The 144,179-nt window shown below is 36.3% G+C and overlaps 1 protein-coding gene across 1 annotated transcript; it reads right to left on the bottom strand.

Moving 5' to 3' along the window:
- Positions 1-38,308: 38,308 nt before the first annotated feature.
- Positions 38,309-132,081, bottom strand: ST8SIA4 (ST8 alpha-N-acetyl-neuraminide alpha-2,8-sialyltransferase 4). Its single transcript, XM_001504603.7, has 5 exons — positions 131,177-132,081; positions 124,723-124,854; positions 115,756-116,013; positions 89,895-90,188; positions 38,309-42,630 (listed from the first exon to the last, which is right to left on the bottom strand). The coding sequence occupies exons 1-5, from the start codon at positions 131,287-131,289 to the stop codon at positions 42,348-42,350; spliced, it is 1,080 nt and encodes a 359-aa protein (XP_001504653.1). The 5' UTR covers positions 131,290-132,081; the 3' UTR covers positions 38,309-42,347.
- Between the last annotated feature and the right edge of the window lie 12,098 nt (positions 132,082-144,179).

Genomic DNA, 144,179 nt, shown 5'->3' with positions numbered 1-144,179 from the left:
TTTAAGGATGTGCAAGTGGATTAGAGAATGGCCCTCTTTGAGTTCTAAAGTCCTCTAAAAGAATGGTTTATTCCTGGCATGCATAACCACCCCCAGGTGAAAAACAGCCACTTGTCCAGGTAGGTTAATCCAGATGAGCTCCATTCAAACGGAAGTTTCCTGTTTGATCCTAAGTGAATTACCTGAAGACAAGCTTCCAAGTCAGTGGTAGTCAGAAATTAGATTAAAACAAACAAACAGAAAACAACCTCTCTACTATTTTGCCCTCAACCTCATCTGTCTGGAGAGTATGTTTCTAACTCACACAGTGTAAGATGAGTAAGGCGACATCCTTTCATGGGGACCACATGCAAGTTTATGCCACACGGGCAGGTGCCCACAAAGGTGAACAATTGCCCTCACTCTGTGATGCTCAAGTGTAACTACCATTCTCCATCTGCAAATCCTCTGTCTCCCTGTGGTGCCTGGTCACAGAGAAATGTTACTAAAGCTTGGAACGTAACTGCTTGTAATAGAGTCGCCCTGGAATAAACTGAGAAGCTTTTTATCCTCCTCCCTGGCAGGCATATCACATCTTCTTAGTCCAGGAGTAACTATCTTTGAACCACCATCCATCAGCTCCTAAAAACGGAAAAAAGAAAATATGACCCATGGATTTAGCTTACATTATGAATCATGTTGGTAAAACATGATCTGTGTCTCCAGTCCAAAAAGCTATTTAAAAAATATTTAGAATAAATTACTAAGGGAAACTATAAATGTATAAAATTGTTGAATATTCTTTTTGAAAGAGTATTACAATTTTATCTTTGAAAGAAAGGAGACTTTCAGAAATAAGAAAGTATCTGATAAAGAATTTTTTTCTGTGGATAGTTTTTAGGGGTTCCTGGTGTGGAACACGTGTTGAAGCGTGTGAGTAACTTCTCTGTGTGAACATACAATGATGTTGCTGTTGGTTTGGGAAAGGATGGATTGCTATAGTTCTGCAAAGTTATGTTTTATGTCTTCGTGAAATAAAATTTGAAAAGCCAGTGGCTCTTATTTTTGTACATATGCTTGAAATTGTGTTGTGATATGCTACATTAAAGGAATCTTGTATATTCAATAATACTTAATCATATATGGAAGATTCATGTGTGTAACGTATGTATCTTGGTAGCTTCCCTTTCTCAATATTTTTTTAAGACATGTACACCCCTGAGTGTTTGTGCTAATTCCCTAGTGATAAAACCTGGTAAAAGTTATTTAAAAATGCTAATGTCTGTGTAAAAAATGAGCCCAGGTAACTTTTAATTGGTTTGGAGATATTGGACTTTTTTAGATTTTTGTATGAAAACTGTGATTGGAGTGCATTGCCCTTCCCTGGATGCCTGTGTCACTAGCCAGCGTTGCTGATAATCATCTACCGGGGAACGATTGCCTTGTGCTTGTCCACTCTCAGGCCTTCAGTGACATTTATAAACACCTATGATTTTGCCCTTCTGTTCACTCTGAGGGCAGGACTCTGACTCCCTTGTTTACCAGTTTATACCCTAGAGACTCACATAGTTCCTGGCATGTAGTAGGTTCTCAAAGCCTATTTTTGAGTGAGTGAGAGAAAGATGAGTGCCACCCTGGCAGCTGATCCCTGAGAAGCCTACACGTCCACCAAACTATGAAGAGGGCGCTGAGATGAATTTCCTGCTATGCTTGCAGCAGCTCCATCCGCCAGGCCTCAAGTTCCTTCACTGTCATCCAAGATGGAATCCTGATCGTCTCTCTTCTGCCAGATTCTCAGCGGACACAGTTTTGTACTCCCTTAGCGTGACACATCCTTTTCCAGCTTCTAAACTCTCTTCTATGACTTCTGAAATCTATAGTCTACGGTTAACAAACCCTCATCAAATCACAATCACTGTCTAACCAAAGAAAGTTAACTTTACTTGTTTCCTTTAATTGACAATGCCTTTCCCCTTAAACCATTATTTTACCTTTCAGACAAAGGAGTGCATTGTCCCACACCCCACTTCCCTCAGTGTTGGGACGTGGGTGGATTGGACATTCTCTTCATTTCCCACTTGCAGATAAATACTCCTCCATTCTCATGGAAAAATCTGCATCTGTGGTCATAGATATACTGTAAAAGATTATGTAAGCATATTAATGGTGCAAATCTCCACATGATTAGATTTTTATTTTCTTTTATCTGTAATTTTCTTCACTGTTTGAATTTTTAATAATATGCATGTATTATTTTGCCCCCCCAAAAGCTACTTTTTTGCTTATGTTTGTCATTTTATTGAGATGTAATTACACATAAAACATTGTGTAAGTTTAAGGAGTACGTGCTGAATTGATACACTTATATATTGCAAAATGATTACACCATTAGCTAATGCTTCCATCAAGTCACATAATGACCATTTCTTTTTTGTGGTGAGAACACTTAAGATCTACTCTCTTAGTATCTTTCAAGTATGTAATACAGTATTGTTAACTATAATCAAAATACTGTACTTAGATCTCCAGAATTTATTCATCTTATAAGTGGAAGTTTGTACCCTTTGGCCAATATCGCCCATTTCCCCATCCCCCAGACCCTAGTAACCACCACTATGCTCTGCGTTTCTGAGAGTTCAACTTTTTAAGATTCCACATATAAGTGAGATCATACAGTATTTGTACCTTTCTGTCTGACATTTCACTCAGCATAATGTTCTCAAGTTTCACCCATGTTGTTACAAATGGCAGAATTTCCTCTTTTTTTAATGGCTAAATAATATTGCATTAATGCAATAATATTGCATAATATTATACCACATCTTTTATATCCATTTATTACTTGACAGATGCTTAGGGTGCTTCCACATCTTGGCTATTGTGCATAATGCTGCAGTGAACAGGAGAATGCAGACATCTCTTTGAGATCCTGTGCTCATTTCCTTTGGATACAGACCCAGAAGTGGGATTGCTGGATCACATGGTAGTTCTATTTTTAGTTTTTTGAAAAGTAGTGGATGCACCAATTTACATTCCCACCAACAGTGCACAAGGGTTCCCTTTTCTCCATATCCCCATCAATACTTGTTACCTCTTGTCTTTTTTTCTTTTTGTTTGAGGTAACATTTGTTTATAACGTTATATAGGTTTCCGGTGTACAATATTGTAATTTGACATCTGTATATACTACAGCATGCTCACCACCAAATTCTAGTTTCCATCCCTCACCAGACTATTGGCCTACTTTACTCATTTTGTTCTCCTCCCACCCCCTCTCCCCTCTGGTAGCTACCAATCTGTTGTCTACTTCTATGAACTTGTTTTTGTTTTGTTTTTAGTATTCGACACATGGGTGAACTCATATGGTATGTGTCTTTCTCCGTCTGACTTATTTCACTAACTGTACTATTCTCAGGATGATAACCGTTCTAACAGGTGTGAGGTGATATCTCATTGTGGCTTGATTTGCACTTCCTGATGCTTCATGATGACTAGTACCTTTTCACGTTCCTGTTGGCCATTTGTATGTCTTCTTGGGAAAAATGTTTATTCTGTTCCTCTGCCCATTATTTATGTTTGTTTTTTTCTAGTGAGTTATATGAGGTCTTTATACATTTTAGATATTAACCCCTCATCAGGTCTATGATTGGTAAATATTTTCTCCTATCCCATAAGTTGCCTTTTAATTTGTTGATTGCTTCTTTTGCTGTGCAGAATCTTTTTAGTTTGATGTAGTCCCAGTTGTTAACTTTTGCTTTTGTTGCCTGTGCTTTTTGTGTCGTATCCAAAAATCATTGCCCAGGAGCTTTTATTCCTATGTTTTCTTCAAGGAATTTTACAGTTTCAATCTTATGTTTAAGTGTTTAATCCATTTCAAGTAAGTTTTTGTGAGAGATATAAGATAGAGGTCCAATTTCACTCTTTTACATGTGGTTATCCAGTTTTCCCAAGATCACTTATTGAAGATACTGTCCTTTCCCCATTGAATATTCTTGGATCCCTTGTCAAATATTAGTTGGCTACATAAGAGAGGATTTATTTCTAGGTTCTCTATTCTGTTCCATTGGTCTCTGTGTCTTTTTTTGTGCCTGGACCATAATGTATTGATTACTATGGCTTTGTAGCATCGTTTGAAATCAGAAAGTATGATATCTCTGAAGCCAAATACCTGAAGGTTATTGTAAATATTCCACTATAACATAGTTATCCTCTGACCTTTTTCCCAACCCAGACACAGATGAAAAGAAGTTAATAAATAACCTTAGTCCCATTTAGATATATTCATTGAATCCAAATGCTTGCTTCATGGCCCACAAGTAAATATAGCTTGCTGTCTTGTATTCTTCTCTAACCAAAGGGGTGACTCAGGGGTCACAAGGATTTTTGAGCTTGTTTTGCAAAGGAAAAAGATGCCTTTAAGGAAGTTATAACCACCAGATGACCAGACCCCAGCTGCCACTGACATCAAGAAGTCTGGTTGCTCAAAGGTCTTTTCTGGAGTGAAAGAAACATGGGTTCCTCTCTGTTTCCTCAAACTCCTCCTCTAAAGCCATTCAGCCCTATAAAGATGCCCTGCTTCCTTCTTTTGTTAAGGCAGATCTGAGAGAACCTATTCTTCTGCCTTCTCCTTTTGGCTAATTTGAATAAACCTTTCTCTACCTCGAAGCACTGTCTCAGTGATTGGCTTACTGCCAGATCAGGCACAGATCTAAGATTGAGAAGTTCAGTATCACCTCCAGCTTTGTTGTTCTTTCACAGGGTTGCTTTCCTGGGGGTTTGCCTGTGGCTGCACAATCTCCCTCAGACACAGTGCACTGCAGTGGAGGTCAGTGATAGGGGTTGGGCTGGGGGCATGCAGGTGCACAGTGACCAAGGCAGGGAGCAGGCCAGCGACAGAAGACAGGGCCTGATCTGCGGCCACAAGCAACTGTGGGGGTCCTCACTGTTGGCCTGCTCTCCTGTGGCTGCACAATCCCCCCACCCCTTTCCACTGCACACTACAGTGGAAGCCAGGGATGGGCCTCACGCCAGTGGTGTGCAAGTGTACAGTTGGCAGGGCTAGCCCCGAGTGTGCACAGGACAGTGGGGGTCAGCCATGGGGGTCTAGGTTGGCGTCTTACAGTGCCTTACACTTGCACAGTCACAGAGGTCTAAGCTGATGGCCAGTGTAGTTCCAGCTCTGGCGGGGGCAGGGAGGAGGGATGGGGAGGGACTCAGGTGTCTGACATCTGCGAATGCGAATCCCTGTGGTGTGAGAGCTGGTGAAGTCTGCAGGGTGTCTGTGACAGCTGTGCTGGCCCTTGGTTCCTTCCTCAGTGGTGAATGCCGCTGGGTTTATCTGCAGAAGATGTCACGGTGAACCACACTCACTCCTACTGTGTGGCTGCTATTGGTAGCCTCTGCTTTTCTTCCTTGTTCCCAGCTTCTTTTATAAGTCTCAGATTTGCTAGTCTGGGTAGAATAAAACGAAAGAGGGCCCTGAAAAGCTGGACAAGCTGGTCGCTCACCTCTTTCCTGGTGAGGAGATCCCATGCTATCTGGGAAGCACCTTCTTGGCACTAAGCAATGCCAGCTTAGGAGATGGGATGATGCTGGCAAAATGATGCTGTCTTCCTTCTCTTCTTATGCAATTATTCTCCGGGCTTTTGCTCCAGTGTGTTGCAAAAATTTCTTAAGTGTACTCCAGAGTTTGGCCAGAGCAATTTTTGCTCATGGATAGCTACCTAATTGTTGACTTTTGTTGGGAGAGGGAGGCTGAGGTCTCCTATGTTTCCATTTTGGTGACGTCACTCTCAAAAGAGCTGTTTGGAAATAAAAGAGTTTTCAGACTATTTTTAGCTTATGCTTTTCCATTATACTATCTTTTACCTCTTCACTATTTTGCCTTGCCACCAGCTATCACAACTCCTTGAGGACTCTAGAACCTGGATTACCATCTTCCTTGCTATCTCTGTTTCTAACATTATGGTAGATAACTTTAGTAGCCATATGGAAGATCCAATTAATATTCTAGTTTTACAATCCTTAAACTTCTCAATGATATTCATCTCCGTTCTACTCCTGTCACAAATTTTCTAGGACCAAAGATCTCATCACCTGAACTTTTTCTCTGAAATCCTAAATTGAAATACTGCATAACTTAGTACAATCTTCTCCCTTTCTATCTTTCTTACTCAGTGTTCATTGTAAAACCTGATCTTTGATTCCATCAAGACATCCAGATGTTTTCTCTCTAGTCTGTCTGGCCAAACCTTTCTACAGCACGAAAATCTGCAGCCATGTTATCTGAGTTAGGGTCCCAGATATTCTGATGATCTTCTATTATCATAATTATTGGTAGTATTATGTTTATACAGTTATATTCATTGCCTAATACTTCAACCTGTCATTTCCCAACATATTCAATTCTTTTACTCTATTTTCTCCATCATACCACCTGGAAAAGCTTCATCCTGGATCGGTCCCATTATTCATTCTCTATCTCTACAAAGAAGCTGCTTAAAGCTGATGAAGGCATTGCACTATCAAGTAGATGAGTATCAATATTAATTATGATCCCTACATTACCTGGGACCTAATAATGCTGAGGAACCCTACTCTACTTTCTCTGACACTGGCTTCAGCAATAGTTTCAATGTTCTTCTCTTTTTCATAAACTATAATCCTACCATATCTGAATATCATGTAGTATCTCCATTTATTTGAATTTATATTTGCGTAAGTGTTGGAGTTTGTGAATTCATATGTGTTATATATGGTTATGTACATGCTTGTGTGTGGGTTTCTATGTATGTAGTTTAGTTTGTATGTTTGTGAGATATTCCTGTGTGTGTGTTGCTATGGTATCATCTTAAACTTTAGAGAGAAATAGTAGCTATCAACTTACGCCACCAAGCTTATAAACCTGGCAGTATCCATACTCTTTCTTCTTTCATCTTGTCCCACTATGAGAGTTCATCCTACTGCTAAGATGAATCCCTCCATTTCAGCACGGAATCTCATTACTTTCTTTCCCTCAGGAGCCCCATCTTACACAAAGTTCCTAAGGAATTCTATTCCTTTAGGTAATTAACAGGTACTATATAAGAAAAAAATGCTCTTTGATCAAATTAGTTTGGGAAAATATTGGGGTACATAAAATCAAACAGATCTGCCACAAATTCATAGGGATTTTATTAAAATGCCATTATATATAATGAATGTCCCAAAGGGGAACAGTTTCATGTAGTATTACCCAGATGTAGAATGTGAATCAAGGAACATTATCACAAGAATATTACCACCCCACCCCTGCTCTTCAGCCTCTCCATTTCCACTGCCATGTTGACATTTCCCGGTCTTTTTAATCCAAAATAACAAATGTTGTGCCAACTTGCTTCTCTGTCAGCAGGCTTCTCTTTCCACTTACAGTCAAATTCCACAAAAGAGTTATGACTCTCACTGTTATAACAACCTTCCTCAGTCTGCCTTTATCTCCACTACTCGGGTCCCCAGTGACACTGCAATACCTTAGTTAGAGTCTTCCACTTGCTGAGTGTAATGAACAGTTTCAGGTCCATATTTACCTCCCAGTACCTGATGATGCTGTTGAACACCCTCAGTTTTGTAAAACATTCCTTTCCCTTGAATTTTTTGCCTGCCTTCCACTCCTCGATAAGCTTGAGCAATTCTTCCTTCTATTCTTACACCGTACGAGAGTGTTCCTTGGGCTTATATTGCAGGAGATCTTCTCTCCTCCAGTTAGACGCTTTTTATTTCAGATAACCCATTATTTTCCAAGGCTTTACATAGCCCCATGTGTGTCGATTTCCTAGTTTGTATCTTTAGCACAGAACCTTCTTCTCAGCTCTAGATCCATATATACAACTACCTACCAACTACTCCCACTTGAGTGACTCTTAGATACATTATGTTCAACAACTTCAAGATTTATATCATCGTTCCTTAGCTCCAAACTATTTTTTCTTCTAGTTTCCTTATGAAAAACTTACTAGCCCACAAGTCAGCCACCAGGGTATTCTTGATTTCTCCACCTCCCCTCTCTCTTCACCCTGAACAATCAATTTCAAATTCCTATTGAATCTACTTCTAATTTATTTCTCAAGTCCATTATGCATTCCAATTCCTACTACCAATCCCCTAGTCCAAACCATTGTCAAGGACAAGTAGATTTCTACACACCCTAAACTTGGCTCATCCTCCCTTGGTTTGGCCCTTGAAGATTCATTCTTAACTTCATTATCCTGGTTAAAATTCTTAAATAATTTCCCGTTGTAATTGCAAAACAGTGGCCTCAGGATCCTGGAAATTAATTAGCTATCCCTTATTACTAAAATTTAGGTTGTCTATTGGATGCCAATAATTGTCTGAATAGAGAAAACTTCAAAGAGAATAGTTATCTTTATCATGAAAACACAAAAAAAAATCAAATACATACTTTCATTCTTTTAAATATTTTAAAATTAAATACCATTAAACCAAATGTTGTTTAGCCAAGATGCAGTACTAGGGCAATGATGCTGTAGTAATATTCTCCTGTAATGGGAGTGGGGGGAATAACAGCCCTGATTGTCGGGGAGAATCATTTTACAGAGGAGAGGACTGTTCTCCTCCTTCCCTTGCCCAGTGAAGAGAACACATAGATATTACTGGCTTTTCTAATGGTTCACAGTAGATAATGGAAGAAATAAAATCTCTGAAATCTCTGGTTACCCATTTGCCTGCAGTGGCAGCCATAGTGACGGTCTGGACCAAATAGCAGGAGACATATGGAATTTAATTGGTTGAAAACATAGCCAGTTATTTATTGAGCAGATGGTGGCTTGGATCCTTGTTCATTATATTTTAATAATAACTTTATAGATCAACATACTCAGTTTCCGCTGAAGACAACTTTTAAAACTTTAAAGGCCTAAATGGTAATCTGCTCACTTTTATGCTATTCATCAAGATTATAACATTTCTCTATGGGTGGACTCATTGGTTTTAAATCTCTGGATGAACTCTCAGGGAAGGCAAGACTCATTCCCAACATCTGTGGTCTCATTCACAGTAACTTGAAAAATTATGATCCTTTTTGTCTCATGCCCTCATCAGAAATAGTTCCATTAGAAGTAAGAGAGGAAACTACACTTTAAGTTCCAGCTTGAACCTTACGTACTCTGTTAGGGTTCTCCAATGATGTCCCCAAAACAGGCAATCATGCCTCCCACTGTACCACCATACTTTATAGTTCTCACTCTCTTTTTTTTCCTTTAATCACAGGACTGAGATTATTTACCTATCTTGCTTCTCCATTAGTATATGATTTTCTTAAGGAGATGTATTCTTCACAGGAAGAAATGTGATATATTCTTATCATTTGTATATCCAGAATCTAGCACAGTAAATGACCATACTAGACACCAAATAATGCTTTTGAATTCAATAATTATGTAAAAGTTTTGCATAATCCTTATTACCATCTCTAATAGTAAAATGTTGCTTACTTGTTAATGTTTTCTTGGACTATTGGAAATTTTCTTTTTAAAGGTTGAAACTTTCTAGAGCTTACCAGATTAGTTGAATTTGTGGCTGTTTTTTTTTCTGGTGTTAAAAATAATACATAGTGTTCATTCACTCAAATCCCCATATACACTTAAAGAGCAAGCACCTGTGCCATATCAGGCACTGTTCTGGGTACAGGGGATCCGGTGTGAGCATGACTGATGAAAGTCCTGCTCCCATATAACTTACCTTCTGGTGGAGAATAAATAATAAGCAAATAAATTTAAAACTACATAATATAATGTCAGTTAATGATAAGTTGTAAGAAGAAAAATAAAGCAAGGCAATGTGATAGAGAAAGAGTGCTGTTGTACATTAGGATGATCATGAAAAGTGTTCTTTGATGGGGTGGAGAGACTGTTAATGAATTTGTTCAGAAATAGGCAAATACATAGGAAAAACAGATATGGGAGCAGACTTTAAACAGACTAGGAGAAATGTGTTTGATACAACTTTTATTTTGGTAGCTTCCTAGGGCAATAGTAGACAAGCACACAACAAACAACCCCCTCTCCCCAAAAAACACAAACACACGTGATGGATGTCACATAATTTTGCTTAATATAAAAATTTAGACTTTTATAGGAATAAGTTTATGAGCAAGTGTGATTATTTATATAGCCTTTCAATAGTCTCTGGTTTGCAGCATTTAGCTATAGAAAAATAAAGCCTTCTCTGACAAGACATTATGGCATTTCAAGATTCCTCTCTGCTACCACCTCCAACAAAAACCCTGTATGATTTGCTATTATCAGTTATAATTCCATTAAAAAAATACATTTCTGTGTTCTGAAATGGCAGCATATGTTCGAATATTTGATTCACCAAAAGAGGTACATATTAATTCACAGGCAGTAACTCTAAGTTACTTTTTAGTTATTGTAGTCAAACAGCATGGGTGTCCTTGGACAAAATAACAAAGAAATCAGCAAACCAGAAAAGAAACTCTTTCTAATACAGAGGGAAAAATAATAGACATTGTTTGACTTTTTCCTTAATATAGATTATAATTTGGCTTTGGAGAGCCTCATTAATAAAGTATTTTTGCAGACAAGTTAGAAAGGTGATTTTCTGTAAATCATTGGAAAAATAAAAAATGAATGCTATAACTATGGCTTCCATCCATGCATTATATCATCTATAAGCTGAGGGAAGCAAGAACTGATTAGGGCTCCTCTACACGGGTCATTAGTTAAGCAGAAAGCATGTGGCTAGGAAAGTCATTTGCTATTTTTTTCTGGTAGAATGTTTTCTTAATGCATGGTACAACCTAGGTGACAAAATGGGAGCAATTTTGACTTTCATTTTATAAAAAAGGAAAACAAGAAAGGCCTTAAGAGCTGTCATTTAAAAAAATTTTTTTAAGCCCACAGTTATTCAGAAAGTTTTTACCATAATTATTAAATAGAAAGAGGAATCCATTAGCTAACAAAGAGATGGGATAAATCCAAACTGATTACTGCATAAATACAATTTACCTTAAATCCCGAAAGAACAAAGGCAATTTTGCTAGATGAACTACCCTCTCTCTCAGGACTATTTTTTAATTGCTTCTTGTTTCACAGATAAATAGCGTCAAATAAAAAAACCATAGATTTGCTTATTAGATGTCACAATTGTGAAACAATGTATTTAAAATTGAAACGGAATCTTATTAGTTGTACTAAAGTTCCATGCACACTTCTTACGGAAAAGTGTTTACTAGATTCTGAGGACATATTTCTTTTTCTTAACTTTTATGTAAAATTTCTTTTAGCATAATTCTAGTGAATTCAGTTCATGTCAGAGCAATAAATCTATATTAAGTACTTACTCTTTATAAAGCACGATGCTAGATAAGATGTGGGATATGAAGATACTAAGACTTGACAGCTGGCCTCTAAGGGATCAGAATCTAGTGTGGGAGAAAGAAGTTTAGAGCAATTAACCATAAAGTAAGACATCGTGTATTAAGTGCTGTAATATAGAAGCTATGTGACAGGAGAGCAGAACAAAAGGAAGAATTAATTCTGACTAGGAGAGGGAAAAGATTCCTGAAAGTGATTTTGAGCCAATTCTTTTTGAAAAGCTCAGATTTTGATAGGTAAAGGAAAGAAGAAAACTTGGAGACCTACAGGAGTTAATGCATACGATGAGAGGAGCATAGAGTCTTCCGGAGGTTAGGACGCTGAGAGCCAGGGAGGAGGTAGCAGGAGTTGAGGCTGGAAGGTGAGGTTGAAGTTAGTTCATGTAGGACTTTGGACACAAATCTAGAGTATGGGCTCTATCATTTAAGTACTAGGAATCCACAACAGGTTTCTAAGCCCGGTAGAGCACAATCTGGCCTGTGTTTGGGAAGGTCAACTTGGTGGCCAAGAAAGTAATAGCTTGCAGAGGCAACAAATTCAAGTTAAAGAGTTCATTTAACAAATGATTAACACCATAGCAGGAGAATGTGTGGAGTAGAATCACATCACAGCTGTGGCCAGGAAAACATAAAGGAAGGGACAAATTGCCAGAATCAGTGACATGGGATCTGGTGGGATATATGGAGTGAGGAACAAAGGTCAAAAATGATTGTGGATACTGCGAGCATAATGATGCATTTAAACAAGATATAGACTGAGAAGGTTTGGCAAAGTCAAGGTAAAAAATGTATTTTTTTTTTAATATAGCAAGTACTTAAAAATTTGCTAGAAGTTAGAACGTTCCTGATGTCAGAGATCCTAAAGATCATCTAATCCAGTGGCTCTTGACTCTGGCTGAACCATAGAGTCAAATGAGGAGCAATTTTTTAAAAATCCTGATATCTGTATCCCCACTGCAAGAGATTTAGATTTCAGTGGTCTAACCAGGTGTTCTTTTCTTTTATCATTTTTTTTAAATTCCCCAAGTGATGAGAGTACACAGCCAGGTTTGAAATCTCTAAAATAATCTATCTCCTTTAATTTAAAAAGATATTCTCATATTCAATGAGATTTCAATCCTTTTGAAAGGCTTTAATTTCTTTCATCTTTAACCAGATTATGCTGCTGGTTCTTTTCCCCACTTATCTGATTTCATTTCCTCTCCTCTCTCTCTGTTCTTTTCATACATTTGTCCAACGAGTCCAATCAGTAAAGCCCAGATATTGTTTAAGAATTTGGAATTCAAAAATGACTGGAACATGCCTCCTGCTTATATTAAATGTGTTTTCAGTGGTCACACTTATGGCTTTAACCACCGCATCTTTACGCTTAACTCTTAAACTATGTCCCTAGTCCAGATCTCTCCTACTTCCCAGCACTACAATTCCAATTTGCTTTCTAGATGTCTCATCCTGGATGCCCTACTGTCACCACACATTCAATATTTCTAGATTAAAAGTTACTTTCCCTCCAAATTGTCATCACTAGTTCCACAAATATGTAATGAGCATCTAACATATGTCTCGTTCATGCAAAACCATCCATCTCCTCATTCAAATTTAACTTCCAGAGTCATCTTTGCCTGCCACTTCTGTTGTGAGGATCCCACCAAGGCTATTCACGGTGCCATGTACAGCACAGGATTGTTACCAATTAACATTTCCTGAGGTCTTTTTAGAGGAAACAAGATCCTCAATTCAGGATCACTTTCATCTTTTTTTTCTTCATTTCTCACTCCCCCACCTACATCTAGACATCTAAACTGGAAGAATTTTTCTCTAGTCTGGAAGGTATGGCATCCTCCTCTTCCCTAATTTGATATTTTTCCCTCAAAGGTACAATTTATAATGTGATATTTTCCTCAAACATTGTATTACTAAACTTAGGTTTAAGGATACACAAAAACCAGAGACTGGCTGTTTCTTTCTTTTCCTCAAATCCCATCATGTGATGATGAACTCACTATTTCGTTTGGAAGATTAGGTGGAAGTAACAGGAGGGAAAAAATTCTGCAAATAACGCACTCTTCCCAGCTGTATTTTAATCTCTTTGTGCTTTGCTTCCTCATTAATAATATAATGATAGTTGCACCTATCCATCATGGTTATTAAAAGATTAATAAGAAAAATGAATAGACGACACTTGTTAACTCATCATTATTATTCTTTCTGATGGTCAAAGACTTCACCTTTGACATCTAGTTAACTGGTGCTATTTGTCACCAAAAAAAACAGTCAAAGAATATGAATATTTAGGGAAAAAATGTTATGAGTAGAGCTGCTACACGGATCATCACCAAAAAGCATCTCCTGCAATATTAGTGAATGGTGGTCTTTTTGGGGCTGAGTGGCAGGTGATTCTGGGCAACTAGATCTTCCAAAGCAATCCTGGAGGACTGGTCAGATGTTTGATTAATTGCTGTTTTTGAAGCAGAAGGAAGAGTATCACAAAACCATGAACAAACACCAGACTTCCAAATAAGCTCAAATCCAGCACAGCTCCCTGCCAGCCAAGGTGCTCAGCTGTAAACTGGAGGTACTTACTTGCTTTCTAAAGTCATCAAAGAGCTTAGCCGACCAGCAAATGATAACAATAAACAGCTAACCATGCATGAAACAAGAAATCAGAATTTTCTACTTGTATGCATGCTTAAGCTAGGAGAGATGCCAGTCAATGAGCTTAAAAAAAAAAAAAAAGGCCGAGGCAACTGCAAGATGGTATTTAGAATCTCCATCAAGACCTAGGGAAACGTGCCCAGTGCTTTCCATGGTGGAGGGAAGCTATGGCTGTTGGAGGCTCTGGGAAATAAGCTTCCTGCAATAAGCAGGGCCCCCTAAAGCAGATTCTAGCTGTTAAGTGGGGTAGAAGTGCCTTTGTTTGGTCAGGCAGAGACTTCCCTGCTGTGCTCCTGTTGGGATTTTTCATGCAAATTACAGTTGCCTGGGTTCAACTGCTTCCCTTGGCAAAGGGATTCTGAGGGCCTCACTTCTGACATTCTAAGTGCCCAGCTGAGTAGAGAGGACCACGAGGCACTGGAGAAGAGGCACCTCACTCACCTGGGGAGGCAGGACGGAGTGCGGCTCCTAGCTCCTCCAGATTCTGCGTTTAGCTCACAGTTCAATTATTTACTGAAAGTGAGGAAGAAAATCATGTGTTTTAGCCCTTGATTAAAGAGAAGATAATGTTTTGTTAGAAAAGTCAGCTGCAGAGATTCCGTCTGAACGTGGCTGCTGCTGCCGCTGAAAGGTTTTGATTTGGCTAATCACAGAGGTCTTTCTCGAATACTAACTAAGGATTCCAAGCAGAACAAATTCATTCCTGATGAAGTCTTGCAGCTGACAACGTGGAATAATTTGAATCACAGACCTGTAAAATTTGATCAGGATGGAATTAACTCTCCCGAAGTGCCTTGGCAACTCTATTTTCACCAAGGCATTGCAGAGACAGTGGGTAGCCAACGAAGGGCCATTTGCATCTACCATCTCGCTCAATGTCCTGCTGTCAAGAGGGATTGTGAGGGTCATGCCATAGAGAATATGCTTGCTTGACTAGGTCAAACTTAAAGATACAGTACAACACTCACACATTGTCTTCATTCCCATTTATGGCTCCATCATTTACAAAGGTGTCCAGACCTTTTTAGGATCCATTAATGCCAGGAACACCTCTTGGAGTGATGGTACTTTTACATTTATTGCCATCTGTGTAAAATATAATTTCTTCTTATTCCTCCTACACTTTATATCTCATACAGTTTAAAGAGTACTAAGTACATGGAGACAAAATTGGAAACTAGCGTAAAAGCATCTTCCCCAACCTTGAACTACACTGACCCCACAGTAGAAATTTTTTTTAAATGGCCTTGATGAAATATGTTGAATAATTCACTTCTGTTCTCAGAGCTTGCCGGTCAGGCAGTATTAGCCTGGCCTTCTGAGCTCAGGGTGGGAGTGAGGGGATGGAGCCAAAGAGGGGACAGTGACTCCTCAAGTTCCAGTTTAGTGGTTGTGAATTCTGCTGTTGGAAAAGAAGCAATTTGTACCAAGGCATTTCTTTTGTGTTTGCAAGAATATGTTAGAAATCAGTATTAGAACATTTTACTACAAAAAGGTGGAACAGCTGAAAAGATTCTTTTTATGTTTCATGTTATGGCCTGCTCCTTTGACCTGCAGTGGCACCTACATTTCGTAGGCATTTGGTGATTCCAACACCAGGGGCCCAAGCACGTGTGGTTTGGACCCACTCATTTTGCAGCAGAAAGCAAGGGTATAACACTGCTGTATTTTCCTTTTTTGTCTCTTTCTCTTTCTTTTAAACTTTTTTTTTAACCTTGAAAACCCAATGATGAGACAGTCCAAAATGAAGTTTGAGATAGTGCTAGAAGATGACAGTCCGGGTAGGAAGGCACCAGTTACTGGAGAAGAGAAAAGAACAAGTACGAACAGCACTGTTGCTAATGATGCAACTAGACTGAAGCCGGAAGGACGTCTCGTAGCTGAAGTGTTCAATGGTGAAAGAAACGTCTGATGCTGTACCACATAAACAATTGAAATGCGAAATGTCAGAAGCACGAGCCAAGGTGAACTGGAAATTGTAAAGCGAGAAGTAGAAAGTTTAAATATCACAGTGCTTGGTGTTAGCAAACTAAAATGAACTGGAATGGGATGCATTCAGTCAGACAACTACAAAGTGTTCTACTCTGGAAATGACAAACTCAGAAGAAATGGAGCGGCTCTATATCAGGCAAGACATAGCACAGGGAGTTAGGGGCTCTCGTGCAAGGTCTGACCAAATTACATCAATCAGACTTCTGAGAAAACCTAACACAACCATCATCCAAGTCTGTGCTCCAACTATAGGTGCTGAAGAAGATGAGATTGAAAGATTTTACACAAGTATCCAAGAAGAAATTGATCATACACCAAAAGAAGACATGCTGATAACTATAGGTGACTGGAACACAGAGGTAGGAAATAGAGCGAAATCAAACATCACTGGAAAATTTGAACTAGGGGTCAGAAACGAAGCAGGAGACTGGCTCATGAATTTCTGCAAAGCCAGCAATCTGTCCATTGCAGAAACATGCTTCAAGCAACTGAACAGACAACTGTATACATAGATGTCACCAGATGGCCAATATAGAAATGAAATAGACTATGTAATTGGAAGCAGGAGATGGAGAAGCTATATTTTCTCTGCCAAAACAAGACCAGGAGCAGATTGTGGTACAGACCATGAACTGTTCATATCAAATATCAGAATAAAGCTGAAGAAGAGCACTAAAAGAATTGTCATGACAAAATATAAGGTAAACAACATTCCAGATGAATTTAAAGTCCACGTAAAAAACAGGTTTACATTGTTAAACTTAATTGACCAAGAACCAGAACAATGTACTGAAACCAGAAATATTATTAAAGAAGAATGTGAACGGAAAATGCCTGAAGTAAAAAGAAAAGAAAAATCAAAATGGATGACAGAAGAAACACCAAAAATTGTTAAGGACAGGTGAGAAGTGAAAGTAAAAAGTGACAAAAGTAGGGTTAGAATCCTGAACACTGTTTTTCAGCCACTATCATGTAGAGATAAACAGAACTACTATAATAACCAATCAAAGAGATAGAAGAAAACAATAAAATGGAGGAACAAGAAGTTTCTTCCAGAAGATTCAAGAAATCAAAGGGAAATTTAAAACTAGACTAGGAATGCTGGGTGACAAACAGGGAAGCACATCATCTGATCTGATGGGGAAAGTAAAGGAAAGGGGGAAACAGTATTCTGAAGATCTATACAGAAGAGACAAAAGGATGATAGATTCCTTTGAAGAAGATTCCTATGAGGAGGAACCACAATTCTAGAAAGGGAAGTGAAAGCTGCCCTGAAAATACTGGGAAGAAATAAGTTACCAGGGGTAGATGGGGTATTAGAAGAATTATTTGAAGCCACAGAGACTGAATCTGTCAAAATCCTAACAAGAATACACTAACAAACACGGAAAATAAAACAATGGCCTACAGACTAGAAACACTCAGTATATGTCTCAATCTCCAAGAAAGGAGATGCCAAGGAGTACAGTAACTATAGGACCATGCTCTAATTTCCCATGCTAAGTAAAGTGATGCTCAAGGTGCTGCAACACAGGGTTTTACCTTATATGGAGCAAGAAATGCCTGATGTCCAGGGTGGATTTCAAAAAGGGAGAGGCTCATGAGATCTAATTGCAATTTTTCGCTGGCTATTGGAGTGCTCCAAAGAATTTCAGAGGAAAGTTAGCCTGTTTTATAGACTACAGTAAAGGTTTTGACTGCGTGGATCATGAAAAGCTCTGGGCTACTCTGAAAGAAATGGGCGGACCTCGGCACTTGATTGTCCTGATGCGTAACCTGCAATGTGGACAAGGAGCCACTGTTGGGACAGAATATGCAGAGACAGAATGGTTTCCTACAGGCAAAGGTGGCGGACAAGCAGGGATTTTTATCTCCCTATCTCTTTAATCTGTACATAGAGCATATCATACAAAAAACTGGGCTAGACTCAGAAGAAGGAGGAAGGAAAACGAGTGAAAGAAATATCAACAATCTAAGATATGCAGATGATGCCATCTTACTGGCAGAAAGCAGCAATGACTTGAAACAATTTCTGCTGAAAGTGAAAGAAGAAAGTGCCAAAGCAGGACTACATTTGAACATCAAGAAGACAAGAATTATGACCACAGGGGCCAGCCTGGTGGCCGAGTGGTTAACATCACACGCTCTGCTTTGGCAGCCCAGGGTTTCTCTGGTTCGGATCCTGGTAGTGGACATGGCACAGCTTGTCAGGTCATGCTGAGGTGGCGTGCCACATAGCACAACCAGAGTCACTCACAACTACAATATACAACTGTGCAGTAGGGGAGAAGAAGAAAAAAAAAAAGAAGAAGAAAATTGGCAACAGTTGTTAGCTCAGGTGCCAATCTACAAAAAACATCATGACCACGGATCTACCTAGCTTTAACATGGACAAGGAAGACACTGAAATTGTTAAAGATTTTGTCTACCTTGGTTCAGTCATCAATTTAAATGGAGACTGCAGCCAAGAAATCAAGAGAAGACTGACACTTGGAAGGGCAACAATGAAGGAATTAGGAAAGATCATCAAGTGCAAGGGAGTGTAGTTAGAGACTAAGGCTGAGGTTATCCACACCCTCATATGCCCAATTACTATGTGTAGATGTGAAAGCTGGCCAGTAAGGAAGGCTAACAGAAAAAAAAATGGATTCATATAACATATGGCATTGGAAGGGATCTCTATGGATAACCTGGACTGCCAGAAAGATAAGCAAGTGGGTCCTAGAGCAAATTAAGCCTAATTATTGCTGGAGGCAAAAACGATAAGACTGAGGCTGTCCCACTTTGGGCATATCACGAGAAGGCAGGATTCTTTGGAAAAGACAATAATGCTGGGAAAAGTAGAAGGCAGCAGGAAAAGAGGAAGAGCAAAATGAGATGGACTGACTCCATAAAGGAAGTCACAGGCATGAGTCTACAGGAGCTGAGTAGGGCCGTTGAGGATGGGACAGTGTGGACACCACTCATTCGTAGAGTCGCCAGGAGTTGGAGCTGACTTGATAGCATGTAACAACTGCTACTTTTCCTCTTAGATATAAGGCACGATGAGGGAAGTTTCCGAGAAAGATATATTGGGCACAGGTAAGCAAATTTTAAAAGATGTATATGTGATGTGGTGAGGGTTCAGGATAACAGTTGTTTGCAAAGGAAAGGAAGATGGAAAAAGGAGTATCCAAGACAGATAGTGTAACAACAAATTACTGAGATTCAGAGGAATGAGGTACATAGGAGATTTCAGAGGACTGGAAGGTGAAGATGATCCAAGAAAATCCAGTATAAAAACTGCTGAATTTTTGCAACAAACATATTATATTTTATTGATTGGTCTTAAAATTTGCTAATGAGTGATAACAAGGGTAACATTCTTACTAGAACCAGGAGTCAAGCGCTTGACCTCATAGCAACGAACAGGCTTTCAGTTCCAGTTACTTCTCCAGTAGGATGACTTCTGCGTGTTCCCTGAGGCATGCAGAATGACACTGTGGGCTAAGGCACAGGCCGAAGGGTGCTGAAGCCTGTGAGTTTGATGTTTACTTACAAATGCGTATGAGAGTGGTCATGCTTACTGTTTAAAACATTCTCTAAATTCGAAGAGAATTCTTTTTAAACTGAGCTTTGCTTTTCTAACGTGCTGCAAACATTTCCAGGGTGGAAGTCTGCTTTTCTTTTGGTTAGGTTACAATCCATTCAGAGATAAGCATAGTGATGAGGAAATTCGTCAACTCATGTGACATATTTTCTTTTCATATTCATACTTATGTCACCCTATTTTTGAAGATGGAATGACCTAAGTAAAAAAATACAGTCTTTTCCCTATCACAACTCTATCCTATGGCTTAAGTTATTTTTAAAAAAACCTCTACTTGAATATAATTTTATATACACACATGTATATACATTTTATGTATATATGTTTATATATGCATATATAAGCGAACCATGTTTATATATATACAGGTATATATACATGTGGTTGTATATAACCATTTATATGTGTGAAATATAAGACTCATATACAGAAGATGCTGAATGAAGAAGCGTTTGTTCTGAGTCACATCATACTAGAATACAAAATGGAAGTCTGTATCCCTGTTGAATCCTATGTCAGCATTGATTTAAGGGAGAGAAGAATTCTTTTAATAAGTTTGGAAGAAATTTTTGCATGTGGTTATACTTAACAAATCACAATTTTTCTTTGCTTCAATTTGTTTAAAAATAAACTGTGGAAAAATGCACTGAAAATAAAAAGCTTCTTTAGGCAAATTGGAAGGCATTCCAAGTGCTATTCATATAAAATGATAGGCCCATTTTGTCTCTGATTTACTGGAACAATTATGACAAGTCACTTGATATCTCCGTGGGTTTAGAATATCCAGCTGGGAATGCAGATACTAATCTTGATGTAACTCAGAGAATTGTTCACATCTATCACTAATATCATGTATGTTTATAACATTTTCACATAAACATTATAATGGCAAAATTAAAAAGAGAATATTTTATTTTTCTGATATTCTCATGTTGAACCCAGAGATATAGAAATATTGATTATTAGAAAGATTTTAGATCCTTCAGAAAACGGTCAGTAAATGTTTTAAGAAATATCTATAGACTTTACAAATTCCTAGCAAATTGACTCTAGCCTCCATCACCACCTTCAGTCATGATAAAATTGCCAGTTTCATGGGATATATCTCGTCTCTTTAGTTTCTCTGTGGTTCTTGTAACCGATCACAGGCCCTTTCTTAAAACTTTCTTCCTTCAATCCCTGTGAAGTTGTACTTGTTTCTCCCATGACTCATACCTTCTTCATTTCCTGTTACAGCTCCTCTTCCCCATTCTGCTACATAAATGGGGCCTCTGCCAAGATTCTGGTCTCTTTCTACACTTTCCCCCTCATATTTTTCATATACTCTCATGGTTTCAAATTAGACTACTAAGTTGAAAATTTCTTAACCCATTTCCTTAGCAACAGACCTCTCTTATGGTTCCAGTTCCAATTTCAGACTCTCCTCCTTAACACCAATGCCCTCTCTAATTGAAACCTCTAGGCTACAGATCAATTCATTCAATGTATTCAACTGACTCCTTACTAGTTCCATCTTAAAATCAAAAAAATCTATAGCAATTCAACTTATCACCCAAAAAGCTCTGGATTTACCACTCTCTCAATCTGATCCTTTTCTGGTGTTCTTTCCTCAATGAATTGTATCACCCTCCATCTTGTTTCACAAACCAGAAACATGGGAATTATCTTTGACTCAGCCCCATATACAACACAGTCCAATCATCATTGTTGATTTAATCACAGCTACCATTGTCTTTCCCCATGCTACCACCATAACCTCCTGTTTTCTGCACATAAGCACTTTTTCTTCTCTACTCTGTTTTCTTTACTGCAACTAGAATCAAGCCTCATTTCCATTCTCTTCATTTATCTGAAATTTTATCCATTCTTAAAATCTCAGCTTATAGTTCACTTTTTCTTCAAACTGTCCCATGATTCCCACCAACCCTTGGATTTTATTTTAGATTTTAAAGTAGAAATATGATGGCAAGCTCTGTGCTTTGATTACACACATTTCACAGATGTGGGATCTAAGGCTCAAAAGAGAAATGATATACCCAAAGTCATCTAACTATTTGGTAACAGAGCAGGACTTTGAAACCTGGATTATGTGACTCAAAATTCATCCTTGTCTACAATACCACTTCCCTCAATGGTCAGTCTTTTCTCTAACATATTAGTGTTACTAATATGATACTTCTATCGTGCTTCCAATCTTTCATATTTCCACCTAAAGTAGAAAGTTCTTGAGAGACGGACCATCACTGCATTCACTCACTTAACAAATACTTGTCAATTATGTACCCAGCACAACATGAGGACCTAGGAACACAGTGCTGATATGTCAGATTTTAGCCTGTCTCCAGCATAAAACACAGTGTTTCAGGGGATCTTCTGAAACCGTCATCTATGGTCTTTTACAGACTCTCAACCACCGACAGTCCTTCCTCCCTCTGAGTGACCTCTGACTTTTCCAGCCCCAACTACTGTCCTTTCCTGTTTTGAGGCTACTGTGTAAGTGAGGCCTATAGAGTGAGCACAGCTAACTCATGAGTGAGTGTGACCTTAGGAGTCAAATTTCCTGACATTGAGTTCCTGCTTCACTCTTCACTCATGTAACCTCAGATTCCTCATCAGTAAGATGAGGTGACATTAATACTAAAGACTAAATAAAGTCATTTACAGAAAGCTCTTAGCAGGACACATAGCACAGAGTAAGCTTTCACTAAATGGAAAGAAATTATGTTCTTTTTATTGTCTTAAAAAAATAGCTTGCAGATGATTTAAAAGTTCTATTTGTGTATGGTTTTCACACAGAGTGGTGGGTTTTGTGTTAATTGCCTATCATTATCTCAAAAACCCCTGGGGGTTTATAATGTAATCTGGGAGGAGATAGAAAGTGCCGCAACAAGATGATGTTTAGACCGAGTTTTGAGTGACGAGCAAGAAGATGTTAAAGAGATAGGGGACTGAGAGTAGAAAGAGAATGAATAGGATGTGGAGGTGAGAGTGAGTTTGGCTCTGTTTAGGAATTAATCTTAGAAATTTGTGTATGGATTTCTAGAAGAGGGAACAAACTGAGATGGAAAAGTTACTTGGGAACAGATAATGGAGGGTTTTGCCAAGCAGGTTAAGGAGTCTTGAATTATGTCAGAAGATTGACGGCATTATAAATAAGGAGTAGAAAATCAGCTTTGTCTTTGGATCTGCCCCTGTGTGAGAATGGAGTAGTAGGGTCAGGGAGACCAGACAAAGGATCCTGTAGTTGATCCTGTAGGTGAAAGATGAGAATATCTCAGACTATAACGGCAAAGGATTGGAGAGAAATCTATGTATTCAAGAGGTGTTTAGAGTTATAACCAACAACATTTGATTATGTGTAGGGAATGAAGAAAATAGATGACTACATTTTGGCTTTAGTACTTGGATGGATGATGATGCCACTTGTTAAGACAGGAAACATCATAAGAAAAAAATGGGTAGAAATGGGGGGAAATGTTTAGCTTTTAGTGTGTTACACTTGCCAATAAGCAGTTGTTGTCTGAGTCTGGAGGTGGGGAGATAAGTCTGGGCTGAAAGATCAGCTGAGAGATATTGGTATAGGGAGGCCACCGAAGCCATGAGAAGAGAGGAGAGTAGACAGTGGGAGAAGAGATGAGGATTGCAGCTCACCTGTATTTAGTGACTTACACAGGACCCCTCATGTGTGGTTGATATTCAACAAGTCCAAAATTGATTAAGATTTGATTAAAAAAGAAGAATATAACCTTCTAATTTTGAGAGTCTTCTCAGTGCAAAGATAGACTTCTGCAAATTAAAATTTTTAAAGTTTGGTATTAGCTTTCAATTTGATTTGGTCTGTCACTGCCAGGTAGTAGTGGCTGGCGATGGCCTGACTTCCTGCCATAGCTTTAAGGGAAGAGCACTGAGGCTCCTTGCCTGTGGCCTGGGACACAAGAGCCTAGCAACAGCTCCCTCCAGGAGTGGCTGTTCAGAGAAAAATCTGTCCTCTTAAAAGTAATAAGCTTCTAATAGGCTTATTATTTAAACCTTAATAAGAACTTCATGAATAAATGGGCACCCAAGAAAAATCTATTTTGCTTTTGGCTACTGGAGTCATAACGGAAGAAAAGCAGAAAGAAGAAATAATTCAAGATTCATGGAAAGCAGAGGAAAATTAAATTGTGTAGACAGAAATGACAAGGTAACTAGGTCCCTCAGACTTGAAACACAATGTTAATCCTAGCCTTTGAGGCTACTCATATTTTAGTGATCTTGATGCCATCATCATCACAACAAATATTTACTTAATTGGAATCCAAAGTTTCATTGCACACCAATTTTAATCAAAAATCATATTACCTGCATATTAACATCTTTTAAAATATTAGGAACAAATTAATATTTAAATGGTGTCAGGTTTTATGTGCTGTCCCCGGAAATGTGCGGCCTATGGATTATCCCAGCAGAATCACACCCTTCCTGTGCAATTGTGTCCTTTCTGATCTGATTCTACGCAGCAGAGGAGCTCCTTCAAGGAATGCTCTGTCCCTAAGCATGGCTAAGCACCTCCTGAAGGCAGCTTTACCTCACTGAGCCACCTCTTCGGGATCCCTCTGTGCTGCTTAACATTTTAAGGATTTCTGTGAATTGCTGAAACAAATTTATCTTCGATGTAGATGTGCTTATCTAGGACTTACCTCTTGTAGTAAAATGCACCCCCTACCTATGCCTGCCCTCCTTTTCTAATGATTCACAGAACCACTTAGCATCCAGCCAGGGATGGCTGAACAGCTTGATTAAATTTAACCTTCTCCACTCGCCTGAAACTGGCAGATCTCCCCTTAAAACCTCCTGGAGCTCCCCTGAAACTAAGACTCTCAGGGGCACTGAAGTATAGCTTTGAAGTGATAGGTGACATTCTGCTGCTTATTGTGTTTTCATACAATGCAGCCCTTGACCATGTTGTCACTTCACATGAAGGGACTCAGATGGAGAGCAAGTTGACTTTTGCTGTCTCCTCAGAAATGAACAGGGGAGCTCTCTTTGGGAGAGTGAGATCTTGAATTTTCTAACTGGATTGAGCAATACTTCACCTGGCTGCAAACTACCATATGCTGCACACTCTGCAATTGCCTTTAAACTTGCTAAATGCATTAGAGACTGAGAACCAGCAGTAGGAAAAATGTGGTAGATGAAATGAAATCTTTTTCACACTGCCCCTTTTATTATTACGTTATAAAAACCAAGGCTCAAAATAGATGGAGGTAGATTTATCTTTTAATGAAAATCGCCAGGAGGTTTGAAGTCAAATATTCTTATCTTTTTCTCACGTCTCCAGCGCAGGGCTCCTTTGCAGTGCTGACCTTGCAGTCTGGTCCTAGAGGGAGCTACAATGAGATTGTGGACTGACTTCCTTCAGAAGGGACTTTTAAAAGAGACAATGAAGCCCGCATGCTTCCTTTTAGGCTCCATTGTCCAAGGTTGTGCCTGTCAGCTTTTCTGGAAAGCGAAGTTCAGGGGCATTGTGTGCAGCAGACAGGAGCAAGTTCTCAGGACATTGTTAGCAGGCTGGCCTCAGCTGTTCAAGAGGTGACTGCAGCGCCTACAGGCTTCAGCGGGTACCCGAACTGCAGGCTGGAGGCTGGGCGGGTTTATACCACTGGGTCCTTTTGTCCCTTCCCGCGGCGGGGACACTGCCCAGAGCAGCTGAGGAATACCAGCCAGGCTCCTCAGCACTCGGCAGGGCAAACGCCTTTTCCTACTGTCATTGCAGCCTCATGAGCCCTGAAATGGGCTCTCAGAAACCTGATTAGTACAAGAGTGATTTTCCCACTTGTTTCCTGTCTTGAGTTTTTCTTCTTACGTAAACCAGTGGGGAAATAATTTTATGCTTCTCTTTGTTTTTAGTTCCTTTGTGCCTGAATTGCAAAGTTCATAACAAAGAAGAGGTCAGGTGTTGGTGCTGGGAGGGATGAAAGCAGAGGCAAGAAGCAGAAGTAGGCAAGGGAATGGCATTTAGGGGAAGATTGTCGTCAGTCAGCGTTTCCACAAATATCTGTAAAAAGATCACACTGGGGAAATACAGTAATGAGAATTTAATGTCAAAATGATTGTAATTTTATGCCTAAATACACTCAACATGACAAAGAATTCTCTTAATCTTAATTAGAAATAGGTGGGGGCATTGTAATTTTTTCCCACAAACTGTATATCTCCTGGAACTAATCACCTTCCAAGAGCAATAGATAATAGAAAAACACGATTGCATCATATGTTCTGGAGAACGTAAACAGCATCCCACTGATTTCTTAACTCCCTGAACTGGAGCAGCATCTCAATCTAGCTGGTAGTAATTAAAATGCCATATATCTATCTATCCGAATGGAAGCTTTTACATTTTACGTCTGTTACTGTACAGTCACCTTGCTATGAATGAATTCCATGTGCAAATGGCAAAGCAAGCCTGAAGAACTGATTCGCGTAAGTACTTTTCCATGTATTAACCCTGAATGAAAGTCTCAATGAAATTCTGTGCTGCTTAACATTTTAAGGATTTCTGTGAATTGCTGAAACAAATTTATCTTCGATGTAGATGTGCTTATCTAGGACTTACCTCTTGTAGTAAAATGCACCCCCTACCTATGCCTGCCCTCCTTTTCTAATGATTCACAGAACCACTTAGCATCCAGCCAGGGATGGCTGAACAGCTTGATTAAATTTAACCTTCTCCACTCGCCTGAAACTGGCAGATCTCCCCTTAAAACCTCCTGGAGCTCCCCTGAAACTAAGCATTGTTAAAGAGATTTCTCAGAAAATGAAAAATAAATTTTTCTTTCCTCCTCTCACTTAATTTTTTCCTATTCTAAGACACACTCCAACTTAAATTCAATTGGCTCCTGAAAATTATGTTCATAACTGGATCTGATTGAAAAAGTTTACTTTATCCACATTAGTGAAAAATATATAAAGATCTTTTAATAGTGAAAACTTATAAACTAGAATAATAAAATTAAAGCTGGAAAAGAAAAAAGCCGAAACCATCCGTGTGGGCACAGGTTTTAGTACGTGTGTAAGTTGGTGTGAAATGAGCACCCTGTCCTCCAATCTGAGCAACACACCTGTGCCCTGTCCTTTAGGAGAAGGCCTATGAGACAAAGTTAGAAGACTCCCATGTCTTAGATACAATTAGAGGAACATATCTGACACCATGGATGAAGAAAAATTAGACATTTTTAAGGAAAACAAACTCTATTTTGTCTTACTTGCGCGGTGAAGTTCTGTAACTGACATCACAAAGTCTATATTTACTGTTTGTTGTTTTGTTTTATAGGGTGACCCATGATAATCCAAATTGACTAGTGGTACCACAAGGTTGTTGAGAATGTTTGACACAGAGGAGGCATCTTATAACCCTTTATTAAAAGAGTGAGCAAGTAAATGAATGATAGCTTGAATTTAATTTATGATTATGGTGTGAGAAATTTATGAAAATGTGAAAGATGAGCTCAACATTTTTAAATGTACAGCTTTAGATACTTTTTTTAATGAATACTCAATGTTCCACTGAATTCTAATATACAAAATTATGAATTTTAGTCATAAATAACGGGTTTGTTGAATTACACATAGGATATTTTCCCACGTTAGTCTCTTTATTGGCAATCAAAATTACAGATGTGAATATCATGGTAACCCTGAATCTGTACATATTTTTTAAATGTTTCTTTTCTTCAAAAACTGTTTTTTGAGCATCTACAATGTGCCAGAGACTGCGTAAATGCTGAGAATAAAGCAATGAATAATAGAAACTAGCCTTTCTGCCTTCTTAAGGTAACATTCTAGTAAATGGAAGTAGATCATAAGTAAGAAGTAAGTAACATAGATAACAGATAGTGATGAATGTTGGGGAAACAGAGCAGGAAAGGAAGATGGGTATAAATTTAATATAATGTAATTAGGAAAGGCCCACTGAGAACGTGACATTTGGGAAAAGAACAAAAGATGGACTGAGTCATGGAGATATCCAGGAGTGGAGGGAACACTAAGGACAGCGTATGGTAGAGTAAAGCCTCTGAGGCAGAAGAAAGAGTGACACTTCAGAAGAGCAGCAAGGAGGCCAGTGCGGCCGGAGTAGCGTGAAGAGGAACATGGTAGTATGCGAGGGGTCAGTGCCGCAGGTCATGGAGGGCCACTGTTAGGTCTGACTTTATGTCTGAATGAGATGGGGAGGTAGGTACTTCACCCTTAAATTTCCACTGCTTGGATACATAAATGTTATCTGAGCATCAAGATTCATTTGTCAGTTACTCCTTTGGAACATGAATTCAAAACAAGGTTAATCCCCAAGACTTCAGCTTTCTGAGTCAGGAGGAAGGGTTTGATTGTACTTTGTCACATAATTGTCCATATTGTGAAGACTTACAGGAGCATGAACGTTTGATGAAGCGCACTGGAATTAAAGCAATGTAGACCCAGTAAATTGGACCCAGAAGACCTACATGTATTTCCCATACTGACGATCATCTTGAAAATCTCAAGACAGGCTTCTTGGTGCAGTGGGCTGATAACAAGGGTGGAGTAAAGTGGGTGGGAGCCAATGCCCATGTGTCCAGGCCTTCTTCCCAGAGCCAGAATCAGGCTGGACACCTGGTGTCTGATTCTTCAGGAAAGTCTGGTGACCAAGGGGAGGAAGCACTTGCTTGGCAGTGACAACTCAGAACAAAGAGAGCAGCACTTCCTTCCCACTGAGCCCTGGAGTCTGACTTTAGAACAAGACGTGGCCAGGGGCACCTGTGTCCTGGCACAGCTACAAGGTCAATATGGAAAAGCACTTTTCAGCCTCAAAAGGGGTCCACAACACCTCCCCTTCAGATGAAATGATAAGCATTCTAGACCATTTGTTGGTTGTTTCTAATTTTTTAAATTTGTACTTGAAAATAAAGTAATTTAGATTTAAACACATGGTGAAACACTTTCTAGCCCTTCAGACAGAAAGCACAGAGTGTTTGTGGTCTGAGTGTGATGGCCAGTGCCAGGTTACTCAATAGGAAGATAATCAGCATGAAAAGGACACAATTTTAGGAATTTGATAATTGATTTTAAAAATATAAATCCATCTTGGAGATTTAATTTATTTTCTTACAATTATTTTGCTACATTGTAGCATCATAGTGTTTCTATTTTTGATACTATATGGAAGGACACTATAAATTTTTGGGGTTAAGTTCTCTAAAGAATTTACTTCTTGCCTGGCTGGAGATAACTTATATTACTCTCTCAAGCTGCAAAGATCTTTCTTTGCAGATAACCTGATCAGGTTAACATATATAATGCTTCTCAATAAGATATTTTGAGATTCTGCTGAGCAAATTTTGGTTTGCAGCAATTTGCGGCATGAGAACAAGCTAATACTGCCTAAAAGAAATAGTTAAGCAACTTGTCTTGAAAATACAAATGTGACAGAAAGGATCAGGTCAACACTAACGGATGATTAATAATTAACTCATTTTTACATTATTTGTATACTTATTATTTATTAAATATCAAACACTACAGTGAGAAGATAATTTCAAACTTCAAGCATTTTCATTGTTAATTACCATCTTTTTGTAAAATTAAATACATCCTCAACTGTAAGATTCTATAATTGTAGGTGAAATTCAAACAAAACAAATCTTTCAATTAATCTATAAACATTACCAATGCTAAATAGCACTCTGACTTTAGAGATGTTAGAATATTAAAATATGTGCACCTAGGAATCAATGGAAAACAGTAATTAAATAATTTATCCAACTAAAAATATCACAGGCCTACCATGTGCCAGGTACTGTGAGAGGCACCTTAGCCACAATAGACAGGACTGATACAATGCAATCTCTGTCCCCAAGCAGTTAACAGTTTTGCAAAGTAGAGAGAAAACTAAATAAGTGATAGTGATAAAGTGAGATGGCACTTTTGATATGGGAAATGTAGATTAATGTTTGATCTGAGACCCAAATGCTAAATAAATGCTAGCCAGAGAATATGTAGTGGGAAGGGGGTCAGGAAGGGTGTTCTAGCTAAAAGTAATAGACCAGAGGGGGTAAAAAAAAAGGATGGTGCTGGAAAACTTGAGTATGGCTGAAACATACTGTTTGGCTCATAAAGTTTAGTGTCAAGAAATGCAATTAAAGAGACAAAAAGAGACAAGTTATTAAAGGGTTGAAAAGCGAAGAGTAATAGAAAACTATATTTAGATGTGTGATAGCCATCATTTAATACAGTCAGGGTCCTCGGCACAGTAAGTACATCTTCTCCTTGAGATGCCCTGTTTCCTTCGGAGTGAATGAAATTAAATGTTTGTGGTAAGGAAGATGTTTTCCTGGAGGATTAACCTGTAATTAACAGAACTCTTTGACCTGAGACGTACAGGTGTGCAGTGTGCACTCAGAGCACATCTTGACGCATGCAGAGAAACTTTGGTTTTGCATCTTGAAAGCTGCAGGCAGGATCTTGTCTGAAAATTATTCTTTCACCTGAGTATTCCGACAGGACTTTGAAATGTACATTCACACAATAGAACACTAAATAGGAATGAAAGTGAACCAAATAGTGCTATGTGCATCAACATCAATATAGCCCATAAATATCATGCTAACAGAAAAATTTAGTGTTAAAATGATACATAACGTATGATTCTACTTTCCTTGAGCTTAAACCATGCATAATAAACTACATATCATTTAATCATATAAACATGTGGTAAAATTATCATGGAAAATCAATTGTTCTATATTCTATTTTATTATGAATATATGTTGATATATATGTTAAAGTTTCTATAACTTATTTGTTATGAGAAAGTCATGCCTTTGCAACATTTCTAATATCTAACATCCTCAGTGCATAGTACATTACAAATTCTTCTCACCATTAAAATTGTTTTCTATCAATGATCATATCTTAGCATGTCTAAGTGTCAGACTCTATGTGGTATCATAACTCTCTCCAGTTAACAGATAACTTGAAAATCACAGATTTCACAGCAAATAAATGAGGGAGAAAGGACTAGACCAGGTCTTTTTGTCTGTAGCCCTGAGCTCCTGCCTGCATAGACATATCCACCTTACGTAACACCTGCAGTCTATCAAAGAAAGAATGTCTTGAGTTGTGCTCTCTGAGTCAATAGTCATTGGCTCTATACTGCCACTGAACACTTTAAAAGTGATTCAGGGAAATCTAGGAATTCAATATTTTGGAAGGAGTCAACCTATGTGCCCTTGATTTCTTTTTCCCAATCAAGGCACTGATTTTGATAAAACAAGCTTCCTTGGTTGAGAGTTTTATCTGCTTCAGAGCTGGGCTATTCAGATGATTAAGTTTTAGGCCTGGTCCTCAGCTTTCTCTGCTTTCCCACTTCAGAGGAAGAATGTATCTCTGTGAACTCCCAGGGAGTCTCTTTATTTATCTTTCATATGGCTTTTCAACTGCCTTGTAATTAGCGATAGCTTTTTATTATGTTTTTCTAGGGCATCAGTTATGGTGCTTAGTAATAGCCACTCAATCCTATTGTCCTTAAAATTACTATAGGGGAAACCCTACACCTGTTATATGGCATTGGTTTACTATCTGAATTCACTGAGTGAGGATCAGGCCTATGAGAGTCTAGGGTGCACACATAAGTTACACAAATAGGTGGTTCAGAATTACATATCAACTACTTATATGAAACCATTGTTTATCCCTCAGCTCACACCTATGGCCTCCTAGGGGGTTCCGTAGGACCAAGTGACGGAGAGGGCAAATTCAAGTCTGGTTCTCAGATGGGTCAGCTTAATAAATTGATGTAAGCTGAAAATGTACACTTGCTGTAATTCAGCTCAGTCCAGGTGTAGTCCTATAAGACAGTGGTGAGAGGAAATCCTCCTAGTGAGCAGAGCTGGGCGTAGCATCCTTGGTCATTCACTTTGTATCAAAGTGGCAAATGGTTTGACTATTTGGATAGGGACCTAGACAGACAAAGATAGGAAGACAGAAAAAAGGAAATCTGGAGCATTATATGTAGATGGATTTGAGAAAAGGCACAAAGTTTGTGGATTATTGTGTGTCTCACATTAAAGTCTAACATAGACAGAAAGCCTCTATCGCAGAAGAGAAGTTCAACCACCAGGTGGACAAGATTGCCCATCCTGCCAATGTCAATCAGCTCATTTCTCAGCCAGCACAGTGTTGATAAAATGGACCTTTGAACAGGTTGACCCCGGTGGTTGAAATGGAGCTATGCATGGGCCTAGTAGTGTGGGTTCCCTCTCACTAAGGTAGATTAGCTATTGTCACTGCTGAATGTACAACCTGTCAGTGACAGAAACCAATGTGGGCCCTCAATATGGTACCAACTCAAGTTGAACAATTTGGAGGCGTGTTGAAATGATACGAGGTGAAATTCTTGGACCCTTTCAAATTAGACCCTTTCAACTCTGGAGGAAGCAGCAACTTAACCTTGCCAAAATTAACATAATTCTGGATATGGATTTGCTTTCCTACACACAGTGTTTCTTCCAACCTTACCATCCAGTCTCTTAGAAATCCTTAATTCGTTGGAATGGATCCTGCAAATTTCCTCAAACTAACAAAACAATTTTACAGCAAACATGGTGAGGCAATGGGTGCACTACCATTACCATGGAATCTATTTGTCTCACTACACACTTTATCACCACAAAGGGCTAACCTGTTATAATAATAGAATGACCTCTTACCTGCTCAGTAAAATGACAAGTTCAGAGCCAAGACACCACGCAGGTGGTATGCTGTCATTTAAGATGCATAATATCCATTAAACTAAAGGCCATTATATGGTGCTGGGTCGCTAATATCTAGAATATCAGGCCCATAACCAAGTAATAAAAGTACCATTGGCTCCTCTTCCCATTATTCTTGTCAATCCATTTTGGAAATTTGTATTTCCTGCACTCACAATTTAGACTCTGTTAGATTATAAGTCTTGATTTCTAATGGGGGAATGTTTCTTCCAGGGGACACAATAAAGATCTCACTGAACTTGAAGCTAAGATTACCACCTCATCAGATTGGGCTGCTCATTCCAGTGAGCCAATAGGCAAGGCAATGAGTTATCATACTTTCAGGAGTATTTGACACTAATCAAGACAGAGTTAGATTTGATACTATACGATGGAGAAAGAAGCGAGTATATCTGGGACCCAGAAGATTCACTTGGTATCTCTTGGTGCTTTAGTGCCCAGAAATAAATGTTAGTAGACAATTAGAGCAATTAAGGTCGATCAGGGACAACTCAACTAAGTGCTCAGACTCCTTGAAAATTTAAGTCACTTCTTAGTCAAGAATCCCACACTAGTTGAAGTGAGGGGCCTCTTAAGAAAGAAGGAGATGATGAATACCAGTTGTGACTTGAGATGATTTACAGATGGTGGGACTATAGTTGCCAAACTAACCCCTTTTATATAAACTCTTCTGTAAAGTTGACAGCCATCTAACAATTTGGAGAGTTGCTTATGGACTGGAATTAATGGAGGGCACAAGCTTATTCAAGTGGTGCACTAGAAGGACTATATTAAACACCCTGTCCACTACCCCATGTCTTTTCTGTCTCACCTCCCATTCCAGTCACTGATGCAGCAAACAATATGGTGCAGACTGTACCTCAAGTCAACTATGCATTGCCTTTCTCGTGTACTGCTTGGGTTCTTTGGCATATGCTTTGGGACATCTGTGGGAGCTAGCTCAGAACTCACATGTGCAACCCAGAAGTTCAGGGAGTTTATGACTCATAGGAAAACTCTCAGTGGGGAACAGGGTCTGGTGGGTAATTGCTTCCTCTTTACATCCCTTGAATCCTGAGATCCTTATCATAAATTTCCTCAGATAGTCCAAGTGAGATTGAGCACTCAGTATCCATAGAAGCAGTCAATTTAAAAACATACCTTTATATAGGTTTTCTCTCCTTTCCTGTTATGCTTTCTCTATGTCTTAGTCCATTCAGCCTGCTGTAACCAAATATAACAGGCTAGGTGGCTTATAAACAACATTTATTTCTCACAGTTCCGGAAACTGGAAAGTCGAAGACAAAAGCACCAGCAGATTTGGTGTCAGATGAGGGCCTGCTTCTTGGTTCAAAGACAGCTATCTTCTTGCTGTGCCATCACATGGTGTAGAGGATGAGGGAGCTCTCTGGGGTCTCTTCTGGAAGAGCTCTAATCTCATTCACAATGGCTCCGCTTTCATGACCTCCCAAAAGCCCCACCTCCAAATGCTATCACATTGGGGATCAAGTTTCAATATGTGAATTTTGGAGGGACCCAAACACCTGGTTTATAGCACCCTGGTTCCTCACTCTGCTTCTTGCAGGCATTTGCGCCAATAGACTATTTGCCTTAAAATTCCTATAAGCTCTGTTTTAAAGAGAACCTACACTATGAATATGACATGAATGTACACATTTTTCTATAAATAGATTCCTTAATTTTATTATTATCTCCACATGTCCATATATCTGCCAGTTTACAAAGCATCAGAATAGATAAGATCTCTGGAAATGGGGAGATAAAAAAAGACTGAAGAAAAGTTGTACAGAAACACGTTTTAGACAAAAGAAGGAGCCTACAGAGGAGAGAGAAGCATGGTTATTGAATGAGAAGTAATATGAGAAGACTCACGTTCTACGTCTTGGAAAGTTTGGGTAGGCAGATTTTCAAATTCTGGGAGTATCCCAAAATCAAACTTAAAAGTCGTGATAATTCAGAAACGTGTATTAGGGTGACAGAAATAAATCCTTTTTAAAAGTCATTACTTGAAAGGAAGTACAAGACATTTTCTTTGATGGTTCATTCCTTCAAGCTAGAAATGCAAAGTAAATATTAAGATAGAGATATTTGGGAGTGGAGGGTCTTGTATAATGGATAATTTCAGTAGGTCTGCAGCCACTTGGTCTTGGTGTAAGTGCTTGGTTTAGGGTGGACTTCAGTTTTCTTTAAATTTGTAATTCAACAATGGTCCTGGGGAAGAATGGTCAAGAGAGGGAGTGGAAATTGCGTAATTTCCATAAGCAGAGATTTTGAGTATTTCAGTTTTTTAGGGTGATGGTTTCTGAAACTCTGCTGTTTAACTTACTACTACTACTATTAATAATACAAACGCAGCTAGTTTCTGTTCTTGGGGTCTTCTGGGTTAATGAACTATTGCTTGCCTCGATTTTGCCACCTGACTACAAACTATGCTTGGTGTAGCCTGCATCTTCTGCCCGGCTTCCTCTCTGCTGCCCTAACTCCCTGGGCTCTCTAGGAAAGGAATACTTGTCACCATAGGATATGAGTCTTTATTTCCTTGTAAGTCTCTTCCATCTAAATTTTGAAAACCAAGAGGAAAGACACACCTCATGTTTAGTAGACTGCTTAGTAGATAGTATTGATAAATGCTGGATAAATGTAATCATTTTACAAAATGAAGTATTTTTAGATTTTACGCACCATCAAGATTTGAAAATATACATATTAAATGAATTTATAAATTCACATAATAAAAACACGCCATCAGTGTCTGTTGAATTAAGTAAAATTACCCATAAATGAATGCCTAGTATATTGATAAAAAGTGAGACTGAGAACTATGAATACAGAGAATTATTATAACAACTCACGAGAACAGTAACAATTCAAACAATGACCAGAGAAAAGCCAAGAGTATAGTATACTTATATTTCTTTTACTAAGCCTATGTTTTACATTTGAAGAGCTCAACAAATAAGGTCTTAAAGTAAAATAAAGGCTCTTATTTTAAAAAGGAGAAATCTTGGGGCTGACCCAGTGGAGCAGCAGTTAAGTGCACACGTTCCGCTTTGGCAGCCTGAGGTTCGCCAGTTTGGATCCCGGGTGCGGACATGGCACCGCTTGGCAAGCCATGCTGTGGCAGGCGTCCCACATTTAAAGTAGAGGAAGATGGGCATGGATGTTAGCTCAGGGCCAGTCTTCCTCAGCAACAAGAGGAGGATTGGCAGCAGATGTTAGCTCAGGGCTAATCTTTCTCAAAAAAAAAAAAAAGGAAAAATCTTGACTTAGTAGAAGAGTGTTCAGAAACACTTCTACATATATGCACATGGTGAACATCAAACAGTGGAGCCTACATCTACCCTGTTAATTGTTCTGTACTTGAGAGACAAATGATTTATTTGAACACAATAACCTTATGCCCAATCACGGAGATCAACTAACATAGACTCCAAAGCAGAACGATTCCAGTGGTAGCTATCTTTCCAGGAAAACATCTGCTACCAGCCGAGTGTGTTTACATTTTGGCAGCACGGGCAGATGTGCTCGTAGACAGCCCATCTGTGTGGTGACGGGAGGCTGGAGCTAAGGAAGCTGCGCTGGACAGACAGCAGAGATCTTAATGTAATATACTGAGTTATTCTAGAAAATGCAAAGTAGCACTTCATAGCATTTTTATTTTCTTCCTGTGCTGTTAATGCCTTAAAGCTAATTTGTGTGCATTGCCTAGAATGAGCACTAAAGCTTAGGTTTGGGACTGCTCTTAGGAATGTAGCCAGGGTATGATTAATATTTTAGAAAAGAGTAATGATTGATGTAAAAATTAATATAAAAAGTTTAGAGAATAAACAGATATATGGGCTTAAATATTTTCATATTTGAAAATATTATTAAAATATTTTGATCTATGAGAAAAGAAAACACTGAAGAAAGTAAGCATCAACCTGTCTAACTGAAGCTCTCACTTGTTCTCTTCTCTTGTATTGTTTGTTATATTCAGAAGTTTATTCAAAGTAGGTTCTGTAGAACATAATTTCATACTTAATACAAGTTATATATAAAATTATCTATGACTTTTGAAACCATTGAAATTTCTTTCTCTATGCAAGATTTCTCAGATCTTTTTCTGTTAATGTATTTTCTGAATCTCTAAGGGAAAGGTACATGGAATTGTCACTCACGGAGCACACTTTTGTGGAGCATGTCCTGGACTAGCATTTTCTGATGTTTACTTGGGAAATTCTACTTTGGTAACCGAGTCAGAAATCAGCAATCTGGAGGCAAGAAAATTTTAAAAAGAGATATTTATATTGGCATTCAATTCTTCCGAATAATTTATTTATCGAGATTCCAGAAATTGAGCAATCGAAAGACTGAAATCTATCTTTCAAGAATGGATCAAATCATAATTTTATTCTTATATCTGAGATTATGCTTTTGCTTTCATGGGCTTGTGCACGATGAAGCTAGTATAAAGTGGAAAACGTTAAGCTGCCCCCTTAATTTAGAGATTGGGTTACTCTCATTCCCAGGAAAAAAGGGAAACCAATTTAAAAGAAATCAATATAAAATGGATAAACTTAGCCATCTGCAGAAGTTCAACCTTAAGATATTTCTGTAAATAGTTACTAATGGAGATGAATGAAACATCCAAATTCAATCAAAATGTTTGTATAGGAACCTTATAATTAGACTTTAAAATAGCTGTAATGTAATACATTTTGTATTACTTCAAGTCAGATTCTAACATAAGAGTAATCCAGCTTACATGAAAAAAATATCTGAAGAATCTGGAGCAAGAATTGGCAGTGTTTATGCAGCACCAGCCAGGGGGACTGCCACAGCCCTGGAAGGAGCAGATCTCGTCATTAAAGATGATTGTTCTAATTGGGGGCAGGGGTTATTAGACTGTTTCAAAGTCTAAATTATATATCCCTCCTATATACTTACCTATATTTTTGATCTGTGCTCATTAAAAGTAATTTATTTGCAAAGTTAACTTTCCCAGGGAACTTCTTGCCAATTAAAGAGGCGACATCAAAATGTGATGGTTAAGACAGTGGACATTGAAGTCAGACAGACCAGTAGGGTTCAAATCCTGGTGCTCTCATTTCTGAGCCGAGTGACATTTAGCAAGTTACATAACCTCTCATTTAATCTCATCTGTAAAGCCAGAATATTTTCAGTACCATCTCATAGGCTCATATGAGGTCTGATTATATCCCAAGAATAGATGGGAATGACCATATAGATCTTCGACAGCAAAAAGTAATTATGCAAATATAAATATGATCTATATTTGTTAACCTTTGTTAGTGGGTTCACTGTTGGTCTCTAGCAAATGTTTCAAAATCGCAGAATGGTAAAAGTGACCTCATGGAAATAGAGTTAATAATTTCTGGAGAAAATAGTGCAGAGTCTGAAAAGATAGACTAGCCACTTATAGAAAGCCATGAAAGAAGATTTAAACATGCAGTTTTTCAGAATCATCTCCTAGAAGATGAACTGCGAACAGTAGTAGCAAGTGAATGCAATAGCAGTTGAAATCACAAGTCAAAGGGCAGCCATAAAAATGTGCAGTGTGTAAGGAGCGATTGGCCTCTGCAGACATGATGCTAGAGTGACCCACTGACAGCGGTCAGTAGGAATATAAATTGGATATAAATGACTGTAACTTGTGTAACACTCCATCCTCTCAACCACAAACAGAATGCACCACACAAAAATTGTTAAGGATTTCCCAATGTTCACGGGGCTTTTGACAATGCTCAGATTCCCATGCATACACTTTAAAATAAATGGTTTGCCAAATCGCCAATGACAAGGGCTGAGAGGCAGGGATGACAAAAGCACTAGCTAAAGCTTGTTAAAAACAATCACCTTATATTGATATATAAATTGGAACCGAGGGTTTGAATATAAGAGAGAAGAGAAAAATTGAAAAAAAAACAGAGATTTAATTTATTTTACAAATGATAAAACAGCAACACCCAATTGCTATACATAAACAATAGGGGAACAGTGTTGGACAGCATGAACTTGACAGAATAAACCTCAGTTTTCAATTCCACAAATGATATAAGAAATACTCAGTAGCAATTATTCTGTGCAGCAGCGCTAGCTCTGTAAACTTTTTTTTTTCCTGCTATATACATTTGAAACACTTGTGCTTTTGCCTACACAAAGAAACAGTATTTATTGAAAGGTGCTACTTCAATGGGAGACACAGGGCCTGGAGCCACAATCTGAAAACTAATTCAAATACATTGCCAGCTTGAAGACTTTTTTTTAAAAAATTTTCTTTTTTTTTTAAGATTTGGACAAACTAGACCCTTATTGTAACTCTAGGTATGAACAACATACAATTCGGTTATAAAGCAGATCTCTCTTAAAGCAGGTTAGTAACTGAAGTCTCAAAAGAACTTTATTCTAAAGTGGTCTTCTCTCCAGAGCGCTTCAGACAGCAGCCCCTGAAGATGTTGGCGTCACACAAATCTAGCGTGTGTATATTACAGACTCAGTGTGTATACACACAGATACACATATATAACATTATATATATGCATCACACACGTCTATTTGTACTATATAGGTATATCTATAGCACATATATAATAAAATATCTATTTCTAGGTGGGCTTTATTTGGATTTCCTTTCATCAAATATGAACAATAACCCTCTTTCACTCAATTTTTAAACATTGGTATATTGATAATGTCTCATGGGGAAACTTTCAAACTTGTAGAGGAAACAGCTAACTGTACATCACTCCTCCTACACCCTTCCACAATTATAGATACTCCCAACAACAACCACACGAAAACAACTCCTTTATGAACCAAATACCACATTGTGTGCATTATGACTAACTGGCTCAATTAGAAATAAATTACTTTGTTCACCCTTTTCCTGTGTAGTAGCTTAATAACTAGTTGGTATGTACACTACCCATAGCATTATTTAAATAAATTGCTTCTGTAAGCATATATGTAGAAATTCCCATTAGCAATTGATATACATTTCATATGATATACAATGCATAAAGACATTTGAATGCCCAGCACTTTCTTTCAGATAGAAAAACTTCCACAGTAATTTCATCAGTCCTGTGGGCTGAATCATCAGATTTGCCCAGAAAAATCTGTTACTGATTCATTTTTTTATTCCGGCAACTTAATATTAAGCATGGAACAGGCTGGGTAATAATGATGAAAACGTTTCCATGGCCTATTCATGTCAACAGCACAGTAGCAAACATGTTCTCTAAAGGACAGGAATATTTCACAACCAGCTGCCTGAGCATTGCCAGGTACAGGGTTAAATGGTGAAAAAGAAATAAAAAATTAAAGCTCTGAACATATGATAGTCTCAAAAGAAAACACTCCAGATATTTCAAGTATGTATTTATAATTTGATTTTATCATGATCTCTTTGCACCTTTATTGGTTAAATCTCAATTCTTTTTCTCATTCTGCTGTTAGCCTTTGCTGACCTCCTTGCGCTAGCTTTGTCAGAAGACCACAGCGGATTGTGAAGGGGGAGTGTGGATGGAAAGGTATACTGCAGGGAATGAAATGGTCTTGTACAGTGTGTCTTCTTTGAACGCTAAATGCCTTTAATTGAATTCAGTCTTGAGTATTGAAAGTTCCCTGAGATGAACAAAAGTAGTCTCAGTCGATACTGAAGCCCTTTTTATATGCTGAACATTTTCAGAACTGGGCAACGTATTTAGAAAACACAAAGCATTGGGTAACAAAGCAATGGGAAGCTAAAAAGGCACTACTCAATGCATCTACGAGATAGACATCAACGCACGGAACAGTGAATGGCAGTGATGCTTTTGCTGTGGCCTTAAAATTGTTTAAATGCATTTGTTGAAAATGCAGTAAAAATGTCAAGGTACCTTGCTGCTGCTTTTTAAGACATAGTTTGAATGAATTCTGAGATGGATTTTACCTAAAAGAATTTACTTGTGACTTCAAAATATCTATTGAATTCAAATGAAAGACTCTTCAAACAACTGATCTGCAAGTAGTTGAATTTAAGATTCTATAAATCACCTACTTTTGATTTGTTAAGTAAATCAGACTTTTCAACTTTACATTCAAAACATGTACCTAATTCTTTGAAAATTTCCAATAGATAAGAGGTTAATGATAAAAGTTCATCATGTTCTATTTATTTTTAGCTAGGCATCTCCTTTATGCATTCTATTTTGTTTTCTTAGAGACACATGAATTATAAGAAAATATAGTCGTCTGTATCCCAAGGTTCTACTGTATTTTTAAAAATAATGCCAAATATTATTAATATACTGAGAACTGCACTACTGTGAATATCCTTTTCCATGATAATATGTATATACTCCATGCTATTTATTCTTTTTTCAGACTGTCTTTCCTAAGAAACAAAATGTACATACTCCCCATGCCATTTCTTCTTTCCTCAGACTGCCTTCCCTAAGAAACAAGAAGTCACCTAAGTGGTTTCAGGCCAAGAGTAGAAGTGGGAACACAGTGCTTCTGCTTTCTAAAGAAACAATTTACCGTCAGAATTACCTACCAGTGTAGTACAAGTTACCAGAAAACTGGCTTATTAGTCAATTCTGTTACTTGTTAAAATTTTAAAATCATTTTATTAATAATTCCATGTGCTTCTTTGAAAACACATTCACGTGATAATGTGAATAAATTTAACCACAGAAAAAATATTGATCAATTTAATCCATTTGAAGTGCAAAGTATTGACACACAATTTCATTGTTAAACCTCTTAAAATTGATCATCTCTGTTATAGAAACAATACTCTCTTCATCTTGTTATTTCTGCACTAAGACAACAACAATAATATAAAGAGCATGCCGATATTTTCATTTGAATAAAGGGGGATATCAAAGAACTGGCAGTCACATTTCAGCCCTATGAGTCAAACATTTATTCTAAGGGGAAAAATGGTTCCACTAAATTATCATGAAGTGTAAAAGCTGGGGAAGTCTTCCTTCAAATAAAAATAAAGTTTGAGTTTGGAAAATTTAAGATATCTAGAGACAGCTTTTACATTAGTAACATAATAACATATTAATATATTCTTTTTATGAAAGGAGAATGGTTTGTTGTGTAGTATAATCTTTGGTACCAAAAGTACATTTTTTTCTGCGCACTTTACCATCTCAGAGGACATAGAACATCTTTCCTTTAGAAGGGTTCAAGATTACTGAATGGTATGGTTTAGCTGGTACCTTCTACACCATTGGAAAAAAATCTGGAGGTTTACAGCCGTGCAAAACAAAACTTTTTTTACAAAGTCATTGTGTGTGATTGCACCTTAAAAAATATAAGAACTTTAAAAATGATTACTTGAAGGTTATCTCATTCATATTTATCTCAGAAAGGATTTCTAAGCAGCCCAATACCCAAACCAAAAGAGATTCCAGAAGACAAACAAAAATAGAAAGCAAAACATAAAATTCATGATCAGACTCAAGAGTCCTGACTGAAGGCATTTACTTGAGTTGTTCAATCTTATGAATTTCACTGCTCAAACTTATTTCCATCTTGATTTCTGTGGACAAGGATGGTTTGATTTCCCCAAGGGCTGAGTTGTGTTCCTGGGTTCCTCTTCTAATGTGCTTGGCGTTGCAGTGGCAGCCCAACAGTGATGAACACATTTGCTTCGTTAACTAATGGCGAGTGCATTGTTGGATCTTGTAAACACTACTGATTATACATTCAAACTGTGTTCTCAGTGGAAGTGGCACTTACTAGGACCCTTGAAGTCAAAATATTTGATTTTTAGAGCACTTTGCAGGTATTTCATCAGCTGGTAGTGGATTTGTCATGAACGTCCTTTATCACCTTTCAGATAATTCGTGGATGTTGAAACCAAGTCTTGTTTTGGATCCTATTTTCAAATCTTAGGAAGCATCTTCAGAAAAGAAGTGCATATTCAGTTTGTTTGTATGGTTTCCAATGTGCTTTATTGCTTTACACACTTTCCTGTTGTCAGTTTCAGAGCTCCTCTATTATGTAGCACATTTAATGTTTTGAATTCTAGTGGCATTCTGTGAGGACTTGCATTGGAAAAGTACCTATATTTTAAGTCATCATAGTAATGATATTTGACGGCTTTTCCATTCAAATCCTTAGGGAATGGCCAGAATCCATAAAGGTGAATTTCGTCACAGAATCTTGTGGCGAGTGTATACATGAGGAGACCTGTGCTGGGTCTTTTGATGGGAACTTTGTTTGTCAGCCAGTACCTAGAAGAAAAAACACACATACAGAAGAGTTTAGAGAAATATACAAGATAACCCATAGCAAATATACTATATAGAATTAAAGTAGATGAAATTTGAAAAGTATCTTTATGAATAATAATCCAAAAAATGCTGAAGGAATAATATACTTCTTAAGAATTTAGAAATTTAATGTATTTATTTTATTTTTTTATCTTTTATTTTCTTGCTTATTTTAGAGGTCATATAAATAGCCAACGGACCTGAAATGTAGATAAATATTACTGTGGAATCTCGTATTCAAAATGATTTAGCAATAAACATTTATATAAAATAGAGAGTAGAATCTTCTCAGAAAGGTTAAATGTGACCAGAAAAGTCACAGTAATTGGGCAGTGAGTAAATGTTTCTCCGAGAAAAAGAGAATTTGAAACTATGCCTATAGATTTTCAAAATCTCTAATGTTTCAAGTAAAAATCTAAACAAATTAATGTTTTGCCTGCATTATAATAACTGACTCATTCAACTTCAATTGTCCAAGTCACATTTTCCTAAAGCTAATTGAAAATATTGCCTCAACCCACAGAAGAACCACATTAAACAAATAACATATATTCGTTAACAGTTCACCACTTACGCAGCTTAACATTTTAATGGGTACAATACATTCCAATGCTGATAAATATTTTATATTATTCACTTTCAAAGGCAATAAAACACTCCAAAATGTTCAGATGCATCATTGTTGCCAAACTCTGTTCACCTGAATATCATGCAAAGTCACAGGTTTTAATCACTATGGGGCTTTCCGATACTTCTTGGCATATTCATTTTCTTATATGGAAACAGCTAAAAGAGGAAGGGTGTGGATTTTCTTTTACTTTCAAAGTTGTATAATTATAAATAGAATAAAGTTAATAAATTGCTTGTTTCTTAATTTTGTTTTTATTATTATCTCATATTAGGAAATTATATACCCTGCTATCCAAATGTAAGGGGAAGACTATTAAATTATGGGCATTGCTGTATTTAAACACTTGCCTTAGATTTTATATAACATTATTTTTTTATCTTTAAAAAATGGTTTATAAAGCTTTCCAAGAGAGATCAAATACATCCAGACTATTGAATACGAAAAATCAAAATTTTATTTTATTTCATTTGGTTAAAGAAATATTGAATTTTCAAACCTCACTACAAATACGCAAAACAGTGAAAATATACTCAGCCATTATCATTCCTCTTTTTTTCTTCTTTTTTTCTCCCTTCTTTGAACCAAGATTGACCTTTCAAACTTTCTGTTTTTCTCATTGGGCAAAGGCCACGTGCTGAATGTCTTGAACAATGTAAAATGCATCATGGACCTTTTGTTATCACAAATGTTTTGAGAAGGCCTATTCTCAGTAAAGAAGATTTGCAAGGAATTTTCAGAGAAGAACATCTGAGAATTTTCTGTCAACCCGAAGGTAGCCGAATGAGTAAAGACCGTAGCACACATATTGTTAACATCATGAAGAAACCACAGACATTGATTCCGCGTAAGGAGCAGAGTTAAACTAGTTTGAAGGCGTAGAAGAGACTGGAATACAGCCTGGAGCTCTCAGCTTTGAGAAAGCAGGTGTTCTAAACATGAAATGATTATTATAGAAAATGAAGGTTTTGTGATTGTGATTTGTGTGTGGTTACATGTCAGTTGATGAAGTTGGTTAGTTTAAAAAAACGCATTTATTTGTGCATTTTTTAAAGTGGGTGAGGCAAGTTCAAACTGAGTCAAAAAAATGATTACTTCCATCAGGGAATGTCAATGATTGGGAATAGTTTGGCAGTATGAAGGTGATTCTGAATTATCTTATTCCTAAAGTGAGAAAAAAAAATAGCTAGCATAAAATAATATAATGCTATATTATTTGTATGGGGCTCCAAGTTCACATTACATGTGACTTGAAGATCACATTATCAATAAACGCTTTCCATTTCCTAATTCTGGACATATTTTCTGGAAATCCACTGAATTATGGTCATTTATAGACAAAATATCAAAGGAACTTCCATATATAACACAAATAGGCAACTGTAGTATTAGAAAGAAAAGCTAAAGGCGAAATTATTGGGCTGAATGTTTCAAAATAGTATGGGAGATGTACAATCACTCATTTTTTCATCCGGGCACCATATGAGATATCACAAACAGAAAATCAGTGAGGTCATCTTCTCATCCTCAAGTACCTGACATCTACAAGGGAGCAAGCGAATGAGCCTGATAGAGACATCAGCACATCCAGAAGAAAATGATAGAAGAATATAATTATTGGGACAATTCCTGACTCTGTCATGTGACTTCAGGGATGATTTTATGGAGGAGATAAATTTGTGAATTTTTTAATAGGGAGGATATACTTAGGATATAAATTAATTAATATTAGTAGAAATAGTGTTTTGAAAACTAAACTCTGATCACAGAGCATTCTATTTGAGAATAATTGGTAGAGAGGTTTTAGGAACTTGTATTCTTTTAATCTACGGCTAAAATACCAGTAGTAATAAACTTTGCTTTAGAAATGTTAACAGAAGAATAAATTAAGCTTTGTGATATCTGGCTTGTAACAATTCAAACGATTTCAAAGAAAAATAAACTACCCATTTGTCAGGACAATTTTGAAGAAAAAGCACAAAATAAACGCCATTTATCTTATTGATTTCTAAAAAGCGTTACAGGAAAATAGACCCTAACAAATGGCATTGATATGTAACAGATAAATTGAAACAAAACCTTAGAGCAGGTCAAGAACTAAGGTTACAACTGAAAACATTCTGTGAAATTAAAAAACACTGGAGCTGATGCAAATGCAATCAGCAAGAGTTTAATATGTGCTTATTATAAATCTAGTGTGCTCGAAATTGTATAGGGCAACCTAAATTACTGAGATTCAGTATCTGCTCAGGAACACATGTGAAAAGGACAAAATGGACAGAAGGACAAAAATGGATTTTATTTTTAAATCCTACTGGCATAATCAGTTAGATAATATCTGTCACCTTTACAAGGCCAGAGTATAATTTTAAAATCCATATCTGAAAGTATCCACTTAAATACAAGCTGACATTTAAAAACTACAAATTTCTTGTGAGGCATTTATCAAAAATATGTAGAATATTAACTTGTGTTTAATCCTAATTAGGAAAAAATTGAATTGAAAATAATTCATTGATAAAATAATGAACTATTCATACACTAACTCAGTACAAGCCGTTCTAATTTTTATCTCAAATTCATATCTACTGTAGTAAAATTTAGGAATGTTTTCAATCAGCAAATAATCTAGTTTCCACAGATGTATTTCTTTTTATAGAAATTGGTTATTTTAATTATAAAATCAATGTGGTCTCCCTATAGAAAATTTGAAGAAAAAAGAAAGGAATGAAGAAGAAAAATATTACCTACAATCCAACCACATAGATAATTATTGTTATAATGTGCTGCTTTCTTTTATTTTCCTGGCTGTTTTGGATCTGACTATATGTAACAATCATTCATAGACATATATAGACTCTTTTTTCATCAGTTAGGCTAAGCTTTATTTCAGATTCTATTAATTCCCGCCCTTCCTTTCTGCTTTAATGTTGTAATACTCTGTTTTGTATGAAACAAACTCACCCCGGATTTTATGTGTAAATTGAACATTTCTAACTTTCTATATATACAACAGCCTCCCTAAGCCTCACTACTTGCCAGCATTGAAGCTCTAGTCTTGCTAAGCCAGAAGTCTTATCCACTCTTCTCCAACATATCAGTCCCATTTCTTACTTCAAACAAATGACACGTGGAATGCCTTTACCCACCAAATCGGTGTGTGTAGAAGCCCATATTTATGGTCACAAGACATGGGTGTGAATCTGCGCTATAATGCTTCTGAGTCCTTGGGAAAGCTACGTCACTTCCTTGGATCTCGGTTAATAATATTTAGCATACAAGGTTGTTATGATAATGCAAAAGAGACAGTAAATGTGGAAGAACATAGTATAAAGTTTGACACATGGTAAGTAATATTAGTTGAATTTCAACATATCCCACAACTCATTCTTTTTTTTTTTCAGTTGTACATCTTATATTTCTATTTCTGTGGTGACACCCAAAGTCTAATTGCTGTCCGTCACGGTACGCATCTGCCCTTTTACCCCCTTTGTCCTTCCCGTCTTCCGTCCCCTCTTCCTCTCCCATAACCACCAATCTATTCTCTCTATGTGTTTCTTTGTTGTTATTATTGTTGTTTTTAATCTTCCACATATGAGTGAAGTCATGCGGTATTTGGCTTTCTCCATCTGACTTATTTCTCTTAGCATAATGTCCTCAAGGTCCATCCCACTCACGCATCCCACTTCTCTCTTGGTGCCTTCTGTAACTACATATTGGGTGGACAATTGTGGTCATGTAATTTAACCTCAATGGGCATGTTGAGAAACAAAAACATTTCATTGCATGGCTTTGAGGTTTCCTCTATCTATAAGATTCTATTGCCATTTCAAATCTTCTCCCTTCATGAAACTCCACATTCCCTGAAACTGTGTGAAACACTCTTGGTCCTGGTCTAATTCCTCCTCATCATCCTGTTTCCCTTACCTTCTTTCAGGTTTCAATATATTGCAAAGCAAAGGATGGACTTAATAAATGCCTGTTAATTTTAAAACTAGCAATATGTTAGATTTTTATTTCATAATAAAATTAGATAAAATCTACCTGATGAGCCAAAGTATATGATTATTTCAAGCAACCAATGTTTCAAAAATGAAAGCAAAAATGTTATATTTAACAGCATTTAGTATACTTACGACAGTTCACACTCAACATATTGGCAAACAAGGAATATTAATTTGTAATTATATTTAAAAAAAGTTTAAAAGTTTAGAAGTAATATATTTTGTCCTTTTAAAATAACATTATTCTTCCTAAAATCAAACATGAAAATTTCCAGAAGAACTTGAATATAGAGTATGGAATCCCACTATGCCAACAATTTTAACTTAATATTATGTTACATGCAGAGTCCAGGAATTCTTTTGTCTGGAACGTGAGATAAAGTACATAGCACAAGGTCCCTGTGCACTCTTAGTTCAGAGGATTCATCTCTATTTCTCCCCTCATTTTTATCATCTCACGACTGAGCTTTGTACTTGGTTGCACGGGAAAATTCAGTTAAGGGTAAATAATACAGCTTCTGGTTCTAAAACATCTACAGAAGTCTGAGATGTTATGGAAGAATTAGCTTTGTATAATTCATCTTTGCAGAAGATGTCTGCATCTCCCCGATTCTACACTCCACTCCCCCAAAACTAATTCTTTTATAATATCTGAGTATTATACACAAATTTTCAGAGGTTCTGTCCTCCAGATTTGTCAATATGTTGGCTCATTCTTAGGAGGAGTCTATGTGCATAGGCTATAAAATATAAAACTTGAAGCAATCATCCCTGGACATATTGAAATGGAATATCTGCTGTTTTCAACTGTTCAAATAGTCCTTTATAGTGGTCCCAGTCTGCAGCATGCTACATAACATGAATTCATTTTTTAAAGTGCATAAAACTTAATTTTGTTTTTAAAACTGTTTTGGTGAAGTTCATGCTACCTTTTATGATTATGACATGGTTTGTCTTGCCACAAAAGTAGGGTTGGTGACAACTTCTTTAAAAAAAATGGAATTTCTAGCAGAGCAGTCACTGAGAATAATTCAGTCCACCATGAGAAACAAAAAGTGATAGATGTTGAATCTCCTTCTCATGTGAGGCAACAAAGGGACAGACAAGCATATTTAATGTGATTTAACAAGCTAGGAGTAAACTCAGGAGTGAAAAATAAGCAATTTATTAAAAGGTAGCAATGATAGTACCAATTTATTGAATATTTATAATGGGCCAGGGACAGTGTTAAGAGCTCTTTTTGTTCATTTAATGCTCACCACAAACCTATCAATAGATATTATTTCACAGCGGAGGACACCGAGGCTTGGGGAGGTTGAATAATCAGTTTAAGGTCATGCAGATTGCAGGTGACAGGACCAGGATTTAAAGCCCCATAGATCTGGCTATGATGATTTCAATTCTAACTAAAATGGAATTGGATTCTTTAGCTTCTTGAGAGCACCCAGCTTGGAATAGCAAGCCCTTGGGACCATTCTCAACACAGAGTTCATAATAGGGAAAAATAAAGATCTGTATGTATTTTGGTGATTAACAGTTCAATGTCAACCATGTTTTACATATGGAGCTTTTTTGGCTTTTTGGCTTTTTCAAAGGTAAATAAAAGCTGACCAGTATATAGGACCCACTTTTCCCATAAACACTCTCCAAAGTGTTTGAAGTCAGAATACGATTTTATAGTTTCAATACAGCACTTACTTAACCACATTGCAAATGCCAAAGGCAGTGATGCTGTATCAAAGAGTGGGAATTTCCATGCAGATTTTCAATAAGCCTTCTTAAAGTATTTTAAGTGTTATTAAAATGAAAACAGGAATTTGTAACTTCAAGAGGTCAATTGGTGAATATTTTTTTTCTGTGTCCTTTGTATACAGAGCTTTGTAGTAAGCAGGTGATGAAAAGAAAACAGAAAATCCTTTCTGCAGACACCTTTTGTAGCATATGTACAGAAAATGCTATCAACCCTCGTAAGCCCAATTCATCAGAGGGATAGAGGACTCATGGAATGGTGAAATTGGTGGGAATATTACTTTAGGCCCAATTATCGCTAGATTCTACTTGGTACCTATTTATGTTATTTGATGTCTACTATAGGAATCAGGCTTTGACATTAACTTTGAGGGCCAGCCCGGTGGCGCAGTGGTTAAGTGTGCTCGTTCCACTTCAGCGGCCGGGGTTCGCCAGTTCAGATTCCGGGTGCGGACATGGCACTGCTTGGCACACCATGCCTGTGGCAGGCGTCCCACATATAAAGTAGAGGAAGATGGGCATGGATGTTAGCTCAGGACCAGTCTTCCTCAGCAAAAAGAGGAGGGTTGGCAGCAGATGTTAGCTCAGGGCTAATCTTCCTCAAAAAAAATAAAAAATGAAAAGGCTTTGAATTTCACCCTTCTTCCTTTTATCTGGCCAGGTACATAGTCAGGTTGAGTGTAGATACAGTGTTAAGAAACTCTTGATGTACCTATACTGTATAGGATTTATAGTCTCATATTTTATTGGTGAACATATAACTCTCATTATTGTGATATTAGTAATTCTATTTCATACTCACAGTTCCAAAGTACTTTCACATGATCCTTAGAAAACCCTGTGATATATGCTATAGTATATATTAATCGTCCCTACTTCACAGAGGATGTTGTTAATAGCTCAAGAAGTAAAATCACTTGTCCAATTTGCTCAGCCAAGGTGTTGTACATTGGTGTGTTAATAAATGTTTAAGAGCAGACTCTGACTGGATGAGAGAGAGAGTTGCTGACTTGTACTATTTGCCAGTTTCTGAAGTGTAAATGTTCCCATTATAGATGATTTCAATCTACTAACCTAACATCAGTGACTACTGCGTTGGGAGGAGATGGCACAATCAGTATTGCAAGCCAGCACAAGTCAGCTCCGGTGCATCACTGGCTGTCGAAAAAGATAGAAAACATTCCTCCTGACCTTAATGCTGTAAGGCTTGCACAAGAAAATTCAACATTAAAGAACTTCGCCTTTGAAAATTTTCCATGTAGTTATTTTACTCCATTTGTAAAGAGAAAAGATGAGGGTATAACTTGCATGTTTGCAAAAGATAGCTTCCCTACATACTAATAAAGAAATTTAACATTCTTATATAATGAAAATAGAAAGAGATGAGTGATGCTTCCATTTTTATCTCTTAGGATATTTAGCTCAGTGCTGGATACACAGTCGGTGCTTAATGATTGCTTACTTAATGTATTCTTGCTGGCATTTTAGAGATTTGTAGTGTTAATAAAATGGAGCATACTCATGGCTTGGCAATCTCTGAGTGACAATATTCAATAGTGGGAAAGCTTTGGAACAGCTGGAGTCTTGGCCTTGCTTTACCTTTAGCTAACTATACGATCTTGGGCAAGTCGTTTAAACTTATTCGGCCTTAGTTTACTCACCAACAAAAAGAGATTCTTACTGTGGTTTCTACTACAACTAAAGCTCTCATTAATAAGAGGTCACAAGTAATCTGAATTCAGACCGAGAAATGTGAGAGTTCGTCCAGCTGTAGCAGTGGTCTGAGCTTTATGTCTTGCTCGTAGTGTTTAACCACTCCTACTTTTACAGAGTGGTCTGACATAACACGCAGCAGTAACATGATAGAGCTGTTCAAGAAAATCATCCTTGCTGAAAAACTGAACATCATTTCTAATTTCCTGTGATACTTGTCACTAGAGGACATAAAATTTTCTCTACTTACAAATTCATAATAAATTGATTTTTGATTATCTAAAAATTATAAAATAACCCTTAATAACCTCAAAGATAAAGCTAATGAAAGAGAATGATTTCATGGGAAAATGGAATCTTGCTGAGAAGTAAGAAAAATTAAACTAAAAGAAACAGAGGGCACCTGTTAGACTTTGTTTACCATATACAGAAACCTGATTGGGATTTAAATGGGTCACTCCAAAACTACATCATATGTTGGTTAGATTTTAGTGAAGGAGAATTAAAATAATAATTACCATATAGATGGATTCTAACTGTATTTAAGAAAATATCTTTTGGAACTTCTCAAAGATAATGCTTAAAAACTTGAACTGGTGTGTGGGGGCTATGGCAAAAAATGAAGTAGATGTAATGCCGCAGGTTTTAATGACCTTCTCTTTTAACCCAATTGAATTCTGAAAGAAAACTGAAATTTAAAATGGAAACTGCCAGAATGAGGAATTGGTGATGTCCAAAGTGAAATACTGGAAACAGAGATGGAAGCATAGAAGGGGGTGCTCTTTTGAAGTCTGATCATGGAGTCAAAGGAGGTTAATGCCTAAGTGCCTTGTGTATGATCCTCCTTATGATCAGATTGCTTTCTGAAAATCAAAAATTATGGAAACGTTACATTTTTTCCTATTAAAAGAGAGCAGTGAAATAGTTTTTCACAGGACATGGAATCCCACAAGAAAGAAGAATTGAAAGCAAGTAGGGGTAGGTAATCCTAAAACTTAGCAAAAATGGATTAGATATTGGAAGATGAAAATGATAGCGGTGCTTTATCCATGCAAATTTTTCATTTACATAAACATTTATTGCAAGGAGGCACTTAGAGATTATACTTCCACATACCCCAGCCAACATCAGGACAGTTTCCCAATAAAAGTCCATTTTACTATGATAACAAAATGTAAACAACTCTTCTAATGGTCTGACAATCTCATTTTAGCTTGATTTGGACTATTTACAAATGGATATGCCCAATTTACATCAATAAGTCAGGTTACATTAACCTTTCAGATAGGAGTTGTGCTAAAATCTATTTCAAGTGGAGTAAGGACCAACAAATGCGATCTATAATCCATTCAATAAGGTAAAATGCTTGCTGGCAAAATGTGCAAACTAAACATCAGCCAAAGATTAGAGCCTTCTCAAAGCTCAGTGAAGAAATAGAATCAAGACAGCCATAAGCAAGTTCAAAGTATTCTCTGAAGCTTTTCCGACAAGTATCAAAATAATAGCATTTGGGGAAGTTAGTCAAATTTATACCACTATTCTCTATTTTTATTCCTGCCATAAAGGGTGTGATGCTGAAGGGACTGCCCATTTTAGACAATTGCCTTGTCCTTGGCATAAATTTATCACGCAATAAAGGACTTTCTATAAGCACATAAGTGGAGAAAGGGGTTTCCAGCTGAGGGAAAAGCCCCATAAAGGAATATTCTGAGGCAATCCCAGGGATGCAGGCTTTGGGATCTGAATTATATTCCAAAGTACCTATCATTAGAAATACCACTGCTGTAATTCTGCTCTGCAAGATTAATTAAGGGATAATTTTAAATTTTTATCCCTGAAATGTTGAAGGGCTATGAGGTGATATACAATATTTTTCATTGTCAAATATCAGTAAATACTTGGGCTTTTTCCCCTCTAGATGTCAATCTCTATTTGGTGAAATCCAAACTAATGGAATTGATGATAACTTTTCTCCTTTTTCTCTTTTTAGCCTCATTTAATGCTGATCCCTTCAATAAAATTTTAGGCATAATCATTTAATTTATAAATCACATTTATAAAATAGTTCCTGAATGAAAGGCTATTAGTAGATATTTTTTAAACAATAATATTCATGTTCTCCTGAGGGAATAAAACAATCAGAAATACAGCTGTAAAGATAATTACATTATGTAATATACTATTCTTTGCAATAAAAAGTATGAAAGTGAAAGCAGTACTACAAAATCAGGCCATTGTGTAACAAAGTATACTTTGCCTGACCCTTGTCCCTATGGTGATGTTTGCCATAATATTCAGTTAAAACGCAATGTTGAAAGAATGAAGTTGGACTCCTTCATCACACTATACACAAAAAGTAACTCAAAATGGATCATAGACCAAAATTTAAGAGCTAAAATTCTTAGAAGAAATACAAGAGTGAAGTACTCTGACCTCAGGCAAAGCCTTCTTAAATATGAGACCAAAAGTGCAGCCAACAACAGAAAAAATAAATTGGACTTCATCAAAATTAAAAATTTTGCGCTTCAAGGATATGATCAAAAAAGTGAAAAAATCCACAGAACGGGAGAAAATATTTGCAAATCACGTATCTGATAAGGGACTTGTATCTCAAATGCACAAATAAATCCTACAATTCAATAATAAAAAGAAAAATCAACTTAAAAAATAAACAAAGGAATAGACATTTTTCCCAAGAAGACATACAAATGGCCAATATAGATATGAAAAGATGGTCAACATTATTAGAGATCAGGGAAATTTCTCAAAACTACAATGAGATACTTTTTCACACCAACTAGATGATTATAATAAAAAAGACAATAAGTGCTGGTGAGGATGTGATGCAATTGCAAACCTCATACATTGACAGTGCCTGTCTGTGAGAGTAAAATGGTGTAGTTAGCCCCTTTGGAAAACAGTCGGGAGCTTCCTCAAAAGTTTAAACATAGAGTTAGCATATGATGCAGCTAGTTCACTCATGGTATAAGATTCTTTCCTCAAGCAAACTTTAGTTAGGCTCCTCTGAGCCCTCTTCTCAACTGGGCCTCTACTTTGGCCTTCTATGTCTATCCTTGCTGAGTCCAGTTTTAGCAAGAATTCTGCCAAGTTAGTTTAGTGAGAATCATTCTGTCCTTGATATCTGACCACCCTTGATAGCTGATCAAATTCCTCATCCCCATCTTTGATGTCTAAGTTCTTCACCTATCTTTAGCAGAATCTTGTTAATCCTATTTAGCAAGAATGTCTCTACCTCTGATGTGTTCTCTTGTCAATTTTCCATCCTTCACTCTCCTCTTTGGCTATAAATCTCCACTTCTCTTCGCTATGTTCGGAATTGAGTTCAGTTCTATACTGAAGTCTCTTTTGCGCTATTGCAATAGTTTCTGAATAAAATCTGTCTTTACCACTTTTAACCAGTGTCTGACTCTGTTTCTCTTTGACGATACTCAAGAGAATTGAAAACATATGTTTGCACAAAAACTTGCGCACAGATATTTATAGCAGCATTATTCATAATAACCAAAAAGTGAAAACAGTCCACATGTTCATTAACTGATGAATGGATAAATAAAATGTGGTATATTCATATAATGAAATATTACATGGCAATTAAAATGAAATAATAATACATGTTACAGTAGGGATGAACCTTGAAAACATTATGGTAAGTGAAAGAAGCCAGTCGTATCAGACCACACGTTACTACATGATTCCATTTATATGACATGTTTGCAAGAAACTAACCCGTAGAGACAAGAAGTAGATTAGTGCTTGCCAAGAGCTGGAGTTGGGGATTCGGGGGAAAATAAGGAGTGACGGCTAATGGGTATGGGGTTTCTTTCTGGGTGAAGAAAATATTCTAAAAGTGATTGTGATAATAGTTGCACAACACTGTTGATATATTAAAAACGATTTAATTGTATACTTTAAAAGTGAATCATATGGTATGCGAATTATATATCAATACAGTTATTCTATAAAACAATGCAATATTGAACGTCTATACCTCACATCGGTAAGCAGATAAATTCCTGAGTCAAACATTATTTTCTTTTAATATTATAAATCACTTACAACTCTCAAAAATTAAAGAATAGGGAATTATAACCCTAAAGAAACTAAAGAACAATTTTAAAATCAAGATATCTATCATCTACTTATCTACTTATATCATTCATTTATACATCAGTTATATGAATCAACTCTTTACTATTATAATATTCCTCAGAATGAGAAATGGAAAAAATTAATTCAGAAGCCAGTATAAAATTGGCTTTATTGTGTTGTTCAACTGAGCAGCTTTGGTACGATGGAAAATTCTAGGGCTTAGAATGAAGTCAGCTATCAGAGAATGAGCTCTGAGTTTCATTTGCTTTGTGAGACTCGCTGTTCCTTCTCATGTCTCTGTTTCAGTTTCCTACTCTATAAATGTGAACTAAAACAACTTACCTTCTGGGAATATTGGAGGAATTGAAAGATATGATACAAATAGCAATTCACTGTGAATTATGAATATATGCAAATGACATTTAATATATCATGCTGATGCAATCGTATTAGGAAAGGTCAGGCACATTACTTATAGACATGTCTATACAAGACTCAACTAGTGATCCTGAGTACAGTTTAGTTTAGTTCTTGTTTTTGTTTAAAGAACTTGATGAGTTATTGCTTGCATTATACAACTAGTGCTTAAAAATCATCTAGCAAAACAAAACAAATGAACAAACAAAAAACCCAATAGTTACTTCTTTTAAACTTGATAAATTTTAAAAGGCAAGGAGAAATGATCATTAGGTTTCCATCTAGATGTGAACTATACAAGTCAACTGAATATAGCAATCATGAAATTCACATAAATTTAGAGGCACTGCCTAAAGACAACCATTTATTTCATACGATTTGTTTTCTTTTAGCTATACTGATATAATAGAAATTCAGGAATTAGAATCACAAAACTTTTTTTCCAGACTCTTTGAATAAGAATACAAGTTGATGGAGATAATTAGCTCAGACTTCATAACAATAAACTTATCAAGAGAGTGAAACATAACTTTCTTTAAAATGAAAATGTAATTGAAATGGCTTTTTGTTGTTGTTGTTGTTGTTCAAGAGGAATATTTCCATAATAAAGACTTTCAAATCACTTGTCTGATGATTGATACTACTTAGGGGAAAAAAAAATCTGAAGACAGGCAATCTGTGGGAGTTGGTTTACAAAGCATGTGTACAGTATTCTTGACCATCTGTTTCTCTTTGTGTTAGTATATTCACATAATATTGTTTTGTGTGCTGACTCAAACTTCATTTATAAACTTTCTTAATGGATGAAACATGCATAGAGTGCAGAAAGCAGGAGATGAATCTGGGGAATACACAGGTTCAGAAAAGGTGTATACACTACTGGAGAATAAATTACATTTAAATTTGGAATAAGAGTGATTAGGATTAAAATACTTTGAAATCTCACACTGAATTTCTAATGATCTTGCTTAACTAATAAAACACCTCTAAAATGTCTCAATTGCTCTCTTAATATTCATCCCTTCAAATAAAGAGGATAAATGAAATTCAACACCAAAAAGACTGCAAATCGTTAAAATTCATGGGCACTCTGTAAGAACTGTCCAGAGGGCCCCTCATTTTGTACAAGCATGAAAACAAGCCTACAGAATTCCTTAATTAAATAAAATCTACCTAACGATTTCCTCAAAATGGCAGCCTATGTGAGAGAGTTGGTTAATAAGATGCTTTACTAGCTTATTAGAACCAGTGTTTATTTACTGAAGGGGAAACAGGAAAATTTCTGGACTGGAGTGGAAGTAGAAGAAGCATAATAAATATTATAGTTGTTTTGACTGGGTTTAAGTCATTGTATTGAATTTATTTTGAAATTCCAAATATAATTTAAAAAGGGCATGAGATCTCATGGTTTCAAGAGAGGGCAAGGTTTACAAAAGCTTTCAGGAGGGTCTATGAATTCTACCTGAAAATAATAGCAACACTAAACTTTCTAAGTTGGTGATGTTGAAATGTAGTAATGAACACAGGAGGAACAAGTGCATTGATGGCTGTCTTTGAGAGTTCACATTTCGGTTATTAAATTCTGTCTAGCACATGGAGTTTCCAAATTGCTAAGTGTTCAAGAATTCAGAGTTATCTAATCTAAACAGTTGCCAATTAGTTTGCTCTCATAGACCTTAATTTAAAGAAAGTTGAAATGCTCACTATGCTCTTTCCATGGCTAGAATTATCAGGTCAGGGACAGACTCTGAAAGTTCAGGGCAGTGACTGAACTGTAGACATTGAGTGGTCTTTTAGGACTGGTAACTGGTTGTGGTGAGGAAAATAAGTTATATTATTTACAAATGGAACACCAATGTATAAATAAATGTGCATTTTAGAGCTACAGAATTAAGATCTATCTGCCTTAGGTAGTTCTTTCTTGTCTTTTTTTTTTTTTTTAAAGAAAAGAGCATTTAACTAACTTATAGCTTATAGAGAGCTTTCTCTAAAACTGAATTGCCAGTAAGGCTCAATTTAATTTGAGTATATTAATGTCAAAAATATAATTTGTAAAATCTACATAAAATGTAATTTGGCAGGAGAAACAGATCCTTGCAGAATAGTTCATTTCCTTCTCTCTTAACGTTGCATCAGCACTTGCTGCATTTCCAGAACTCCAGTTCTTTGAAAAGTATTCTGACCAGAGACGAACACAGGCAACTTGATACATACACTAGTTAAAAACCCTCTTTTCAAAATGTGATGGAACTTTGGTTGCTTTGGAATGACCTAAAACTATTTTTTACATGTGGTTCTGTAGACTAAGGAAACTGGAACTACACTGCAACACTAAGTGATGATCTTTCAGTTTTTATTGTCACATACTCTGGCCAGTTTCCCTGCTCCCTATCTTGTCCATCTTTAAGAGCTGACTACATATTCCAATGTGGGAAAACAGTGCTCTTTTTCAAACCAAAGTTCTACATAAGTTTCAATCTCCAGATGATTCATCAAAACAAAGCTGGTTCAGAAAGGGGAAAAATTACAAATTGCCTACATCTGTTCAACCTAAAACATTATTCATAATCTGCCAGTGATGATGGCTAAGCCATCTGGGGAATATGATAGGTGTTTGGGGGAAAAAAATCTGTCACAGTGCAATGAAGAAATGACACGTGTGAAAATTCCAAGGTTACCTCACAGTTCAGTGATGGCTTTCAGGTATTTTGGGATAGACAAGTTCTGAATTTATATACACACAAACTAGAAACACTTATCTACTAAACAATTTCAGATAGTAAGCGTGAACATATTTGTCAAAGAAATTAATGAATTATTGGAATCAAGAGTTTCTGAGATAAACAAGTGAAACAAATTATTACATGTATGATTAGGAAATAGGATTTTTCATTCTAACTAATAAAGTGAATCTCTATAAGCATACTATTAAGTACGGCTATATATATAGTTTATGTCATACATTATATTTACATATATAGTATATATAATACATTAATATGTAGAAATACATATGTAAATAAACAATATAATGTATATGTAAATATATATTGCTAGTTTGCTATGCAAATATATATATACACAAACATCCCATAGGTATATTACAATTATTTAAATATCAGAATACATAGTTGACAATATTGCCTAAAATCAAAACTAATTTGGGATAGCAAGACTTTTTTAACTAGCGTTAGTTGAATCAAATGTTTCTCTCATTTCCTTTTTGTTATTAGAAGGAAGCCTGTTGGGTGACAATGTAGATCTGCACAATTCCTGATAAAACTCTGCCTAAGATGAGGGATTTTTGTTATGAGATGTATTTCAATCATTTTCATCAAGAGTTTATCAAATTCAACAGTGAATTTGGTACTTGACCCTGTTTCCTACTGTTTAGAAACTTTTAATACAAAGTTAAAAGAAAACAAATTTGTTCTCAAATTGATTTATTACCACCTATTTGGATACACCTGAGGGACCACGCATGTTAATTCTTTATTAGGAAAATGCTCATATAATCACTAATCTTATTCATGAGCTTCTCTTGACATTAGTGGTACAAGTTAGAAGTTATCAAATTCTATTATAAATTTTGGCGTTAGTGCTATAAATTGATAAAAATGATGAGCAAAGAACTAAATATGAAATAATTCTTTTAAATCTAGATTATGGAATCCTCTCTTTTTCAAACAATTCATTGAAACACCTCGGGGATCCACAGCAATTTTGTCTTCATTGAGGAAAGAGTAAGACAACTGAATATCTTAATTCTGTAAGGCTTCCAAATATTTCCTGCCCCTCTCAAATAGGGCCGAAGAGAATTATTGAACTAGTTTGCTCCCAGAAAATGCTCAGCAATCAAAGATAAGAAGAGGTACTTGGGTCACATCCACTCATCTGTATATTTAGTGTAGATGATCCTGTTGAAAAGATCACATTCAAATGGGACTGGAGCTGTGCATTTGTATTCATTCCACCATGGAAACAGTTTGAATGCTTTCCTCTGGAGACTTATGTGTCTCAGCGACAGCTGCATTGCCACAATATGCTGAAGTGGCTCATCTCGACAGGTCATATCCTGGATTTCACATTCTGAATGGCAGCTGGGATGCCAGAGAGTTTTCTCACAGTGCGTGGGCCCTGTGTTTAATCACACCCTCCCTGGCTTCAGAGACAAGCTGCACGTGTGGCTACAGGCCACTCTATGAAGTCCAAGATGTACCTCTGTTGCTCTAGTTGCTCCCTAAATAGCACTGACATTCATGGCTGCAATTTCCGTGGCTCTAAAAGAACAGTGTGGAGTGCTTTTGAAGATGACAGATTTCCTGTGCTCCACGATAGCACTCTTCCCTGACACCACGTGCCATGTACACTGTTGGTAAATAGTGGTTAAGAGATTCAAGTTTCAAACTGAAATCTATATCTACATCCATTTATCTATGTATTTACAGAAGTAAAAATTAAAACACCCTAATTTCCAATTCTGGACATCTCACCAATCAGCAAATCTGTGATTTTAACAACAAAACATGAGTCCACTCCCATTAACTGGAAAGTAAATTACCTGTCCTGGGTGAGTCCTTGCTTCTTTCTAGGGGTGAGTTTTCACTTCTCAAGTTCATTACCAACTGGCGCCTACACAAATCAACCACTATGCAAAATCCTAATGAGCTGATGGGTGATAAATTAATATGTGCTGACGTGAGGAGTATTTCCCTCAGCCTCTCAGGGTCCCTCTTTTGTGCCAGGCAAGCAGTTTTTCAGAGCATTCAGTCAGAGAACCTGAGAGAGAAACTGTCTGCTACTCCTTTGCAGTCTCAAAGCTCCACTTTTCACACCTCCAAAACTCAAAAAGCAATACCGCTTTGAAAACCTCTGAGAGCAGCTCATAATGGAATCAAAAGTTTTTGTGTTAGATGGAAACATAGGTTGAGTTTAAGATTTCTAAGCACATCTTTGCAAAAAGGCTCCTCTCAGGCCAAAAGCCGAGATTGTGCCCTAGATTTTCTCATTTGTGGGGCTCCAGAGACATCTAGGGCCATGTTCCATGATTAAAACTTCAGTTTGCCCGTCAAAAATCTAGGTAGAAAGCTCCAGAATTCTAATAAAGGAGGATGAGCTGTTTGCATGGTGTGTGGCAGATCCTTAGTCCACTGGTGTCACTTCGAGTCAAAAGAGGCAAAGGCCTTCAGCTAATTGAGCAGGGGAAGAGTTCGGTTTTTTCAAAGGCCCAGATTCCTGTGAAATGTTCTTAGCAAGCCTGAGACTGAGGAGAATTTCCATTAGCTTAATTATTACAGTCAGGAAAAGAAGAGAGCCCTGTCAGGTGACCTACTATGCAATGCTGATGAATTCTGATGCAGACAATATTTGAGCCCAAAATACAGTACAATGATCCTCCTATGGACAGTGTGGGAATACGGATTTGTAGGTATAAGAATATTCCCAAGTTACAAATCGTTACTCATGAACTACGAATATCCTGCATGTAGAAATATCATTGTATGCCCTCACACCCACAACCCTATGTGCTCTGCCCTCTCAGCAGAATTACCAGAAGGGTCCTAGTGAATTACAGAAGCTGGTGAGACCCTGAGAGCTCTGTGAACCAAGCACCCCTCCCCAGCACTGTCTCTCTCCCCCTTCAAAGCAATTATCTTTAGGCCGGATGCCCTCTTCTCTTTTTTTCTCTCACGGATTATAAATTTAACCTTAATCCTTTTTTAAACATAAGCACATATATCCTCTTTGATCCATTTTTCTTGACTCCTCCCTACTGTTGCCCAAATGCTTTGATAAATCTTTCCATTTACTTGAAGTTTATTCTTTGCCTTAATTCTACTTTAGGGCACTAAAGAAAAGGTTGAAAAACAAAGGAATTGACAGTGACAAATCTATAATAGGGAAAGGAGAGTCATAAGTTAAACAGAAAATGGACGTAATAAATTACTTGTGTCCTTAACCTCCAAATGCCTGTACACATCCTTTAGAATTACCACAATGTTTCTCTCTAGTAACTCATTCTCCTCTGAGTAAAACTGATTTTTCTAAAGCACAATTAAACAAGATAAAGAGATACAAATTCTTATCTATTTATTATTTATGCTGTACTATTAATAGTGTAACAGTGATAGTTTTGCAATCTTTGGCCATGAATATGCAGCATTAGAGATAAGGAGCTTGTGTGTCCCAGTCTAAGAGTTTAGCTCGTTATAAAAATTATAAAAATGTTGTATGAGATCTGTTCCAAAGGGCAAGCAAGTGAAAGGCAGCAGAGTTTAGCAAGCTGTATCCCTGTACAGTAGTTATGGGCACATTGGAGTCAGACTGATGGGTTTCAAGGCCCAGTGCCACCACTTACTATGTGTGCTTGTACAAGACATTTGATTTCATTGTGTCTCACTGCATCATCAATAAAATGGGGATAAGATTTACCTTATAGTATTGTTATGGAGACTAAGTTAAAACTTGCAAAGTGCTGCAAGCAATGCCTGGCACATAGTTAGGACTAGACTATTTATCGTTGAATAAAACAGCCAATAAGGAAGCAATTTTTGAAGCTCAATCCATTTCTAAGTTAGAAACTGTGCATGTGCAGCAAATATCTATATAAAACAAAGATTTTATTCTTCTGAATTTAGGATATCCTTTCAAAACCTCAGTAGACCTATTTTATGCCTTGTAATATCTTTGGATGGTAACATATCGCAATGATGCTTGTGAGTTTAGGCAAGAACTAAGGGATACTTCATGAAGAATGACACGGCAATTCATTGCTATTTTCAGTGAAGATACCCTTTCGAATGGTTGCATTATATTGTCTACATATGTGTGCATGTGTGTGTATATGTGTGTAGACATGCAAAAAGCATATGTGCACAAATACAACTAAAATTAATTTCAAAAAAGATACAGACAAATGATTTCTACAGAGGATTAAGTAAATAATCATATCTATTCGTATAATCATACTTACATATGACTTCAAATATAATTACTATTTTTTATTATATTTACTTAGGTTGTAACTCTATGTACAGTGTTTTAATAACAAATTGCTAAAATATAATGTGACCAATACCTCAGTTCTTAAAATTTAGACCCAAAGGTTGTCAAAATAGATCCTACTGTGAATACATATAGGACCTGATTCAAGTGTCCATTGACAACTCTCCGTAACAGTGTGAGTTGAAACTCAAGTTGCTGGTTTTACCAGTGGATCATTAGTTACATTATACAATTATATTTATCTGCATAAATTAATTTTGGAAAGATTTCCCTTCTTTCATTTATTGCTCCAGTCCCCCAGCAACCACTTAGTTTTGAGGGTCCATTATTTACCAGGTACCCTGCTGGTGAAGCACTGCAGAACAGAACAGACACAGTCTACCATCCTGTAGAAAGTGACAATCTCCATCCCATAACTGAGCACCCAGTGAGCTGTTTCCAAGCCAGGCAAGGGAAAGCATGGAATGCCTTGAAGATGCCAGATCAGGAAAAGCTCCAAAATGTGACTATAAAAATACTAGGATTATATCGTATGAAATTAAATATTTCCCAATTCTACAACCTCGTACCTGGATTCTTGAACAAGTTTCTTACTCTTTCTGAGCCCCAATTTTTCTCACCATAAAAAGAGACTTATAGAACCTACTTGCTATGAGGATTAAATGAAAAAATAAATGTTCAGTAAATGGAGTTATTCTTACTGCCATTGTCCTTCCTCTCGTGCAGAGACACACAACTCTTCACCAGCATATCATCCCAGCTCCATCCTACTTCATCACATTCACTTTTCCTTCATTTTCCACTATCTCTGCTCCACTGCTTAAACTTCCAGTCAAGCTGGAGTCCAGTTCTTAGCTGGAGAAAGTGTTCCTTGATGGGTCAGGCCCGATCATCTCTGAGGAGGCCCCAATATAAATTACTTCATTTTAAAAACTCTTCTCATCTCACTATTGATCTAACTTTCCACAGATTTTTCTCTTTTTTTGGAGGGGGTGACAGATGGGTAACATAGGAGTTGAGACACGATGGGAATCCATATAAGCAAATGAAAAATATTTGAGTATGGTCTCAGAATCTAGAACTATAACTTTGTTTAAAACATTGATTCTGGAAAAGACTTAGAATTTCTCTATGGGTTCTAAACGGAATCCAGTTTCATTTAAACACTACCTTTGTCTAAGTAAATACTGGCTATCGGTAACAGAGACTTCACGTTTGGATACATTAAATGTGTTGTGTTCATTTACACTTAAAGCAAGAGCTTTGATACAAATCAGGCCACACTTTAGGTTTTATCCTTTTTTTCTTTTCTTACTTAACTCCATATGGACTAAGTTTTCCTTTTGGGTCTCTGCTGGGGCACCACAATTTTTGCAATTATACCTAAAATGTGATACTGTATATCTGGGACATATGCCTGAGGGAAGCCTTCCAAATTCTTAAAAATATGTTGGGGATATTTCAGTATCACAGATGTTTCATTTTCAAACATGCTTGGACCACTGCAACTGTATTAATGAGAAGAAAGATCTGCTATTCCCATCAATGAAGTGAAGGAAATTGTTCTTATTTTCAAAGTGTGGCTCTCCTTCTTTCAGTTAATGTAGGTTAGTGCACTAAAGCATATTGCAGTATTCTGAAAATTCAATATGCTCTCAGCTAACTTCCATACCTTTCTCTTTCCGTCTCTTCTTGCTTCTATTGGCCTGCTTTAGACCACCATTAATTTGCACACCGTGTAACAAATTAACCTCTAAAATATTCTTATAGGTTCCAGTTACCCAGTGCAATACTAATTTTATGAAAGTACAGCTCTGATCTTGTCACTTCTTGCTCACAACCCTCTACTGATTCTCTACCTTCAAAACAATAAAGCTCATTACATCTTTCAAGTCTTTTTAGAATCTTAGACTAGTCAAACCTTTTAGTAAATTCTCTCGTTGTTCTTATTCAATACCTACTTTTCTACTCTAATGATTTTGTTCATCCTCTCCTCTATGGGGCAAACAAGTTCATTTACCCTGCTACGCTACCATCTTCCATTAGGGAAATCCAATTCACTATTCAGGGCCTGGAATGCCTCCTTTACTGAAATATCTCATGATGTACCCTGATGAAAGTAATTCTTCTCTTTATAGCACATTGTTGTATTCATTCATTCATTTCATATTTAATCAGGTGCTAGACGCTGTGCTATGAATTCAAAGGTTTTGTTGTATGTGTTGCAAATTTTATACACTCTTATTGGTTAACACATCACCTCAAAGGCAAAATTGAGAAGGCTTGAAGGGCAGAGATTAAATTAATTGATCTTTACATCCCTGGGACCTAGCAGGGAATTTTGCATGTAGAAGAAGACAATGCATCTTTCTTAAAGTGAAAATTCCTAGCCTATTGTGGACTTCTGGTTCAGGATAAATGACACAGAGACTTTTTGGTGATTTACATTATTCTTTCAGCTATTGTAAGTTGATCTCTAAAATAATTTTACTGGTTTTATTGGATGCCAAAATGAATACCTAGTATAATAAGTTAAATTTTTGCTTTGATCCATATGCATTGTAAAAGGTAGTACAGAATTGAGAGGAAGAGTACAGATTATGGAATCAAGCTGCTTCACTTGGAGTCAGGCTTTGCCTTTTACTAGTTGTGTAAACTTGGACAAACTATTGACTAGTTCCTTCCTCAGTTTCCCCATGTGGAAATGGAAGTAATAACAGAACTAGTTCACAGGTTGTTTACATAGTGTGAAAATCACCTTAATAACGACTAGCACATAGTGAGTGTTACATTAGTGTTAGCTAATATTACACAGGCTAGCCCTGGTGGCCTAGTGGCTCAGAGTCTGCTCTCTCACTGCCGAGGCCCTGGTTTGTTTCCTGGTCAGGAAACCATACCACCCGTCGGTTGGTTGTCATACCATGACGGTATGTTGCTCTGATGCTGAAAGCTATGCCACAGATATTTCAAATACTAGCTGGGTCACTCATGGTGAATGGGTTTCAGAGGAGCTTCCAGACTAGACAAACTAGGAAGAAAGGCCTGGCCATCCACTTCTGAAAAACTTAGCCATGAAAATTTTGTGAATAGCAGTAAAGCATTGTTTCTAAAAAGACCAGGCAGGGTTCTGCTCTATACAGACCCTGCTGTATAGAGGGTCACTAGGAGTCAGAATTGACTAGACAGCACTAACAATAACATGACAAAATACTATATAATGAAATGATTGCAAAAATGCCACCTGTCTTTACACATGCATTTTCTCTGCCTGAAATACTTCCTGCTCATCCCTGGCATTGACTAAAGCATCAATTTCTCCAGCAGGTCTTTTTCTTCTAATTAATCTCCATTCTCACTTCCTCTAGCAATTCTGCTCCCTCCCCCTATCATGGAACTTATTACACTTTACTGAAATTTCCTGGTATGGATATAATCATCCAAGTGGAGGTGAGAATTCTGTCTGTTTAATCCAAATTTGCACCCCCGACTTAGCAAAGTACCTGGCACATAGCATATATTCAAGGAAAGTTGAATGATTAGATGAAAGAACTAAAGAAAATTGAAGTTTAGGAAATCAACTTAATCAAGTGAGTACTAACATAATAATAAGGAAGATTACTATAAAATGCAATCTAAATATATATACACATATAAAATGTATTCAGGTCTATGTTTAATAGAAGTAGAATAGTCAAAAAACAAAAGACCAATAAAAGGAAACAGAACATGAAATCTGATAGTGACAAAAGGAGCAATTGTTAGTTCATGGGGCGTGGAAAGAGAGTAGAACAGTTTAGGATTTAGCATTTCTTAAAACTTCACTTGGATATTAAATATAGTAACCTCATTGTTATCTATCTCACATAAAAAAGAAATGTCCTTTTTGTGACAATAGCTGTAATTTGGTATCTAATGGGGACATTAAAACATAGCTGCTGGAGGGAATTATTGTGACATTTTAATTTGATGGCTTTGAATGCTTAAAAAATATGCTTTCTGCCCTTAATTTTTTTTCTCATTCTCAAGTTGTCACTCCTGATGAAACTGACCCATCCTTCTTGTATTAATTTTTTCAAAGCCATAAAACAAGGGAGAAATGAGAAGAAGTCTTGCAATTTATATCCTTAAATTTATAGCTGCAGCACTTTTCATTCTAGACATGATACTAATTTGGTCTTTTCAATTTGTACACAAAGTTCTCAATCACAAATTCTAAAGAGATCCATAAGTTCAGATCTATTAGCAAGTGGCCATTTCATTAACCATACAAAGTGACATTTCTTTCTCAGATTATGTGGTATCATAAGAATACATTTGGTCTTTGTCTCCAGTTCCTGGCACAGAGCTCCTAAAACACTTGGCATTTCCTGAGTGGTAGGCATGTCTTTTGTTATTCATAACAAGTGCCCTTTCAATTACACCTGAGTTTATATCAATGAAGTGACTTAAGTTGGGGCCCCTAGATGCCTCAGGACTGGGGCTAATGATTGGAAAAGCCAACTGGTTAGAAGGTGAGAACTTTCAGCCCCACCTCTGACCTCCAGAAAGGGGAGGGGGTCTGGAGATTGGGTTATAAAAGCTCTTGAACAAGGAGATTCAGAGAGCTTCCTGGTTAATATACCCACCAAGGTGATGGAAACTCTTAGCCAGCCCCCTTTTCCCATTCACCCTCACCACACCCTGCCATATGTGTGTCTTCCACTCAGCATTTCCTAAGTTATATCCCTTATGATAAATCAGTAATAGCAAGTAAAGCACTTTCCTGAGTTATGTGAGTTGTTCTAGCAAATTATCAAACCTGAGGCAGGGGTTATGAGAACCCTTGATGTATACAGAAGTACAGGTGGCCTGGGACTTGCCACTGATGTCTGAAGTCGGGGCAGGCATATGGGACTGTGCCCTTTAACTTTTGGGATCTGATGCTAACTCCAGTTAGATTCTGTCAAAATTGAATTAAATTGGTGGACCCCTAGTTGGCGTCCAGAGAACTGGGAAATTGGTTGTTGGTATCAGAAAACACTCCAGAGACTACCATATGGCGAGTTAGTCAATTGTTCAGGAAAATGATAGATATCTTGACAGCCAAGCATGGTTCTCTATTTATTTTGAAAGAAGTTGCCGTTTTTCTCAAACATAACCAAATTATATGGGTAAATGAATAAGAAAATGGATAGGAAAAAGCATTAATGTGATTTAAAATTCTTTTTTTTAGTCACAGTAAGTGTGGCCACCAGAAATTGGAACACGTACGATGCTATAGAAGGGGAATGTTGGCCAATTTGCTTCATGCAATATTGACATTACTGGTAGTTGAGGTAAGTTTCATATTCATTCATACCAAATTCTCATCAGAAGTTGTACTTATCCCTCATGTAAAAAGCTTAAGATGAAGTTTAAAATAGAAAAAATCATTACGGATGCTGTGGTTGCCAATTAGTATTTCAGAAATAACATAGTAAAAGACAATAGAGATTTACCAACACCTAATGTAGAGCGGTTTCATCGGCCAAGTTTGGAATGGATGTGTTTCCTCTTTTGGGTATGCATTAGACATATTTATCCATTATTAATATGCACCAAAATGGAAAGATAAACCTCAGATGACTTCAAACCAAATTGAGAGAGATATAGAAGTAGAGAGGAAGATAAACTCAGGCATCTGGAGTGCAGTAATTTCTGATATCAGAGTAAAGCCTAAGATGTAATTTCTGGGTCTCCTATTGGTTTTTCTAGCCAAAGTTTTTATTTATTTCAATATATTTTATTAGAAGCAACTGCTATTAATTTAAATAAACCAGCAGAAAGGGGGAGAAGGGGAAAGAGGAATACCTGGAGAGAGAAATGAGTTTTTCTTAAATACCCAAAGGGTAATTTATTGAACCTGTTTTTTACTGATGCATTAATTAGAGCTAAGTCTTAGCACTTACTGTGTGCCAGGCACTGTTCTATATGCTTTACATGTAACTCACATGATCCTCTCAGCAACCCTGTGAGGGAAGTACTTTTAATAACCCCATTTTATAGATCAGAAATCTGAAGCAAGATGAGAATAAAGAACTGGCCCAAAGTCATAGAGTTAGTCAGCTGTGGAACTGGGAATTAAAAACCATCTCTCTCCAGAATCTGTGCCCTAAAAATTATGTTGAGCTGAATCTCAGTAATGCTATTAATTTGGCCTTGTCATTTTTAGTTGGCATTACATCAACTTCAAATTTAAAAATTAAACTACTAAAAAGTAAAATGTGACTGAGGATCCAATACCGCATTTTATAAGCTTTCTTGCGTATTATTCTGAGATTAATCATTAGGTGTGTTGCATTAACTAATAAAAAGAAAAACAAGAGAGAAATTGAAATTCTTCTAAAATCTATTGGAAAAAAGCTTAACATGCTTTTCTCAGTTAAATATATGGTACTCCTTACTAAGTGTAACCTGGAATTAAACAACTTTCACTTTTCTATGGCAAATGTTAAATCCCATATTGACTTCTTCAATTTGTCAAAACAAAGTTATCATTCCATATCTCTGAAGGGGACAAATAGTTTTTAGAAATAAAAAATAATGTAAACAATCAACTTTAACTACACATAATTAGAAAAAAAGTTTCTAGAGAAGCATTTTATCATCTCTAGATTGTATTTTACTTAGATTTGGCAGAATAATGCTGATACTTGGAAAAAAATAAAATCCATCAGAGAAAATTGCCACTGTTCTGTGCTGACATTAAAATGGAATACTTTGAAGACTTAATTTCTAATTTCCAGGTAAAATACTCCCATGCCAGTTATTGTCACTATTGACTTTACTCACAGGCACTCTAAAGGAAGACTGGGGAATTTTCTCATTAGTGCTAAGACACACATACACCTTAATATGTGAGGAAAATAAGATACCATTGTGATTATTAGCTCTACTTTCCACTTGTAACAGCTGGGTCATCATAAGTGTTAGAGGTGCTTTGAGGAGTCAGTGTTGAACTGATTTACAATGAAAGAAAGAAAAAATACAGATAGATAGATAGATAGATAAATAGATAGATAGATTCCTGTAGCTTTATTTTCCATTCCACACTCTTTCTTTAAATTTGGGGAAAACACATAAAACAAAATAAGTCAATTTATATCTTAGTCTTATGCATCCATTTCTACCCCCAAATTCTGTCTCAAGGATAATTCTAGAATACTAGAGCACCGTCTATTTTACCTTTTTCTTATGTTAGTTTTTTCTTTCATAAACTACTCACCCCAAACTCAAAGTCCTAACCTTCCCCAAACAATTGAGCAAAAGAGATTATTTCCTTTTTGCCATGGATGGAGAACTATAAATAACAGAGGATAGAGTTCAACAACTGTTTCAAGTGATTCTCCCAGGACAACACACTCACACGTTCTTCCATTTTGCCAGTCTTTTCACAGACAAAATAAACTAAATGGGGTTCATACATCCCCATTTATTGAGTAGCAGCAACCTTTCACTAGTATTTTAATATTCATCTCCAAATCTTATCTTTGCTTGCTTTTCCTAAATCAAATATACATTTGCCTTTTTTCTGATTGCTTCTTTCACCCAGATAAGACAATTAATGGAAACAAATGGCACAGATTCACCACCTGGAACATTTAATAATTCTGTGGCACTGGGCAAAAGAGGTGAAATATTTCAGATGCAATGGTTACAATGGAACCACATTCAACTATAAGAATCAACTATAGGAATGCGTTTAAGAGGAATTAGATGAATTATTTTATTTTGCCAGCACTACTATTTTATTTTGCCAGAACAGCTCTGTAAAATCACAGTTTTCTTGACAGAATCATTCCCTTCAATTATAAGAGTAAAACTGCTAGAAGATAAAGTATTGATGAACTATGTAGGATCTCAAGTATTGTTGAGAAACATTTGGTTCTAATTCTCTTTGCTGATGAGATGCTTTTTATAATGGAATGAAGAAGAAACAGTATTTCAGTGTCTTAACCTAAAACACCTTTGAAATAAAAACTGAGAGTTATAGTAAAACATCACAGATGAAATTAATTTTTATTTCCTAAAAATCCAAACTGCTACTTTGTACACATACATCTTTTTTCCATTTAGAAATGAATCTTAATCTGTATTAATAATTAGTTCAATGAGTTCAATAAAATACTACATTACAGTTCTGGAACTAAATATAGAATTAGATGTACATTAAGTGGAATACACACATCCATATGTACATATATACAAACATGTATATATGTTATAATATTTTAGTATTATCAAGCATTAAAACTTATTTCTGTTTTCTGTATAAAACTTTTACCAAAAATTATTTTTTCTTTCTATGTATTTAGTTATGCTAAAGGAAATTACTAATACAATTTTACTTTCTCAGATAGGTTATTATCATTTTTACTAATATCATCTTGGTTTTTATGAATAGTATTTAAGAAATTAAATTTTTCCAATAGAGTAAGTAAACAGTCTTCTTACCTGTGAGAATCAATGTCAAAACTACAAAATTTCTAGAATAAAATGGAAAATTTTAACTCCTGTTACAATGCTTTCAAGCATTTATAATAAAGGAATTAGTATATAAGAATTTTGCCATATCATAACTATTATTAAGAAGATTAGGAGTTCTTACATTTTAGAAAAAAAGATGAATATGTAGGTAAATAATAATAGGTTTAGAGTAAACATTCATTTCTGACAAGCATCATAAAACTTGACTGCCATTCAACAGCATTTAGCCAGGCCAAACTCATTAGCAGGGTGAAGAATTTGAGCACTTTTTCTCTAGTCAATAATATTCAGAGACTCCACTTCAGGGATTATTAAATAAAACACCCTTTATGCATGCTTATTTGATCAGCATAATAAACCAAAGAAATGAATTATATAAAAGTTATTGAGTTTGCTTTTATATATATCACTGTTGTCGGTGCATTTGTATTAGCCAATCTAAACTATGATGACAGATAGAGTAAAAAAAGAATAATTCTAATAAATGAGACAGACATTTCTGGTAGAGTTGCCAGTGTGATGGAAAGGTTTTCATTTAATAAGCTTGTATGTTAATGGCTTGAATTTCTCTGTAACACAAGCAAGAATCTCCTTGATTCACAAATTTATTCTGGTGGGTTGGAGCTATCTCTTATTGGTTCACAAGAGCCATTGTTAAACTTTCTTGAATTTTATAAGCTGGCTGACATCTCATCAGTAGCTTGAAATTGGACGTGGTGGGAGTATTTACACTATGGAAATTGACAAATGCTATAATCCTGGTTTGTTTGTTTTCCCTGAGAGCTGATTAATAAACATTTATTAGCATACCCTACTTGAAAAGAACCTCCACTGGTGAAATGCTGCGTAATTTTCTGCAACTATTTCACAGTTTCATAAGCCAATGACGAGAGCATGACATGTGGCGTCAACAGATAGGTGTTTCAGACCAAGCTGCTACATAGAGAGTCTTAGTAAGTCACTTAACCTGCCCAAATATGCCTTAATCTCATTATTTTTAATGAGATTAAATGATAATCTTTGATTAGATGCTATGCAAAGTCTTCTCCTTTCAAAGACTGCCTGAATAAATTACCATACATGTCTATAACTCATTTTCCTCCCAAAAGGTAGAATAATGAACTTAATGGTTAAGAACTGGATAAAGCAGAAAACCAGGATGAGTCAGGCTGATTGTTAAGATGGAAGAGACAAAGGGGTACATGGACTGTGAGGAAGTGGATAACAATGCCTAGACCAGAGAAGACGGAACAACTCAGTTCTGGCTCACAGTTCTCAAGCAGAAATAAAAGTCCAGTACTGCCAGATCTTCTGATTTTTTTAAAGAGTCAACAAGAATCAAAATTTTTAATTTAAAGCTCTTGGTTCCTAAATGCTGGCCACAAACCTCATTTTCAAATATCTGTGTTGTTAAATAGGTCAGTAGACTGGAATCAAATTGTTAGTCATCAGTTGCTCCTCTTATTCAATAATGAGAAAGAGAAACAGAAATGCTAATAAGGTGTTTCTACAAGAGAAATGAAAGGAATCAGGGATTTTAATGAAGATCAATATCATATTACTTAGATTGCTAACAAAGAGGTAAGTAAATGCAAAATAGACACTAAATAATATATTAAAAATTCTATCTTGACCAGAAATAATATCTAAATTACACTCTTCTCATTCCAGTCCCAATATCAGTAACTGATTATGGTCGGAACACTACAGGGAGCACTAAAGAAAAAACCCTGCTAAATTCAATATTAAATTAGTCACAGTACTACAAGTCATTTGCTTATTTAAGAACGCAATTAGTTTAATCTGAATTAAAATAAAGACTTTTTGGAATTTCAGAGACTGAAGTGTAAGTCAACAACATTGTAGTTACTTAGAATACGTTCTGTGGCATTTTTTTCATGTCTATCCTCATGAATATTTGCTTTGTATAGAATAATAAATGCAGACAATAGAAAACAAAATTGTCACTAGGTAATTTCAGCAAACTGTGAAACAGTGACATTCTGATTCTAACACTGTCATTCACAGTAAACTTCCCAGCAAAACTATTTAAACCCTGTTGACAAATTTTGCTCTAAAAACAGAGGATTATTTTTTATTCTTATAACCTTTCACCAACTTAGAGTATGTAAGAATTCCTATTTAGTTATGATACAAATTTCACTTGTTCTCTGGCCAAATACATATTTTAAAGTTCCTTATTGTGTTTCGAATTTCATTTAAAATAAAATACTTCAAATTTAGATGGTTTCAGCTTTACAAATAAGATGGCACACCACCAATCAATTTTCTAGAAGAGATCTTGATTTTGCTCTGCAGATGTCAGCTGAAAGCCTGAGTAGATGAATGAACTTGAGTTTAATGAAATGCTTCAGAACCCTGCTATGTCTCTCTTAGAGTTTTTAAAAAAACACAAATATTGGAATTCTATTTTAGAATGACTTAAAAACTTGTATTGGAAGTTTGGAGTATAAATCCTTAGCTAGATAGGCAGTTTATTTAGTTGTTTCCTCTTCTTATCTGTGAAAAATAATCTTTTTATCTCTGGCCAGGAAACACAAGCCAGAAACAGCCTAAGATTTGTGACAATTTATATCAATAGAAATGCATTCACTTTCTGAATATCATTTTGGCAAAGGGTACAAAGCTATATAAATTAATAGGTTTCATTATATTGAAAAATCATACATCAAAAGGAATGCTAAAATGGCACCAATATTGCCATGCTAATAAAGCAACACTCTTCCATAGAGATGTTGGTGGACAGTGAGCTGCTCCTGGAATCAGCGATTCTGGCTCTGCCACTGAGTGTCTACTTTTGGATGAGACTCGGCCTCAAAAGCCTCCTTTGTACAGTGAGGGGTTTAACTAGATTATGTCAAAGGATCATTAAAATCTCTTCAATCTGTATTAATTACCTATTCATAATATATTTATATATTTTAGGATAATTATATCATTTTAATATTATCCCTACACGTAAAACCTTTTTTTAACTATTTCTGACCCTGATCTTTCACATTATGTTCTATACAGTTTTATTAGTGAGACACAGCAAAATTATCTGATGCATATAACGAGAGCTTTTAATGCTTTTCAGATGGGTTTAGATTTTTCTAAGCAGTTATGAATTTCCTCGCACCTTTCCAACATTTTCAAATATTTCCTACTTATTTTAGGGAGGATTATAGGGCTATTTTTAAAGAAATCCAAAGCAGAGGATACAGTTGCTTGATGAACATATATAAGTACATGGCTATTTTAGAGTCTTTTTAGGGTAAAAGATGGGGGATTTTCAAAGAACTACAAAACTTGTTTTCAATATATTACTATAGTGGAATAACGAACAGGTTATAAAATGTTCCCTAATATCATCAACCATCAGTTTGGTTAGAAAGTCCCCAGTCATACCTAAGTGTTAAAAGGTCCAGAACTTAGAGAGTGCTTGCCAAATTCCCCTAGCAGTTCACATCATGGTGAGTCACAGCGCTTGGGCAATGCGAAGTCATTTCCTGATATGATAACTGCTGGTGAGGAAACCACATGGCCCCCCATCATCTCCTGGCCACAAGGGGCAGCAGCACATTTGAATAGTTTTGTCTGGCTTTGAGTCTCTTTCCTAGTCAGCCTGTTTGCTCTTGTAACATTCCTGTCCCCAGGTTATTTAACAATATAAGAAAACCAATCTCCAACATTTTCCTATTACATAGATCCAAAATAGTAAAACAAAATGAAGAGAATTTGTCTACTGTGTCACTTTTTTCTTTTGTAATTGCTTCTTCCTGTTTTATTCTCCAGTAAGTCCTGGGCCTCCACCTAGTCTATTTGCAGTCATAGTATGCCTCCTCATTGTCACGTTCAGTGTCTCACTGCAGTGAGAGATACAAGTGCTCAGTTCCTGTGCACACTGAGTTAAATGAGAAAACCAGGATAAGGGAAATGTCAACCTCTGTATATCACGGTGGGGAAAGAAGAGAGATTCATAAATCTATTTGAAAATAATTTTGTCCTGTCACCTTGAATTATTTCTAAATAGGTTACTCATTTCAGCAGTTGCATGACTGTTTCCTTTTATCACCTTCCAACCCTTTCTAGGATAAATTTTAACATGTAGAATCATTGTTTGGATCCTGAAGCTTTTTGTAAATTGATACTCTGACTAATATTCACTTTTTAAATCAAGCCATAAGGTATTGGAGTCATTTTATTTAGTTTTTTCAAAAGAGGACTATTATTCAATATTTAGCTATGATACAACTTGTGAATAGGTACTACTATAAATTCTTTTTTTTTTTTTGAGGAAGATTAGCCCTGAGCTAACATCTGTCGCCGACCCTCCTCTTTTTGCTGAGGAAGACTGGCCCCTAGCTAACATCCATGCCCATCTCCCTCTACTTTATATGTGGGATGCCTGCCACAGCATGGCTTGACCAGCAGTGTGCGTAGGTCCGCATCCAGGATCCGAACCGGGCAACCCCAGACCTCCAAATCGGAACGTGTGAACTTAACGACTGCGTCACCAGGCTGCCTCCTACACTATTGTATATTCTTGATCTATGCTTTTAGCTGACCTTTAGTCCTGCTTGGGAACTCTTCTGGGCGGCTCGACTCCATGACCCCACTCACATATCCCACTGGAGGTATTCCAAGCATTTGCCAAATCCCTTGAATTAGCATTCCCAAATTATTTGTCACCTCCTGATGTAAATCTCTGGGCTATGAAGGCGGTGATTCTATCACTTGAGGAAGCCCATGCTTTTGTTACCTTCTTTGTAACTTCAGACCCAGTCCAGCTCCTGGCACAGGGCGCACTCTCTAAATGTTGTTGAAAGAGTGAATGTGCAGAAACACATCTATTCATATTTTCCAAACATGGAATGATGTGATTTAAAGTATTTTGCTGCTTCAATATAGACTTTTTTAATGAAAAATTCCGTATTTCGTTTTTTATCCTTTCTGATGGGAATGCCATGCTTTGTGCATTGCTAAAATATTTGTATGAAACATATTCTGTGTTAATTATTTCCCGTAAAATAATCAGCTTACTTATTTTGAAACTGACAGCAATTAGTTGTAGGCATCTGTTCTAGGGAAAAAAGAAAAAGAGAAAATATTTCCCAGCTGAATAGACTACAAAATGTGCTTAGCAGCATTGATGCTTCCTAGTAGTGACTTTTATTAATGGAGACCTGCTGAAAGATTATTTGACTACAATACATATGGATTCCGCTAAGTATCAAATTCTTTTTTTTTGTAAGATGGCTCTTAAGAAGCAAAAACAAACATAAGAGTTTTGGGAAAGTGCCCACATCTCACCTCAATTTAATTTTATTATTTTAAAATAGGTACTGCCAAACATTTATAATGACTATACAATTTTCTCAAGGACTACTGAGAAACAGATATTTTAACAGAAGATCAGCTCGTCATATTGTAAAAGTTTTATATGTGGCTATAAAATTATTTCTGCAGGAAGTTTACAGAACTCTACTGACAGGAGTAAGATCATCGATGGAATAAAATGCAAAATCATAACTTCAGCTGCAAGTAATAATTTTACTTTAAGTAAGATCCATGGGAGCAACGGGAAAAAAAGAAGTTAGCTCCTATTAGACTAACTTATCAACAATATTAACAGTGTAATATAGAAGTCCTTGTATTTTAGATTACATAAAGAATATCCAGATGTCACATGATTGTTTTAGCTATTTAATTTCACCCAAGGTTGTAACTGGCACAAATATCATTGGATATCTGAAACAAGGAAGCTCTAAATCTGAACTCAGTTGCTTGGTGCTATAGCCTAATTAATTTTGCAAATTTCTCTGAAATTGTTATGAAGGCCAAGCAAACTCAGTCCATATAATTGATTCAGTGGAATCTATAGAAGCCAAGTACCTAAGAATTCCTAATTACTTTATTACACTATCATTGTATTACTTTGTTTATTTTTTATAGAAGGAGAAATGGATTCTTCTGATTTTACCAACTCTAGAGTGACATCAAAGGGCAATATTTTCTTCAAGAGTGTGCTTTACATGAGTAATTACAGAATGGGACAAGCAAAACGAACCATGCCTTCATTATGAAAACAACTTCGTTTTGATAATGAAAATCTATACTGCTTGAAACAAAACCAATTTATTCTTGGTAAGAAATTAATGATAAGATAGCAACCGCCAGCACAATCTCTCTCTGCAACACATTCCATTTGACCATCAGTATGGTCACTGGATGATGGTTTGGAAGATAAAAGTGGAAGCAGGGTAGAATTGAGTGATTGTACCTAAGTTCTTAGCATGCTAGCGTTTGACTCTCCAGGATAATTTAATCAGGAAATATAGCCAAATAATATCTTGCTGAGGTAATGAGGTCTTGTGTTGAAAACTCATGCGAAAACAAGAAAGCGGCAGGCATTTAGCCAATAAAGAGCAGTGACTAGTAACCTACGGTTTTTTGGTACCAACCTTAACCGCGATGCCTAACTTCCTGATCCAACTGAACAAAGGTGCACAGGGACAGAGCAACACGAGCGCAAAAATCAGCAGCGCTGCTGCTCCCACATCTTTTCTACTTCTTACTCCCCAATCTCCAAAGTCTATTCATCGGGACTTTAGGATTGCTTTCCTTTAATCACGACAACTTATTTGTCACTAAGTAAGAATTAGCTATCAGTTATGCATACCTTACTATTTATCTAAGTTATTTTATTATCTCTGTCCTGAACATTTGAAGTTTAGGTGGTTATTTCTCATTGAGACTGAAATCTGTTCAAAGCACATAGGAGTAAGGTCTTTTGAGGAATCCTTCACGGCACATACAAAAATTCTACCATATAAGTGGAAGCTTAATTTATCAACAAGTTGTAAAAATGTTGTATAAGAAGGCTAAAGTTCTTATGATATGATGGAAACTATCCTTTCTTAAGAACTGAGAAAATACCTTAGGATTTCACTTTCACTTAGGTAGCTGAAGTGACAGTCACAGTATAATACCATTTGGAGGAAACAATTGTGACAAGGAACACTGATCTGAAAAAACAGTATAATAATTTCCTACTTATTTAACGTGATTTGATTGTTTTTCAAAATGAACTATTGAACAATATTTCCCACATGTATCGACAAACATATATTGTGTGTAAATATAGTCTTCAGGAAACCATATTGAACCACAAATGCCCTATTTTGAAGGGAGAGCATACTCACTTATGAATGCATAAGAGAGAACATTATTCAGCATATTAGTGGGGAACGGAGAATAGCCTTGGCTGTTTGGGATGCACATTGATGAAGAGAAGCTGGCAGCGGTATCAGACTCAGACCACTGTGATGTGGCTTCCCTTGTTACTAGTGAATATTGGTTTTCACTAGGGCTCTACAATTTTGATTCTTCTCTTTACCCTCTGAATATTTTTCTTGATTTATTTCATCCATGGGACATGCAAGTTTAAATGTCTTATTTCTGAGAAGTCAATCCCAGGTATATGGCTCCAACCAGAAACTATAGGAAATAGTACTTCCAGCCTGCCCCTGGACAATAAGCTTTTCAATTCTTGGTTTTCACATAAACACAAAACTAAAAGAAATTGTCAAAGGGACTTCTTAAAAATATTACATAGTCAAAGTCCTTATTCTGGTACAATATGTTTATTTACTCAGATTTTTCAGTGTTTTGGGGTTAAGGCTGTCAAGGAGAGAGAAAAAGAAAGAGAGACGGATCTTTACTTGAGCTCTTGCCAATAGGAATCATGGTGTGCTGGAACACAGGCCTTTGACATATGCAACAGACCTTATTAATAACTTGTTTACTACATGAAAATGTGAGTAGTCGAGCCCTCAGCCTTTTGCCTTATTCTCTTCTCATATATTATTGGTATCCTGAGTTGGCATTTCAAATATCTATAGCCATGATCTGGAAGTTGTAGCCTGAGGTTGTGATCATCTGATCAAACATATTAGGAGCTAGAGTCAGCCAACTGAACTATAATCAATCACATGGATACACCTAATCTGAACTATTTCCTTCAAGCTAAACCACATCTAAATTATTCTAGAGAGATAAGAAATAGTAAATTTTTAAAGATTTATGGGATACTTGATTCAATAATTTTTCTCAACAAACTCAGTATCTAATCATGCTCATTGTTTAAAAATTCATTACTATATATTTGCTTTTTATTTTAAATTCACAACCAATTATTTTAATGTATATAAGAAGTCTCTGAATGTAGTAATTCCCTAGTCATCTGGACTTAAATTAGAGTAGCTTTATGCAGATTAATTCAATATGAATTTTGCATGTTGATCAGTGTTCCTCTTTTTTCCTGAAAGGTCAGAGAAACAAGGGAATTTCTAAGGTTATTTACGTACTTTCTATCGTTCAGTGCAACAGTGGGTCTCGTAAGCAGGAGGGCAATAAAACAACCAGAAGCATGTAATGAATATAACCTATGAAATAAATTCATGAATTTTTCCTGTAGTTCTTAATTATGGCAGTGTAAACCTTTGTACCTTTGTTCTGAATACTAAATTTCAGTCTTGGAATTAAAAAATAATGAAAATCAATTTCTTTCCCAGCCAAAGTGTTTAAAATAATCACTCTTCTTCTAGAAAGCACCATAATAGATTAATATTATTTTTTAAGTGAATAGATTAATCTCTCTTTATATACAGACTTTGAAGATAAAAATCAAGAGGTAATACCAAGTTACTAAATTATGGAACTAAGGCAACTTTCTCAGGTGCCCAGGATGAATTTGTAGATGTTCAGTCTGGATATTCCCAAGTGTCACACTTCATTATTATGATCCATTTTCTTTTTAATCAGAACTTAGAACATTCTAATAACACCTTATGCAGGTAAAATTTAGTAAGTCTTGGGTTCATAATTCTGTGGATACTGGGCACAAGTTGGTTCTTGATATATACCAGTTGATTAATTAGTAAATTGCTGGGAAGACAAGATATCCAGGTTCTATCTTCATTATTTGAGATTCAAGCCTTCCTTATTGGCATGGTTTCCCTCTGTTCCAGCATAAGCTTATGGTGAATTTGATTTCCAGAGGTAACTAGATTGATTAAAAAAAAAAAAAATCCTTTTCTCCATTCTGCTTGCTGCCCTGCTTCTTTGATTGCTCTAAAGAACTAATTGTGAACCAAACTTCAAAGTCTTTCTTCAGCACAACTTTGGCCTTTTTCAAACTCCATTCTTCACCCCTTTGCACCTGTGCCCCAGCCTCCACCACAATGAAAACAGAGCTTTCATGCTTCTTCTTAGGTATATATAGAGACGAAAAAATCAATCTTTGCTCTCATGGAACTTACAATATAAACAGACAGAAAACAAAATGAACAATAATCATACGTTCTGATGACTGTTCTATTAGAGACATGCGCCCTTTGTGAAAAGAATACAGAGAAAAGACACCCGGATCAATCTCAGAGACAGGGACAAGAATGAAGAATTGTGCCTAACTGGAACTTACTTTAAGCTGAGGCTCGAAGGAGTGGAAATGATCCAGGTGGAGAAGAGAGAAAAATGCATGCCAAAGAGAAAAACCAGCATATGTCAATGTCACTGAGCACCATGAAGGCTTCCCCACTCCTCAAAGACATTCTAGATACTTTGCAGAGCCTCTTAGTCTCAATGAGAGAGAAATAAGAATTGCAAAGCATGTTGGCCAAGGGTGCCTGGCAGCTCTGTTTCCCATAGGTTCCTGTCTGAGCCATACACCTTTGAATGACTTCTCAGATATAAGTTATTTACATTTTCACATTGCATAGTGAAATACGAATGATGGGAGCTGCTAGGAAATAATATTGTGACTCAAGGGTAACTGGGTTAAGATATCAGGAATACTGCAATGCCAGAAGGGTGAATATCCGAGTCCCCAGTAAGGGAAGGAATATTCCATCATGGAAATATCATGAGGTTTAAAAACAGTATCTAGCTAGGGGCTGGCCCCCTGGCCGAGTGGTTAAGTTCGCGCGCTCCGCTGCAGGCGGCCCAGTGTTTCGTTAGTTCGAATCCTGGGTGCGGACATGGCACTGCTCACCAGACCACGCTGAGGCAGGGTCCCACATGCCAAAACTAGAAGAACCCACAACGAAGAATACACAACTATGTACCGGGAGACTTTGGGGAGAAAAAGGAAAAAATAAAAAAATCTTTTTAAAAAAAAAACAGTATCTAGTTATTCAAAAACATAAAGAAGGATACATGTTTTATAAAGAAATATTACAGCTGTGTTGCTCATTGGTCAAAATAGAAACCATATGGAAATGTTTTTGGCATAAAACTAAATTTAATACAAGCAAGTCATTTTCAGAAAGCATTCGTGGCGAATGTCTCCATTTTCAAAGTTGTTTTTTAAAATTGCTTTTCCTTATGTGACTTTGAATTGATTCAATACCCCAAAACAATCCATTTGATTAACAGTGATAAACTCTAATTTTGTGAAGCCTACTAATGATCTAGTTCAGCCTATACTTTTACTTGGGACTCTATGGGGAGCCTAGTCTGATTTAAATTGGTCTGCAAGCACACACCATTCACGTGAATTAACTTGCAGAGGATCATCCTAATTTTATACAGCCTTTTATCTTTACACTCATTTAAAATGGACAGATTTTCACATTTGAAAGATGAATGTAGTAACTAAAGTCTGAGAAATGGTATTTTTGTGTTAGTCTTAAAACTAGACAAAAAGCTGATGCTGGAAGATGTGTGACAATACAATCTGTTTATTTGTTAAGAATCAAAAACAATCACACTTTGTAACAAAGCAACTAATGCGTGCCTTTTTTCTTTTTTAGATAGACTTGACCAATGAAATATTTCACAACAGAATGACAGCTGCACAGATAAGAGGTGAGCTAGAGATGTCACTTGATTTGATTTCTGCCAGGCTAGTTATTCCTTCCTACATTTAAATCCACAAGTTAGGAATTTTGACCTTGATCATTACATTGTGAATTAAATACTCAGCTAGTTTATGGGCTGCCTGCCAAAAGAAAACCCTGATCAACGATCCAGCAAAAGCCTGGGAAACTTAGGAAGGTATATTAAATGATATCCCATTGTTCAATATAATTTTATTTAACGACAAAAATGGAGAAATAAGTATATTGCTCATGAAATATGAATATTAATTAGAATATTATCATATATTCTGAATAAGAGGAAATAATTCAAAAGTTATGTAGTCACTTACAGTAACGGTGTAAAAGAATACTTATCCTCTCAATGCAAAATGAAATTACCAGGAATAAATTCAAGATAGCACAGCAAACAACAACAACATAAATCTAAAGTGGGAGACTTTTGCTATATATTAAGCACAGTAAAGCCAATTTTTGAATATCCCAAATGACAACAAGTTGAATATGAATCAACAGTGTATCATCATTATAAGAAAAGTCAATGTATTCTTGGTACGGTGTTTGACATGCAAAAGGTCTGGCAAAGCAACTTGCGTGGAATAAGTTCACATACAAACTATATTATATAGTATGTACATAACAGTTGTCTTATATTAAATATTTGTGTAAAGTGTATATAAAATATTAATGGTATGTTAAATATTGTTATATGCTGTGTGTGTATGTATATAGCATGTAGGTTGTGAAAATAAATAAAGGAAACCTCACTTAAAATGGAGTCCGGAAGCCTGAAGGGGGAACGCCCACCTGTACCACTCACTGCAGCCCGAATGACCAGCAGAAAGAAGGAGGATAAAAGCTATTTTGACAAGAGAAGATGTTAATGGCATGGAAGTTTCATCTCCTGCCTTTAAGAAAACGAAGATCCCTCCTTGACCCAGACGACACACTAACCACCACTTGCAGCCAACGAGAAACCACACAACCTCAAACTCCTGTTCTTCGCCAATGAACTTTTGTTCGTAACAACCCTCCCCAATTTCCTCCTAAAACCTGATAAAAGCTGACCTTCCCTTTGTCTCTTCCGGCTTGCCCAGGTTTCACCACAGCTTGCGTATCCTGAATTGCAATTTCTCTGCCATTCCCAAATAAACCCATTTTTGCTGGTAAAATAACTGGCTGCTTTATTTTTAAAGTAGACATTACATACTACATTTATTTTTCATATATGCAATATTTAAACACTACTCCAGAAATAATTTTCCAAAATTTGCATTTATAGAAAGAGTCATGCTTTCTTAGAAGTTTAAGAATTGTAGAAATTCAAAGAAAGAATAAATTCAATAGATTAAATGGCCCCATAACAAATATATATACCTGTATCTTCCATATCAATCTATATACATATATACATACATATACATATTTGCATGTATATATGTGTTTGCTTGTGTCAGTGTATCTTTTACTATAAACAGGAAATATTTAGTTGAGGGTGGGTTAGCTTAGTTATGGTTTTAAAGAATATAAAGAATATTTAAATTTCAAGAGAAATGACTTTAAAGAAGGAATATTCTAGTAAGCTACCTCAATTATTGTGAGGATCAAAAGTTAAATAAAAAGTTAAAGAAGACATTCCTGAGGATGTTTATGAAAATTAACCACAAATGTTTACTGTGGCTGTTTGAATATTCATTTGAGTAAGAGCAATTAAAGTATAGAAACAGGGAAACTTGGAGCCTAAAGGAATATGAACAATTATTATATCAATACCCACATTTCAAATGATACAATTCTGAGACTCAAGAATGTAAATAGTCTTGTCCACGGTAAATAGTCTTGTCCACCCATAGGAAGGGTTTGTTTTGACCTTCCTCAGAAAACAAACTCCCACATAAGTCTTGAAAATTCTCTAAGCCAGTGTTCTCAGTCTGCATTAATATAAACACACATTTTAAAGAGAGTAACATTTTCTCAGAACCTACAAAATACATCTGTGAACTCTAATTTGAGAAACATTGCTGTAGGTCATAAAGGGTATACCAAGCATTTCAAATAAAACTTCTTAATTTCAAGCAGATTTAAAGCATTCACGTAGTCAGTTTACCTCACACTAGCACATTTTTTTGGAGGTTGTTAAATTATCCTTCAAACAAAAACATTTGGGAGATTTGTCAAATATAAGGGTTACATATGTATTCTTCACTGAAACATAAAGAACAAAAGTCACAAGTAGAACTTGCATAAAAATTTTCAAAATCTGTAAGAACTAAATTTACCCCTTAAAAATCATTTTGGTGAAGATATTTGTTTATAAAATTGTTGGATAACTTTAGAATTATTAACTATGAGGGTGACATCACAGAACATTATGTACTTTTATTTATCTTAATAATCACCAGTGAATCCTCAATTCAAGCGTTTACTTTGATTAATACAAAGTATCAGCTTATTAATTTAATGAGTATAGTTCCTATTATATGAATACTGATATTAAAACAAATTGATAATTAGACTGTTTTGACAAAATAGGACAAATGCAATATTTTTGTTACAGTAGAATTAAAATAATAAAACTAATGGATCATATAAATTTATAAAATTAAGACAAATATTTTATTTTTGGTTTAAATATTTTAATAATAGTTTATAACAATAGCCGGGAGCAAAGGATTCAAATATAAATGTTTAAATATTATTTCCAGAACTGATTATAAATAAATTTAAAGTTTAAGTTAATTAAGCTCTTAAATATAAATATCTGAATAAGAGCGTTATGATAAAGGATTAAAAAAATAGAGAAGAGCTATGAGAGCAAACTTCCCAAAGTGCAAACTTCAAAAAAAATTTCAGAAGAGTACATATTATTCTAGCCTACAGCTAACAATCTATATGTAATATATTTATGCATATAAAATATAACTTTAAAAAATGCTTATTTATCTATGTATCTATTTCCTGGAAGAATTCTTAAGAAATTATCTATGGTAGTTGGTAGTTGAACCAAGGATCTACTTTTTGCACTGCTTGATTTTTTTTTCACTATGTTAAAAAATAAGAAAATAAAATATAACAATCCCACTGAAAAAAGTACTTGGCTATTATGAATCAAATTATAGTAATTATTAAAATAGGACTTTTTTACCTAACACTAATATTTTATAAAAATATATTTTGATATGTCATATAATAATTAAAAATTGTATGTTAACTTATGTAATTGGGTTAAATTTTTTTTCAGGAGATTTTAGGTTGTACATTGATACCTTAGCTTGTACATTATATTTTTATTATAAATGCATAAACAATTAACCGACTTTCTTATCCTGTAGACACATTTTTAAAGTTTCAACAAGTCATTTTAAAATTTAAAAATCTCCTCTTCACTCTTAAAGTCTTACAAAAATTGTTCCATTCTTCACAAGGCAAATTACGAAATAATAATAAATATATGTAGACATGTAGGGCTTCTGAAGAAGTACCAATGAAAAGCTTGCAATTCCAAACGTGCTTAACACATTCATGTAGTCTCTTAAATTTGTAATTATATCTTTTATTTGTCCCCATTAGATTATGCTTTCATTATTTTGTAAGATTATTTTAAAATTAGAATCCAGCTGTATTTTTTCCCTCTTGTTTCACTTAATGTGGCTTGTGAAGAATGACCATAAATTAAAGCATAATCTAAGAATCTCTCTGAGTTATGTGATCGATGGTTATATTTCTACAGTTTTTTAAGAAACCTATAATTAAGTGGATACTTAAAGTTAGTAAGCCATTATAATGTTCAGAGAGGGAAATGTTTAAATAATGAGGCTGGACAATATGAAAAGTACCTAAATGATTCTCATTGTGATCAAGAGTCATTTGCTTTCCAGATCACTTAAACTTTCTACTTATAACTGCAGTACTGGAAAGGCCTTCATATTTTAACTTGGTGACTATGTGTACCCTAACATGCATGTGCTGGGGGCTGTAAGCCTTTCATGAGAGACAACAAACTCCAGTAGTCCACAGAGGAAATGAAACTCTCTAACCTATTTTCCTGAATTGTATTAACCACAGGATTTCAGAAATGTAAGACAAATACTTAAAGAACAGAGCTTTGGGAAATTTGCTCTTGCTTTCATATCATGTGAATCTTCTTTGCTTCATCAGCGCTCACACTTCCTTATTTTCCTGGAAGAATTTTAGTAGCTTTGTAGAGTACAAACATGATGTTGAAATGCTACATTGCATGGATTAATATATTAATTTCATTAATTCCATAAGTGAATTCACCTTTCACATACACCATGTGTACAAATTTCCGATGTATTTGAAAGGTGAAAGGGAACTCTAGAGCTGCTTTTTATATCCTGGGCCACAATTTAGAACTCAATCACTTGACACATGGGAGGTACTATGTAGATGTACGAGCAGGAAAGTAGCAAGGTGATTTCTTTTTGTAGTATTCAAAATCAGTCCTGTCAAAAACACCTAAAGCACAGTAATCAAAAGAAAGCATACCATTAACTTCACCAGAGGTCAGAAGTTTGGCCTCGTTGCTCTTTGCAAGAAAAAGCTTAGGAATTAGTCAAGTAGTTTATATTTATAATAATTATGGAGAAAAAATGGATAAGACAAAACATAAAAGGAGAATATTAGTGAACTAATTATTAAAAAGCTCTGTACTTTCTGTGTAAAATATCTGTAAAAGCCTATATGAATTCACAGTTCTTAATCATATATACTTCTATCAGGATTCTAACTTACTGATATTGCTCTATTCAACCAAGCCTCTTGTTTTGTGTTTTGCTATTAGCAGTAAATGGAGAAATATAAACCAGAATCTAGGAACAAAAGTACTAACTCTAAAGTTTATATGAGAGGCAGAAAACTCAGAACAGTCAACACAATGTTGGTGGAGAAGAACAAAGTCAGAAGACAGACACTACCCCACTTCAAGTCTTACTATAAAGCTACAGTAATCAGGACAGTGTGGTATTGGTGAAGAACAGACAAATAGATCAATGGAACAGATAAAGAGCCCAGAAATAGAGCCACATAAATATAGGCAACTAATGTTTGAGAAAGTAGCACACTACTATAATGGAGCAAAGAAAGACAGTCTTTTCAACAAATGGTGCTGGAATTATTGGACGTCTACATACACAAAAATCAATCTAGACACATATCTTACACACTTCACAAAAATTAACTCAAAGTGGATCACAGATCTAAATGTACAATGCAAAACTATTTATAGCAGTTTTATTCATAATTACCAAAACTTGGAAGTAATAGGCGAATGAATAAATAAACTGGTACGTCCAGACAACGGAATATTATTCAGCCCCCAAAACAAAGGAGCCATCCTCAGTAGTTTAGTGGTTAAGATTTGGCACTCTCACTGCCACAGCCTGTGTTCATTTTTCAGTCAGGGAACCATACCTCCCATCTGTTGGTTGTCATACTGTGGTGATAGCATGTTGCTGTGATGCTGAAAGCTATTCCACCAGTATTTCAAACACGGCAAGGTCATCCATGGTGGACAGGTTTCAGCAGAGCTTCCAGACTAAAACAGACTAGGAAGAAGCATCTGGCCACCCACTACCCAAGAAAATTGCCCATGAAAAGCCTATAAATAGCAGCAGAGCATTGTCTGACACAGCACTGGGAGGTGAGAGGATGGTGCAAAAAGATTGAGCAGGGTTCTGCTCTGCTGTGCACGGGGGCACCAGGAGTCAGAATAAACTCAATGTCACTAAAACAACACCAAAAACGAAATGAGCTATCAAGTCATGAAAACACACGGAGGAAACTTAATTGCATATTACTAAGTGAAAGAAGCATATGGGAAAAGGCTACATACTATATGATTCCAACTTTATGACATTCAGGAAAAGGCAAAACTATGAAGACAGTAAAAATATCAGTGATTGCTATAGGTTATTGGAGAGGGAGGGATGAATACGCTGAGCACAGAGGATTTTTAGGTCAGTGAAATTTCTCTTTATGATACTATAATGGTGGATATATCTCATTATACATCTGTCAAACCCATAGAATGTACAAACTAAGAGTGAACTGTGGTGTAAACTATGGACTTTGGGTGATAATGATGTGTCAATGTAGGTTCATCAATTGTAACAAATGTATGACTTTGGTGGAAGATAGTGATAATGGGAGAGGCTGTACATGTATGGGGGCAGGGAGTAGACGAGAAATTTCTGTTCCTTCTTCTTAATTTTGCTGCTAATCTAAAACTGCTCTAAAAATAATCTATTAAAAAAAAGTACTAATTCAGAGTAATCTTAAATTTTCTTATTAGTTTCCTATAGTCAAGGAGTACTTCAAAGTATTTGTTTTGAATCTTAAAATGCTACCGCTTGAGTGTGTGTATATGTGTATGTATGTGTCAGTGTGTGAGTGCGTAAGATAGGACAAAGTGACATCTTTCAGTTTTTCTTTGAACCAAATGATATCAACATTGACAAATCAAAAATTAAGATGTGTTCTTAGCACAATGCATTATAAAGCTTTTGTTAAGAACTCATCATTTTCTTTCAGAGTCAAATTGTAATTATCAGGAATCTTTGTAACTTAAAAAAAATTACTGACTTATCCTCCAAATGAACTTATTTTATCTTACTTTGTTGAAACTTCATGTCAAACATCAAGAGAACGCATGTTGAATAACCATGATCTAATTATAAGAATGCAATTTAATTGTGTGCCGAATAACACATCCAAGAAACTGTCCCGAGGATTAAACAAGGAAATGGTAAATCCTTGAAGGGAAGCGTCTCAACAACAAAACAACACGAAAGCACTTTAGCCCAGTCCCAATTACAGTATAGGAAGCAAACTATTTTTAACTCTGGGTTTGGAAACCCTTTTCTTTTAGGCCTTCTGGCCATTGTATTTAATAGAGTCCCTGAACTTGCTCTTCTTTTCCACGTCCACTGATTCTGCCCTACATCTTTACCATCTTCTGAGTAAGTTAATCAAAAAGCTTAATCGGCCTTCATACCTCTAGCATCTCTCCTTGCCAGTGCAGAGTCTGCAGTTACAAGATTTACTCTCCTAAACTCACACATCTAACTGTGCTTAAAACAGGATAAAACTGATTCTCTCCCCAGCTAGATCACAAGTTATTTTTCCAGTGCTCCACAATGGACTCCATTATTCCACAAGTTTACCATATGCTTAATTATTTCCTTGCCTCTCTTGGCTGTAATGATGCAATTACATTTCTTTCTGTTTAGTTTTCTCTCTCTCTCTTTCTCTCTGTCTCTCTGTCTCTGTCTCTTTCTCTCTCACGCTTTGTCTTTTTTTTCCTGAGAATTGCTACTTTGTTTTGAAAGTCTAGTTCAAATGTTAGACTTTTAAGACTTTGCTAGCCTGAGGGACAGATCCTACACTCCTGACAATATAACCCCTTACCGTTTGTTTATGCCCTGGCTAGTTGTACGTGCCTCTGTTTCCACCAGAAAGCTTACGCATTCCTTTAAAGGAGTGGTCAGTTGTTGTTATCTACAGTATCTGACACGCAGTGGATATTCAATAAACATATACATTATTGCTTATCTTTGTGTTGTGTATTTTACTACACACTTAAATGTATGCATGACTGTGTCTGGTCTTTTAGTCATTTGACACTTTTAAACAAGAGTCTATTTCTTAAGTTTTTCTCCTGAGCTTGTGTTAATAAAAGGGAAATGTTGACAATTCATAAAAATGGCATCTGTGACTTTTGGGGAGAAGCATTAAAGCATATTATCTCAGCCAGCCTTCTCTATCACTAGTAGGTCTCTTAACTACAGATGGGGCTTAATTGCTCCTCAAATACACCTAACATTTATGCTTGCACAATATTGCCCATTAGCCATTGAACACTTCTGTTGGTAGTTTTCTTACCCCAAATTTATCAATTTTACTATCAATTCTTATTACTCTTTACCACAGCAAAATATAAAAATCAGTAGCTTGTTCATGAGAAGACATAAATAAGCTCCAAGTTCAAATATTTGCTTTTTCAAGACAGAGAATGAGCTAAAATAATATAGAACATAAACAAAATTCAAGTTGGTGAATAGAGTAGCCATTATAAAATAATGGAAACGTACATCCGTTGGGAGATTACTGAGGCTCCTTCCTGTCTAGGGAAAATGTTTGGTTATGTGTTCCATTGTGCCAAGGACAGACTGGTCCTTTCCAGACACTTACCCTCTGACAGCATGAATAAGTCTCAATGATGGATAGGCAGTTCGCACTTTCAGTTTATTCTTAAGGATTAACGCATTAACCCACTCCACGTGCTTCTCTCCTCCTTTGACCATGAAAGCAGGGATCCAAAGGACACTGTCATTCAGCATGGAAAGTCTATGCACAAATTTTTCTCTGTCACTCTCATTCCGAAAGCCTCCAAATGCTCTTTGTACCACTGATGGATTCATGGTAATAAAATCTGATTTAGTTCCCACATCTGCAGCAAACTCCACCACAGGGGCTAGATTACACCTGAAGAGGAAAAAATTAATGGACATATGAAAAATAAATATGAAACATTCACTCCTAAAATGGGGTGCATGAAAAGAAGAATGGGGAACGAGCATGTTTTTTCCACCACGTAGAAAAAAATAAAGATAATCTATCTGGTAAAATTATATTCTCAATAAGTCACCACATATTCAAGAATATTGTCTTCAATAAGGATGTGCACTCTTAGTATAGGGCTCCAATTGTTATTTACATTAATTCAACCTGCTGTTCTAGAATACTCTGTGAAGTTATCTTCATAAAACCACGTAATATGAATTCTTAATCAGTGCATTTATGATGGGAAATTCACAAAGGCTCTGTTGCCATGCAGTAGGCAATCTCAGCCACATGCTGTTCTAGAAGTCAGTCAAACACATTAGACCTGATATTCCAATCTGCACCACCTGCCAAGCTTAAGTCATTGCAACAACTTTATAAACGTTAAGTAAGTGAAGATGGCTTTTCTGTATCCTAAAGTTAACTGAAAAGTATAATTCTTTATAATTTTCCACAAACATATTTGTATTTACCTTCTATAGGCCTAAATAGGAAAGAAAAGTAAGAAAAATAGAGTTATCATTTTTTTTTTTAAGATTGACATCTGAGCATCTGTTGCCAATCTTTTTTTTTCCGTTTTTCTTCTTCTTCCCAAAGCCCCCCCCCCAGTACACAGTTGTATATTCTAGTTGTAGGTCCTTCTAGTTCTGCCATGTGGGATGCTGCCTCAGCATGGCTTGATGAGCAATGCTAGGGCCATGCCCAAGATCCGAACCAGCGACACCCTGGGCTGTGGAAGCTAAGAGGTCACGTCGGCCTTCTGTGGAGGAGAAACAGAATTTGTTGTCCTGTTCTCTCCACTGAAGCTCCAGGGCCTCACAAAGTTCCTGGGCCTGAATTTATTCTTGGAACCTGATTTCATTCGTGCATTATGAGAAAACACTTTGATTTTCATCTTCAAGCAGTTTGTGATGCTTCTTTGATTTTGTCACATGGGTCTTCAGACACTAGACTTAAAAAAAAAGCTTTTTATTTTAAAATATTTTAACTTACTAAGAAAGGCAAATTTTACTAGTTGATAAGCAAAAAATGAAAGTTTAAAAAAACAAGAGTTTGCTGATTTGGAAAAAATCGTTTGAATCTATTCAATCTACACCTTCATGAAAACACAGATACCCACAGAATTTCTTTTTCTTTTCTTTCTCTTTCCTTATATCAGCCTTTTAAGAGGAAGGAAAATAAACTGACTTTTCCTTTCTGCATTTTTGCTGATTTGACACCATTATGACAGTTTTTCACATTTCTCTTCCTTGTGCATTTTATCACATTAATTAAATTCTCAAACAAATTAAATTTAATTAAAAAGTAAAGAGTCTACTCTGCTATTAAAAATACTGGTTTGTATAGCCTTCATTATCTCTCTTAGTTAATATATCTTGTTACTTCCTAGATCTCTCACAACATTTAGCCACCACAAAAAATATCTTTCATCTCACACAGTTACTCAGTCTGTACTATCTAGGATGAGCTACTGAGAGAAAACAAATAAAAATTAACACATCATATTACTTGGGAACAATCTTTTCAAGTTATATCTTTATATATATCTTTCTATATATCTTTAATTACGCCTACTATATTATATGGTAGAGTACTTATTTCTCTCTATCCATGACCCACACACTGTTTGAGATTAGATATTATTCTTCCCCATCTCAGTAAAGATATTTTGAAAGGGTCTGCCCCAGAAAAGAACAGCTACACGTGCACAGAAGCCGAAGTGAAGATCTTACTGTGGAACTCATCAAAGACTGAGGACATGATAATTTTTACAGTCCTAAAATGCACTCCATACCAGCTTTAAAAATAGTCTAAAATTCTGACCAAGCTGATTATAAGATGAATCTGGATGCTGTGGAGAAAAAGCATTCTCAACATCATTATTACAGACACTTCTCCTTCCTCAGGTGAAAAATAAACAAAATTTGTTAACATTACAGTTAACATGTTTCTGTCGGGGGGATGGCTTCAGATACATCTTTCTGCTATAAGAATTCCTCGGTAATTCTTTTCAGAGGATTTCTACTGTAGAAAGATAATATCTATACTTCATTTTCTCTATAATTATAAAAATAATCAGAGCCAAACCAGTTAAAGAGAGCAAAAAAACATTCTACTGAACTGTTTTTTCAGGAAAGAAAACCAAATCAATTACTTTGTGCTTTTCATTACTTATCACATACTTAAAAACCCCTCCACCCCCATGTTTGCTAACACTCGCTCTTTTAGGATTGACTCAGCATGTTTCTTAAACATGATTGTCTGGCCATCTGTCTTTTAAGAGACAATAAGGTATTCATTAATAAAGTTGGGTGTCGAAAGACAGGTACTTTCCACTTTGGAAGCAAAAGGAAACTAACAGTATAAGAATATTTCTGGAGAATAAGGTTGATCTGGAAGACAAACCAACAGAGTTGACGCAATCAAAGAATGCTGAGTGACTGTGATGCTACCTAAGAAAGCACCAGGAGATCCAAGAATAACCAATTTCCGAGAGCCTTACCGTAAAGCTTTTATGACCTAAGCATGGCCCAATTAGGCTTTGTGAGGGATGGAAATAGGGGTACAGAAAATAGCATGACAGAAGGACACACTGCAAAATATAATCTATGTTGGCTCTAGGAGTCCGGCTTGTTCATCTTCCTTGGAGTGACTATGTTTACTTTTTCACTGGAAGGGAAGATTAAAATCAGGTCCCTATGTGGCCAGTAAATTAACTCTGTGGTTGAGTCAGATATTTAGTCAAATAATTAGCTGAATGCCACATAATCAGGGCAAGCATTAAGAAAGCCAAAATAACCAACCAGCTGTGTTGCACTCCAACAATCCTGCCGTCTTGGTGTGAACTTCATAGTGTTACTACCAGCAATAACTGCTGATTGAGCAAGATTATAAATAGATTTGCAATCGTACATTCTTCATCTTTCTTTTTAAAAATCTTCTTAGGGGTTATAACATTCAAAAGGATCCAGAATGTGTAGCAAGAATTTATGAAGTAGCACATTATTTCACATGTTATTCTCAGTCTCATAAAATTGAAAAGTGGCCAATTTTTAAATGATGGATTTTTAGGAGTCAAAACTACTGAGTTCATAAGAATCTTTAATACACTCAAGCTCTATTTCTTTAGCCAAATTAAATTTTTTGTATTGTCCAACTATTTTTGGCATATCAAAAACATGAAAACATATGCACAGAATTAGGTATGCTGGCCAAACTCTCTGTGTACTCTAAGATGCCCAAATTTAAATTTACTTGTGTTTATTTTCCATCATTGATTAAAAACCTGCAGGAATGCAGCTAGCTCCACTGGTACTTCTAGACCTCTGAAATTTCTTCTATCATCTCACAGTGGATGTGATTACCTCTCAACACCCTTTATATGCAAAATTGAAGGGACTTTCATTTATTTCAAGGCTATATAAATTTTTTTCAATTCATATGGAAGAAACGCTTATTTCATGTTGAACACCTCAAGATCACAGAATTCCCTAGGAAGACATATCTCTTAAATTTGTCAATATTCTCTGCATTCCCTTAAGTTATAGCTCAACAGTCTAAGATACAAGGAGTTCCCTCTTTCAATAGTTCAGCAGATATGTCTTGAGAGTTCATTGTGCAAATACTACACCACGTGCTCAGAACTCTTTTTCCAGCTATTTTGCCATTTGTGCTATTTTGCAATGATATAATCTGGACTAAATATAATCTTGACAGTTATTACTAGTAATATCAATAAGATAATACTCATTCACTTAGCCATGTGTTTATTCATCCCATGCGCGTATTATACATTTGTGCTAGCTGTAAAACTAGTCATCTGAGTTACCTTGAGGTAATACCTGTGCTGTGATACAGGAGGTTGTTGATTACATCTTTATACAAACAATGTAGATTAAATGAGAAGAAAACAATATCGAGTAGATTATACATTAAACTCTAGCCTTTCTCACCATTAGTTAATGTTCAGACAAGTTCCAAACATACGATTAGCGTCCTTTTTCTCTTTTGGCCAATCCCACTGTGTATTTCTCTGTACTAACACTGAAACCCCTCAACCCAAACCATCACTACCAGTGAACCACATTTGTTACTGACCATGAAGTGGGAGATAGCCTCTTCTCTTTTCTGCCCCCACAGGAAACTTATGGTTCCTGTCTGCTCCCATTCTGTTTTTGAGCTTGAAGAGCCATGAAAACAAAGAATCTGTGATACCTGTCTTTTTTTAAGCTTTGCGGTTACCCTCTCAAAATTGATAGTGGAAGCTGAAACATACAACCTATCTGTCTCCCCGACTTTCTTGAGGCGAGGGTAGTAGGCCTCAAATAGAACTGAAACCAATAGTTTTTGCAATACTTTAAGGTAAGAGTAATATTATCCCCACTTTAGAGATGAGGAGCTAAGGTCAGCATGGATAAGGAACACGTCCAAGGACACAGTGTACATATAAGAAAAGCACGGCTACTTTAGAACGACTTCAGGACAGGAGCTTTAAAGGACACTATCGACACATGTGATTCTTCAAGAATTGGAGCAAATGTCTAAATGTTCATCCTTCACCCCAACCTTCCTGTAGCAGAAAGAGCGCTTCACCAGTTAGTCTTAGGTTTTAGTCTCAGACTCCCAGGACTGAAACATATTATACAAGTCCTCTCAGCCGTGGCATTCCCCAAATCCTGAGCAGTTATTAAACAAAGGGTTTTAGGTATCTAAAACATAAAAAACAATATTTACACCTCAGATCTCTTGAGGGGAAGGACTTTCAAAATGCTGGTAAAAAGGTTAAATTGATGTGACTCTGAAACATGAAGCACAGGATTAATAGTTGATTTATATGTTGGATATCATTATGTAGTAAACAAAGGGTAAGAAATAGAGACGCGACATCATGCTGAAGATTTGCATTTCAGTATGGTGGATGCGCACAAGAAGACACACACACATCACATTTTATGCATGCTGATAATTAAGGAAATCCTCAACTTGATAGAAATAAAAACAAATGACGCTTATATCATGAAAATAACTAAGTGACTAAACAGAAGAGGAAATTTTTTCACAAACCCAGATTTGTTTACATTACTGGCAAAGGTGAGAAGAACAGTGTCATATTATTTCTAGGGAAATCACAGGACGGAAAAAAACACTCAAATCCACTCTAGACGACAAAGATCTGAATACCAAGAAATATGTTAGACTATGTCATTCCCATACTTTAGTCAAAACCAAAATGTAGTCATTGGGCAAATTTGCTACAACTACACAGATATTATTTAATAACAATTTTGAGGCTGAGGGGAAATCATGCCAAGGAATGGATATATTGTGCTTAATTCAAAGAAAATGTTAAATATGCACCTAATATATATCTAACTTTTGCTTAAACTTTGAGGAATGACAGGTATTCAGTTTAGTTTCTGCCCTCAGGCATCTTTTCAACAGTAGCTGCAAGGGCCTTGGCATTAACATCCCAATCTATGTGACCTCAGGCAAGTAACCTAACCTTTCTGAGAGGCAACTTTTTCTATGAATGAGGCTATTAATAGTGATTGAATTGCTTTTGAGACAATTAAATAAAGCAAAATATCTGAATTTCCTCTCAGAATTGCTTGCTTAAAATTGTTAATAAATATTAGCTCATGCTCATCTTTTTACATGCTCTTTCCTTTTACAACCTATTGTGAGAGGCAAAAGAAATGCATGCAGGCAAATCAAAGAGCACATCAGATAGAAAGAAGTTACTGAGCAACAGTGTAGGGAAAAAAAGATTTATTTATAGAACATTGAATAAACCATTTTGCCTGGAATTTAGCCCCCTGTCTGAAACCAACTATGGCCTGAATGATTGATTCAATGGTTGATTGCAAACATATTGAATATTAGAGAAAACAAATTTGACCCCTTAAGCAACGTGAAAACTTGAAGTTCATAGACATGGCCAAGTGTACTTAAGACAAAGAATACAACACAGGTGTGCAGGAGAAGTCAGAATAAGGTTCTACAATTAGAACTTTGAAATAGTTCATATATAAGGTAGTAAGGTCTTTCAATATGACAGTGAGAAGAAGAGATAAGTTTATTGAGCACTTATTATGTGCCAGAAGTTGTTCTATTTGCTTTGCATGTAAAATCACAGGCAATTCTAGTAATAATCCCATGAGACAGGCACTATCCTTATATTTCCCTACTGAAGAAGTAACTCACTCATGGTAAGTTGTACAAACTCACATAGTTTATAAGCAGTAGAGGCAGGTTTTAAGCTCTTAAACGTTGTGCACCTCTTAATGCCTGTGAATGAAAAGGAAGAACTAAACCACGGAACAAATTTAGAGACCTTGGTCACAAGTTCAGTTGCATTTGAATGTGATAACAACTGTGGCTTTTATCTTCTCATTGATTTAATTGGTTCACATGCATGTCTGGTCTGAAGGTCTGGTTGGCTAGGATGGAGGTTTCATTCTTCCTCACTCTCCTGCGAGCATCTCTCCATAAAGATCAGGTCTTGAGTAGGAGATGATAATCCCACTACACAGAGAGTCATTCCTAGCCAGAGATTTCTAAATAAGCTGTGCACCTCTGAAAAGCCACCAAAGCAAATAGACATGAAAATGTGAAGAAAAGAAAAGGTTGATCCTGAAATTTCTTACCAGTGGAGTATGGAAGAAAGGTGAGGTGATTAAAAGTAGAAGTACACATTCTAAGGAAGGTAAGGGGGAGAGAAAGGGTAGAAGGGAGGGAAGAAAGAAGGGAGGCAGGCGATACCATTTAAAAGGGTAGGACTAATATTCAGAACATGTGAATTCACTTGGAGATTCTATAGTAAAATTAGTGGATTACATTCTCTTCTCTAAAACAGGGAAATTGTCCTAGATGAGAATGAGAAGTAAAGTTTACTTATTAAGTTTAATTTTGAAATAAATACATTCAACTGTTTAGGTGTTTCTTCTCTTTGTCTTCTGGAGATTTATTTCCTATTAAAAAGTGTTCCCCCACTATGAAAAACTACATATAAACAAATGCTGAAAGGACAAATCTCCTTTAGCACTGGAACTCAGATCGTTCTTAAAATAATGAGAGGATACTGAAGTTCTCTCAAAATATTGAGAGTACTGGAAGGCTATTAGTAACTTTCATGAATTTAAATGTAATATAAATATTACATCTAATATGATATAAAGCAATGGATTAAAACTAAAGCTTAAAGGTGCAGAGTTAATCCAAGATTGCAGCTAAGGACTAAAATTTGACTCCATAGACCTCTACCTTAGACTCTCGTGATTAACTCCAGCATAAGAATAGTCAAGAGTCTAGGAAATCAGAAAGGGTGGTTCTGGTCAGAGATTTTCATTGCGATTCCACATTTTGATCAAGCTCAAGTTTAGCATTTATCATCCTTCTCCTTGGAGTCCACTTAATTTTGATTGCTGTGACTATTTACAAGTTATCACCTGTTTTTCAAGAAAGGATACAAAAATAGGGGCCGGCCCTGTGGCACAGTGTTTAAGTGCACACGTTCCGTTTCGGCTGCCCAGGGTTCGCTGGTTGGAATCCCAGGTGTGGACATGGTACTGCTTGGCTAGCCATGTTGTGGTAGGCGTCCCACATATAAATTAGAGAAAGCTGGGCATGGATGTTAGCTCAGGGCCAGTCTTTCTCAGCAAAAAGAGGACTGGCAGCAGTTAGCTCAGGGCTAATCTTCCTCAAAAAAAAAGAAAAGAAAGGATACAAAACAAAAAATAGAGGAAGGGGTAAAAGGAATAATGGAAGGGGTAAAAATTTGCAAAAATATGTTTAAAAATATATTTTTATCAATTAAAATAAAGTCTCACAGCCTTTGGTTGTCTCAACGCACAGTTGTGTGTATTAAGCAACATAGAAGGTAAGAGGTTTAACTGCTATTCTCTATCTGGGGCTTGACAATATATTTATAAAAGTTTATAAACTTCATGAACATGTTCAAAACTTGACATTATACTACAGGAATTTTCAAATAATTTAAATATGACCTATTTATTTCACCCTTTATCACAATTAAGAACTTATATATGATTGTTTTCTTTTTTACAAAAGTGAATATGGATATACATAGGGTAGTAAGACTAATATTTATTTGAATTATTACAAATGTCATGTATCTTGAAATTGCATACAGAATGAATACTAAGCATACTCTTTAAATCTTTCTCTGTAATTAAAAAAGGAAGGATCATTTTTATTTTTCTGAAGGGAGTGGGAAGAGAAAGTTCTGGCAGTTCTTGAGAAATTTCCTATTCACTGTCCTTGGTAAAAATTCATGATTGGTAGATATCTAAGGCAAGGGGGTGGGAAACCAAGCAAGAATTTTTAGAGTGTATTTTCAGGCACACTTGTCAGAATTAGAGAACAGGACTACCCCATCGATCAGTGGTTGCTGAGCAGTTACTACTGTTTTACAGAGAGAACTGATTCAGCTTGAAATTTATGTCCTTAAAAATTATGCTGTGCATTAAAAAGAAGGAAACAGCATTCATGAAATATTATGGCTGATACTTTAATCACCCATGTCAGAAAACCAAGGCAGAAAAACCATAACTTTTTTTCTTTGCAATCCATGGTGTTGATAAACTATGTACAACGGGGTCATTACAGGGGCTGTGGGAAACATATCTGAGTTTTCTAACTTCTAGTGATTACACCACCAAATTTGTCACAGTAACATTGCTTTGACATTTAATTTTCCTGTTTAAGAAAGTAAGAAATAAAAATATTTGATTTGTCATTATAAATTATAAATAATACTTTTCTTTTCATTTTTTTTGAAAGTACAATCCAAGGTTGAAAAATGATTTCTAACTTAGTATATATGATTTATTTGACAGTTGGTCCTAGAAAGAGTTGGTATAATGCCCAGAAGATTTAGGCATTCTGATATCAATCAAGCATTTAGAAATGTATCGTATCATGAGTGGATAAAAATGAATGTTTTATTTTCTGATATCACAAGATAGGCCAAGGCAACTTCACATTCATTACATTATATTTATTTTAAGTGGATCATTCTCATGTTCTATTTTAGTAGAAAGCCACATTTTGACTTGGCTGAAAGGCCTTGATCTCCATAATTCTACCATCCTCCATGCTTGGTTCATTACAAAGCCCTGAAAATTCCTCTCAGAAAATTTCTCCTGAATATATTCTTTCCTCTCTATGCCTATGGATAGTTCTCAGCTTAGCCACCACCATGTTTCTTTCAACTATTATTGGAATAATTTCCTAATTAATTATTTTTCCAACTATTAGCTGAATCCATTGGTCCAGCTAATTGGTGGATCATGAATTAAATTGGGGGTCATTGATCAGCAATTTTTAAAGAATGAAAAGAATAGCATGGATTATAATAGAAAATGACAGTGGTCCTTGCACATAGTTTTATGAACACTTGTTTCAGCTTCACGTGCGCGCGTGTGTAGCAATAGTAGCAGTGGAAGCAGCAGTAGGAGAATGTCATGATGTAAGTTCTATTTCTCATTATGCGTCTTCATTAAACAGTATTGACAAACGCTGTTCTAATCAGTTCTTTAACACAAGGACTCCAACTGTAGTATTCTCTGTTTCAAGGATGTCATTATCTTATTAAAACACACATTTGATCATGTTACTATCCTAAGCAAAAATTTTTTCTGATATCAGTCCAGGGTTTTCAGAACTTGTCCCTACTCTTGCTTTCCAGAATTTTCTCTCTACATATCCATTGCCTATCTTAGATCTGAATGGCAACAGACTACTCTGTGTACTTTTCTGTCTGTGTTCCTTTATTTATGATGATGTCTCTGCCTGAATGACCTCCCTCTCCAAGGCACTCTAACCTCCAACCTGAAAAAGTCATAATTGCTCTTAAAACTCAAAGGTTAATATCCACTGAAATGCTTTACATGATTTCTTTGTCAGAACAAATTGCTTCCGCTGCAACATTTAAAATATTTACTTGTTTCTTCACTCTATCATTTATGAAACTCTTGTCATATTTAGTTGCTTGTATGGAGTTGATATCTTTAATGAAATTAGTAGAGCTAACCATAATAATAATGAGAGTTACTCTGTGTATGTGAATTGAGAACCTATTTACAATGGCATTTGACCTGTCAGTCTGCTATGTGCACTGGTGATGCTTGAACCAGGTCCTGAAAACATATAGGCCTCTGTACCAGAGATTAAGGTAACTAAAAAATGGGTAACTTTGCTTAAATATTTCCCCATTTAAACAGACAACGTATTCTGGGCTTATGATTATAAATGACAAAGAAAACAATTCTGCTACCGGGCTTGGGCCTCCAGGCTGTCAGTTTGCAAGCTCTGCACTAAATCTTTTGATTCCCTCTGCCATCACTTCAATTTTCATTTCTAACATGTTAGTTCTGTTAAACATGTTAAAGATTGTTCCATTACAAAGTTAACATAGTGTGTGTTTTGGAAGGTGAGCTAAGGAAAACAAAAGGTACTAATAAATATATGTTAAGCTAAAAACTGCCTTTTAACTGCAGTTGTTAACATGTTTAAATCTCAGAAGTTGTGCTAATTAAATTAGACCAAATTTGAAAAAAAATCATCCTTTTAAATTGGAATTATTTAAACTAAAACAAGAAATAGGATCTGTTCCAATGGTGTGCCTATTTTAGGTGACTAATGTTTTCTGTAAGCAGAGCCATCGTCATTCAAAATAAGTTAGGAAACTAGAGAGATTCTAAAGGCTGGTAATATTCTTTTACTCTGATTTTTCAAAGCAGCTATAAGTCAAAATTTACCCATAAGAAGATCTGGTACAAAGGGATGATAAGTGGAAAAAAGAAACTACAATGTTTAGTATGCTTCTAATTGTTAGGATCCCTCCCCCCCTTTATTTTATTAAAATACAAGAATTTCAGTTTGTGGTTTGTAAAAATGAAACTCCCAGTTCTTCCATAACCAAGATAGCGTTCTGCTTTTTGCCGAACATTACATAAAATATTGAGATACGCTTAAGTCTATTATACGTTAAAATTGCCCAAGACTTAGAAATCTTCTCACCGGGTAACTAAAGAAGAGATCAGAAATACCTTTAACATAAAAGGCACCAAATTAAGCATTCCAAATATTAATAGTTTTCTTAAATTACATGTAGAAGATCATGCCTGGAGAATTTGAAGCATTAAAGTAAAGGGCCTGGAATGTGTCTACACATGTTAGAAAACTGAGTAGGATTATTATTAATGATCTCAATCATCGATGCTGACAAGCAAGAAAAGCACAGCCACACAGTACTTTGAGAAGCTGATGTACACAAAGAATAGGGCAAGAATATCCATAAAAATACGACATTCCTGGAAAGGGAATTATTTTTTTCTGTCCCAAATAGAACTGCCTTAAAACTCGCTTTCATTCATTTTTATAATTAATTCCTTCTGTCTCCCTGGCAGCAATGCTTTATTCCCAGCTCTATTATTACTGTTACTGTACTATTTCATTTTTCTTCTCTCTATGTCTGTCTCCTCCATCATACTGCAAACTCTAAGAATACCATGTAATTTATCTTTATATCCCTAATACCTACCAAATACCTCAGAACTTGGCATCTAGTGGCTGCTTGATTACTGTTTGTTAACAGAAGAAATACTTGTTGAATTAATGTGACAACAAATTAATGGAACTACTGCTTCCATTTTTAAACTTCAAATAAATGGATTTTTAAAATTTTTTAAATAGGGCTGGCCCTGTGGCCGAGCGGTTAAGTTCGCTTGCTCCGCTGCAGGCGGCCCAGTGTTTCATTGGTTCGAGTCCTGGGCACGGACATGGTACTGCTCATCAAACCAGGCTGAGGCAGCATCTCACATGCCACAACTAGAAGGACCCACAACGAAGCATATACAACTATGTACTGGGGGGCTTTGGGGAGAAAAAGGAAAAAAATAAAATCTTTAAAAAATAAAATTTTTAAATAACCATATTTAGGAGGCATATATTTATGCCAAAGGTTATACTGGCACTCAAAAACTGATTATGGGATTCTAATTTTGAACTTATTCCCCAAACAATTTATGAATTACAGTAGAAAAATCACTCTGAACTCTTTATGGGATCATCATGCTTTTGACTCAAGACTGTATTGTTCAGTCTGATTGTTTATTTAATTCACTAAACATAATAAGAGCTATCAGTTACTATCTTATGCCAGGTACTATACAGACTATAAGGAACATCCAAATAATTGAGTATTAGTAATTACATTTTACAAATAAGGAAAAAAAACCCTTCAGTTGACAATCTTCAAAGTTGGGAATTGAACCCAACTTTGAATCTAAAACATCATGAACCCAAAATTTATTGCACAATATTTATATTACCTTTCCCATCCACACTCTGGATTTTTAACACAACTTTTAAAATTAAAATTGTTTTCATTCCCAATTTAAAGACATTGTTACAACTGAAACTTCACAATGGTGTAAACTATTACAACCTCAGTTAAAAAGCCCACAAACATTATTTGTGTTCACTGCATGAAAAAATACACACACACAAATAAACATTAACAATCAGTACCAAAACCAGAAGTTAAGCTAATTCTGAAGTCTCCCTCTAAAAGATAATCACTGTTAACATTTGGTACTGTACTGACTGCTCATACTCTAAAAAGAAGTTTCCAATAATGGCATAAGTCAAATAATATACTGAAAAGATTGCATTCTGTGGTTCCAAGAATTTTGGTGGTTGCCAGTGAAGTAGATATGGGAAGTGGGAAGTCTTATCTCCTAGAAAAGCATCAAGGTCCTTTCCCCAAAACTATACTAAATGATATTGATTTAAAACATCCTCTCTTCCTTTTGATATTCCTTGTGTGTACTGGTTCTTCTTTACATATTCTGCACACATCATGACTTCCCAAAGCCCTGACCTTATCACATTGACAATTATTTGTATGAGTCATTAAAAATAATCCTTCTTTTTCTTTGGCTTAAAAGTGATACTCATCTCCTGATTTTAAGTCACAACATTTGCTTGCTTACATCAGGAGCAAAGGCAATACTCCTGGACCAAAGGAAACAAAAAGCCAGATTAGAGGATTTAGTACTAAGTGGAAAAAGTTATTTCCATCAGTTGACTCATGAGGGAGGAAATTTATTCATAAAACATGGCAACCAGAAAGAAAAAAAATTCAAACAACAATGCAAGTTGACAGGACCTATTCTAAAGTGTCTGTTGAATTGTAAGAAAATAGAATCATAGAGCCAGAAAGCAATTTATGAGTCCAACTAGTTCAGCTGCCTCACTTGGCATATCAGGAAACAGAAACCCAAAGTGGCTTACATTACTTGTTCAAAGTCACACAGCTATATATAGCAGCAAAGCCAGCAGGAGGAGCCAGGTTTCTGAACTCTCAAATGAGTATTATTACAGTTCATGGAGGAATACGGACTGCTTAGCAACAATGGCTTTTAACTGCAAATATTTACATCTTCTCAATACCTAGGTCACAGAAATAATTTTCACACCACAAGTATACTACACATATGTCAATCCTAAGCCATCAGAAGGAAGACAGATTTGTATTTATTGAGTAACTAGTTTGTGCTGGGTTTATGCTAGACACTTTCACACATTATCTCGTATTATTTCTACATCCACAAAAAACAGAACATAGAGATTATTTTTTTCCTATTAAATGTGAAGAAACTTGGGCTTAGAGAAGTAAATAAATCACCTGAGATTAAACATACATATTAAATGGAAAAGCTGGAACTTGAATTCAGATCAATATGATTTAAAGCTTCATCTCATTGGATTAAAGTGCTAGCTCCCTTGAGAGAAAAGGTCATGAGTCTCCTACTCATTCATCTGTCTTTAGAATATTTTGACATACTCTTGGCACACAATAAGTACTTGATAAAAGAAAAGAATTCTCAAAAGATGGTCCATAGACCACAATTGGAGAAACTACTCAACACTATAAAATCAGCTTGGTGTGTTTTTATTTTATATTTCTTGGATTTCAAAAATTTTTTCCAACTTTATTGAGCTATAATTAACATAAAACATCACACAGGTTTAAGGTGTACAACATGGTGATTTGGCATACATATATATATTGTGAAATGATTGTCAGAACAAGGTTAGTTAATACATCCATTACCTCACGTAGCTACCACTTTTGTGTGTGGTTTTATTTGTTAATCCGCTTGTTTTGTTAGCCCCTACTTTGAAGAATGGCTGGTACCTTGTGGAAACAGCAGATATTAAAATGGCATTCCCTCTTCTATCTTTCATGCTAAGTCATCAAAATTTGAAATGTACCCTAATTAAGACAATCTCTCATTGGTCTTCATGTTTCACAGTAAACATACAACTTCTCAATCTAGTGTAGCACTGACTATTATTTCTAATTGAAAAAGATAAGTGTTTCCAATCCTTATTTGAAAATAAGGTATTGGACTTCAAGTAGAAAAGTTAAAAAGCTCTATTGTTGTTCCCTGCTCCAATTTACTGTGTACACTCAGAAAGTCACTCTAACTTTCAGTTCTATGGAAAAATGTAATTTGTTAACCTAAGCCTATCTCAGAGGTACCAATGGGAACCAATTTGGATTCTTCAAGATTCACTTTCTGTCATCCAAAAATGGTCACTTTTTAAAACACAGCATTCATGTTCATTATCTTTTGCACTTTTCATTTATCATACAATTCATATCATTCCTTGATTTTCTTAATTTGCCGTCCACATTTATCCCCACTGTCACTATCTCTGTCCTTCATTACCACCACCTTTCAACTGCTTTCAGGATTACCATCTTTGTCCCTCTTTAATTTATGTATCACCTAGAAATTTTCCTGAAGTTTAAATTTGACCATGCCTCTCCTCTACTGAGTGGCTTCATGGACTATCTGCAACGTGAAGTCCAACCTCCTTAGCAAGGCACAGTGGACCCTGCATTACCTCCCTCTCCAGCCTCACCTGCTTCCAGTGACCCCCACAACCTTCTATTCCAGGATGCTGAAAGATCATAAGAAAGATCAAAGCTATGCTACGTAGCGCTTGAAACAATAGGTACTGAAAAGTTTGTTCGTGTTTGGCCTTGGAGGACATATTTTGGGCCTACGTCAATTTACAGGTGAGTTTGATAGTTGAAAAATAACAAATACTTCAAAGCCAAAACTGAAGCTATATTTTGCAAATCTATAGAAGGACTAATCAACTGCCCATTTGCTAATGCTCATTTGTTGTCAGGAAAGGATGATCTCTACAACTTCACATTAATATGAATCATACCCCCCAAGCTTCCTTGATCATCTTACTCTCTCCTCTGACTTAGATTTCATCACATTTTGTTTCCTCTAGTTTCTTCCTTATTGGGTGCTCTTTGTCTTTCCTCTCTTTGATTTATTTATCATTATGATTCTTGCATGTGCAAATATGCTCATGCTTCTAAACCTCTAAGTATGTTCCTCTCCTGCAACAACAACATCAAAACCTCAACAAGAACAAAAAAATAAACAAACAAACCAAGAAATTCTAAGGATCTTTCTTGGACTATAAGATACCATGTAAATCCTTAACGATCCTTTATCATTTAAGCTCAACATACCTTGCTATTGCACCTTTCACATTGTTCCTCATTATGAACCTGATAGTAGAGTAGTCCCAAACTTTGTCTTATCCTAAGACTATGGAAAGTATTTGTCTTTGTGCTCACTGGTCCCTTTGCCTTAGATTACTCTTTTCCATGTGTTGAATGACTAATCATCCAGATGTATGATGATTTACTTGCTCTTTCTTGTTGTGCATTATAAAATGCCTTTATACTTAAACAACTGTTCACATGTGGATAGGTTCCTAGAACTGGAAATGATGAATAAAGGAATACACTATTTTTAAGGCTTGTGAGATATTATCAATCTGATTTTTGGAAAAGTTGTATCAATTTACATTTTTGAAAGCATTTCGTTGGAGTGCCAATATCCATGCAATTTTATGCAACTTTACACTTTACAATATTAAGAATTATAAAAATCTTTGCTAGATTGATAATGAGAAATTTTATCTGTTTACAATATTTCGTATTTAGAAAATGGAATAAACATTTTAAAACCATGTTTTAAAATTTAAAATAGTTTGTTATTGTTATTTCCTTTAAAAAAATTATATCTTGTATCCAAATATCTTTTTATCCAAGGAATGACATGATTGAAATAAAAAGTTAGAACCTTACCTCACATCACAATCCATAACAAATTGCATATTTAATTTTAAGTTAAATTTTAAAAATCATAAATATTTAGAATAATATGAAAATTCTGATTTATACACAGAACATGAATTTTATGATTGAAGTCAAGAGAAATCACAAGGATAATTAGCTCTATACAACTAAAAAATTTCATATTTCAAAACTGTGAATATTCTGTAAAAATAAGGTAGAAAATATATGCAGCAAATATCACGTAAGCAATGTTGCTATCCCTAACATATAAAGCAGTAATTTTAATCAATAAGAATTTTTAAAAATCTTTCTAATGCACTGGACCTGGATTCCTACCAGAAACTTAGTTGCTTGCAGTTAAAACATTTGAGTTTAAGAACAAATATATTTTCTGTGAAAGTGGAGGGGGAAAGAATTAAGGCCATTTTTGTGAATGTAAAGAAGAAGGTATAATTCTTCTTTCCCAGAAAAGAGGCTATTTTGCTATAAAAGAGTTAGCATTCATAGAAGGTCAAGAGGATGATTTAAAGTTTGCCATAAATTATCCACCAGCGGAGAATCGAAAATTGATTGAGTTATAAAAATGCATTGTATCGGGCAAGGCAAGTCAATTCCTCCATCATTTTCTTTTGTGAAACATATCATTCCTTCTCTTAGGAAGCTAGATCAGCACAAAGTAAAACATTTTTATCTTATTACTTGAGTTTCCTTAAGAAATATATATCTTCACTACAATTATTTCTAATTTTATGTGCTCAGATTTTATAGACACTCCTATCTATTTGAGCAGTGTCCCTGTGACTTTGAATTTCATGCTATCTAATATGTTATTCATCATCAACTATATACATATTTGATAAATTTGGGGAAAGTTTGTCTTCTTGTTTATAACAGACAAGGACAATTTGCATTTCTAGTCATTGGCCACGGCTATTAGGAAATGCAGAGACAAATTTAATTTTCAATTATAACAGTTAACTCAGACAAGATATGTTTTAGTATCATTCATCATTAATTTAGCTTTATAGCTTGTGCATTTCTTTACTATACTATTTCCTATCTGATACTTAGAAAAACACTTTGAAATGATAGGCCTATTATTATTTTCACTCTACAGTGGGAATGATGGTGTTCAGAACTCTAACACATTTGTCCAATGTTACTTTTACAGTAATTGTCAGGAACCCAGCTTTTTTGATCCCCAACATCTAAGACATTTCACTATACTACTCTTCATAGTTATGTATTTTCTTAGTAATTGTAAGGATTTATATGATCTTCGCTTATATATGACTCCTCTTACATATTAACTTTGGAATTCAGTGTTGTATAAATTCTAAGACAACAATACTTAAACACAAGCCAAATTTTTCTCAAATCCTACAATAATTTTTTCATTCAAGAAATAAATAGCATATACCTCAATATATCAATTTAGGTGCTAGATCCTGAAGATACAGGCTAAATAAATCAGACACAGTGGGGAGTTCCAGCTTGCCTAGAGCATATTGTCTAGGCATATTGAGATGACCAGTACCTCTCAAACCCTAATCCACATAAGAATCACCTGTCCACTGTGACCAAATGCATATTCTGACTCAGCAAGTCTGGTGCAAGTTCTGAGATTCTGTATTTCTAACAAGCTTCCAGGTAATGCCAATGCTGGTAGCTCAGAACCACAATTTGAATGGCAAAAATTTACTTACATAAACACATTTATATTTAAATGGATATTTTAATTGATCTCTCATTACTGTTCTTAGATTCTTAGGGAAAATATATGAACCAAGAGGAAATTAGGAGGGAATTGGTCAAACATGGCAGGAACTGAGGATTTTGGTTAACAAATGAAAAAATGAGCAAAGAGAAGAAAGTGATCTAGGCTAAAGGGAAGATGGGGACTATATAGAATGGAGAAAAGGGAGGTCCAAGGAAAAACTAAATAAACAAAATTAAACTTGAAATTCCAACTAGCCAGAACAGAAATAAGAATGTTTTGCTGGTCTTAGTTAACCATTTCTGAATCTCTCAAGTCATATTCACTATTTGTAGTATCTCTGTTTACCTAGGGAGAACTGGCATTTGATGGTCGAAAAATATCTGTTGCCAATTGCAACTGTCAAATAACCCCTCACCCAGAGTCCTCCATATAATATCAGGGACAGTACGCTGTGAGGCCAAGTTGACAGTTATCAGGATGCACACAGTCTCTCCTCTATGGAAAATCAGTCTTAACAGGCTGTCGGACATTTCCTGCAATCCCTGGATAGCCCAGAGAACGGAAAGAACGCACCATCAGTCTTCCACACCAAGGTGAGGGAAGAGAAGAAAAGGGAAGATGGAACCTGGATTGTTTTCCACCATCCCTCAGCATCAATATTAGGAAATATCTGAATATTTTTCCATTCTCATTAGAAAACCACCATTGTTAAGCTTATGAAATTCTTGAGTATAGACAGTAGCAATATTAGAATGTGCTTTTTTGTAAATACACATGGGAGTAAATTATCTGAAACACTTGAAAAATAACTGCAGGAAAATTTAAAAGCACTTTAAATATTGTTTTGCAAAATCCAAAGCAATTTTCACTGTTAAATAGTTGTATTCTTTAATGTAAGATATACGCTTACGATAATTTTACAACCATACAAAGTAAAAAAAAAAAAAAAAACCCAAGAAAATATTCAAAAGAACTTTTAATCAGATTGCATGAAGGTAGCTTTCTAAACTTGTTTTCCTTTGCCTATGGTGATATATAAAAGATATATGCTGTCTTCTAAACTCTAACTTTTTGAAATTTTACAGCGTACTTTTAGATAAGTAAGTGTACGTTGGGTAAACTCAGGGCAGAGATTTTGTAGAGGCAATTCTGTCACTCACGGCTCTGTGAGTAGGTAAGTTGTAACACTCTAAGTAGAGAGAAATAGTTTGTACAATAATCTCAGTTTCTAAATTGGAAAAGTAAAGTAAAGAAAGGGCTACAACTTCATCCAATATCACCTACGATGAACTCTGCTTGGACCCTTGGACTCTACACTGGGCGATGGTTTTCCTGTGCAGCACTGATCCTCTCTCTCCAATATTTAGCAAATGGCAGGCCATCCAAATATAAAATATAAAATTAATATCAGTAGAACAATTTCTCTAATGTTTACCAGTTCTTTTAACTTGATTAAGCTTTGAGCACTATCATTATTCTTCTTCACGTGGCACTAAAAAGAGTTATTGAAGTTAAATTTGGCTCAGAGATGATACAATTTGGACTGTTCCATAAACGATATGTAAAGTATAAAAGTGGGTCCAACTATCCTACAGTCCAGCTAAAGTCGAAATTACCATGCTTTTTAGACTGAGTGGAATATCGCTCCACACCTTGTAAAGATGACTCAGTCTCTTAGTGGTTTAACTATTTCTACAAGTTGTGTAGCTATCTGGTGTGTTCCAGTTAGTGTACGGCAGGCTGCCAGACAGTTCATGGCACTATACTGTACCTTATTAGTATATCTTCTTAAAATGTATTGTGTGTGATATCTAAAGCATAGTTATCTATGTAAAGTTATTCTGAGATACTTCAAAGACTTCAGGTAAAATTCTGAATTTGAACAATCTCACTCAGTACTAGAAGCAAATATTTTGTAAATCATTCTACATAATTTGAAATAACAGAGCTTGCTATGGACTAATATTTTAAATTTATCATGTGTCTTCAGAGATTCTTGTTTCAATGATTATTCCTGACCCCACACAGCCCCAGGCCTCATTTCATGAAGGACTGTAAAAATATAATTTCCATAATTGTGTTCCTCTGCTGCCCATGGGTGGCACTCATAAAGGTTTGTTGAATGAACAAACTAATATAATAAATTATTAGTACCTTTGAGAAAATAATTTAATGTTTACCTTTTCCTTTTTGTAAAGATTTTATTTTTTTTTCCTTTTTCTCCCCAAAGCCCCCCAGTACATATTTGTATATTCTTCGTTGTGGGTCCTTCTGGTTGTGGCATGTGGGATGCTGCCTCAGCGTGGTTTGATGAGCAGTGCCATGTCCGCGCCCAGGATTCAAACCAATGAAACACTGGGCCGCCTGCCGCAGAACGCGTGAACTTAACCACTCGGCCACAGGGCCAGCCCTTAATGTTTACCTTTTAACAGATTATTTTCATTTTAAATGACCATAAGAATAATACCAAACAAAGGTGTTTCAGTGGGTAGAATTATAGGTAATGCAGCACCTGATGGCAGGATTTTAGAGAACTATTTGTGGAGACCTCTAAATTTACTGGGCCTATAAGTACTTGTACAGAGGAGTGTTTCACAATTTTAAAATCATATATATTTTCCTTCTTTCTTTCTACACACATCAATACAATTGATGCTAGAAGTGTAACATTAGTCAACTGAATATTTGGAATGTCTTTTTATTAGTTAATAAAACAAAGCTATTGTTAGGCCTAAAATTGCACTTTTCTTTACTTAAAAACACCATGGACATAGACATTATTGGATAAAGGAAGAGCTTATCCCAGAGAGGAAAAAGAGAATATTGGAGATAAAATCATACACTCCACAGAACATTCTTTTATATAGATCCTGGACTATGCCTCCTCTGTGGATGCAGAAGCACATAAAGGGAAGTCATGGTTTCCTCCAGTTTCAAGATATCATGTCCAGAAAATTCAAAATGCCTATCAATATCTGAAGAATTAGGTCTAATGGATAATATTAAAATAATATTTCCTCTCCCGTCACTTGTGACAATACGGATGGAACTTGAGGGCATTATGCTAAGTGAAAAAAGTCAGGCAGAGAAAAAAAATACCGCATAATATCACTTATATGTGGAATCTAAAAAAGCCAAACTCATAAAACAGAAAGCAGAATGGTGGTTACCAGGGGGTGAGGGGTGGGGGAATTGGGGAGATGTTGGTCAAAGAATACAAGCTGCCAGCTGGAAGATGAGTAAGTTCTGAGGATCTAATGCCCAGCACTCTGTGATTATAGTTAACAATACTATATTATATACTTGAAAGTTACTAAGAGAGTAGATCTTATCTGTTCTCATCGCAAAATGATAATTCTGTGACCTGATGAAGGTGTTTGCTAACGCTATGGGGTAATCATACTGCAATATGTAAGTGGATCAAATCAGTACATTGCACCCTTTAAACTTATACAACCTTATATGTCAATTATATCTCAATAAAGCTGGAAAGATAAAAATCACATTTCCTTTTTTGCCCCCATTTTTTTTTCTTCTCAAGAAAATGCCAGAGTAAATTAGTTAAAATTTTGCTTATCTGGCGCCATATGACAACATCTTTAACATCACAAAAACTTTATCATCCTTTGTGAATCTTCCCTATCAGACAAGATTGCAGGTCAAGAGAAGTAAGATATTTTCAACTTGAGGGAGTGACCACCCATGTTTATCTGTCTTAGCCAAGCTTCCTTTCTTGCAACATGGCATTCATTAATTGAGGAACCACGTACTAGATGTCTTGAGGGTTGCACATATGAAAAACACTGATCAAGTGAACATAACACTATTATCTGAATTCTGATCTTAGGCACTTTTGACTAAGCAATAAAATTATTTTTCTTATGTTTATTTTCTATTATTTAGGTATATATGTATATGAGACCTAAATTTTATAAATCAGTTCAATATTTATTCAGTCATTAGAGAATCAAAACTAGGCTTTAATTTATTTTCCTATCCTTATTATTATTTTTTTTACTTGAAGCACACGTAGTGATATTGATCAGAGCTCCTATTTTGTGTAATGTCCCACAGAAACCAGCATTCAATTTAATTGATTAATTGACAATACAAATAGCCACTGAGAGACAATCTCTTCTAGAAGAGGAAATGCATGGCAATGTGTATGTGTGTCTGTATTTGTGTATAGCTACCATTATTTGTGTAGACATATGGGCACTTTTCACAGGCTTATTTTAAAATATTTGTGTGGGATTTTAAAAATAATATTATCCAAAACTACACTTCAGGGGCTAGCCCCACGGCCCAGTGGTTAAGTTCAGCACGCTGTGCTTTGGCAGCCTGGGTTTAGTTCCCAGGTGTGGACCTACACCGCTCATCACTGGCCATGTTGTAGCAGTGACCAAAACAACATAGAGGAAGACTGGCACAGATGTTAGCTCAGGGAGAATCTTCTTGAAACAAAAAGAGGAAGATTGGTGACAGACGTTAGCTCAGGGCGAATCTTCCTCAACAACAAAAACTACACTTCACAGGACAATAATGCCATGTATATGGCCTCTGTCTTCCTCCCCCAATAGGACAACTGTTTAGAGCAAGAGATTCCTGTTTGCATGTAATAATGGTCCTGGTATCTCACTAAACAAAGAAACAGCATTTCATTTCTTCAAAGCCCTTGCAAAAAAAAACAAAGGTAAAGTTTAGAATTTAATTAATGTTGAATGGAAGATTTTATCTAAAAATAACATTTTGGTTTATAAAGTTAGAGGTCAACTTGAACGTAATACCTGGCTGAATCTGATCCTTGAGGGGTCACTGAACTAATTACTGCCTTCTGCAAGCAGACCAGGCATAATTTATCTCTCCCTTAACAAACTTACTATCTAACAGGAAAATTGAGAAACAAACAAACAAACTGGGAACACATGCAAACAACAACCAAAACTGTCTACACCTGTGCAGATAAACACCCAATATGTCTCTGGGAAGTTGAGAAATTTGAAAAATTCTAAAGATTGTTACTAAAATTTATGAAATTTGATATGGATGGGAAACTATTTCAAGGAATGAGGCTTTGACTTAGTTTTAAGTCAAAAATCCTTCTTAATGTTCCAGGGCAGAAGAGACATATGTAAATAACAGAAGGCAACACATACTTGGGGAAGGAAAAGGTATTTGGCACACAGATGATGAGCCAGAATGCCATGAGAAAGACAAGATTTAGGAAGGATGGAGGTTTGGTATAATCATATGTCATTGGAGACCCTGGTGTCCATGAAATTCAAAGGAATGGATTTCCCAAGTAGCTATTACAAAACAAAGATGGTTTTTCTGCAGAGATTATTTGTTTCTAATGATAAGTGGACCTTTAGAAAGTTTTTCTTGGAAAATCAGAAACCCAATCCTGGGTTCCATTTCCCTAGAACATACTTTAATCTAGAATATTCCAACTTCTATTTTTGGAAACTAGTAAAAATGGGGGAAACAATTCAAAAATAATTATGGTGATCATTTTTATGGCTTCATTAAGATGCTCATCTTCATTTTTTAATATACTTCTTGGAAAGACCGCAACACAAGTATAGATTCATAGGATTGGTCACTATTGTGTTCTTGTGAAACAAGTGTTTAAAATAATCATAGTTTACAAAAGCATAAAGAATCTCTCGAAGTTCTGTTCCTAAAAACACTCTACCATTTGCAAATGCCCAAACACCAGGAAGTGACTTGCAACAAGTAGATGAATAAATTCTGGAAATCTAATGCACTAACTATAGTGATTACAGTCAACAGTACTGTATTATAAACTCCAAAATTGTTAAAATAAAACATTTTAATTGTTCTCACCACAAAAAAGAAGCGATAATTATGTGATCTGATAGAAGTGTTAGCTAACACTAGAGTCTTAATTTCAGAGTCAGAGGTGGTGCTGAACCTGATGGATTATCTAGACCTCAATGCTGAAGCTTAGAGGGTCAGAGGAACAAGGAATCAGTCACATTTGGATCCAGTATTTCTCCAGTACTAATCAACTTTTAAAATTCTCTTCTTTCCTTTGCAACAATTTCTATTATGCTCTAAATCTTTACTCCTTTATTCTCCATGCCTTGTGATTTTAGTCTCTTCAGAAATTCTAGAAGCCCTACTTTTTCTTCACAACCATACTTCACACAGACTTTAGGCTTTGAAGCTTATGACTTTCACTGCCATTGTCACTTCCTCAGCAAATATTTCTACCTCCTCCTCGGACACAATTCTGTTTACATATCTACATGTCGGCAGGGTTTTTCTGTCAGTCCAATCAATTTAAGAGTTCAAGTTTTTAAACGTTCAACTGATGTCAAATCAATCTCTGACCCTGCACCCAACTAGGAAACAGTAAGATAATAAAGTGTTTGTAGTTACATTCACTGTTATGAATTGTATTCACCTGATAGTGTTCTATTGTGATTTTTCCATGGCTATTAGTATTTTATGAAAAAGGTGTTGCCTATTTATGGTTAATATTTATATAATTAATTATATTTATTTTTAAGATAATGTTTCAAAAAGATTTTCACAGGCTGGATGCCAGTGTATTTTCAAGACTTTAGGTTATTTGTCAATGTGGCAAATCAGCATACTTTCCTATTTATCTTTATATGGTGCTATTTCATTTTTCAATATACAGGTTTTATTCATTCAGTGAATTTTTCTAAAAAACTAAAACGAGCTAAAAAATCTATTCAGATATATGAATAAATTAAAAACTGCTAATATTTATGATGCCATCACAATTTTATTTCTACTGTTATGTTTCTTTCTGATAATCGAAAGTTAAACACGTGACTCATCAAATATCTGCCGACCGTCAATGAAAAACAAACAGGCGTGTTTAATTATGTGAGAAAACTCAAAAACTAAAATGTATGAACAGACACAAATACCATAAATAAATAGTAGTGAAGGCAATGTGGCCCATGATATTAAATATAAACTTACTACATTATGTTCTTAGAATCTAAATAATCTAAATAATTATCAGTAAAAACATAAAATTAATTTACATCTGTTACATCATTCCATAGTAATGTTCATAATCTTTATGAATAAATTAATTAATATAATTTATGAATATACAGTGAATTAGGGATATAATTAAGTGAATTTGTTCATCCACTAATATAAATAACTCATATAAATAATTAATTCTTTATATTAGTGAATGAATAAATTAATATTAAAGTAATGAATATAAAGAAGAAATATTAAGAAAAATAGTTTTCTTGTGTAAGTATTAAATCTAATAAAATTACTATTTAGCCAAAACTTTAAAAAGCTGGCATGAATCTTATTGCTGTAATAAGATCACCTTTTTTTCAATAATACAACAATTTTTAATTTTATGTTCCAGAGTAGATGTAAATTTGTATACTATACAGAAAAATATATCGTAGATAAATGTTTGAGCTTTCTATAATTCTTAATCTTAATATTAGATTTAAACATTTCTGCTAGTTTTCTACTCTGAAGTAAAATGTCTTTGAAGAAATTACTATCTTCCAGAAGAGAAGAAAGCTCACCTTATTACAAAATTGTGACTGTCGATCTCCTTTCCACATTCACTATCTAGCAGAATGCCAGAATTTCCAACCACTGCACAGGTCTTAAATCTCCGGTTTTTCATGGGTGAAACTTCAGGTAGGAGGCTATGCAGATCCTGGGAAATGTTCAGTGTCCGGCGCCTGTCGAGCACATAGTGTATGACATCACCAGGCTTAAAACTGCTCTTGACCACTGAGACATCTCGTTCTGCATCTAGGAAACGAAGAATGTTCTTCCTACAGATGAAATACAGGCAAAGTTTTCCATTAGTGACAATATATCCAAGAACTGGTGATATCACTTACAAAGTAATGCATATGTTAAAATGTAAATTGGTAAATTATTAATCTTAAATTGTCAGGTGGTAGTCAAACCAACAAATTAAGTATATTCTATAGAATATAATTTAAAAAAATCATTTGCACATAGTTTCTCAATGATTTTGTAAATAGCTATAGTATATATCCCTACTTGTGGAGTAAAAAAAAGGCCCCATCTATCAAAATATATAGAAAAGTTCGTTTATTAAATAAAATACATTTGCTATGACTTGACTTTGCATAGCTAGATATCTGCTAGTTTTAATTAATTTTCTATAGTCATCTATTCTGTTTAATGTTGCCTACTTAAGATGAAGAGAAATAACTTGAACTTGTTTGAAATTATACCTTAGTTAACTCTATTAAAAGGATTCAACTTCCCAATAAATTTATATACATTTATCCAAATTATGTGTATACTATAATTATTTGAAGAAGAGTTAAAACTATAGCATTCAATGTATATGAAAGTTTTCTTCCAAGCTCAAGAATCCGGGAAGTAAGACGGCTACATTAGAGGAAAAGATGGACAGATAGAACAAGAGGACTATGCATGACAGAGACAGCTAATTGTCCCTTAATATTCTTTCTTCCCTTCTTCCTTTGAGGATTTGAATCTTCCCTTCTTCCCTTAGTATTTTGGTACACGGATGCTCAGCTAGAACATTTCTTAGTTTCTAAACCCAAGCGCAGCTGGGTTTGGTCATACGAGTTAGTTTTCTTAAGTGGGATATGAATGGATCAAGTGCGTGACTATAGAAGAGAAAAATAAACTTCCAACTTGTCTGACCCACTGTATTTTAAGGTCTCTTTTTTATGGAAGTTTAGCCTATCCCACATCTAATAAATAAATTGATAACAGATGTGAGATGCTATATAGACATATATGCATATGCTAAGTTAGATGATGGAAAATGAGAAAATAGATATAGCTGGCTGGAAAGTTGGTGACCCTTGGCATGATACAGCAAAGCACCTGATAAAACTATTGTCTGCCATAATTTGGGAGTCACACCCTACATCTAATTAGCTTGTTGCTCTTGGAGAATCGGTTAAAAAGTGTTTGTATGTTGTTTTATATTGGTTACTCCTTTTAGCAAGGCGAAGAGGTGAAGCCAGGCATGAAATAGCCAAGTTGCAGGCTGAGATGGAAGGGAATGTATCTGGCAAGAGCCTGTAATCTAAATTGTGTGAGTCTAGTAAAGGGGACCTCGCAAATGTTTCTAATACCCCAGTTAGCAAGAGATACAACTATAAATCAGAGCCATCCCAGCAGCAAGAAGGATATTCCCTTCCCACCTAAATCTGTAGATTCAAATGACTTAAGAGTAGCTGCCACTAAGTTGAGGGAAAGGATGGATAGGCCAGAATAACTAGAAGTTAGACAGCTGAAAAACTATGATCAGAAGGAATCTGTGGGTGGGGTTATTTATACCAGGAACTAACTACCAAGGAAATATCCCAGGAAGCTAGTAAGTTTATGAGGGAATTATATTGCCAAAGAAACTATGAACCTGGCCTACAAAAGTCTGGGATTGCTTGATCCCCAAGCTACCAAATATATACCAGCCAGAAGCCATCTGAGAAAGCTCTCCTCTAGGTTGGAAGTTGGATGTTATTTACTGAAGTGCTTTTATTACAAGCTTGTATTTTCAGAGTGCTAGAAACAATGCCATTATTATAACATTCAAGATATGACAAATATATTTTCCCTCTAGTGCTATTATTATTTAAGCTCTATCACAGAAATCATAAATTTTGTTACTGAGCACGATGTATGACCTTCTCCCATCTCTCCACCAAAAGGGCAATTCCCCAAATCGCACTTACTAGCCAGAAGCATAACTAGCAAGGAGGGATGGGAAATAATTAAATCATATTTTTCCTTTTGTTTTCTTTGTTTTGGTTTGCTTTAAATAGGTACCAGTTTAATGTGTGGTCTAATTAGAAAGCCAAGTGAGTGAAACCTTTATTTGGCCAGATTTTATATGACAGGGATAATGTCCATCAGCTCTCTGAAAAGGAAAATATTTTTTGCATTTTTTTCTCAAATATTCAGATGTCAGATTCATAAGGAGTGAAATTTGTACAGGAAAACGTGTATAAACACCCTAAAAGTAAAATTTAAAATTTAACAGAAATACTATCAGACACAATAACAGTTCATCGTAACAAAAATACAGATTATTCAACAATAGAGTTGCCGGTGAAATCAGCAACTGTTGGGCAAATGAATTGCAGAAAATTGAGAGATCTTTCACTGTGTTGAACATAACATGATTCTTCCCCAAAATTAACATCTAACATCAAAAGCAGCAATCCATAGAAACTTTTGTACACACTTACTAACTACCGTTTATTTGTTCAGTGAAGAAAATAAGTAATGCCTGACACCTGTATTTCAACAAAAATTTTTCATTTCCTGTGACAACGACAAGACTTGCTCTAAAACGAAGACTGCACGGATGTGGTCAAATCACCAAACTAGACGGCATCATCGTCTTCCTCTGAACATAATTTAAATGGGTTGCTTTAGATATTTGAAGATATAGCTCACAAGGAGGGGCATGTTTGCAAGCACGAAGTGATTAGATTAGAGGTCTAGATTTGAAAGAAGATTTTTTAGCTTGGAAATGCAAAAGGGAAAATCCCTTTACTTATGAAAAAGGTTAACACTTACATGCTTGTCAACTGATAGCAAGAGGGGCTTTCCAATAACAGCACTGCTGTGGTATAGAAAGTCAGCAGTAAAAATATTTTTGAGCATGAGTCTTCTAAATTCTTGAATAATGGAACATCTTTAATTTATTCACTCAGGGAAAATTGATATAAAAAAGTGGACTATAAGAGTTCAGCAAACTTTTAAAAGATATCACATTGTCTAACTCTTGGAAGAAAATAGCTTAATGAGATAAAAAGTTATTAAGCGCAGATGACACTATTGTATGTGTTCTTCCAATGCTGTGTTAGAGACTCAACACGGTGGTTTATTTTTTTAAATGGCAGCAGTAAAAATAGTAAAAGTGCTTTCCAAGACAGAGTTAAAAAATATCAATTCACATAGACATCAAAATATAAAAATATAAGTTTCTTAGGAGAAACTCAGAATGACTGTTAGTGGAGTATTTACTTTTTTAAACTGAAAGAGGCAGGTGGGAAAGGAAACCTTGAGTGGCTCCAGCGTGTTCTTTTATCTCACAGAGAACCAGATTTTTAGTTTCTATTTTAGGGCTTGAATGTATGGATGGAAAATTGTCTGAGCTAAGATTCCTGATGTTGGATGCAAGATAGAATGAAAATAATTACTACTGGTGAATAACATTGTGACTTCAATGATTAATATTTTTTGGAAACAGTAAGAAAAGGTTACTTTCTCTTTTTTCTCTCTAGCAGGCAGTAGGCATTTTTTAGATCATAGAGGTAATGGACTATAAAAAGTTCTGTGTATTTGCTAAGGCTAGTTGTTGTTCAGACTATGGAAAGAAGAAAACTAGTGCTTGAATATAATTAACTAAATGTCACTGGAAGCATGAAAATCTCTTGTACTTACATTGAACTGAAACAACACTGAGTATCACCAGGGACAACATATACTCTTTTGCTCACAAGATAATTGACATAAATGAAAAGAGTAGGTTATACAAAATTACTTCAGATTGAGATAGAAAGAAAACTCAATTTAACTTCTGGGTTTTAAAGAAACGTGAATCAATAAAAGCTAATGTTTAATATGCTGGCTGTGATGGTACAAGTTTTCTTAACATCAAGTTAGTACCAGAAATGTAAAGCAGGAGTTGTGTTTCCTGTGTCTGACTTCAAAGAACAACAACAACAAAGATTCCTTACTGGTCTTTAACTGTCATTTTGCAAGCATAATATAACTTTTGAAACCCCATTAGATAAGCAAACATCAAAATTCAGCAACTTTTAACGATAAAGATAACTGAAAGAATCTGAAAATATGTTTCACTTTCAGTAAGACTAAAGAACTTAGTCATAAAGATTATTTCTTGTAGGCAATGTTGACTTAAACCGAAAGGCCGGTTTAGACTGTTAAACTGACAGGAACAGATTCTATACAGAAACTTTTCAACTGAATTTTCAAGTAGAACTTCCCTTTCAACACCACCCGTCCCTTGAAATAGCAGCTGCAGAGTCCCGGAGAACTAATTTACTACACATTGTTTTCACTTGTGAAATGTTAAATATAGCTAACCCATCACCAGGTGCCACTCTTTCTTCTCTGTACGTTTCTCGTCAACAACAAGCATACGTGCTGGGGCAACTAAAATTTAATCTAAATGACATTGTTGACTCCATCAGCAAGTATGGTGAGAAAAATCTTATAGCTGGAATGCATTGCAAGGTGAGAAGCAAATTAGGTTATGAGACATATATTAGGAATCAACTTTTACAAACTTTTGACTCCAGACAAAAATCACTGAATCAATTCAATTGTTACTGACACGGTTTACTAAAGAGAAAAAAAAAGTTTAAGAAATGCCAAGTGTTTCATTATGCCTACAAAAAGCAGAGAGAACACACAATTTTTTGTCTCAAGAGATTATTTCCACAAGGCAACATGCCTCAAAGCTCTGAAAGAACATAACTTGTAGGTTGTTAGGGTTTCTGAGCTTAGGGCCTTAGCTGTTAAAAGATATTCTAGTATCAAAAAGAAAAATCCTGAACATAACCAAATGAAAGGAAAAATTGTCTCAAAATGCTTGAAGAAAAGCATTTTTTAGTTTAATTTATACCTCAGATGGCCACGTGATATTTGGCCCAGCATTGGGTAATACTGGGTGAATAATATCTTATGTTTTATTATTTTAGAACCAAAAACTATTGTGTACTCCCTAAAGATACATTTTAATAGGATGCATTTTTAGTATTAAATATAGATCTCTAAGAAATTGGTTTCATGATAAGAGCTCTGGTTCTATAGTCAGACAGGCCTGGCTTTGAAGCTTGATTCTGCCACTAATAAGCTGTGTGACCCAAGACGTGCTGTACTGGTCACTTACTGAGCAAAGTAAGTAAAAGAGTTGAATGTGGACCTTTTTCTCAAGTAATCAACAGCAAATTCTTTTCAAAGGGTAGGCACGTATAAATTTTCAGTTATGTTTAGTTAAAATGCAAGGCTTATCAATTTAAGAACTTTAATATATGTTGATACTAAGAGTTGAAAATATTTTTTCTGATTCATTATGATGTGTTTACTCTGTCCTGATGACCTCATACGTTTCTATACATTCACATTTGGTATCGTATTTCTTTAGGTAGTTGTAGTTCTCTGTAATTGTAATTCTTTGACACACGAAAAATGAGAGAAAAGAAAGAAAAGAAACAACCCAAAGATGGAAAAAAAAGTCAAGTCACAAGTGTTGGACATCACCACATAATCTCTCAGTACAATATTCACGGATTTACTCACAACATCTGATGCATCTTAAATGTGTCATTTCTTAGCTTACAATAATAAAGAACAAACTACTGCCAATAAAATTGAGCCTTAACCAAGTTATCTTAATTGTGAAGTTAGCTATAGAATACATAAAATCCCCTAAATCTTGATGCATCTTCAAAGCACAACGAACTACTATGTGGAACCATCTCTCTTAGACAGCTCCCAGAGGTACAGTTGCCTGATGAATATATATGAATCAATCCTTGATGTGCCTATGACAGTAGCAGAGTACATACAGGACTGAGAGAATTAGTAATAAGAAAACTGTGTCTACAAATGTAGGGAAAAAGCAATTTATCTTCAGTAACTGTTTCACATTTTAATGTAAATAGATAAATAATTTATTAGGAATGTCATAAGAGCATTATAAGTTTAATGAGATTTTTAAAATGAGAAATATTTGTAAGCATGGTTCAATCATGTAAGATCAAAAATGATTAGTTGTAATGTCTTAATCAAAAACTTCAAAGTAGAATTTTGAAAAGACTTGTAAAATATGCCCGCACCCACTCACAGACACAAAATAACATGGTTCTTCATAAATGCTATAGATGTGGGGAAGAAACAAAGAAGAATAATAACCCAAAATACTTTATGATTAGTTTCCAGTATGACTTAAGATAAACAAAAGCTAAGCTAACAATCGGTCATTTTTGTATTCTAAATTTTTTATTACAGATGTCAAATGATTAATACTCACTAGTCACTACTGCCATAGGCAATTAGAATTTTTATGAACTGTTTGCACATCGCACAATAATGATTTTAAAAGTTATTATTTCCTTATACGGAAGGGACAACTTTGTGGGTATTATTCAATATTTGCTCACTGTTTTGTTGTTTTCTTCTTCATCTGTTAAGGAGAACCATGAGAAAAGACTAACGTTTCACACATTTCATCTTATCAGCTGTTATAATTGAAAATAGATCACCCTCAAAGATGTGACTGCAACCGCTCTTAATTTGTAAACTTGCAATAAGGAATTACTTGGGTCAATTTATGATTAATATCCTTAGCTTGAATATGTTAAAAATAGCAAAGTGTACCTGTGTAGCCTCATGCACATCCACAGTATTCATTTTTGTATAGATACTAGGAAGGCATAGCCAGATATATTAATTAAACTATTGCCAATTACTTATTAAATTTACTTAATTAGGCTTTACTTTATTTGATATATTATTTAGCATGTCTAGATATATTAATTAAACTATGCAATTTCTTATTTTACTTTACTTTCTTCCATTACTCTCCTTTTCCTGATCGGTACAGCCTTACCTAATTGGCTCTCTTCTTGCCAAATAATTCGATTTGAAAATTCTCTTTTGAGACATCTTTACAGATCAAATATTTCCCTTTTTAATCACACATACTTCTCTCTTTCCAATCTACCTCCAAGAAATATGAATCCTTACTCTGTTCTAAACTAAAACACACCTGTATTTATGACCCTATATAGTCCCACATCCTGTTGTTTTTCCTCATAATTATCTCATCTCTTATAGGATTTCTAAATTCAAATGTGGATATAGCAGTGTGAGATAGTGAGGCAGATATTAGATACTAGGTAGGTATCATGAGAGAAGGCATGCCTGGAGGTAAAAATGTCAAACTGGAGAGACCATGGCTAGTGTTGGCTTCAGCCAACTAGTCCTCAAAAGAAATTCAGGTACAGAGTAGTCAAATTTTTCAGTTTCTCAAGAGTATATGAAAATCAGTACTTTTATAAGGAATCTCCTAATTTTTAATATTGCCTTTAAATTCTTTTTCTAACCAGTTGAAATAAATCTTGCTTGCTGACCACATTACCCCCAGATGACACCAATTTATAAACTCTGTCTTCAGACTCTACTCATCTTGTACTCTGCCTACAAATATACAAAGTGCCCCCTAAACCGAAAGCAACCAAACATACACAACTTGACATTGCCAAGGTTTGATTCCTGTTTCCCTTTCCAGCCATGGCCAAAGCTTTAAACAAAATACTTTAACCATTCCTGCATTTCCCTGACACCCATCCCTTTTTAATTTCCAGACATTGTTTCAAGTATATTTCTACATGCAGTGAGTGCCTTTGCTGCAATGCATTCTTACTCTAAAGATGTGTAGTACATTTTTCCTTCAACTGGCTTATAATCTACATTATATGTAGGTGTGGTCCAAGAAGTGAGTAGGTAGAAACCCAGACAAACAGATCAGCAGCTTATCCTCCTAACCACTAACTTACTCTTACAAAATCTGTGTTAATATCAAATCATTTAATAATCAACATTTTGCCAGTAGTAGAAAAATGCAATGGTATTACTATGTAAAGTATGGTTGTTCTCTTGAACTTTTAAAAAGAGTTCTGATTTACTGAAATGCTCTGATTTAAACATACCAACCAACACAGCAATGTAACTACAGAGAAAAATGATCTTGCTTCCTCCATAATTAGAAAGGTCTGGGCCTAAATTTCTTACTAGTAACAGGATTATAATTGAAGAAAATAAGATACAATGGGTATATGTAGGCAATGAGTTTGATTTCAAGAGCTTATTTCAGCTAAAATGCCAAAATCTTACAAAGAATAAACCAGTACTCTAATAAGCTCACTTTCTGATTTTTACCTATTTACGATATAATTATTGAGAATTTTATTACAGGAATTCACATAGAAATACTCATTCATAGAGTTAGTCAAATTTACTTATAATTGTCAGCAAAATAGGAGTTGAATAGACTCTGTTTTTATCTAGTGTGAGAAAACACAAGCTCAGTATGAAGACTCAATAGGGAAGTTAAAGATAATTCTCAAAATGTGTCCATCCTGAATAATAGAGCGAAGCATGTTAAATGTTAGTATTCTATTGATATTTAGTATTGAATTGAAAATTTAGCATTCTATTGAATATTTGGTACTTAATATTGAATATCTATTAGTTTGAAGATGGTATATTCAAAACTCACATATTCATCCTTAAATTTCTGACTGTATAAAGATTTCAGTTTTATGATTTCACATCCTTCAATGAGCCACATTAAGTAGAACTGATTCACCCTTTTATTAAAGTATTCATACTTAAACTATAAATCAAGCATTCATTATAAGTTCGCCAAGCCCAACATATTTGAGAACATGATGTGAAATTTATTATGCCTTATTAGAGAAACTCACCTTATTTCCAGGACCAAAGAGGAATTGATTTTCCAACCTTCTAGAGAGTGCTGGAAGATTGATGAGCCAGCCTTTCGAATGATTTTATCAGAACTATTGACAAGCGACCGACTCAAACACAGTTCACCATCTCTGAAACAAAACAAAAATGCCAGCTTTGTGAAAGTAAGAAGCATTTTGTCTAAGCAGCATAATTGATCTTTTGATTTAGATTACTGGTGACAAATTGTAGGTACAACTTTTTCTAGATGTTAGAATAAGAGGTATGACATGATGAAAGGTATTATAAGGATTAAGTGAGTACGACTTCATCAGGACAATCATTTTCACTTATTCTTTTTGAAATCAAACCATTTTCACGTAAAGAAAAGGGCTTTGTGGTATTTAAAGAAAAAAGTTCTCATCAAAGTTCTGTTCCCCTTTAGTCCCTCCCTCCCCACTATGTCTGGACAATAGAGACAGGATGTTTGGCCAATTCTCCTGCATCTGTATAATCGTGACTCCCAAGATTGTAATTTGATTTTCGCAGAAGGCATAGAGACATAGTGGGAGGAGCTTTTGTTTTGGAGTAAGAAGACCTTGGAATATCAGTTGATCTGGGCAGGGGTGATTCTACCACTTGCTAACCTTTATGTCCTTGGACGATGTTCTCTTTCTAGGTTACACTGGCCTTCCCTTACTTTGAAAATTGCAATAACATTATCTAATATGCAATGACTTTGTGAGGATTAAGTGGGACTCTGTATGTGAAAGTAATTTATAAAGCACTATCGAAGTGCTAATTTCTAAAATTACCTTGGGTCTCAACACATCCCCAGGAGACATTTTCCTGATAGTTGTTGGTGGTGGGGAAACAAAGATTGTAGTGAGGAGAAAATCATTTCATAGCCATTATTATTGGTATTTTCCACCACATAAAAAAATAAACTGTGCTACCCCTCCAATCAATACTGTCAGGCAAGTATATCATGTGGCATGGTGGTAGCAGCGGTGCTAGTGGTAGTGATGATGGTGACAGATACCTATGATAGCATTTATGCCACTAGGACATTTACAGCTCAACCAGTTCATTATTCAATAAACTATTTTCTTGGCACTTTATAGATGTAAAGCTCGACTCAAAGAATCAAAAAGCCTTCTGTTTACGGCATAGCCCTTCAATATCTACATTTATTCCTTTACGTTACCTCTTAACTTTTTAGAATCTCAAAAACATAGTTAAGAAGTGGCATGACTATTTGCTCAGTCACAAAGTCTAAATCTGTGTTTATTATGTAGGCAATCCTCTCCTACTATCAATGGAAACATGCCTGTGTAACAGCTGTTAGATGAATTCTGTAATTGGAGGCTTACAGTTTGTTATTTTGGTTTGCATTCTTTTTTAAACATGTTGTTCAAATTTGAAGCAACTCAAAGCATCATATGCAACTACTCCCTGTGAAATTTAGAACTCCATAAAAGTTAATATTTTAAATTATCCTACTGATGAAAATGATACATTTATATTTCTATGCACAGCTAATGATAATCACTTTATGGAGGTCATTTAGGATGCAAGGAAACACAGGATGCAATTTACTACTCAGTGTCCCAGAAGTCAATTTTTATATTACATATCTAATGATAATAACTATATATGAATGAAAGTGTGGATATACATGGAAGTTAACCTTCACAATTTTCGAGATGTGCCTTCAAAAGTATGGGCACAAACTCTCACCATTTCTAGGGGTAGGGATCTTTCTGGTCTTCATGTTGTTAATAACTGGCCTGTCAATATCTTTTCCTAACCACAGACTGCTATGATGATAATAATTATTTTCACCACCCCATAAACTTTTATATGAGAAGTAAAAATATACATGGGCTGGCATTTTTAAATCTCTGTGGAAGATTGCAGTACTGACATGTAGATTTATATACATTTTTACATGGCTGAATGATTGCTATGATGTACTTAGTTGTATGGAGTCTTTCCAGAACCTCTAAGGTTAAAAAACAGAGGTTTAAAAGTTTAGATCAATTTTATATTCATGAAATACTACCATATTACTCTGCTTTGAATTATTTTCATTGAACTGCTGATGAGCCAAATTCTGGACTTTTATCACTGGAAATAACTTTGAATGAAAATAACTACAACTAGTCACACTTCTTGACGTCAATGGAATTCATGTGTGAGAAGGCCAGGCTTAGTGCAATCTTAGGTCTGGAGCAAATTTCTTTGTATAAAGTTAAATGGGTCCCAAGGGATTTTTCAATTGTGACCTTGGTAGTGTTCTGTCTTAGAAAGGGCTTTTCCTTCCCGTGAATGCAAGGCATGAAGGATGTTGCCACCCCCTACTAGTTTCTCATTCCACATCAGACTCAGTTGCTAAACAGCTGCACTGACAACATTCCTCACATAGGGCTATATACAGGAAGATGCAATACCACAAAAGAGAAAATTACAAAACATATCAAGGAAATAATACAGCATAAAGCAATATATATTATAAAGTATTCCTGCTTATATGGAACTAAGACAAACCCACTTAGATCCGATACTATGTGATACTAATAACAGAAACTAATCATTAGTTATGTTACTAGCATTTACAGATATTTTTCTCTTTGAGATATGAGTTGCTAGGCATATCCCTACAATTTGTTCTATTAGCTCTGCAGTACATAACAAACATGATTAATTTTGTTTCATAAAATTAGGTCTCAAAAGCCCTGCATTCAACCCCACGGAAATCTCTTCATAACTTGGCTTTGGAATGAATGTGTTCCCTTTGGATTACATTACATTTCCTCCTTTATATAAGATTTTAGAAGTCATTTAAAAGACGAGAACTTGCCTCAAACTAAACCTGAACACAACCAGCAGGAAATTTTGTGTCTTCATTACCTAAGTGTCAAACAACAAAAAATAGAGATAGGATGTACTACCTTAACTGACTGCTTATGACTTTTAGTAGAATTCTACACGTAAATATGAAGTAAAATGCAGATTCTGAGTTTTCAGATTTACAGCAATGCGTTCTACCCTAGAAGACACTGGAACTATCTTTGCTGACAATGGTGATACTCTAAGTGGGAATGTTATATCAACTGTCAATTCTATCATGAGTTTCAGAACTAATTCTGGTGATCATTTAGTGAGCAACCTAATGTACACAAGTTAAAAAGGAGATCTCTAGATGAAAGAAAAGTAAGTTAAAAGTCTCATTTTTGATCAACTAGGAAAATAGTATGTGGCAAGTTTTAAGGAGTAACAATGAAAACAAAAGTTTGTATGATATGAAAGCTTGTGTGACAATTTTCAAATACATTCTCTCATTAAATGAGCATATCCACATCTTTTTATCTGTAGGATCCTTAAGTTAACACACTTCCAATTATACCGAAAGAGCACACACAGAGCCAGTGAAATCATGGGCCAACTGTGAAGCACGTGCCATTTTCCCATTAAGAAAAAATGTCAGTCAGGAACAGACCACTTCATACCCCAATGCCCTTTGCGTTAAACTTTATTAACTAGTCATCATACCAGGCAATTCACAGGTTTGCATGGAAGGAAATAGCAGTTTTAAATGTGTAAGAATTACTTGACCTATTCTCTAATAAATTCCTTATGAAATAGGTGCTGCTAGTATTCCTCTGGAGCTATGAGAATGTGGATGGTTGGCAGGGAAGTTGTACTGGTGTGCTCTCTTTTTCCTTCTGCGTGGAATTCTGCTCGATATTGTATACAAGAAGAGTAATGGCGCACAGACTCTAGAGGGGACTCCAGTTAAGAGAGGGGCAGGTCGCATAGATAAAGAAACTGCCTGCCCATTGCAAAATGGTGGCAGTAAGGCTAAACATGCATCTAGGAGGATGTTCTAAGATACAAGGACTATGCAAGGCCCTTAACTGAATCTACAGCCCACACGCAAGGCACGCAGTGCCCCCCAAAGGTCAGAGACTGCCTCTCTTACCTCACTTTTGATTACTGGCCTGGGCTCTGGGGCCAAACCGCCTCTCTAGTTGACTCATCTCAAAGCTAGTACCTCCACGTGGCTTGGTTAGAAAGAGAGTCAATGAGACGATTAGATCTTTTGATGAGTCAACTCCTCCACCAGAGGCTCTATTTGCGAGTTGAAACGAAATCACAAACTAGTATCACAAGCTTTTCCACTGAACGTTTCATCCCAAGGGAAAAGGGAAAGAGCGCTCAGGGGGACCAGCTGTCCTTCTCGCATTGCTCCGGGCAGCGTCTGTTTCCCAGTCTCAGGGAGGAGTCGGCGCGGCCACAGCAGCCAGGACGCTGCGGGGCACCGGCGGAAGCGCGACGCCGGCAGCGGGCTCTCTGCCTCGCCCCGCGTGGCTGTAATTGCGGGGTTTAATAAAGGAGGAGGAGCCTGGTTGCCGGCTGAGCAGCAAAAGTCATTTTTTTAAGGGGCCTGATTCCTGCAATAAAGGCTTCCTCCTGTCTCCTCACTCATTCCTCCATCCTCGCTGCCAGCTCTCGGGGAGGAGGGGACAGAACCGGGGCGCACCTCTCTTGCTGTCTGATTAACTCAGGCGCTCGCCCCGCGCTGTCTCGGAGCAGCCAGGAAGAACCCGCAGCTCATCCTGACCAGGGTGCGAGCGAAAGCCCCCCGGGCCAGCGCCACTGTCACCACCACCGCCGTGCCCGCGCCGCCTCCTCCTTCTCGGCGCTGCGCAGCGCCCCCCGGCCGCCGGGGTCCAGGAAAGGAGGAATGTCGCCAGTGAAACGTGGGGCGTCCCGGGTCTGTTATTCCCCCCCCCCGAGGGACTGGGGGTGCGCAGCTCCGTCTTGCCCTCCCTGAGGTTTAGGGAAGGCTGGGAGGGCGTCTGGGCAGCTGGCGGCGCCTCCTCTCGCTCGCCCCGCCCACTCCTGCTCTCCAGGGTCCCGAGCCGGGGCCCGAACCCTCAGAGTCCTGGCCGGGTTCGGCCGCTTTGTCTGGGCTCAGGCTCATCTTTGGAGCCCACCAGCCCGGAAGGGAACAAAGAGCCTCGACCCCCACGCCCCAGCCTCCGCCTCTCCCTCACGCGCCGGTTCATCACCTTCCTAAAGACCCCTTTGTCTGCCTGGGAATCACAGGTCTGGCGGGGATGCCCACACCCCTGCCCCAAGTCCTTCTTTTCTGACAATTGAACTGGGCTGCATTTTCAACGCACCCACTCCCTGTGTAAAGAACCTCATACAGTTTGGCATTTTTCCCCCAGAATAGACCATTTATAGATTTGGTGATGCATAACGAACATCAAGCCCATTCCTTATTAGCTTTTTCATTCTCTTCCAGTCCCTTTCGACTGTATTTCTTCTTAGTTTTCTCTAACATAGCAATTCCTTCTGTAAGGCTAAGACTGTATCGTGCTCACTTAAATGCTCATTACTTAGGGAGGAGCAGGAATATTAAGAAATGGAGTGCATGAAGTTTGTGTGTGTGTGTGTGTGTGTGCTAAAACAGCAGTCCTATGCCACACACACGCACACACACTACACACACACAGAAGCAAAGGTTCTCCCTTCGTTTTAATAAACATCAGGGAAAATAAAAACCAGACGGGCATCTCTGCCAGTGTGGAGTTTCCAACAGCGCACGCCTCCGGATGAGGGAGGATTTCGGAAACAGGACTTTGAACAGAGTTGACAACCAGGTTCACATCCTCAGAAAACGCTTCCAAGCTCTGTAAGCAACACAGAGTTGCAGCCACCTCCTGGGTAAACTTCAAAGACACGGAGGCCGGGGGGAGGGAGGAAGGAAGTGCGATATTTAGAGAACTTCGTGGGGCCGGGCGGGGAGAGACTGAACTCATCTAGACAAACTAAAGAAAGAGCAGAAATATAGTCTGTGCGAAGCAACAGTACCCAGTTTCTAAAACTGTAACCATGACGCCCATCCGTTTAACCCACGAAACAGCAAATGAGGAAGTATCCTTGGTTGTACTGGAGTTACTAATTCAAATTAAAATGCATACATCTACCGACGCCTAAGAAGAGTAAAGAACAGAAGAGATACATTTCCTGCTTTCTGGGCTTTACTTCAGCCTTTCAGAAAGCCAGCTTTCTCTAGTGCCTCCGTGCAGTGATAAGGCAGAGAAAGAAGGGCAATCAGATGGTGAATATCAAGAGAACTCGCTTGAGTTCTGCCCACGGATTAAAAGGACAAGGGCACACATTCTTTGTTGACACTTCTGCAGTGACTTCTCCTTTGGCGTGCGAGCCCCGGCGCCAACACAACCGTCACTACAACCGCACAGGGCAAGTTGAACTCCTACTGAAAACACGCTGTAGAGAAGCACACACACCACAACAACAGCCTTTGTTATTTAATTCATGAGACTAAACACACACAAGCTCATGCGAACACACTATCCCAGCCCTCACTCTATCATGTTCAGATTTCATTTATGGCTTGACTTTTTGTCATATCCTGAAATTAAGCTGTGCATTTACCCGATGAGTTGCGTCTCCTGGTGCTCCTCAGTTCTTGCTATTTCTTTTGTCTTATAAAAGATCAGGAGCAGACTTATCGTGCAGATTGTCCACCTCTTCCTAATGGAGCGCATCTTGGGTGCCCGGAAAAGTCCTGGTTGCCCCTGCTCCCTCACCTTCTCTTGGTGAGGCTCCGTTTTGAGGAGATACAGTCGACGGGAGGATTCTGTAAAATGCGAGGAGAGCGTGAAGCCGGGATCTCAGGAGCAGGTCGCAAGGGTCCTCTGCGGCCGAGCTCGCGCTGGTCCTCCAGCGCTGCCCTGCCCTCTCCCTCGCCTTTCGCGCCAGCTCTGCCCGGACACTCCGCGCCGCCTCCCTGGGGCTCAGGTTTCTTTGCAGATGAGACACCTTGTGCCTTGGAGGTGGCGGCCGCTTCTGCAGCTGGGTTGGGGGCGTCACTGGCCCTTCCCTTTTTCTAGCAGGGAAATGATGAGCAAAACCAGCCAATCACCGGACTGAGGAGGCGGAGGCTGCCGTTGCCTTGCTTTGCTGGCGGCTGCTTGGAGAGTAACGTTGCCGGCGCTGCCTGCGCTGGAGCCGAGAGAGGAAGCTCACAAGCTCACCGTCGTGCACACACTCACACACACACTCGCACGCACCAGCGCTCAACACCCTAGGGAGAGCGCAGCGTGCTAGGAGGAAGTCAGGTCCCCCTCCCTGGACACCAAGGCATCAGCTCTCCTGGCCAGGGGAGCGCCGAGATTGCCCGCATCAGCGCGGAGAGGGCATCTCAACTGGGGACAGATTAGAGAAGCGTCCTGCTCAAGAGATGCTTCGGTTAGAGCTGGGGGCGGGTTACAAGACGGGTAGCTTCTTTCAAGCGCTTTGCTAAACATACATACACTCGCGCACACACGCACATACACGCGCACATAGGCGCGCACACGCATACGCACGCCCTCCCAAGTAGAGTGAATGGGGAAGGAAGAGGAGGATGTTTTGTACACAGCTCAATCTGGAAAGTACAAATACACACATGAACCGGTTAGTCGATACTCAGGGAGGGTGGTGGATGACTACCCTGGCTTAGGATCCTGCGGGAAACAAGTGATGACAGAGGTGTCATTAGGAACTTCATGGATATTTATGTGACGCTTTCATTGCCACTTGGAAACTCCTCACGCGGAAGTCAAAGAAACTCCAATCCCACTTAAACTTCACTGCGGAGAAACAGGATTCTGCGAAAAGCAGCCACCAAGAACCTCCTTTTTAAATACACCCATACCCACGCGAAGGAAGGAAGGAGGGAAAGGAGGAAAGAAGGAAGGAAGGAATGAGAGAGAGAGAGAGGAAGAGAGAGAGAAGAAAGAAAGAAAGAAAGAAAGAAAAGAAAGAAAGAAAGAAAGAAAGAAAGAAAAAGAAAGAAAAAGAAAGAAGGAAGGAAAGAAAGAGAAAACAAAGAAAGAGAAAGGAGGAAGAAAGCAAGAAAGGAAGAAGGAAGCAAAAGAGGAAAGAATGAAAGGCAAACTCTTCTCCAAATAGTCTCAATCATGGGTATTTAACCTCTGACTTTCACACCCTCCTCCCCTCTACTGTTTGCCTTATGTCTATTGTATTGTGTGGCAGGGACACTTTTCTAGTCCTGGTTTAGAGTCTTCAGTCTGAGTACTCCTCCTCGGTCGTTTGGTCCCCGCCCTCACCTGGAGAGAAGCTTGCTGCTCTGATTGTATCACGCCTTGGTTTGGCTCCTCACAGCGGGGCTGGTGGGGATGGGTCAGAAGGCAACTCCAGCGTGAGACAGTATCTGGGAGCCGCAGTCAACCACTCTTCACCACTGGGGTTTACACCTCCTCAAGCCCGAAAGTGGTGAGGCCCACCACCAGTCCTCCGCCAGAGAGGGACAAAAGGGAGAGTTCTGAGTTACCCTTCCCCTGACAGCTAACGTTAACAGCCAGGACATTTGCTTAAAAATCCGGGGACCCCGCCAAGGTTTGCCCTTCTTCGCCTAGGGTTTGAGAAGTTAAGAACCTCTCATTTCTCCAGCCTCATATTCACAGCAGAGCGAACTAGGGGACAGGGTCTAAAATGCTCAAAGGAGCAAGTAATTATGAGCCTTTATTGACACTACAAGTGGCCCCCTGGGAGCCTTTCTAGTTTATTGATGTCTAGGCAAATCCAGCCTGCATTAATGCATCTCTATCACACTGAGTTCTCAACTAGCAGAAACTGCAAGAATAAAACAGCTTCTTATTTAAGTTACAAGGGAACTGGGCCAGGGAGCGGACAAGGCATGGTTAGGATGCTAAATTCTCTAGCTTAACTTTTGATTTTTAAACTGTAAACAAATATATTTTGTATTTTAAATAAAACACCACTTGCTGATGACAATGAAGTAATATGCATTACTTCATAAGTTCATCCAACATTTCTTGAGCAATTACTATGGGCTAGGCAATGTGTGAGAGCATGAGAAAACAGAGATGAATAAAAGATAGCATCTAACCAGACAAAGTTCACTCACTCAGAGGCGACAAACTGTAAAAGAAATGTTGCAATATGGAACCATAAACTAACAGCAGCAATTTGAAGTGTGTATGTGGTATGTAGGTAAGCTAACGGGTAGAAGCAGATGGAGTGTTTAAGTCATTTGGGAGCAAGGAGGGTGAGCTTCCTGGGGGAGGACACACTTAAACTGGGGTCTGCAAAGTTAAGGAGTAAGCCTGGTAGAGGGAGGGTAGGACATTGCAAGCAGAGGAAAGAGTCTGTGTGACTTCAGAGAGGAACAAAAGGAAGTATTTCAGTACTGTTAGAACAGGAAGTGGAAAGCGAGAGCAGTGGGACATAAGCTTTCAGTGTGGTCATAATGTTCTATAGCTCCACAGTGTCAACCATCTTCTCTAATGCAACAAGAAAATCTTTGAGAGGAAAGTGTGTTTAATTCACGTATTAAGCTTTAAGTTAAAATAGGGGAAACTATTCACTTGGCTCAAACAAAACAAAACAAAACAAACCCAACAACAACAAAACTAAAGCACACCAAGAACTAGTTATGGGAACACGTAGGACAAATTTAAATGTCTAAAAGAGAAAAAACAAGCTCTCCAATTGTATAATGCTGCTGTTTCTGAATTCTTTAAGAATAGTGCATTTTATATCGAGATGAACACTTCTGATGACTGGTAGTGGTTCAATGAGACTCAAGAGATTCCCTTCCCATATTTGGACAACTTTGTATTTAGAGTGTAATTTAGTGACATTTGTTTAATATTATTAGATTCATGAAATATGCATTCATAACAAATTGCCAAGTAAAAACATATATATGTATAGGCCAACACTTAGGCCAATTTGAGGACAGTATGGTTCTTCTCACTGTGCAGTTAGGTACAAGAAGTATAAATATCCGGAAAGGAGTCTTGTCCATGCAAGAGTCTTTTGGACTCACCTCCTTCCATTCAAATGCCCATTTTGATGATCCTGAGAAATTAAAGTTGTTCCTAAATTTCCATTCTATCTTTGGACTGAATGTTCCTCAATAAAGATAACTCATTTGTCTTTATTCAGCACAATTCTGCAATTACACAGTACCCTATGAATAAATAATGCAAGTAATGGCAGCTGGTTTTAAAATGCTACTTTATCCTTTAACTTAATGTAAATCATGTTTTAATTGCTGGTGGTGCCCTCAACTTTAGCTGGAAAGAAATGGAAACACTTGGAGTCTCATAGAGGGTTTTAATGGCCCATGACTTTTTTTTAAAAGACTGTATTTAGAGCGGTTTTGGGATTACAGCAATATTGAGCAGAAAGTACAGAGACTTCTCATATAGCCTCACTTTCAAGCGTGCACAGCCTCCCCCACTTCAACATCCCACACCACAGCAGTACATTTGTTAAAATCAATGAAATTACATTGACGTATCGTTGTCACCCTCAGTCCATAGCTTACATTGGGGTTCACTTTTGGTATTGTACATTCTGTGCACTTTGACAGATGTATAATGACACATATCCACCAAGTTCACTGCCCTAAAAATCCCCTGTGCTCTGGCTATTCATGCCCCTCCCTTCACCCCAGCCTGAGGCAACCACTCATCTTTTTATTGTCTCCGCAGTTTTGCCTTTCCTAGAAGTCATATAGTTGGAATTATAGAACACGTAGCTCCTTCATATTGGCTTCTTTTACTCAGTAATAAGCTTTAAAGATTTCTCCCTATTTTTTCATGGCTTGAAAGCTCATTCCTTTCAGCACTGAATAATAGTCCATTGTCTGGATATACCGCAGTTTATCCGAATACTTACTGAAGGACATCTTGGTTCCTTCCAAGTTTTGGCAATCATAAAGCTACTATAAGCATCCATCTGCAGGTTTGTGTGTGGACATAAGTTCTCAACTCATTTGAGTAAATACCAAGGGGAGCAGTTACTGGGAAGATTGATGTTAAGACTATGGTTAACTTTGTAAAAAACCTGAACTGTCTTCCAAATGGCTGTACTATTTTCCATCCCGCCAGCAATGAATAAGAGTTCCTCTTGCTCCACTTTCTCACCAGCATTTGGTGTTTTAGGTGACCGTTCCAATAGGTGTGTAGAGGTGTCTGATTGTGTTTTTAGTTTGCATTTTCCTGATAACATATGTGTGGAACATCTTTTCGTATGCTTATTTGCCGTCTTTATATCTTCTATGGTGAGATGCTTTCAGATCTTTTGCCCATTTTTAATTTGGTTGTTTGTTTTCTTACCACTGCATTTAAGAGTTCTTTTGTGTATTTTGAACAGCAGTCCTTTATCATGTATGTCTTTTGCAAATACTTTCTTTCAGTCCGTGGCTTGTCTTCTTATTCTCTTGACAATGTCTACACAGAGCAGAATTTTTAAATTTTAAGTCCAGTTTATTTATGTATTCAAGGATTCAATTATTTCTTACATTGATTATGCCTTTTACGTTGGATCTAAAAAGTCATCACTGAACCCAAGTTTGTCTAGATTTCTTCATGTGTTATCTTCTAGGAGTTTTATAGTTTCCCATTTTATGCATATATAAATATTCACATGTGGATGTCTACTTGTTTCAGCACCATTTGTTGAAAAGGTTATCTTTTCTACACTGTGTTGCCTTTGCTCCTTTGTCAAAAATCAGTTGAATACACTTGTGTGCATCTATTTATTTCTGGGCATTTGATCTGTTCCATTGATCTATTTGTGCATTCTTTCACCAGTATCACATTGTCTTGATTATTGTAGCTTTATAGGAAGTCTTAAAGTCAGGTAATGTCAGTCCACCAACTTTGTTCTCTTTCAATATCGTGTTGGCTATTTTGGGTCTTTTGTCTTTCCATATAAACTTTAGAATCAGTTTGTCAATATCCTCAAAATAATTTGCTGGGATTTTGAGTGAAATTGCATTGAATCTGTAGATCAAGTTGGGGAGGGTTGACGTCTTGACAATATTAAGTCTTCCTATCCATGAACATTGAATTATTTCTTCATTTATTTAGTTCTTCTTTGATTTCTTTCATTAGATTTGGTAGTTTTCCCTATATAGATCTTTTACGTATTTAGTTAGATTTGTACATACGCGCTTCATTTTTTGAATGCTCAATTTTGTTTTAATTCCAAATACCAATTGTTTCTTGCTAGTACTCATGACATTTTCATAATGAGAATGTTGGTGTATTAGTAAAGAATCTCCAGAGAAACTGAACCAAAAAGAAGTGTGTTTATAGATAAGAAACAGATTTATTTTAAGGAATTGATCATGTGATTGTGGACGCTTGGCAGTTTCCAACTCTACAGAGTAAGCTGGCAGACTGGAGACCTGGGAAAGGGAAGAGTCGATGTTGCAACTCAAGTCTGAGGACATTTGGAGACAGACATCCTTTATCCTTGGGGAACCTCAGTCTCTTTTTTGGAGTTAAGGCCTTCAGCTTATTGGATGAGGCCCACCCACATTATGGAAGATAATCTGCTTTACCTCCAGTTTATTGATTTAAAATTGATTTCATCTAAAAAACATCTTCACAGCAACATCTAGACTGGTGTTTGACCAAATACCTGGGTACCGTGGCCTAACCAAGTTGGTACATAATCATCACAGCTTAGCTGGTTGACGTTCTTGTTAACGACCTTAGAACATAGTGAAAATTATTAATGCGAAGACTTTCACCTATGAATCAATGGTCAGGAAAAGCAAGAAGCATATTAATGAGAAAATTCAGCTGTTCGCCACCAGGCAACTCAATCTCTTTTATCTTTTTCTGGACAAAATATCCAGTTTTTAAAATTTTACTTTAAACTAATTCATTTTGCCCATGTAAATCTCTTTAAAAGCTTCACAACTGTTTTTTCTGTATGTATATTCATTATCCTTATGTTACTTTTGTTTCTTTTTAAATGCATAATAACCAAATATAATAAGGTTACAACAGAAGAGTGACCTTGACTTTAAGTACAAGATACAATCATGAATCTAGTACAATTTCTGGAACAACAGGAAAATTCCATCATTGCCATTCTCAATTCTTTCCCATTATATAACCCATGCCACTTAAATCATCCTTTGCATTTAGTACTTTATTATATTTAAACACGAATGTCCTTATAAGACACAATTCTTATGCACTGTTAGTCAAATCTTCTTCAATTTGTAATATCCATTTGATGTGTCCTCTGAGACATCTTTTAACTATGGCTAGTCAAATATATCCTAATTTGGAATGGACACTTCAACTGCTCACGGTCCACATTTTGTTTATAAACACTTTCCTTTAGTTCTATTGTCCTAGCTCTTGCTGTTTTATTTCCTACTGCACAGACCCCTGAAATGTTAAAATAAACAGATACACAATCCCATGCATATTTTGGGAAGTCTTATATATCCTACCTTATTGCCTAGTGATACTTTTTCTGTATTCTCCTTCTGCTGTGTGTCTGTGCTCAATGGTGATGGGAGGAACTATCTGGTAGGAAGAAAATAACCATCAGGCTAAATATTACCTCAAATTGCTCTCCTATTGGATAGCGGTAATTTACGAGGCAATTTTCTGTGTCACTATCTAGAGAGTTTATTATTTAGGGTTGTAACTTCTTTTCTTTCTTTTCTTTTTTTTTTTCCTGAGGAAGATTCACCCTGAGCTAACATCCATTGACAATTTTCCTCTTTTTTTTTTGCTTGAGGAAGACTAGCCCTGAGCTAATATCTGTGCCAACCTTCCTCTATTCTGTATGTGGGTCGCCACCACAACAAGGCTGATGAGTGATATAGGCCCAGCACCTGGGATATGAACCCGTGAATCCAGGCCACAGAAGCAGAGTGCACTGAACTTAACCACTACACCACCGGGCTGACCCCTGTAATTTCTTTAAGCTTTGTGGACTTTCTGAAAGTCTCTCTTGTATCTGATTTAACCAGTTTCTTTCTCTCTCTTATTACCTTTCTTTTATCCTATTGCTCAATCCAATCACCCACTTTATTTCTTCTTTAATGTAACCCATCTTCCTTTCATATTACTTTCAATTCATTGTAATTAAAGCAAAAAAGAAATAGTAGTACAAATTGTTCATGGTTAAAAAATTATTTGTGTAGGTCTATCTCTTTCTAGAAATGTACATCTATGCACTTGCTTTTTGAAGATTTTAAAGAAAAATAACATAGAGGTCATTATTAACTGGAAAACTTGTGATAGGACGTAGGCTGCAGAAGGCTTTTGTTTTCCACAAAATGGGTTGAAATCAAATACCCACAAACATGCATACACACATACACACTCACACATATAATTAGTTGCTAGTAATTCAAGGTTGTTTTTTTCAAAAATATCAAAAGACTTGCTAATACAAGACTCACCTACCCTGATGGTAACAATTATGTTGAGTTAAGTAGCAGCTGTTTCATTTCTCTCCATAATTTTTGTTTATTCCAGAATTTTTTATTCATTTATTTTCTCTATTTGGCCCCTGCATGTATTTGAGTTTGCAATCCTTCGGGTAAATAATTCTATTAAAGGATACACACTTCACAATTTACCTGTTTAATAGATTGAAATTTTGATCGTCCTGGCTTTTAAAAGTGAACACTTGAGCAAATAACTAAATAAAATCCTTATGAACTAAAATTCTGAACGCCAAGTCTAGAGATGCCTAATCTGTCAGGAGGAGAAAGTTGCTCTGTGAAAATGAATCGACAGATACTTCCTGGTGGGAGGCTGTGGGAATAAAAGAAAAATAATGAGTCTGATTCACATCTGACCTGTGCCTCATAATGTAAATAATTGATCTATCTTCTATAATACCACCATCATATTTCCCTGCATTCCACCAGAAAACTTTATGTAAATACCTATGGACAACATAGGCATTGTGCCTAAGCACGTGCTCACAAATGTACAGCTTTTGCAAATTGTGATTGCTTATATTGGTTGCAGTTGTGATCCTATCATTAGAAAAACAAATATATTTTAAAATTCTACTGGTAAGACTCAAAATATCTGGGGATTTTACACCTCTTGTGTGACCTAAATGTAAAACTTTTTACATTTTGATACCATGTGTTAGATGGGGACACAAAGAAGATAGATTAGAGTTATCCACTTAAAATCTCTTTGACAGAGGAGTAAGTTTACAGGAAATTCTCAGGAGTGAATGGATTATTACAACATTTCTGATGTGTAAAATTCCCGTGGAGATTAACCTGGAACCCATGAAGATTACGAATGTGTGTCCTCGGTATTACTCACGGTATTATTGCTCACTGTTGAGGCGAGCAGAGGTGTTTGGGAAGCTGATGATTCTTGTCAATGGATGTTGAGATCTGTTTGAAGATGAAGTCACCTATAGGAAGCATCAACGCTAGCCTTATATCGTCATTTCTCTGATGGCAAATGTTAGAACAAGTGCAAAAAGATATTTCAAACTACCAGTTGATTCAACTACCCACTTAATCCCATGGTACAGTTATTCCCAACCTGTAGTCAAGGGATCAAAGAAGGAGCTGGAATCCCACAGGAGACTTTGGAAACCATGTACTATCATATTTTCACTTTACAGATTAAAAAAATGAATAGAGGGTTGTAAATTGATTTGCATATGATAGTCACTTATTTTTCATTAGTAAAAAAATATTTCTTAAGTACATATCATTTTCCAGACATTATACTTGGCACTGAAGATACAGCAGAGTACAAAACAGACAAATGTCCTCCTCTTTAGGAGTTTAATTTCTAGATGTAGAAAGGTATGATAAAAGGAAAAAATGGAGGCAATTACATACGATGATTAGAGCTGTGAAGGAGTAAACAGAGCAATGTAAAGAGGGTAATAAAGGAGCTCTTTGAATAAGTTGATCAGGGAAGAGTTCTCTGAGGAGGTGACATTTGAAGTGAGACTTGCAGAATAAGAGGGAGCTAGCAATGCACAGGAAAAGGCAAGAGCATTGTAGGCTGAGAGAATAACAAGTACAAAGGCCAGGAAGGAGAAAATGACTAGGCAGAAATGTCAGAAAATAAGGAATACGATGGAAGCCATTATACCGTGCATAATAAATTAAGCAAAGTAGAACACCTTATACGAAGGTATGTGTTGAAAGCAAATTTCTGAAATATTTATACCAAAGCCTGGGAAAGCAAACTTATTTAGGACATGTACTAGTATTTTTAGGCAAAGCTACTTGTCTATTTGAGGCTTGAGCTCATGAATTTAAACAGAGACCTGTCAATATGGTTATTTGACTACTTCAAGTTGAGTTGAATTATATAGGTTTTAGACACAGAATGTATATACTTGAGTTCAAGCAGGGTTGAGGTTTTGCCAGACAAGTATGGCAGAGGGAGAGAAAACCAGAGTTGGAAGTGCTTAAAAAACTCATGAAAATATTGATGACCTGCAAATCTAAGATGATAAAAGGGGGAGTGAAAATAGAAGAGGATAGACACATAAAGATAAAGTCTACAACCCAATAGGATGAAATCTTAGTACACTGAAATAATTTTAAGGGGCTACCAGAGAAAGTGAGCTGAAAAGGTGAGAGAATATACTCAGAGAGCGATGTGCTTGCAATTTGGATTTCAGGGGAAAATAAGTTAATGCCAGTGCAAGATACAGAATTTCTGTTGGAATGGAAGACTAACGGGAGACTAAATTGAGGTGAACCCACATTTTGCTAGAGAGGAGAAAAACAAGAAGCAGAGAAAGACTAGGGTTTTGGATGGATCATCTATGTGATTATTTAAAGTCACCATGATTGATGACAGGAGTAAGGATGGATTACACAACCTGAGCAGGCCCGTAATCACTGGGAGTAAATAGGTGGTCTGTATATGTCAGCTTGAGGGTTGGCAGCAGGAGATACCATTGATGGCACAAGCTCTGAAGGAGATGAAAAGATGTTTTGTATATGTAATCGGGAACCCAAAAGGATATCTTTCCTATTACTGGCCATAACTTACATAAGGTATCGAAGAAAAACAGCCTTCACTTGTGAGGGCTTGCTGGAGAAGGAGCGATCTCCCCTCAAATGCTCAGAAGTGATCACTAAGTGATGAGAAGACTAGTTACTTAATCTTAAATTATTATACTCAAAAGGCATAGAAATCACTTTTTTAGTAACTCTGGATTGGAGATGTCCTCTTAAGATTTTTTTCTTATTTTGTATTAATGTAAACTTTAAATAACTTTAATCCTTTTTATTTTTTCTACAATGTATTTTTCACATCTAAAATGGATTCAAATTTGCTGTTAAATATTTCATTTGGATTATTTCCTTATCCTGTATATGAATTTTATTAGTTAACTTTAGTATAACAAATCACCCCAAAATCAAAGAGACTTACAACAAACATTTATTTCTTGTTCATGATAGATGTCAGTGGCTGTGGGTCAGCTTCTGTGGCTCTGCTCCATATGTCGTCTCACTCCAGATTCCAGGCTCAAGGAACGAGCCTTATTTAGGACATCCAAAAAGAGAGCTGGCAGAAGCTCTTTATGCCTCTTAAAGTTTCTTCTCAGATATTTCTGTGTGTTATGTTCTCTCACATTGCTTTGGCTAAAGCTTGTGCTGTGGCCAAGCCCCAAATCAATGAGTCAGCGAAGTAGCACCTCCTTCAGGAGGGCCCTGCACACCACATGTCCATACATGAGGCAAAATGAAGTCTTTACTAGAAAGAGAAGAGAGCAAAAATTTAGCAGCAAAAGCAAGATCTACCATTCATAGGTAGCACTGATACCTCACACAAGATAAAAAGATATAACAGATAAATCGCTAAGAGACTAATACTCAGGTGATAAATCCACATTGGGTGGAGAGACATGTATCTGCCATGGATAGAAATCCAAATGCTGACAAAGTCTGCAGGGTCCGGAGGGATGGGAGAGTTAAAGAAAGAATAAATGTCAAGAATATTTTTCTGTAAAAATCATAGAAAATAAAAACAGGTGAAGCAATGGGAATAACACTGTTAGAAAAGAAAGGTTAGCTAGTCTGTAGCCCTGAAACCCTCAAAAGTGGCAATTCTTCTATGGTCAATTTTTCATGATCCAATGTCTGGCCACCAAATTTACTGACTCAGATATACGATTTTTATCATCACTCCACAAGTGCTCCATGTGTCAAAGGGGAGACTTATGTTACTAAGCCCTTGAAGCTAATAGCTTGTTTTATTTATCTCAGCATAAGGATGGTTTCGCCAGTGGGGTAAATGTATTTGAAGGCTGATGGCCAAAGCCCTCTTTCCATAAGACTGTGCTTGGCTAGGAGCTGTCAAAACATATCTTCAAGTTTCTATTCTGTAGTGTTTCTGGTTTAATCTTAACCCTTCTGATCGACACATTTATTCTTTAGCATTCTTAATCCACACAGTCAGGTTACATTTAGGTATTCACAGCTAGGTAGTTATACGTATTCATGTAACATTATATCTCTGCTCTTTAATTTTAAAAAATCTCTCTCGGGAGGTAACCATTACCTGACTCCATTCTAAAAATTTAGAGGATTTACTTCATTGTAATTCCAAAGAACCAACATAATATACACATATTCCTGAATCTTAATCTTGGAGAAAGTTTTGCCTTAATTATATCACTTCAATAAATTAGCAATATTTATATTTGAAAGATAGTCTTCAAAACTCTGGAATATCAAGTCAACAACCCAAAATATTTATCTGATCAGGGAAGAAAGACTTAGTTAAACAAAGGAGCAATTAGCTATGAGAATAGAGGTGTTTACAAAAGCAAAACAATGAGTTTAGCTATTCTTTCTCATTGTCCACTGTGGACTTTATCAAGAGTTATTTTTACTTTATTGAAATAATAATTTATATTCAGTGAAATATAGTGTTCTAAAGGGTGGAATTCGATGAGTTTGGTAAAATCTATAAGCAATAACCAGCACTCTGATCAGAGCATAGAACATTTCCATCATCCCAGAAATGCCCTTTGCCCCTCTCTCGAGTCAAACTCCATTTGCCATATGCAATGATTATTATGAATCTCACCATCCATTAGTTTACCTGGTTCTTGAGCGCTGTAAGAATGGACTTTTTGCAGTACATACTCTTTTGTGACTTGGTTTGGACAGTTTTCAATGACACGTTTATCGATAGTTTGTATGGTCTATCTTTTTTCTCCTTTACTCTCAAACTATTTTTGCCCTTATGTTTAAGGAGAATGTGCTGACAACATACATTTAAGCTTTAATTTTTTTTAAATCAAGTTTTTCAATTTTTAAATTTTAATTAGAGTTTCTAGTCTATTAAGTCTGTTTTAGTCTGTTTAACTTTAACCAATTATTAATATATTTTGGTTTACGTATGCTAATTTGATATTACTTTTCTACTTGATCCATTTTATTCTTCTTCTTTTCTGCCTTTCTCACCCTCTTTTGGATTTCTTCAATTTTTTTTAACCATTTGATTTTATTTTTATATATTAAGGTATATTTCTATTTATTTTATGAACTGATTGCTGTGTGTATTAGAATATTAATTCTTAGAACATTCAATTAATATTATGAAACCATGTAAAATGTAAG

This window comes from Equus caballus, chromosome 14 (genome assembly GCF_041296265.1).
Source record: "Equus caballus isolate H_3958 breed thoroughbred chromosome 14, TB-T2T, whole genome shotgun sequence".
NCBI lineage: Eukaryota > Metazoa > Chordata > Mammalia > Perissodactyla > Equidae > Equus > Equus caballus.
Note: the sequence above shows the minus strand (reverse complement) of the source record. Positions and strands in the feature narration are given on the sequence as shown.

Coding starts and splice junctions, on each gene's coding strand:
- ST8SIA4 (XM_001504603.7), bottom strand. CDS start 131,289: ATGCGCTCCATTAGGAAGAGGTGGACAATCTGCACGATAAGTCTGCTC. Junction 124,855..131,176: donor CAGGAGACGCAACTCATCGG/GTAAATGCACAG, acceptor GTTTTGTTTCAG/AGATGGTGAACTGTGTTTGA. Junction 42,631..89,894: donor CTTATTCATGCTGTCAGAGG/GTAAGTGTCTGG, acceptor TTTTTCTTCTAG/GTACTGGCTGACAAACAAAG.